Here is a 144179-nt window from a genome sequence, read left to right as displayed (position 1 = left end):
TTTAACACAAAAGAAAGGAGTTATACATTGATTTAAAGTATGCCTTTAGAGTAGCACATACCTTAAGAAAAATTTAAAAAGGGAGATGAGTTAATTCAAGAGGAAAAGGATTAGTACATGAGAAACTTATTTTCAAGGTTTTAGAGGCATTACAATTACCTAAGAGAGATAGCTATAGTACATATTAAGGGACACCAAAAGGTAAAGACCCCAGAAATAAGAGGAAATAATTTGGCAGATCAGGAAGCTAAAGATGCAGCAGAAAATGTAGCTGAAAGAGTTAATATTAACTCCAAATGAGAAAAAATTGGAAATTCCAAAGTTTAGGGAAGCAGAGAGAAAAGGAATTAAACAAGACAGGTGGTGAACAAGATAAATCAGGGAAATAGAAACATCTTGATGGAAGACAATTAGATAATAAAATGCTTACTAGGGAATAGCAGAGGACATGTATCAAAAAGCCTAATGGGATACTCAGGCTTTGTGTGATCATTTTTTTAAGGAACTATAGGCGCATTGGGATTTTTGGAGTAGAAAAACAAGTAACTGAAAGATGTATGATTTGCCAAAAGATAAATAAAAGGGTGATGAGAAAAACAACATGAGAAGGTCGTGCGTTATCTCCTCGACCATTTCAAAGTATCCAAGCAGAAGTTTAGATTTGTTAAGCTCTAGATTTATTTGTAAAAAAAAAAAAAAAAAAAAAGTTTAATCCAGAAGAAAAAAAAAGAATATACCATATCGCTGGCTCTGGCACAGTCTGTCTGCCCCAGTCCCGGCTGCCTGGCCCGCGGCCGCTCCGCGGTCGTGCTGGTGGGGGTGGGGGTCTGTCCTGCTGTGTGGACCGTGATCACCGCGCCAACCGCACTGAGGGGGGATCCCGTCTGCCCCATTCCCGGATGCCCTGACTCTGGTCAGCTACTGTTATACATGATCAAATTGATAGCCAAATTATTTAAAATTTAACAACGATTTATAAGGTCAATTACAAAAAAAATATAGAATTTCGAGCAACCACCACAATCAAGACAGTGTCAGTCCCAGGTAAGGGCGCTGGGTGTGACCAGAGGTTCGTCCCACAGAGTGACGGTGTCCTCTCTAAGGTTCACCGTGAGTGTTTCCAGTGTCCAGCTTATATACAGTTTATTCTGCCTGAGGCAAAGATGACCACATTTTTCCATTCACTTCTTCGAATGTAAATCCATTTCCATACATATGTTGAAATAGACAAAGACGGGTCCTGTTATGAACAAAAGTTCAATTAATTTTTTTTGTGAGAAAAGGTTACAAAAAGGCAGCCAGATCACTGTCTCTGCCGAAGTTCTGCATGTTTTGTTATTGTAATCACGGGTCATTGTGGCTAATTGCTCCTTTTGTATTAGCAGAGCCTTGCCCAACGCTAAGTTTTACTTTGCCCAGAATGGTGAAGAGACCTGAGAGGTTGGGGGGGGCTATGCAAAGTGACTCCAAGGACCAGCATGCTGTGTGGGACCCCTACTCCAAACGTGCAGGAAGAACCCCAAAAACAATGAGCCACCTAAGAGTTGAGAGACTGGAGTGATGTCTGGAGGTGAGGAGCCGAGTGCTGAGCCTGCAGAGATGCAGAACACCTTCGAGTCCCTCTCGCCCTGACCATGGGAGTCGTCCCGACGCCGGGATCGGGCAGGACGGGGCCGGGAAAAGTAACAACGAAGGGATCATCATGCCCTAAAAGGCTCCCACGAAGACCTGATTCCCCAGCCCTGCCCCTAGTGGACAAAGCTGCGCATATCCTCCTCCTCTGGGTCGCCCTAAGAGAGACGAAGAGAGACTGCAGCCCCACCGAGCCGCCCAATCCTGAGCTGATCACTTGTAATAAAGGCATTATAAAGAAGAAGTCTCCTGGCCCTGTTTATTTCAGGTCCCAGTTTGCAGACAGAAGTCTAGGTACACAGGGGAAGTTTGCTTTCACATGTAATAAGTTGGTATCAGTCCCTGAGTACCCAGATGCAATCAGGACGGGTCTGAATCTTGTGAGATTCCTGGGACACGGAAAGTAATCATGGGCCAGGGAGGCTCCTGATGTTATCTCCCAGATGCCGCAGACAAGGAAATCATCACTGATGGTCCAGGAAGGCTCTATTCAGATGTTAAACAGGTCTGATGCTATCTTGACATTGCCAGGAATTAGTTATAATTTGAATAGAGCTTTATTCCTGGCTCGGAGGTTAAACATTATTTCTACTATATTTTATACCTACATGTATCTGTATATACAGCATGAATTAACTACATTACATATAACAGCTGAAATAAACAGGGCCAGGAGACGACTTCTCCTTTTTAATGCCTTTATTAAAAGTGATCAGCTCAGGATTGGGCAGCTAGGCAGGGCTGCAGTCCCCATCGCGTCTCCCAGGGCGACTCAGAGGAGGAGGATATGCGCAGCTCTGTCCACTAGGGGCAGAGCTGGGGGATCCAGTCCTCGTGGGAGCCTTTAGGGCATGATGTCCCCGTCAGATCTTACTTTCTCAGCGTTCGGTCCTGCTTGGTCCCGGCGTTGGGACAGCTCTCTGCTCAGGGCGAGAGGGACTCCGCATCTCTGCAGGCTCAGCACTTGGCTCCTCATGTCCAGACATCACTTTAGTCTCTCAATTCTTATTTGGCTTGTTGTTTTTGGGGTTTTCTCTGTGCATTTTGGAGTCGAGGTCTCAAAGCATGCTGGTCTTTGGAGTCACTTTGCATAACCCCCCCCACCCTCTCAAGTGTCTTCCCTATGCTGTAAGAGAGCACTGCCTCGGGGAAGGGCCATCACCCCACCCCAGCCGGGGCTTTTACTAATACAAAAGAGGAGATAAGCTAAAACGACCCGTGATTACAATAACAAAGCACGAAGAACCCTGGCAGAAACAGAGATCTGGCTGCCTCCCTATACCTCTTTCTCACAAAAAAAATATTAACCGAATTTTTGTTCATAACAGCCCCCCCTCTTTTTCTTTGATCGAGCTGAAATTCTTAAGCTCTCATCAACTCTCAATTTTTTTTTTGAATCTACTATAAATCTCTTGTGCACTTTGGTAATCATGGTTACTTAACCTTGTTACTTTTCTTGGTTTCTTCAGGTTGGTCTGTACAGCCAATACTATTTTACTAAAACAGATAAATAAGCAAAGTAAAAAGAGCACTCCTCCAAGTACACACACAGTGAGAAAAACTACTTTTTCCCATACATTTCTTCTGAAAATCTCCAAGTTCTCCCACCCACTGGGATCAAGTGTAGGAGTTTGATCTTGATCATTTGCACATGCTAATCTTTTTATTTTGTTTGAAATGTCCCTAATAATTGAATTCTTTATTTTTAATACTGCTTGGAGCTGGATGACTTTGTTCAACACAGATATTGGGATCCGAACTTGGCTTTTACAATTTTGGATTTTCTCAATTTCTATTTCACTTTCCCGGTTTTGTCTAATTTCTCTCAAATCATTATATATAGGAACTCCCAAACTTGATCCAGTTTCTTTGGGTAATAAGAAAATTGGTTTTATCACTCTAGCAATGCAGTTGCCAGATGAGATCAAACTTAGGGGTTTAGAGCTCCCCTGAAATGTGTTCCAAAAGGGGTTTATCTCTTTTCCAGTACACTCATATAAATACTTGTAACAAACAATTTTTCTTACCATTTCCACCATTTCTTTGCTTTTTACTAGATTTGCTGAGCTTGTTTCAGTAGCATCACATTCAAAGCACAACCCGGTTTCTCCTATAGGGCACTCTCCTAGGAGTCTTTTTGACTCTTCCTCCTGAGAGTCAACTTTAAATCACAGTATACTCAGGTGAATTAACTTGTGATGTGGATGAATCCTTATCCAGTGCCCGGAGGTGAGTGGTGTGGACTCTGGCCCAATGCCAGAGGGAAAAACTGAGAGTCTGGCCCAATGCCAGAGGAAGAATGGGGTGCAGTCCGGTCGAATGCCGGAATGCCAGAGGGAAAAAAAACCTGATGTTGAATCCTGGTCCAATGCCAGGGGGTGAGCGTGACTAACATAGTTTACACAAAACAGTCTTGAAATATTTTACTAATGTCTTCCCATACAGTTCAGTCTTTTTGACTCTTCCTTTTAAGAGTCAACTTTAAATCCTTTGGTCCTTTTATCACAGTATACTCAGGTGATTTAATTTGTGTAGCAGATGAATCTTGTCCAGCGCCGGGGAGTGAGATTGGTGTGGACTCATGTCCAATGCCAGAGGGAAAGGCTGATGTTGTTTCTGGTCCCGTACCTGGGGGTGAGACTGGCCCCTTTATTCTTGTAATATGAGTCCAACCTTTTACTTTGGTCCGCACAGCTGAATTAGTGATCAGGAGCACCTGGAAGGGGCCTTCAAATTTAGGCATTAGTGTTCCCGTATTCCATGATTTTATCAAAACCCAATCCCCTGGGCTAATGTTGTGAACTTTTGTGTCAAGAGGGGAAGTTTGAGGAAGGTATCCTTTCTTTCTAAGTCCTTCCAGAGTTCTTCCAATTATTTCTAAATACTTTCTGGTAGCTTCTTCCCCTTCCAGATAGTCTCCTGTGCTATAAGGTGTTAGCAAGAATGGCAGCCCAAACATCATTTCATAAGGTGAAATTCTTATGTCAGACCGAGGTCTTGTTCTGATGCGCAATAGCGCTAGGGGCAAACATTTCAGCCAATTCATTTTGGTCTCTTCAATCAATTTAGTTAACACATTTTTGAGGGTTTTGTTCATTCGCTCCACCCTCCCAGAACTCTGGGGATGCCACAGAGTATGCAGCCTCCATTTAATTCCTAAAGCCCCAACTATATTTTGTAATGTTTGGGACACAAAATGTGGACCTCGGTCTGAGTCTATGGTGTTCACCATTCCATATCTGGGGATAATGTTCTCTAGGATTGCTTTTGCTACAACTTGAGCTGTTTCCCTTCTGGTCGGGAAGGCTTCTACCCAGTGTGTGAGATGATCAACCATAACCAGTAAATATCTGTACCCTTGCACTGGGGCATCTCAGTGAAATCTATCTGTATGCTTTGGAAGGGTCTCAAGGCTAATTCCCTTCCTCCGGGTGCTACTTTTCTCATAACTTTCTGGTTCACTTTTTGACAAATGACACACCCTCTTGTAACAGCTTTAGCCAGGCTATATACACCAATGCATAGGTTATTCCTTAAGAAATGATCACATAGTCCTTGGACTCCCCAGTGAGTTAATTTGTGTAATTCTGTTAGCGCTGTCGGAGCCAGTGCTTTATTCAAAAACACCCGTCCGTCTGAGGTTAACCACTCTCCTTGTTGTCTTTGATGTAACCTTAAATCCTTTATAGCTTCTAATTCTTCTTCCCTGAATACAGGTTCTTCCCTTTTTTCCCCTTCTTCGGGTGTCATTTTTGCCTTTAAAATTTTTACTGGATCTCCTGGTTCTAAAGCTGCTTCTTTGGCTATCTGATCAGCCAGTCGGTTTCCTCTAACTTCAAAACTGTCTCCTCTCTGGTGCCCCTTTATATGGACCACTGCTATTTCTGTAGGTTTCTGTAGAGCTTCTAATACTGATCTAACTAGGTTCTCATGGGCTAAGCTTTTTCCCTTCAAACTTAAATATCCACGTTCTTCCCATATTTTCCCAAATGTGTCAACCGTCCCATATGCATATTGGGAGTCTGTATAAATAGTTCCCCCGTCCTCCTCCAGTTAATCCAGTCCCCTTTTCAGGGCATAGATTTCGGAACTTTGGCCTGACCAGTTTGGGGATAGTTTCCCTTTTTCTGCAATTTGTAAAGTTTCTCCATCTATAATGGCATAACCTGAAGCTCTTTTTCCATTTACTACCCTTGAAGAGCCATCTATGAATAAGCTTTTTCCAGTTGCTAGAGGCTGATCTTCCAAATCTTCTCTTACTTTTGTTTGGAGATAAACCAATTCAAGACAATCATGTTCTAAATTCTCTATAGGCTCTCCCATTAGGAATTGTGCTGGATTGAGGGCATTTGTTGTGATAAATTCTAAGTCTTCTGTGTTCATTAGTATTATCTCATATTTTAATATTCTAGCATCAGTTAACCACTGCTGAGCCCTCTGTCTCAGTACTGCCTTAAGATCATGAGGAGTATGCACTTTAATTTTTCCTTGTAAGGTCAATTTTTGAGTCTCCTCTATCAGGACTGGGTTGCTGCTACTGCTTGTATACAAACTGGCCAGCCTCTAGCCACTGGATCTAACAATTTGGATATGTACGCCACAGGTTTCCTGCAACCTCCCCACTCTTGAGTTAATACTCCATAGGCTATACCTCCTTCGGCACTCACAAACAGGTCAAAGCCCTTCCTGAGGTCTGGTAAGCTTAGGACCGGGGCAGAAGACAGTTTGTTTTTTAAGTTTTCCAATTGTTGATCATCTTCAGCTGTCCAAATTAGGGGTTCTGGATCCACTAGCTTATTGTACAGAAATTTCACACTCTGTGTGTATTGATCTAACCATAACTTACAATACCCGAACAAGCCCAGGAGTTTTCTCACATCTCTTTTCGTTTTCGGGGCCGGGAAAGCTAAAATACCTGAAATTCTGTCAGGGCTTAGTTTCTTATACCCTCCTCCTATTATGTGCCCCAAGTATGTTACTTCTGATTGCACAAATTGTAGTTTCCCTTGGGAAACTTTTAGTCCTTTCTCCCCCAGAAAATTCAAAAGCTTAATACTAGGTTGTCTGACCTGATCTTTTTCTTTTCCTGATACCATCAGGTCATCAACATACTGCAGGATCTGCACTTCTTTTTCAGGGACAAATTGTTCCAACAAACTCTCTAAAGCTTGTCCAAAGAGATTGGGGGATTCGGTGAACCCCTGTGGTAATTGGGTCCACCTTAGCTGTTGTCTCCTCTTTGTACTCGGGTCCTCCCATTCAAAGGCAAACCAATCCCTACATTCTGTTGCCAGAGGACACGCCCAGAAAGCATCCTTCAAATCTATAACAGTGAACCAAGCATGTTCTCTTGGAATTCTGCTTAGGAGACTATACGGGTTGGGCACAACTGGATGTCTGGCAATGGTTCTTTTGTTGACTTCCCTTAAATCTTGTACCAGCCTATATTTCCCTTCAGCTTTCTTAACTGCCAGTATAGGGGTATTATGTGGTGACATGCAGGGTTCTAAAATTCCCTCTTGCAACAGTTGTTCAATGACTATAGCAAGCCCCTTCTTTCCATCTAGGGAAATCGGATACTGTTTAACCCGTATGGGTGAGGTATCATCCTGCATTTTTATTGTTATCGGTGGAATGTCCAATAAGCCTCTCTTTCCCCCTTCAGCCCATACCTCAGGATTTATCTCTGCAACATCTCCTTGAGATAACTTCATCACTTGTACTACCATGCTCCCTTCCCTTGGGACAATCCCAACCCCCAAATGAACTTGCAGATCAAGTCCTAACAAACTTTTTTCTAAGTTAGGTAGATAAAGAAAATTAGCTTTACATTGCCTTGAGTTCCCAATTATTTTCACTTCTTCAATAACTGATGCTCTAAATGGTCTCCCCTCCACACCCAATACTTCACAAAATTTTCGCCCAATTTCCATACCTTTCAGTATTTTGTTGAGACAGGACTTATCTGCCCCTGTATCAACCAAAAATTCAAATTCCTCATTTAGGGGTCCCACTTCAAAGTTTACCAAGGGCTCTTCTACATGTTGCATCGGGTCCCCTATATTAAAAAGCCCCTGGAACCCCTAGTCCTCTCCTTTAGGAATCCTTCCTAAATTATCTTGTTCCCTGGCTATTGCCTCATCGAGACTGAGCTTTCTACAAAACCTCCTGATGTGTCCTGCCTCCCCACAGTAATAACACTGTCGTCTTCTCAAAGGGACTTAAGGTCTCTCAACCCTTCGTGCACCTGCCAGTACTGGCCTGTCTCTGCCTCCTCCTGGTGGTGGACCCGTCCCCCCTGCACTTTCCCTAGCTACAGCAACCATGATCTTAGCCTTGGCCTTTGCTTTTTCTTCCTCCCTCCTTAAATACACCTTCAATGCCTCTCTTAATAACTCATTAATGTCCTTCGCTTGCCACTCTTCCATCTTTTCCAGTTTCCTCCGTATATCAGGCCAAGATTTGGTAACAAATTGGACTTTTAGTAGCATTTGACCTTCTGGGGTGTCTGGGTCTATTCTAGAGTACAACTGGAAGTCCCGCTTTAGGCGGTTAAGCCAGGCAGCAGGAGCTTCATCTTTCTCCTGCGTGCCCTCAAATGCCAATTGGGTATTAGTTCCTTTGGGAACTGACTCTTTGATCCCCCGTATTATCAAAGACCTATATTCCCTCATGGCCTTCCTCCCCTCCTCCTGGTTAGGGTTCCAGCTGGGATCCGTTAGTGGCAATTTCTGTTCGCCTGATGGCACCTGGGGTCCTGGACGGTTATCTTTCTCCCAAATTCTTATGCCAGCCACCCTAATCATCAGGACCTCTTCTGGGGAAAATAATGTACTCAGGATGGAATTCATCTCCCCCCAGGTGTAGATATTTGGACCTAGAAATTGATCCACTTGGTTGGCTATGCCCACTGGGTCCTCAACTAAATGCCCCAACTCTTTCTTGAATCCTCTCGCCTCAGAAGCAGTTAGGGGAGCATTCACAAAGCCAACACCTCCCGCTACTCCTCCCATAGGAACTTCTCTGAGGGGAAAGAGTCTCTCTGCCTTGGAGGTCTTGAATCTGGTGCTACGGTACGGCCCATCTTCAGATGCCAAACTGCTTTGAGGGATATCTGGGTTACCCTGAACTTTCTGCCCATCAGCAGGTGTATTTGCTGATAGCTGTATATCGGGCGAGGAGGCATTTGTGTCCCAACTAGGAGGAGGTAAAGGGACAGCAATAGGAGGGGGAGAAGAGCCTGAGTGGATATTAAGTGCAGCTGGAGAAGGGGTGGAGAATGCAGCAGGTGGAGTAGGCACTTGTGGCGGTGCAGAAGGAACTGGAGGGGATACTGGGTTTATCATAGCGGAAGCTGAAGAGGTAGAAGGAGGAGTCTGAGCAGATGGTAATTAGATGGCAGCCAGGGGAAGAACTAGACCTGCCATTTGAGGTGCTTGAAGAAGAGGATTGTAAGGTGGAGGGGCAGAAGGAGGCAAATAATCCAGGGGATCCCATCTTTTACTAGTCCTATCATCCCCTCCTTCATTCCCCTCTTTCTTCATCAGTACCTTACAAATTCGCACCCCTTCATCCCCAACAGCGCTCTTTAACCAGCAGGCTACATACAATAATTGCTCAGGATCAGTATCACCTCGAGCTGTCAGATAATTATTTAATAGTTGGCACATCCACTTATCCTTTGTCCCACACCAAGGCCATCCTCCTTGTAACTCTAATTCTGGCCACACTTCCATACAATAATGGATCATTTTCACTTTATCTAATCCCTCCGTGGCCTCTATAGAATCCCATTTTACTAACAGTTCTCCTAAGGGACTATTGGGAGGTATATCCCTCAGTCTCTTGCCGGTCTTTTTACTATTACACCCTCCCATTTTACAGGTCTCAACAGTAAAATGTCCCAAAGGTGCCTTTACTGACCGGTAATTTCAAAAAGAACCTTCTTTGAGGAGCTTCAGCCTCCTCCACTGAACTTCAAATTTCTGTCTGATGCTCAGGACTTTATATTGAAACAACTGCCCAATCTCTTGATTGCCCAACTTTTCCCCACGTCAGGTCTTACATCTATCGGGACTTGAACACACGAAGCCGTGGCCTAAGAATCCGGGTCGTGCCTGACTCCCTCAGTCAGGAAAAACAACTGCCTGATTTTTAGTTTGCCTAACCCGCCAATTTTTAGGCTTCACCGTATCAGGACTTAAAAGCAAACCACAGCCTCCTTCGCTGGGGTCTGTGCCTGACTCCTGTGTCAGGACTTACTTTTGCCTGCAGGGCTTGTGAGCTACCCCAATCCTTCTCGGGAGTGACAAAATCTTACGCGAATCCTTCTCGAGACTTACAAATGCTACCCGAATCCTTCTCGGGACTGACAAATCTGCCTGACTTTCCTCTGTCAGGACCTATTTTGGGTGCGTGCCACTCATACAAATATTCCCTCCGCACGCCCGGAGAGGGGGGGCCCTATATTCCCCCTTCAGAGACGGCTCAGTCACGCTAATAACACTCGCTTCCCCCTGTTTCCGGCCGGCTTTCTCGCGAAAGCTCGGAAACGCGGTACTGAGGGTCCCACTCTCACTTCGAAGGTCCGGCTACCAGCCTTCGTCTCATTCACACACACATGCGCATGTCTCCCACTTCCGCCACCGGCTTCTCACCAATCTGGTGCTCCGGTGCTCCTCTGCGTCGCTGCTCCTGAGCCGATCCCTCTGGTCCTGATAGCCAGCTGTCCTGGAGGTCCAAGATGGCGAGTCCTGAGTCCTCTCTCAGCGTGGCTATTCCGGATGAGCGCCCCCAGCTGAAATAAACAGGGCCAGGAGACTTCTTCTCCTTTTTAATGCCTTTATTAAAAGTGATCAGCTCAGGATTGGGCAGCTCGGCAGGGCTGCAGTCCCCATCGCGTCTCCCAGGGCGACTCAGAGGAGGAGGATATGTGCAGCTCTGTCCACTAGGGGCAGAGCTGGGGGATCCACTCCTTTGGGAGCCTTTAGGGCGTGATGTCCCCGTCAGATCTTACTTTCTCAGCATTCGGTCCTGCTTGGTCCCGGCGTTGGGACGACTCTCTGCTCAGGGCGAGAGGGACTCCGCATCTCTGCAGGCTCAGCACTTGGCTCCTCATGTCCAGACATCACTTTAGTCTCTCAATTCTTATTTGGCTAGTTGTTTTTGGGGTTTTCTCTGTGCATTTTGGAGTCGAGGTCTCAAAGCATGCTGGTCTTTGGAGTCACTTTGCATAACCCCCCCCACCCTCTCAGGTGTCTTCCCTATGCTGTAAGAGAGCACTGCCTCGGGGAAGGGCCATCACCCCACCCCAGCTGGGGCTTTTACTAATATAACAGAGGAGATAAGCTTTGATGACCCGTGATTGCAATAACAAAGCACGAAGAACCCTGGCATAAACAGAGATCCAGCTGCCTCCCTATGACTGTTTCTCCCCAAAAAAATATTAACCGAATTTTTGTTCATAACAACAGCTACCACCACTGCAGCCAGGGTCTGTGGCCTGTTTTTTCTTTGCCGGATCAGCTACCATTAGGCATGTGGGGGCTATCCATGCTCCAGTTCAGTCTGCACCGGAAGATCCCCCTCAGGCGATTCCGCCTGCAGATCCCACCTTCGGGAGGACTGAGACTCAGAGTCATGCTGAGTCCCACCCTCCTGCCCCGAGCTCTGTTCCCTTGGTAACCACAGCTCCGACTGGTCAGGGGAACTCTGTAAAGGAATCACCTTATCGAAATACTGAAAGTTCAGGTAAAACAGACCCCTCTCCTGATTCTTCCTAAAAATACAGGACAAAGGCTATAGAAGATAAAAAACCAGAAAGAATGGGATAAAGGGATTGGTCTATTTCCATTAAGAGAAGTTCCCATAGGAGGGAGCGGACCGGGGGTTGTAAATGCTCCTTTGACTTCGTCTGACGTCAGAAATTTAAAGAAATAAATAAATGGTATATTTGGAGAATCCCATAGGCATAGCTGAACAATTAGACCAATTTTTAGGTCCAAACATTTATACTTGAGAAGAGATATGGTCTATAATGAAAATAATATTTTTCTAAGGAAGAAAGGCAATTAATCAGAGCAGCTGGAATAAAAGCTTGGGAAAAAAAGATAATTCGCAGGGACCCCCAGAGAAGAAAAAATACTAACTCTATCTCCAGAATCGGGTCAAAATAATGAGGGGAGGAAACACATGAATAATTATCGTAATTACATAATCAAGGAAATAAATGGGACAGCATATCAAAGGTGAAATGCAAAAAAAAATAAGGTTTTTAAGGGACAGCTTTTTAGAGGGAAAAGAAGAAACTCCAACTAAATAGATAAACAAACTTTAGAGAAATAGGAAAATGGTCCTAAGCAACTGGAAGATCTGAAAATCTTTGAAGAGATGGGCACAGAGGAGGAATAGGGAGGTCATAGGCATTATTTTTTAATGGACAACTACCATCTGGAGCCTGTGATAACTTTTAAAGTGGGTCCTCAAGAAGAAGAATTGGAATTTGTAGTAGATACAGGGGCAGAGAGAACCTGCCTGTTAAATATTCCAAAAGGCTATAGTGTGAGTAAACATACAGTGAAAGTAACAGGGGCAAAAGGAGAAAGTTTTACAGTTCTGGTCATTAAACGTGGTAACTGAGGAGGAAACTAAAATTTGGATGGAGGATGTCTAATTGGTCCCAGGGGCAAGTAGCAACTTATCAGGGAGCTACTCACAAGTGCAATTAGGAATAGGAGTTCTACCAGAAGATGAGAAAATGACAGCTTGAGTTTTAATATTAGACCAAGAAGATGAAGAAAAAATCAACAAGGAACTTTGGGCTGAGGAAGGAAATAGGGGAGGAATAAATATCGACCCCATAAGGGTTACAACTCAGAGAGAAGATTGTCCTATACGTGTATGCCAGTGTTCTGTATCTTTAGAAGGAAGGGAAGGTTTGAAGCCAGTAATAGAAGGTCTAATAAAGGATGGGACTATTTGAACCTTGTATGCCTCCTCATAATACCCCTGTTCTCCCAGTAAAGTCTGATGGGTGTTATAGACTAGTACAACATTTAAGGGGGGTTAATAACAGAACTCGGACTTGATACCCTGTGGTACCAAATCCTTATACTCTTCTAAGTCTCACCCCAGCATGAGTGGTTTAATGCGGTGGATCTTAAAGATGCTTTTTGGGCTTGCCCACTAGCCAAGGCAAGCCGAGATATTTTTGCCTTCGAATGGGAGGATCCAAAAACTGGTTGAGAGCAGCAATTAAGATGGACAAAGTTACCACAGGGGTTTATGGAATCCCCAAACTTATTTAGGCAAGCTTTAGAAATAATACTACAAGATTTCCCTACTCCTCCTGGAATACAAATTATCCAATATGTGGATGATCTTTTACTATCTGGGGAAGCGGAAGTTGAAGTGAGAGAGGCTACTATATAACTTTTATATTTTCTAGGGGGAAAAGGATTGAGGGTACCAAAAGGGAAACTGTAATTTGTAGAACCAGAGGTAAAATATCTTAGGCACTTAAATAAAGGTAACTGGAAACCCAACCATGCGAGGATTGCAGGAATTTTATCCCTTCTCCCTCCCTCTTCAAAGAGGGAGATCAGAAAATTACCTAGATTATTGAAATATTATAGATTATGGATTGAGGGGTACACACAGGCAGTAAAATTTGTGTATGAAAAATTGACAGAGGGAGATTATACAAAACGGACCAAGGAAGATATTGTTAAATTAAAAGAGTTGAAGTGAAAACTAGCTTAAGTACCAGATTTAAGCTTACCCTTGTTAGAAAAGTCCTTTATAATTTATACATAAATACAGAAAATGGAGTAGCTCATAAAATTTTAATTCAGGAGTGAGGAAGAGTAAAAAGATATCTAGTGACTTATATATCAAAGATATTAGACCCAGTAAGCCACAGCTAGCCAGTATGTATTTAAGTTATAACAGCTACTACAATCCTAGTAAAAGGAAGTTGTAAGTTTACTTTTGGAAGTAATTTAGTTGGGTATACCTTGTCCCTTCTGAGGTGTGTTGAATCAAAGAAAAAAAAAGAGTAAGAAGAGAAGAAAGAGAGAAGTTGAAGTAGGAGGGTGGTTAGCAGACTCTGGGATGTTGGAATGTGGAGTGATGACATCTTGGTGCTAGAAGAGAGCAGAAGTGTGAATGCAGTTTGTTGTTTTTTTTTTTTTTTTTTGCATGAAAGACAGGGAAGTGTCTTAACATATGGTTGTTAAGAGCCGAACTGGGGTCCGGAAAAGGTTTAGCAGAACGGGCCCTGCTTGAAGGGAAAAGAGGATAAGTTGACTAGAGAAAGAAAAAGAATGTCAGGAGCACCTGAGAATGCCAATTTTGAGGTTGCCAAAGTTGGGAGGTGTCTGACTGCTCCCGTACGAGCAGCTAGTTCTCAGGGGCTGCGGCAGGGACCAATTCATGGAGGTGACCCGGTGGCAGTGCTGGGAGCAGATTACACAGGTTTGCTGGCCAGGAGCGGGCTGGCTCCGTGGCAGAACTGCCCAGATCAAATACACCTGCTGTGGGTTGCAACCTCACAGGCATGGAAGGTGGGAGTATAAGCCATACTGGACCTCTGTTGTTCCTGTTTCTGGCACTTACTTGTTGTCTTTTCCCTTTCGGGATAACAGCAAGATCATGTCACAAATGCTATGGAAAGCATCACATAGAAAGAAACCAAAGTTCGTTTTTATTACACACACCTATGTCAACAGCCACTGTTATAATCCATCCAAATTAAGAACCTGTAGGCAAAAGGCTAAAAATAATTGGATTGCAAGAAACTTAGGAAAAAGTGGTAATAGATTTGGAATTGAATGTCCAAAAGGAGAGAGATGAATTTGTTTTGCATTTAATCTTAAAGATACAGTTCAGGATTTGGTAAAAAAACAAATAGTAAATGAAAAGTCAAAACTAGCACAGCAATTTAACTCTGTATTGACCCCAAATTATCTGTTTAGTTATATTACAATACTCCAAGCAGTTATAGAAATGATAACAAATAAAGCCACCCAGGCATTAGAGTTAATATCAAGTCGGCTAAGCCAAACAAAAACTGTAGTGTATCGGAATAGGTTGGCTTTAGACTATTTATTGGCCAAAAAAGTGGGTGTTTGTGTAAAGTTTAATATATCAGATTGTTGAAAATTGATGACCACAGAAAAGTCATTCTAGAAAAAGCAAAAGAAATCAAAGAAAGAAAATATATACATATAATAACCTAGATACCAGTCCAAAAATTAGAAAACAATGCTAAAACCTAGCTGGTGGGGTAATGTATTAGGAGAAATTAAGATTTTTCCTTTTATGTGTTACAGCTGTTGTGATAGTTCTTCCTTGTGTAATCCCGTTTTATTTTGCCAGCATAGTCCAGAAGATGCAAGTAGATAAGAAATATTGCTCAAACCAAATAATTTACAAAGAATAAGAGTGGGAATTGTGAAAAATGCGTATTTTATGATTGTCTTTTCACAAATATTAAAATGAATATTATATGTATTAGAAAGTAATGCTGTATTAATTCTTTTACGTAGTGTGTTAAATATAGTTTTAGGTCATAAGAAATGTTAAAATAGAAATGATGCTATGTAGGATACATTTTTTAAAGAAAGGACTCACACCGAGATAGAAGCCACAGGGCACCTAAATCTTTCCGAGAAAAAGAATTGATTGCCCTCTTATCAGAAGAAACTAACTTCTTCCTGCCTCGCTCAGCCCTGAAGATGCCATTAGGATTAAGAGAAAGAAGTTGACACTGACCAGACAGACTCCTTTGTTTGAATGGAAGTTATGCATCATGTATGAGAATATGTATGAATATGCAACAGGCTATTGCTTTTAAAGCTTAATCCTCTATTAATGTTTTCGGGCTAGTAATATATGTTATGAAATAATTCATGCTATAGAGAGAATGTATTTTATAAAAATTGTGAAATCCAAATGAGTCTCTGACCACAAGCAGCCCAAAGACAGACACCTACTTGAATTCCAAGATTCCTGGAGCCGGCAGGAGAACAATCCGCAGTTCACCTATGAATAGATGTGCCCAGCACGATGATCGCTGCTATCCCGAGTCATCGGAAGATGCCTAAGAATGATCATCGCCCTCTTGATAACATCAAACAATATAGCAAGAGTCGCCAGAAAGATACATGTGAATATACGACTTCCCTGGATGCAATTAACACCAGCTATAGACTAGGAAACAGCCATTGTCCAGCTCTGCACAGTGAAAAGAATAGTCTTGAATATGCAGAGTCACAAAAGAAATTGGGACTCCTCTGCCTCAGGCATAATAAACTGTATAAAACAACCCTGCAAGAAGCGGCTCTCGTGAACGGGGAAGGGTCCGATGCGATAGAGGTCAGATCCAGGTTCACCCTGCGCTGATCCCGGGCTCGATGCTGTCTCTTTGGCTGTGGTGGTTTTGAGGACCGTATTTTGGTCACGGAAAAAGATAAATAAAATCTTTTTGCATTTTTGATAATTTGGCTTCTGGATTGATCATTTATAACAATTCTGGTGACCACGACGTGATTTGAATTTGGGATTTTGGGACCCCTCTCTGGACAGGAGGCACCCTGCTGATTTCAGCAGCCTTACAGGATTGGGAGTCAGCAAAAGCAATCAAACACCGAACCGAAGCCAGAACCACAGCCAAAGAGGGATAAAACAGGCCCAGAGCTCTTGGAAAACTAGGAGCGATCTGAAAGGGGATCTCCGAGGACGTGGTGCTTTTTTTTCACTCGGAAAATTGACATACACGAAGAATTCACGCAGGAAAAGGAAGCGTAACATGTGGTTGAGTGGGGTGTGATCGAGCGTGTGTGTGAGACGTGATTCTATCACGAAGTGAGAGTGGGCCCCAAGATCGCAGTTCTACTCTTCCACAAGGGAAGTGGTTGGTCAAGGGGGAAGCGAGCGCCTTTTCTAATCACCTGTGGGACCTGGGACTTGTAGGGAGTTCAGGGGGTCGATCACAGTTGGGGTCAGGAGGGGAAAGAATGTTCCCAAAAGGTTTTGGGAACTGGTCAACCTCCTGATCCGGAGAAGCAGGTAAGAGAGCTCGGTACCAGTTGAAAAACCCATGAAACGGTTCTCTGTGCGGCCGAGTAGACTGGTGGTGTTTCACAGACTCAGGAAATCAGTACCAGACAAGACTTGGGACTCATGTTGAGAATCCCAGCCTAAGGACTTGAGGTGAGAAAAATAGTGAGCGGGGTTTTTTGGAAAATTGGACTGAAAAAGAGAAAGTGCCAGAAAAAGCCCCAGGGAAACCCTCCCCAGGATCCTGAAAATGGTTTGCCTGAAATCCCGAGGGGAAGCACGTTTAGATGGATGTTGGAACATTGGGATGGCAGCCCCAGGAGGGTGGGAAAATCCAAGGAAAAGATCAAATATTTTTGTATGGAAAAATGGATGGGAAAAGACATTGCAAAATACGTTGTCTGCCGGTTTTTTGGCCCCTTTGAAGTGTGGATGTGTGAGACCCTATACGACCATGTAGTCAATCACCGCCTGCAGGATTTTGAGGAAATTGAGTGTACTGACATGTGGAAATACGCTTGTTTGAGGTTATACCCGATCAGAACTCTCAGACGCTCAGCAAAGTGGAGCAAGGAATGGGAACCACTGGAAAACCTTTCACCTCCCTACCTTGTCCCTCCGCCCCAGCCCATGCAAGCCCAGGTACCTCAGGGGCTTGCGCTGCCTCCAGCAGCATTGCTCCCGCAGGGACAGGCTTTGGCGCCACCGCTAGATGTGAGCAGCCCCAATCCCGACACTTCCCAAAACTGAGGAGAAACAGATATTTCCCTCAAAGAAAGCTGGCTCTCCTCCGGCCCATCGAACAAGGCGGAGAGGGAGAAAGGCAACCACTGGTGATAGTGAGGACGAGGAGAAGTCCAGTCTTTTCCCTTTACGGGAGGTACCGACGGCTCCGGGAGTTATCGGCTTTGTAGATGCGCCGATCAACACCAGAGACGTGAGAGCTTTCAAGAAGGAGATGGGGATATTGATGGATGATCCATTGGGGGTGGCAGAAAGATTAGATGAATTCCTAAGAACCAGCACCTACACCTATGAGGATCTCAATGCGATCCTGAGGTCGCTGTTCAACGAGGAGAGGGAAATGATCAGTCAGACAAGCCGCGATCAGGGATTGGGAACACAGGAATCCACAGGGGGAGTGGGTAGATCAGAGGTGGCCGGACCAGAAGTTGTCTTGGAATGCCCAGATGGAGGAAGGGAGACAGAAAATGATAAATCTGAGAAATATGATAATACAAGGTAGCCGGAAGGGACAAAATATGAGCAAGGCACTCAGGGAATGTCAGGGAAAAGACGAGACACCCATGGAATTTCTGGAAAGGCTCCGAAAAAGCCTAAGAATATATTTCGGGACGGACTCCGAATCCCCGATTGGGGTGGTCTTGTTGAAGACCCAATTTGTGGCAAAATCATGGGAAGATATAAGGAAGAAATTCGAAAAGATAGATGGATGGCAGGACAGGGAACTGCAGGAAGTGCTCTGAGAAGCCCAGAAGATCTACATGAGAAGAGACAAAGAAAAGCAGAAAATTCAGGTGAAAGTGCTAGTGGTTGCAGTAAGGGAGGCACAGAAACAGGAGCAGGTCAGACACTCAGCAAAAACTGCGCCGGCGAAGAAACAGAACCCATCCCAAGGGAGGGGCTCAAACAACTGTATAATAAAGCCTCTTATCTTGACCTTATTATCATGCAGAGCAAGACAGCTCGGGAACTCAGTCCCCAGGGGGACCCGGTGCCCGATGCTAGCTCAGGCCGATGCCGCAGGGCTACTCTCTAGCAAGCATGGTGATATTCAGCTCTTATAGTGATTGCAAGCTCTTAGGATTTCAGCTGTGCTTGCTAGGTAGGGATGCCCAGGGCTGTGGCTGCAGCAGACGGAGAGAGAGGAGAAGAAGAGGCACTGGCTGTTTCTGATAGTGGAACCCTGGAAAAAGTTAAAGATACAATCTAAAATGTTAGGCTTTGTGCTTTCCCAGATCAACTGCACCTGCGTAAGCAGTATGATAAATTATATAATTGTTAGATGTGAGGATTGTTTAGTAATTAAATGTAATTATTATATAACCATAAGAAGAATAATGAGAAACTATGTTGGAAATTCAGAGAGGGGCTAAATTTATGTATACAATAGAACAATATAAGTTTAATAATTAACATGAAAGTTATGTAACGATAGAGTATAAAGCATGATCATTTCGGATGTATGGTCGGAATCAGAGTTGGGTTGAATATACCCCTGATTCCCAGAGCTCTTAATAAAAAGCACCGCATATAGTCCCCGTGATTATGTGTTTTTGAACGCTAACATTTCCACAGAGATGGCTTTACTGGGGATGTCTGTGAAGGGTCCCAGCGACAGCTCTTCTTCTCCTTATGGGTTACAGTATGCTTCTTTTATAGGGTTGGCTGGGATGCAAACTTAACCAGTGGTAAGTGTTTAGGGATATCTATGATTGACCAATAGTAAGGGTTAAAGTAACATTGCCTTATAGGGTTACAGAGATAGGTTATGGGGCAGAGGTCAGGAAGACAGGATCTCTTTGCTGCCTCAGCATTCCTATTCTTCAATTCTCCAAGGGGCCTTGCCTAGGTCCATGGGGTTTACTACACAACCAGAAGAAGGATTTCGAGTGCTACTACTGCAAGCAAAAGGGGCATATTCAGAGGAATTGTCTCAACAAGGTCAAAGACTAAACAATGTTTCAGGAAGATTATAAGCATCAGGGGCTTTTCAGTCTGGGGTCTGGAACACCGAAGGAGCCCTTGATAAAATTGAGAGTGGGACCCCACAGGCAGGAGATATGGTTTTTAGTAGATTCTGGGGCATAATGGACCACTGTGCAGCAGTTACCATGAGGATGCTCTCTGAGCGATGACGCAATGATGTTAATAAGAGTGAAGGGGGAACTGTTTAAGGTTCCGATCATAAAGAATGTTGAAATCGAGACAGAAACTAAAAAGTGTGTAGGAAACGTTATTAATAGGAGGCAGATTTCAATGTGCTGGGAAGGGATTTGATGGTGGCATTGGAAATTGGTTTAGCAGTGCAAGATTCCCAGCTCAAGGTGAGATTGTATCAACTCACCACTCAGGAAGAGGAGAAAATTGACCCAAAGGTTTGGTATGTCCAAGGGGAGGCTGGGAGATTGGACACAGAGCCAATTCACATTGAAATTGAAAGGCCAGAGGACCCCATTTGGGTCCAACAATACCCCATCCCCATAGAAGGGAGGTGGGGGTTGAAACCCATGATTGACAAACTAATGAAAAAAGGAACGTTGGAACCGTGCATGTCCCCGCACAACACCCTGATTTTGGCAGTACAGAAAACGGACGGTGGCTACAGGCTAGTGCAAGACTTAAGGGCTGTGAATCAGAGGACTAAGACACTGTTCCCCATGGTCTTGAATCCTTACACCCTGCTGAACAACATCTCTCCCGAGGACACGTGGTACAGTGTGATTGACTTGAAGGATGCTTTCTGGACCTGTCCTTTAGCAAAGGACAGCAGAGATTACTTTGAGTTTCAATGGGAAGACCCAGAAACAAACAGAAAACAACAACTCAGATGGACATCGTTGCTTCAGGGCTTCGTAGATTCTCCAAACCTGTTCAGGCAAGCACTTTAAGAAGTGCTGAGTCACTTCGTACCAACGGAGGGAATGAAATTGCTACATTACATAGACGATTTGTTGATTGCGGGTCCGATGAGAGGAGGATGTAAGGATGAGTACCATTGAGCTTTTAAACTTTCTTGGGGAAAAAGGACTAAAAGTGGCTAAGTCGAAGCTGCAGTTCACAGAGCCCGAGGTCAGATATTTGGGACATTGGTTAACCAAAGGGAAAAAGAAGTTAGATCCTGAAAGGGTGGCAGGGATTATTGCCCTGCCACCCCCACGGACAAAAAGAGAAGTAAGGCAGTTGCTGGAGTTGTTGGGATATTGCCAGCAATGGATCGAAGGGTACAGTGAGAAGGTGAAGTTTTTGTATGGAAAACTGAACATGATCAAATGGACAGAAAAGGATGAGGATGAATATAGGGGAGTTATTGAAGTGGAGGGAGACGACCCATCTTCCTTGATCAGCATCTGACTCCATTTATTCACTCAATCAGTCACTTTTTATAACCGTGTTAATTAAGTTCATGCATATTGAAAAACCCGAGCTCACAATAGGTCAGAGATAACACTTCAACCCCTCCTTTTGTTTCCAATACCAAGATTTGTGTTCTCAAAACTTACTTTTACTTTCCCAAAACAGCCAAAGATAAAATATCTACTTGTTATGAGAAAGCTGCCTGAGAACTCTGGTATGCAAGGTTCTCAAGGCCTTCATGTCTGTCACTTTTACTTGTAATTAAAAACAACCTGAGAACTTCTACTCTTTACAGAAACAGGCTGTGAGAATTTGCTCCTCACAGCTGCCTTCTAAGCCATTTCTGAATAAATCTCCAACAGGGAGTCAAGGAAGCACTCATGGCACACCAGTGCTAAGCCTCCCCAATGTGAAAAAAACATTTCAACTGTTTGTGGATGTGAGCAGTCACACAGCCCATGGCGTGCTGACACAGGACTGGGTTGGGGTCAGGTAACCGGTCGGTTACATATCTAGGCTTTTGGACCCTGTAAGCAGGGGTTGGCCCACATGCTTGCAAGCTATCAGAGCTGCGGCACTGTTGGTGGAAGAAGCAAAGAAAGTAACTTTTGTAGCACCATTGGTAGTATTCGCACCGCATAACAGGCAGGGTATACTACAACAAAAGGCAGATAAATGGCTCATGGATGCTAGGTTGTTAAAATATGAAGCCATTTTGATTCACTCGCTGGATTTGGAATTGCGGACAACAACTGCGCAAAACCCAGCTCAGTTTTTGTTCTGGGAAGCCTCGGAAAAGCTCGTCCATGACTCTGTGGAAGCGGTCGAATTGCAGACCAAGATAAGACCAGATTTGGAAGAAGAGGAATTGGATGAAGAGGAAAACTGGTTTGTAGACGGCTCAAGCAGGGTAATAGAAGGGAAAAGGAAATCAGGATACGCAGTTGTGGACAGGAGAACAAGAAAAGTGATAGAAGAAGCTCCTTTGAATGCATGATGGTCAGCACAGGCTTGCTAATTGTATGCAGTTCTGAGAGCCTTGAAAGGACTGAAGGGAGGAAAGGAAACAGTTTTCACAGATTCCAGGTATGCCTTCAAGGTAGTTCACACATTTGGGAAAATTTGGGAAAATAGGGGGTCGATCAACACACGAGGACAGGGACTGATGCACGGGGAATTGATCTGGAAGCGATAAAGGAGCCAGAAGAAATTTTGATTGTCCATGTGAAAGGGCATCAGGCAGTTATTGGAATATGAATCCCAGTATAACCAGTTAGATGGTGCCTGGGCCAGTTCTGACCCTCGCTGCTGGGCCAAAGGCAGCACTGTGGTGTTTTACCCCACAGATACCTTGGCTGCTGGACAGTGCAGTGGGGCACAGACGCAAGTCCAGGCTTGTCAGGACTCTGTTTTCCTAAGGAGAGAGAGCTTCTGGCGATGGTGAAGAGAAGGAAGGAGTGGGTTCTGCTGGCGGGTTATATCCAGATGTTTATTCCACGGGTACAGAGGTCTGCGCCGGGGCAATTCCTCCAACAGAATGGAGGCCGCATGGTCTGATTAACCTTTTAAGCTCAGGGCAGGGGAAGGGGAGGGGACAGGTGAGCCACCAACCAGGTGAAGGGGCAGGGTCTCAAGGGACTAGGGACACCTATACGGGCCAATGTCCCCCAGGCCTGAGGGACAAATCACACGACGCCTTGCTGGTATGTTAGCCTGATTGACAGGGCACACTCAGCGAGGGGCGAGGGGGAAGGGAGAAGAGATAGGCACACCTGGGAAGGGACCGGAAGTTTAAAACAGGACATTGCAACACACCGCAACAAGTCTCCCCCTAGTTTTGTTTAAAAAGAAGAGGACTGTGTTTATGGTGCAGAATGATTGCCAACCATGGTTGGTAAATCGGTTCTTCTTCTACAGGAGGGTCAGTGTTTTCTACTGAAACTTCCAGGTCATCCACTGGAGCACTGAGGGCTTCCAAATGGTAGACCTCAGGAGGGGGAGATGAGCTTGCGATTAACTTGAGAACCATGCGTTTGATTAGTCCAAAAATTATTGCTAACAACTACAATAACTATAACTAAAATAAACAGCACGAAAAACACAGTTTTCAGAATAGATCCCAACCAGCCCGCGAGTCCCCAGCCTTTGAACAGTCCATTCAGCCCGTTGTCAGTTTCTCTGTTGATGTCTGAGAGCCTTTGTCAAGGTAGTCCATATGTGGTTTGGGCTGCGGTAGGAGATCACAGGTGGGATGATCACGAGTAGGACGAGAAGCAGGCTCGGTCTCATGGCGTCTTGAGGCTACACACGAACAGTGGGATCTAAACTGGTACAAGGAACTTGAGACAGACATATATTACAAGCTATTCCAGATAGGAGGCTTAAATGGAATTTCCTCCAGAGAACGTGTGCGGCGTTTCCTTCTCCAGGCAGCGTGAGCAACCTGGGGTGCTTCTGCAGATTTCTCTGAGACTTTGGGAACATAGGGCTTTACCCATTTGGAAGGAACCCACCTTAAACCAGAGGGGGTGGACACACAGGCATATCCACGTCCCCAAGCAACCAATTTGTAAGGTCCCACCATTTTCCAAGTCTCAGGGTCTTTTACTAAAACCGGAGGTTTTTCTTTTATCAACCTGTGACTGCTCCCCCCAAAGTGGCGTAGGATGGGTGGGTTCAGGCTGTCAAAAGAACAATTCAGAAAATTGATTGTGAATAGTGCCCTGGATAACCGGATGTGGGGAGGTTCTACCTTCAGAACCTGTTGTTGCTGGTCCAGGACCCTTTTAATATCACGGTGAGTTCTTTCTACAATGGCTAGACCTCTAGGGGAGTAGGGGATGCCAGTTTTATGCTCTACTCCCCATTGCTGCAGGAAGCTCCCGAATTCCTTGGATTTATAAGCGGGCCCATTATCAGTTTTCAGCTCCTTGGGGATGCCCATGAAAGAAAAAGCCTGTAAGAGGTGCTTAATAGCATCAATAGATGACTCTCCTGTGTGGGCAGAAGCATAGACCGCTCCAGAAAAGGTATCTACACTAACATGAACATATTTCTGCCGTCCAAAAGCCTGTATGTGTGTCACATCTGTTTGCCACAGTTCACAACTGTTCAGTCCCCTTGGGTTTGCTCCCGTACTCACTGTAGGGAGTGCATGTTGTTGGCAATTCGGGCACGTGGCCACAATCGCTTTGGCCTGTTCTCGAGTGATGTTAAACTGACGAACCAGGCCAGGTGCATTTTGGTGGAAAAGCTGGTGGCTGATTTTTGCCTGTTCAAAAACATTTGGGAGAGTGGCCATCACTGCAGGTGCAGCAAGAGCATCTGCCCTTCTGTTGCCTTCAGCGATAAACCCTGGCAAGTCAGTGTGTGACCTGACATGCATCACATAAAAGGGTTGCTCTCGGTGAGTGACTAACTTTACCAGTTTGGAAAGCAATTCAAAAAGTGCGATGGTAGATACATCTTGCAGTATTGCTTGATCTGCTCTGGATACTACTCCTGCCACGTATGCAGAGTCTGTAATCAGATTAAATGGTTCTGAGAACCTTTCAAAAGCCCTAACAACCGCAGCCAATTCAGCAACCTGAGGTGAACCTTCCACCTCAGCAACGTCCGTCTCCCACTGCTGGGTTTGAGGATCCTTCCAAGTCATAACGGACTTGTGGGACCTCCCGGACGCATCTGTAAAAACAGTTAGAGCCCTTTTTAAAGGTCTCCTACTTAGAGCAGTTCTTAATTTTAAAGTAAATTGAACATCTTGTTCAAACAATTTGCAAGCGGGCCGTGCTACCCAAAAGTGTCCTGAGTAGGAATCCAGAGCAAACTGCAACACTTCATTTTCTTGAAACAATTGTTCCAGTATTTTCATAGTATTTTGACCTGATTTTAACTCAACTGGAATGTGAATGCACTTAAAATCACATCCTGCTAACTCCCTGATCCGGGTCCTTGCTTTCCGGATCAGTTCTGCTACCAGCTCCTGAGGCTTTGTCAGTCTCTTGGACCTTTTGTGACTGAGGAAAACCCATTCTATGATCAAGAGAGAGTCCCTCTGGTCCCGGTCCTTTTTTGGTGTGTCCTTTGCCTTAGGTGTTTGTTTTTCCTCCCACTGGAAAATAATTCCATGGAGGTGTGGCAACTTACCTAGGATGATAAATTTGAATGGCAGGTCAGGCCGGCATCGGTGGGCCTGTCTTGTGGACATTGCAATCTGAACCTTTTCTAGAGCTTTCCGTGCCTCTGGGGTAATAGACCTAGGAGCACCTGGGTCCTCTCCCCCTTTCAAAAAATTGAAAAGAGGGGCAAGGTCTTCATTAGTCAGACCAAGCCATGGTCTTACCCAATTCAAAGACCCACACAACTTGTGGACATCCGCAAGGGTCTTGATCCTTGGATTGATTTCTAGTTTTTGAGGAACAATGGTTCTATTTCCAATTTCTAAGCCCAAATACTTCCAAGGTGGCATCTTTTGAATTTTCTTTTCCTGGAGCTCGAACCCTGCAACAATCAATGCATCGATCGTTAGGTCAAGCGCATGTGTGAGTAAATCATCATTGGGGGCACACACAAGGATATCATGCATATAATGATAGATGATGGCCTTCTCTGCGGCTGCACGCACTGGGGAAAGCAGGGAAGAGACATACCACTGGCAGATAGCTGGAGATACCTTTTTAATCCCTGTGGAAGAACGGTCCAATGGTACCTTTTCATAGGAGCTTCTGAATTGATAGAAGGGACAGAGAATGCCAAACGCGGTGCATCATCAGGGTGCAATGGGATTTGGAAACAACAATCTTTAATATCAATAACAGCTAATTTCCAATCTTGGGGAAGCATTGTTGGGGATGGCATACCAGGTTGGGAAGAACCCATATCTTCAATTACATTATTAATTTGTCGGAGGTCACAGAGGAGTCGCCACCTCTTTTTGTCAGCTTTTTGGATGACAAACACTGGAGAGTTCCATGGGGACATGGTCTCCACAATGTGGCCCTTTTTTAGTTGCTCTTCTACTAGTTCTTCAAGCACCTTTATTTTTTGTTTACTGAGTGGCCACTGTTTCACATCAACTGGTTCGTCTGTTTTCCACGTAAGTTTTTGGGTGGGGCGCTGTTGTTCAATGACTGCTGCACAAAAATGCTGTGGAGAGTCTGGAATATCAGTTGTGACACCCCACTGGGCCATTAAATCTCTTCCTAACAAAGGTTCTGAGTAATCTAACACAAATGGACGGATATTTGCCAATTGTCCGTTTGGACCCTCGAATTGAATAATGCTTTTGGATTGTTTTGCCAATTGCAGACCTCCTACACCTCGAAGGTGACCAGCAACATTTTGTAAAGGCCAGTGTGCTGCCCAGTCTTGTACTGGAATCACTGTGCAGTCTGCACCTGTGTCTACAAGCATCTCAATGCGTTTAGACTCCCCACCCCCACTGACACTGCACCACAATTTGGGTTTATCTGTCCCAATAACTTGGACCCGGGCGACTGTGGGCCCCTGTTTTTCGACATTTTCAGGTAAAGATGGCACAGGGATAGCTTGAGCAACAATTTGTCCCTTGGGAAGAAACAGGGGTGGGTGGAAACAGTGCAGGCTGAGAACAAATTGCTTGGGATCTGATGTTGTCATTCCCGGAGCAATTTCGATCTCTTGTGGTGTGTGGGTGTCCCCAATGACGATGTACTTACAACGAATTTGGTTCCAAGTACCCTTCTGTTCAGGATTTACAGAGACAAAATGCCAGTCAGTGTCCTTCAGGTGGAGTGACTCTGTCAGCTGCAACCTGTAAGGCTCATTGACAGAAGATGAGGTTAATACAGAATCACTTAAATCATAACAAAGGTTATTTTGTTTCACTTTCAACAGTGGACTAGCAGACTTGGTCTTTGAAGCACCTGCTTCACTTACACAAATGTTAATATTATCGCGCGCTTGATTTGTTTTGCTACCCTTATTCCCTTGGCCTGCTCTTTTTATGTCTGCACGCCGGGCAGGCTGGCGCTTTATTTTTGGTTTTTTTGTTGTTGACCCCCAGGGAGGGCTTGTAGTTCTCCTCCCCTGCCATTTCTAAATTCATCAAATTCCCTTTTCAGGGGGCACTGGTTACTCCAGTGTCCTAGGTTATTACAAAACAGGCATGGTTTAGTGGGCTCAACCATTGCTGGTCTCCGCTGCTGCCTAGGGTACTGCTGTGCTGAGGGAAAGGATGCAGGGCTGGAAACAGCGACACGCTGAGGTGGTCTTGGCAGCAGCCTTGGTCTGGTGACTTCAGCCACAGTCATCAGAGGCACTTTCTTGTTACAGACTAGAAGCATATCTTTTAATGTAGGGGAAGGTTCCATAGGAAGGCTCAGGATTGCCGCTCGACACTGTTCATTTGCATTTGTAAACGTCATTTCTTCTAAAATTGCTTCCCTAGCATTTTCCTTTTTAACCTGTATTTCAATGGCTCTAGTTAGCCTTTCTACAAATTTCAAAAAAGGCTCTGATGGTAGTTGTTTGATTTTACTATAGGGCTCAAAAGGCCCCTCAGGTTGGGGGGAAAAGAATGCTTTTTCAGCTGCTTCTATTACTTTCTCGAGTGTTTCTGCAGGAATTGCAGCAGCTTGGACTGAGGGAGAAGACCACTGGCCTTCACCACAGAGGTGCTCAATGGTAATAGGGTTACCACTGTTATCTTTTGCTGTGTTTGGATCAGCATGTAAGCCTGGGAGAGCATCTTTTAGCAGTTGTTTCAATGCTGATTGCCATAATTTGAATTCCGTGGATGTCATGAGACATGAAAAAAGCTGTTTTAAATCATGTGGAATTACAATAGTCCTACTTAATTCAGAATTTAAAAGGCCACGGAAATATGGACTGTGGGGACCATATTCTTTATGAGATTTACAGATCTCTTTAATCAATTGTCGTCCAAAAGAACTCCAATTAGCAGTTGGGGCTGCTCCTCCCTGAGCTGCAGGCTGAAATGTAACAGGAGCTAGCGACAACATGGGACTGTGCATTGGGTCTGCTGTTCCCTGCTCTGTATCCTTTGAATCAGAAGCATTGGGATCACAGCTACAGGTTTAGGGACAGGCAGTGGGTGTGTCCCCACCGTGGGAACCCGGGGAGGGGGCGGGGAAAGGGAGCCGGCAAGGGGCGGGGAAATTGTGGGAACAAGGGGCGGGGTCAAGGAGCTGGCAGGGGGCGGGGCAACCGTAGGAACAAGGGGCAGGTCAAGGAGCTGGCAGGGCGTGGGGACGCCTGGTTACATCACGTCAGCAGATGGCCCCTGGGAGGAGTAGAGGGGCGGCGCTGAGGGTACTGCAGGAAAGGCGGGGGGAGGGGGGAAGCTGTCACGGGGAACAGGAGGAGAGGGGGATGGGGATGGGATTTTGGAATGCTTAAGAGGATTTTGGGAAGAAGAAGACCAGGTTTGGGAAGATGCCATGTGGCATCCACCATCTTGTGCACCCCCTAGGGACTGGGGGCCATTTTGGACATCACTGCTCTCCGGAAAGCTAACATGTGCTCTGGGTTTTAGAGGAGGGGATGCAGGGGGTTGGGAAAGCCACGCAGCCTGGCCAGGGCTTTGTGGACAAAACGACTCAGGTATTCTTGCACACTCTGGGAGCCGACTTCCCAATGAGTGTGCTCTCTTTAAAATACCAAGTTTTGGGGAAAGAGGTCTAGGGGTTTTAGAGCTAGGAGAAACAGGGAGAGCAGAGGTACATGGCTTTACATTTGGCTTTTTCTCCATTTCCTTTTGTTTGAGCAATGCTGTTCGAATTTGTAAACTCCAGAACACAAATTTAGCTGAGGGTGATTTGCCAGATTGTCCTAAGGTTATCAATTCATTCCCAACTTTATCCCAGAATTGAATATTGTGGATTTCTTCAGGGGAAATGTTTGGGAACTGCAGAAAAAGCCATCTTATAAACTGTTTCAATTTTCCTTTAGAGAACTTCACATTACCATTGACTAAAATGCTAACAATATTATAATACACTCCCATTTGTACAATGCTAAGTTTGGAACCCATGTTAGATGTAAAAAGCAAAGTACTTAATCCCGCCTGACCAAAAACAAAGCTAAAATCAGCTACCACTTTCTAAAAAAACCACAGATAGAAAGCGATAATGAGCAGACAAAAGCTTCACAATGCAGCTGTATATACTGCTTTTAAAATTCCCGGGCAGCAGCAGCAGGGCACGCCCTGCCGAGCCGAGGCAGAAACAAAGCCTCTCCCGCCGTGGAATGCAGCCCCCCCGCAGAGCAGAGACAGCAGCCACTCCACCTGGCAGCTGAAACCGGGGGCCCCCCCCGCCGCCGCGTGTGCAAAGAGCAGTCCCGACCCCGCAGATCTCCCGGCCACGTGGAAAGAGAGCCCCCTCCCTCCCCCGCGGAGCAGAGAAAGAAAGAGAGTCTCCTAACACGTGTCTGAGCACGCTGCTGAGCCGGGGGGGAAGGGCAGAGAGCGATCCCGCTCCGGCGCGAATTCTAAAAGGCAGTAAAACACGCGGCAGGAAAGCTAAAACTAGAATGCTATGAATTCCCGTCTGTGGGGCTGCGCAGCCAAAAATGCAAAGGCAAAAAGGAACAGAACTCGCGGCAGAGTCTGTTTTTGAGCTTCTGCTCTACCGAAAGCAGAGATACTCACGTGAAATGGAAGCTGTAGGCTGGGTCTAGGCAGGCAGGTCTCCACCGTAAAAGGACCTCTCTCTGGGTGCAAGAGAGGCTACCCTTTTCTTCCTCTGGAAAATCTGCTCACCACAATGAAGCTGGACTTTCCATAGGCGCCGAACAGTCCTCGAAACTTCTTCTGGGAGTATTCCCAAAGTCTCTAGCTGGGAGTCTTGAAGCCAGGCTCCTTTCAGCTGGATGCACGGCTGGCAGAAACTTCTCTGAGGTACTGCGAGTCCGTTGTCGGGCTGCAAAGTCACTTTGCCCGCCTCAGGGACGCCAATATATTCGAATATGAATCCCAATATAGCCAGTTAGATGGTGCCTGGGCCAGTTCTGACCCTCGCTGCTGGGCCAAAGGCAGCACTGTGGTGTTTTACCCCAGAGATACCTTGGCTGCTGGAGAGTGCAGCAGGCACAGACGCAAGTCCAGGCTTGTCAGGACTCCGTTTACCTCAGGAGAGAGAGTTTCTGGCGATGGTGAAGAGAAGGAAGGAGTGGATTCTGCTAGAGGGTTATATCCAGATGTTTATTCCATGGGTACAGAGGTCTGCGCCGGGGCAATTCCTCCAACAGAATAGAGGCCGCATGGTCTCATTAACCTTTTAAGCTCAGGGCAGGGGAAGGGGAGGGGACAGGTGAGCCACCAACCAGGTGAAGGGGCAGGGTCTCAAGGGACTAGGGACACCTATACGGGCCAATGTCCCCCAGGCCTGAGGGACCAATCACACGACGCCTTGCTGGTATGTTAGCCTGATTGACAGGGCACACTCAGCGAGGCGCGAGGGGGAAGGGAGAAGGGATAGGCACACCTGGGAAGGGACCGGAAGTTTAAAACAGGACATTGCAACACACCGCAACAGGAGGGGATACAGGGGGTTGGGAATTTTTCCACGCAGCCTGGCCAGGGCTTTGTGATCAAAACAACTTAGGTATTCTTGCACACTCTGGGAGCAGACTTCCCAATGAGTGCGCTCTCTTTAAAATACCAAGTTTTGGGGAAAGAGGTTTAGGGGTTTTAGAGGGAGAGGGAGAAACAGGGAGAGCAGGGGTACATGGCTTTACATTTGGCTTTTTCTCAATTTCCTTTTGTTTGAGCAATGCTGTTCGAATTTGTAAACTCCAGAACACAAATTTAGCTGAGGGTGATTTGCCAGATTGTCCTAAGGTTATCAATTCATTCCCAACTTTATCCCAGAATTGAATATTGTGGATTTCTTCAGGGGAAATGTTTGGGAACTGCAGAAAAAGCCATCTTATAAACTGTTTCAATTTTCCTTTAGAAAATTTCACATTACTCTTGATTAAAATGCTAACAATATTATAATACACTCCCCTTTGTACAATGCTAAGTTTGGAACCCATGTTAGATGTAAAAAGCAAAGTACTTAATCCCGCCTGACCAAAAACAAAGCTAAAATCAGCTACCAATTTCTAAAAAACCACAGATAGAAAGCGATAATGAGCAGACAAAAGCTTCACAATGCAGCTGTATATACTGCTTTTAAAATTCTCGGGCAGCAGCAGCAGGGCACGCCCTGCCGAGCCGAGGCAGACACAAAGCCTCCCCCACCGTGGAATGCAGCCTCCCCGCGGAGCAGAGACAGCAGCCACTCCACGTGGCAAGCCGAAACCGGGACGCCCTCCCCGCCGCGTGCAGAGAAAGAGAGAGAGTCCTCCGCGGAGCAGAGAGCCGAGAGCCTCCCCCTCCCCCACACAGAGGAAGAAAGAGAGTCTCCTAACACATGGCCGAGCATGCTGCTGAGCCGGGGGGGAAGGGCAGAGAGCGATCCCGCTCCGGCGCGAATTCTAAAAGACAGTGAAACACGCGGCAGGAAAGCTAAAGCTAGAACGCTATGAATTCCCGTCTGTGGGGCTGCGCAGCCAAAAATGCAAAGGCAAAAAGGAACAGAACTCGCGGCAGAGTCTGTTTTTGAGCTTCTGCTCTACCGAAAGCAGAGATACTCACGTGAAATGGAAGCTGTAGGCTGGGTCTAGGCAGGCAGGTCTCCACCGTAAAAGGACCTCTCTCTGGGTGCAAGAGAGGCTACCCTTTTCTTCCTCTGGAAAATCTGCTCACCACAATGAAGCTGGGCTTTCCAGAAGGCGCCGAACAGTCCACGAAACTTCTTCTGGGAGTATTCCTAAAGTCTCTAGCTGAGGGCAATGCAACCAAAGCCCTTCCAGCTGGATGCACGGCTGGCAGAAACTTCTCTGAGGTACTGGGAGTCCGTTTTCGGGCTGCGGGGTCGCTTAGCCCACCCAGGGACGCCAATATATTGGATTATGAATCCCAATATAACCAGTTAGATGGTGCCTGGGCCAGTTCTGACCCTCGCTGCTGGGCCAAAGGCAGCACTGTGGTGTTTTACCCCAGAGATACCTTGGCTGCTGGAGAGTGCAGCGGGGCACAGACCCAAGTCCAGGCTTGTCAGGACTCCGTTTACCTCAGGAGAGAGAGCTTCTGGCCGTGGTGAAGAGAAGGAAGGAGTGGATTCTGCTGGAGGGTTATATCCAGATGTTTATTCCCCCAGGCCTGAGGGACCAATCACACGACGCCTTGCTGGTATGTTAGCCTGATTGACAGGGCACACTCAGCGAGGGGCGAGGGGGAATGGAGAATGTATAGGCACACCTGGGAAGGGACCGGAAGTTTAAAACAGGACATTGCAACACACCGCAACAGGCAGGGATGCAGTTTTGAACACAGGGAAACAATTTGGCAGACCAGGAGGCCAAAAGCACAGCATTGATGACGGTAAGTACCCCGGAGATCAAAGGAATCGAGATCCAAGACCACCTTCCTCAACCCTCCCTAAAGGAGATTGAAAGTTACGAGAAAATAGGGGGAAAATTGGAGGAGGGAAAGTGGAAATTACCGGATGGGAGAACTAGTCTCCAAAAGCTTTACCAAGAGAATTTTGAGGAGACTGAACCAGCGAACACATTGGGGGGCTTAGGCCCTACAAGAAAAATTTCTGAAATTTTTCAGGTGCAGCGGAATCTATGAATTGGCCAAACAGGAGGTACAGGGATGCCTGATCTGCCAGAAAATTAATAAGACTAAAGCAAGATAGACAATTGTCCCGTCTTGGCTGTTGAAATGGCCTGGTAAGGCTCTGGATGGCCTTGAGGCAGCCCGCACTCGAAAGGACGAAAGGAGTCTTCAGGTTTTTCAGTTCTTCGGTGTTGTTTATTAATTCTTATCTACAATCTTTTCTCCCGGCCCGACAGAGGTCCGCACAGCAAGCCAGTCATGAGCACACTGACCTCCCTCGGGGCGGCCGCTTATTTTTATACCAAAAACTACGTGTAAGATATTTACCTTTTCCTCCCAATACCTTTCACTCTTATTGACAAGTGCACATTCAGTAAGAACCAATCTCAAAGTGCCACCATCACCATCAAAGATGGATGACAAGAAGAAGAAGAAGAAGGACAAGACAGGCCCTAATTCCTCCATCTTGTCCCCTAGAACCCCCCTGTACCGAGATACTAAAACCTGTGTTTTCACACTATAATTAATCTGTCCCTTCACCACTTATCCCTGTGTGATCCTCCCATCCTCATACAGGTGTGGCATCCCGTGCAGGATCAAAGTCTAGCCACCAAGTACTTCTGGCAACGTTCCAGGACTTCTGAGCCCCCCCCCCCCCAAGGGTTGTCTCGGCGACCCTGGACATCAGGAACTATGTGCGGAATTCCCACATCTCCCCGTTCTGTTTGCACCAAAAACACTTCTTTTGCTACCTGACTCATGACACGCCTTATACATAAAAAGATACACAGGATAACAAGCACGAGGACTAAGACAATTATTAGGACATATAATGCTATCTTTAAAATTCCTCTCCATATGGGAGAGAGATCAAAAAATCCTGCCAGATCATCGATCCAAGATCCTGTGATCTCGCCAAGTTTATTTATGCTATCTTTTATTTTCTGAATACTTTCATGAATTGATCTTGAATGGTCTGAGAGATTCATGCAGCACATCCCCTCAAATTCTTCACACCCATGTCCATGTGCGATCAATAGATAATCGATGACCGCTCTGTTTTGAAGAGTCGTCTGTCTTACACTACTGATGTCTTTTAACATGTCACTCAACGCGACAGACACAGATTGAGCATGTTTGCTCAACCAACAACCCATATGGTCCAGTTGAGTCAAGGCCACGCCTGACGCTGTTTGAGGTGAGAAGATGGCTGTAGCAATTCTCCTTGCCTTGTCCCAAGCGAACACTTCGTTGTCGCAATCTGTCCCATAATGTTGTAATGATCTTTTTTCTTTGTGTTTTTTCTCTCTTAACAATTTCAAATCTGGCGACAGCATTGAAATTTTCCCAATGCTGCATGGACCTCCCCTGGCATTAGCAGGAATGCCGTGCCAGATTCTGTCCCCGCAAATTAGAAACAAACCCCGTGGCAAATGCACTGGGACCTGGATTGATCCTTCGGCAGTTTTCTCTGTGTATTTACACCAAGTTGATACATTTTTATAGAATTCATGATTGGGAGTTACATCGATAGTTTTGTTTGTCTTTGTGACATTTGGAGTTTCAAACTGCATGCAGAGTTCCATTGTTATGGACCCAAAAATCTCCAATTCCTGAGGTTCTGTAGAAGCCACAGGAAGTAGATGTGTCCAAGCACACCACTCCTTCACAGGATCTTTAATGACCTGTGAGATGTTAACTGCGGAGTGCCCTGGAATTGGCCATTCGTCCACTGGCAATCCAACCATGCATGCTGAAAATGGTCTCCCTGGCCTCGAATGTGTCAGACAAATACTATCCAAATTCGCTGCTTGAGCTAAAGCCTCCCACACATTTTGTTTTGGTTGATCAATGGGTAAATTTGCCCCATTGCTTATTGCAATGAATGAAAGAATGATGCACATGAGCATTGTGAAGCTCATGACTTGACTCTCGTGTGATATCATTGTCATGTTTTCATTCAAGACCCCAAATAAAAAATCCCCAAAGTCTTTAGTTCTTTTTATTTCTCTTCTGAGTCATCTTCTGCAGTCTGAGCCTCGACTTCTGTCTGAGTACTCGTCTCTTTGTTTCTCGGATCAGCGTTCTCCTGCTCTCGCGTTCGAAATGGCTTCACATGTCATGCTGAAACCCACTTCAGACCACGATCTGTTGAAACACAAGCGAAACCCTTGCCCCAAGTCATTAGTTTGAAAGGGCCCTCTATTTGTCCTGTCTCTGGGTTTCTGATCAAAACTAAAGGATTTTCCCTTAGCATTGCCTGTGTGCTGTTTAAGAAATGCCTCACGATTGGCAGATTAGGTTCTGAGGATGAACTATTTAGGAAATTCAACACATACAGAGCCTTATTTAATTTCATGTGAGGTTTTGCCTCTGACTCACCCCTTCTTTGTCTGTACAGAAGGGATTTCAGGGTGTGATGTGTTCTTTCAATGATTGCCTGACCTATGGGTGAATGTGGAATACCAAATGTATGTTTGACACCCCATCTTTTCAGGAATCTGTCAAGCACCCTGCCTGTATATGTTGGACCATTGTCTGTTTTTATCTCCTGAGGCACACCTAATGATGCGAATGCTTGCAGAAAATGTCGACAAGCATGGTCCGCTGTTTCCCCTGCATGTGCTGAAGCAAAGACTGCACCTGAGAATGTATCTACTGAAACATGAACATTTTTGAGCCTCCCAAAAGATGGATACTTCGTGACATCAGCTTGCCACAACTGAAGACTTTGCAGTCCCCGCGGATTGACTGCTCCTGTAGAAGAAGGTGGCTGCACAAGCTGACAGTCTGGACAAGCACTAAAGATCTCCCTCACCTGACTCTTTTTGAGACGAAAGGACTCCATCAGCGCCTGTGCATTCTGATGAAAGAATGCGTGACTCAATCTTGCCTGCTCAAAAATGTCTGGCAGTGTTTGCAAAACCTGTCTGCCCGAGCATTCCCTTCCACTAAAAACCCCGGAAGTGTCGTGTGCGCTCTAATGTGCGTGATGAAATATTCTCTTTCCCTGCTCTCTAGCAACGTTTTCAAGCTCGCCAGATATGAGTATAAAACCTCATTACTGACTTCTTTCAAGAGCGAACCCTCCAATCTTTTGACCCCACCCGCAACATATGCGGAATCTGTGATCAGATTGAGGGGTTGTTTGAACAACTGAAACGCTCGGACAACGGCTGCCAACTCCACAATTTGTGGAGAGCCCTGAACCATCTTCACATCTGATTCCCAATCCCCTGTCGTTGAGTTTCTCCACGTGATCACTGACATGTGTGTCTTTCCTGAGCCATCAGTGAACACTATGATCCCTTCCAAAGGTTCTTCACTTATTCTTGGTTTCGCTCTGTAGCATATCTGTGATTGTAATATTCTATGCTGTGGAAAATGGATTGTGCAAATTCCCGGAAAAGCCAACAACGCGATTAATAGGTCCTTCGATTGCTGCATTGCCCAATCAAAATAGTCTTGCTTCAGAGGTAATCTGATGACTGAGAATTCCCATCCTGCCATTGTCAGCAACCTTGCTCTCGCCTTTATGATGACTTGTGCTGCCATCTCTAAATCTGTAAAGATTGTCTTTGAAGGCCTTTGAAAGACACTTTGAAGAGTGTGGTAGAAAAACCCACTCTATGATTATCAAAGAGTCTTTTTGTGATTCATCCCATTGGAAGATCAAACCATGGAACTGTGTTTTCTTCCCCAGCGCTGCCAACTGAAAAGGCAACATTGGAACAAATCAATGTGCCTGCCTTTTCTGTATCGCGTCTGTGACATTCTCCAGCTCTTCGCTTCTGGCGTGAGTGTTCTGGGAGATCGAATGTCTGTGTCTCCTCTCAAAAGATTGAGCAATGCTGGAATATCGCTGTTTGTGATTCCCAAAACCAGCCTCATCCAGTTGATCTCTCCCAAAAGCTGTCGTAAATCATGCAAATTGCTGACCTTTGTTCTGATCTCCATTTTCTGAGGTTTTATTGTTCTCTCTGAAATCTTCCATCCTAGATATTTCCAAGGTGCAATCTCTTGAATCTTTGAAATGCTGATTTCCAGACCTGCCTTTTGCACTTCTACGATCACACAGTCACGAGCTTCTTGCAGCTCCTGTTGTGTTGATGCTGCAATGAGCAAATCATCCATGTAATGAATGATCTTCACCTTTGGAAATTTCTTCCATGCTGGTGCCAAAGCTCGTGCCACGTACCATTGACAGATCGTCGGAGAATTTTTTTAGTCCCTGTGGGAGGACAACCCAATGGTACCACTGCAGAGGCATTTCCTTGTTGATATTCGGAACTGAAAAGGCAAATCTCGGAGCATCATCTGGATGGAGCAGAATACTGAAAAAACAATCCTTGAGGTCAATGACCACAAGCGGCCAATCTCTGGGAATCATTGAGACAGATGGAAGTCCCAGCTGAAGTGGTCCCATGTCTTCTATGACTTCACTGATCTTCCTGAGATCATATAACAACCTCCATTTGCCTGATGGCTTTTTCTTGATGACAAACACTGGAGAGTTCCAAGGGCTGTCTGTTGGTTTGATGTGTCCCTTCTGCAATTGTTCTTGGACCAGGTTTTTCAAAGCCCTCAACTTTTTCTGTTCAAGGGGCCACTGATCCATCCAAAATGGACTGTCTGTTCTCCATGTCAACTTCAATGTGGCGAGTGCCGCAGTGACCCCTATTAAAAATCCACTTCGATCTTCGCACCCCATTGTGCCAAAAGGTCTCGACCCCAGACTGTGATTGGCTTCTGGACGACAAAAGGACGAATGATCGCTGTCTTGTCTCCTGGTCCCGTGACAACGATGGAATTCTCGCTTTGCAGACACAGAGATGCTCCCCCTATGCCTGAGAGAGAGCCCAAGGGCGCGACCAAGCTCCAATTGCGTGGCCAAAAGATGTACGATATTACTGTGACATCTGCCCCTGTGTCGAGCATGCCTCTGATTGCTATTGTCCTGTCTCCGCATGTCAATCGGCACATGAGTGTGGGTCGATCCCGACCTATGTGTTTCACCCATGTTGTATGTACCTCAACATGTTCCTTCATAGGGAACCCTTCTTCATCGAAGATTGGCATGACTTCCCCAATGGCGTGTGGTGGCAAGGCAAAAGCTCTCTCAACTACAGTATTTTCTGGTACAGTCAATGGTGGACGAAGCGCTCTTGCCAGAACTGTCAATTCGGTATTTTTGTCTGTAGAGACAACTGTAGGGTAGACAATGATTCCAAGGATGCTGCATTTGTCTAGTCCAACTATCAAGAAATCTTGTTTTTTTGTGTGAATCTCCGCGGACACCTGTTGGTATCTCTGCATGATTTTCATCTAGAAAGCATACTAGTTTTGAAGCTGCCAATGCACACTCTGCCCCTGCTGGGAGGAGATCTGGGTCGCTGTGGAATCGACTGAGGGTTTTGCTGAGGGCGTCTGCTTGTCGCTCACTGATGATTGCCCTGTCTGCTCTTGTGTCACTGCCAGTACTTGTGTCTGAGCGCGCTGGCGATTTACGGCCGCGCTCCTTTTCCCGTTTCTCAGATGCAGTAACGGATTTCCTTCCACGTCTGTCTGAGAATAACATTCTTTCACAGAGTGCCTTCCTTTTCCACACCGTGCACAAATTGGCCTTTCTGCTTTTTGTGCTGGCACTGGTGTATGTGTTCATGGAAAATTCTTTCTTATGTGTCCAAACTCCCCACATTTGTAACACTGTCCTCCTGGGGGATTGCTCTTCTTCTGCGTTGTTGCAAGAACTTTGTTGGTGTTCTCATTCTGTTGGTGAAGTATTTTTTCTAGCATCTTTTCCAACGCCTTGTCTTCTGATGGCGCCTCTGAGTGTCCGTTTATCTGTTCCTCCCATTCCTCTCTTAATTCGTTCTTCAAAATCGATGCAACATGCTGAGGTGTCCCCACCTTGCTGCATGCCTCCACCATCTCTGCCAAGGATGGCTGTCCTGGCATGGCACTAATGACCCGTTGACAATCTGGGTTGGCATTGCCAAAAGCTAAGCTCTCCAAGAGAGGCCTCTTCGCTTCTTCAATCATCACCTGTTGATTCACGGCTTGCGTGAGTCGATTGATGAACGACATGAATGGTTCTGCGGGACCTTGCCTGATGCAAGAGAACGGAACATCCAGAGCTCCTGTTGGCGTAATCTGCATGATTGCCATTCGCGCTGCTTCTTTGATGTCATTTAACACTCTTCGTGGAAGCCGCACTGCTTGTTCCCCTGGGTTGTCATCCGGAGGATCCCCTGCCAACTGCGCTTCTGTGAGGTTCGCGTTTAGCCCACCTTGATATCTATTTCGCAACTCGGAAAGATACTTTCTCCATCTTTTTTCCCAGATGAGACTCTGTGTGTCAGTGAGAATCCTTGCCACAATGCGTCGGATATCATATGGCATAAGGTCATATGTGGTGAATGTCCCTCTTAATAGCTGTTTGAAATATTGTGAATCCAGCCCAAAAGTTTGAGCTGCCTTCCCTAAGTCTTTGAGTATCTCATGACCCATCCTTTCCCATCTTGGATTCTGTCCCTGGGCATCATATGTCACCAGCATTGTCAAATCTCCTGAACCCGGAAATAAATGCTTGTCTTTTGCCAATGCTTTTTTGATGCGCTTCCAATCCATTGTCTTCACCGGCTGTTGAAATTCCTCCTCTGGGGATTCCATTGGAATTTACATGAGTAATGGAGTTGTAGAGGTCTTTAGTGATTCGTTGTACTTCATTTTTTGCTTTGAGGTTTTCAGCCTCGCTCCTAAATTCGAAAAGGAAACTTGAGGATTCTGTTGATATATCTTTTTGGCTGTATCAAATGAATGCAAGAAGCTTTTTGCTGCTTCTGCTACTGACAGCATCCATGCCGGGACACCTTCCGATGCTGTGATCTGTATGAAGTCTTCTGCTTGTTGCTGTGCTATTACAGCGACCTTAGATGGTCACTGTGGTGAGAGAAGGACGAGAATCTTGTTTCTTGATCAGAAGGCTTAATTTATTTATATAAGATATATAATACATTATAACTATACTAAAAAGAAAAAGAAGAGAAGTTGCAGAGAGCTGCTCAGCTAAGAATAGAATAGAAGGAATGAATAACAAAGTTCTGTGTCCAGGGAATCTGTCCCTGAGCTGCTCCTGTGATTGGTCTTTAATGGTACACATGGAAGATGAGCCAATCACAGGGGCACTTGCTGCATTTCACAGCAGCTGATAACAATTGTTTACATTCTTCTTCTGGGGCTCTGCTTCCCAGAAGATGGACAAATGTGAAAGAAAGGATTTCTATGAAAAAATGTCTGGGACACTGTGCTTCATCTGAGCTTTCATCATCTTCGCGAAATCCCGAAGTCGAAGGATAATCCATTTGTTGTGTTTTCATTGTCTTCTTAGAAGTACTCTTCTTTTTATATATTGTTGGAAAAAAATCTCTGCATTGTTGCAGACCCGCCACGAGATGGCGCTGTGGCTACACCGAACAGATCCGGCATGTCGGGCAGTTCTGTTATTTCCCCACGAGGTGGCGCTGTCACCGGGCTCGGCATGAACTCAACTGCCCCCCGTCCAACCAGCTTCCGTGTTTGCAAACTTGTTTGAGACCAGGGCTGCCTGGCTTTTGATTCAACTGACAATGGAGTTAGAATACGCACATACCTGCCTTGGAGGGAAGAGGCTTGAACTCCAAGGGTTTGGATTGAAGGCACCGGGTCTGGAGAGAGGGAGGAGCCCGGGATGTGGAATCCCGAGCACGGCCCCTCCTCGCCCGAGACGTCACAGGGGAACGGGCCTGCCTCGGCCCGCGCTCTGCTCTCCGCGCATGCGTGCTTTCGGAGCTGCTCCCCGTGTCTCCCGAGCTGACGTCACTCTCTCCCTCCCGTTCTGCCTCTGAAATCCCCTCCCTTTGTTCTGTTCCCGATTCTCTCTCATCCTCCTGTGACGCTGTATCCATCCCTCCCACCGGTGCACGCAGCCCGCCCCCCGCCAGCGCACGGGCCCGCTCTGCAATTCGAGCCGACCTCCGTGTCCCTACTTCCGGGTCTGACGTCACAACCACGTGTCTCCTACGTCTTTCTGCGACGCCCTTTCGGGGCCACGCAGTCTCCCCCTTCTCACTGCCAGTGTCTGAAGTCCCCGCGCTGGTTTGGGACCCCCTTCCAGCTCTTCACGCGCGCCGTTACGGAGCAGCTGCCGTTACGGCGTCATTTTCACGTAAGCTGCACCAGACCCCGCATCTGTCATTACCTCCTTTTCCGCGCTCCCCTCTTCAGCCTCTACCGCCGCCCCCAGGCCCTCGCTCACCGCTGCCTCCGCGCCCTCGCGCACTGCCGCCTCCGTGCCCCGGGAAAGCGCCTGCCTTCCCCCCTTCTCTCCCCCTCTGCCCCCCCCTTCTCTCCCCCTCTGGCCCCCCCTTCCGACCCCGCCGCTTCTGAGTCGGAGCCTGACGTCTCTGTGGTTTCTGGGGTTTCAGGGCGTTTTAGGGTTTTCTTAGGTTTCCTAGGTGGTGGGACCTGAGGCAATGATATTATTTCCTGCTCTCTTTCCTCCAGAGCTTTCCCTCCCTGTTTAGCTGGGGCCAGAGCTAATTTCTGTTTAGAACCTTGCTCTTTTCCCCTCGCTCCTGAGGGAGCCGCAACAATCTGTTGCATCCCCAGTTGTTTTGACTGCGCAGAAATGCCTTCTAACATAATTCTTGCTGGAGACAGCAATTTTAAAGCTGTCTCATCCTTTTTTGTGGCAAGGAGATAGAGAAGCCTATTAATTTCTTGCCAAAATCCTACTTCAAATAGCAGACACGTTTCTGAAAATGGATAATTAAGCCTGACCCACAACAGGAGCTCTTTCAGCTCTTTCTTTCGGATCCCGACCGTATATGTCTGTGCTACGCCTTGTAAGGCTGATAAAAATCCCAGCTGTTCCTGGGACAGTGTGCTGCCCATGTTCTTAATAATTTTTTTTGGACCTTCTTACCAAATGTCTGTCGTCAGAGCAGTCCGAGGGCTCCTGATCTCCGTCCAGCAGATCCCAGAAGAGTGGTCCCAGAGGCGCCTTTCTGGTTCCAATTCGGACTGTTCTGCTACGGACTTTCTTCGGCAGAAGCTGAGAGATGTAGTTCTCAGTGACTGCTGTCTTTTTCAGACTCTCTCAGCCATTTTTTTTTCTTCTGGCTTGTCTCCCCAGGAGTTATCAGTGTTCTCCTGGGACTTCGTCCAAATCTGGAACTGTTCCTGTTGGCTCTTCAGTCTCGGCTCTTCAGGGCTGGTAACCCCCCCCCCTTTGGTGGGAGTAGCCTACCCAGCAGACGTGTGTTGTCCTGTTCTCAGCTGTTTTGATGGCGTAGAAAGGCTCGGGATAGCCTTGTGGGCAGCCCGCTCTCCAAAGGACAAAAGGAGTCTTCAGGTTTTTTCGGTCTTCAGTGTTTATTAATTTTTTATCTACAATATCTTCTCTTGGCCCGACAGAGGTCCGCACAGCAAGTCAGCCATGAGCACACTGCGTGCCCTCGGGGTGGTCAGTTATCTTTATACCCAAAACTACGTATAGGATATTTACCTTTTCCCCCCAATACCTTTCACCCTTATTGACAAGTGTACTTTTAGCAAGAACCAATCTCGAAGTGCCACCACAGAAGATGGAAGACAAGAAGAAGAAGAAGAAGGACAGGACACACCCCAATTCCTCCATTTTGTCTCCCTAACACCCCCCTGTACCGAAATTCTAAACCTTGTGTTTCACACCATAACTAATCAATCTCTTCACCATTTATCCCCTGTGATTCTCCCATCCTCATACAGATGATGTTTCCTGTGCTGGGTCAAAGTCCAACCACCAGACACTTCTGGCCACGTTCCAGGACCTCCGAGCCCCCCGAGGGTTTTCTCGGTGTCTCAGCACATCAGGACTGCTGTGCTGAGATCCCACAATCTCTTTGGGTCTGCCCCACCAAGTCTTGAAGGGTTCAGATCCACTCTAAATACTAATGATATCATACAGAGGCTGGTGTTGCTGATATGCCAATTCTATTTGGCATTTAGAGATAAGGGAAGATTAACCTTGGTAACCACCCTGACACCTACCCCAGAGACTAGGAATACTACCACAGAACCTGACATGGCACCAGAGACTAGGGATGCTGCTGCCCCAGAGCCTGATCCTGCCCCACAGCCTACCTCAGATATGAACTATCCAGACTGGATGGGGGTTCTGGTGAAGGAGATAGGCCAGATGCTGAAAGAGTATATTTCCCCACCTGGTGAGAAGCCCTCCCCCTGCCTCAAAGCGGGAAAGTCCAATAGTGTAGCAGTGGAACCCATAGATGTTACAACCGTCCGGGTTACAGCTGAACTGCAAAGGCAGTCACAGCCAGCAGCAGTCACCCCTGTAGAAACAAGGACATCTAAAATGAAATCAGAGCACCCAGACAAGGATAAGAATGGAGGGCCCTCACAACCCACAGGGGAGCCAGAGGTTGCAGTCATCACTGAGTCCCTGACATATGAAAGTCTCCGTAATCTGCACAAAGACATTGTATGATGGGGATGTGAGGATTATAAAACCTGGCTATTTCGAGTCTGGGACGTTATGGGTACAGGCATGCAACTGGATGGTGGCAAGGGAAGGAATTTGGGACCCTTTATCCAGGACTCAGGTGTAAATCAGATTTTTGTAAGGGAGCCAGGGTCCCTTTCCCTCTGAGAGCAGCTTTTAATGTGTCAGAGAAAGGTTTGTGTCCAGGGAGCAAATGCAGGAGCACCACCATAGAATGCACTGGAAGACCCTTGAGGAAGGGATACAACAGCTGAGAGAAGTTGTGGTATTGGAGGTACTCTTTGGGAGGAATGGACAGCATGATAATGACTCCGGCAAGGTCAGGTGCACAGGGCAAATGTTGTGGGGTCTGGCAAATCTAGGGCCATCTCAATACACCACCTTCATTGCAACAATTAATGCCGACACCAACTGAGAGACAGTGGGTTCTGTTGCCAACAGGCTTAGGAATTATGAGAGTATGATCAATGGCCCGATGCAGGCTCATGTCTCTGCTGTGGTCCAAGAACTCAGAGAGGAGATGAGGGAGATGAGGGAGGAGGTGAGGATGAACAGTTCCCATATTGCACCAGTGCAAGTCACAGGCCCCAAAGCCAGAGCCCAACGTCTCCCAGCTAGAGAGGGTAGATCCCATGGGCTGACCTATGGTTCTTTCTGCATGACCATGGGGAAGATGTGGGAAGGTGGGGATGGAAAATCTACTTCTGTCCTGGGCAGCATGAGTGCATCAACTCAAGGAGGGAAACACTAACCGAGGGAATTCCAGGAAGGGAAGGTAGCCTCAACCTCCCATGATCAAGTTGTCTGGTATGACCTGTCAGATCCACTTGAAGGAACTTCTAGTATGTATGACCAGGAAAGAAACAATAACCAGGGTTAGAGGAGCCCTGCCTCTAGCCAGGTGTTTTGCAGAGAAAGAGAACAAGAACTCCACAACTTGGTGAAAGTTGTAAAGTCGGTATGTTTATTACAGGGCTGGACGCAGGCGGAGATTGCTCCCCTTAAAAGGCATGCATACCTCTGGGGACATCAGGTCTCTTTTTATCCCCCTCTCAGATATGCATACAGTTTAACAATAGGTTCATATATATTCATTTTTACGAATTTCTAGTGACATTTGCTGCTAGTTCTTCTTTATCAGAAAGAATTCCCAGGTCAAGCTGACCTGCTCCCACAGCAGTTTCTGTCTTTCTTTATCTCCCCCTGTCTCCCCTGTCTTCCCTTCCCCTTATCTCTGTCTTTCATTGACGCAGTTTTCCCTTTAGCCTTGAGGCCAGGCTACACAGGCTTAGAGATGTACCCTTCTAAATCAAAATGAATTTCTACTCTGAGGGATTTTTACTCTGTCTCATTCCCCCCTTTTCTAGAAAATAAGTAAATTCTTTTACTTCATGCAAACCCCTATGACAATAAGTGTCTCTTAATGCTTTACCATGGACGTTTGATAAAGAAGTTAACACAGCTACTCGTTGTAGTATTCTCCAATTCCAAATTAGCAATATAATGGATAATCCTAAACTTCTTCCAACTAATATTAACAAAACTGCAATGGGATGGCACAACTTATTAAAGATTCCATTTTCAGTTGGTGACCACCCAAAGATCACATCCCACCAGTGATGATCTTCATTTTGTTTTATTCTCTGTAGAATTCTGGTTATTTCTTTTGTATCATGTTGGAGAGTAGTTCAGGTTTTCTTTCCACTTTCTTGGGTGTCCTTCAAGATCCTCAGTAGGTCTTGGTGCTTAATTAATTGTTTTATTGATGTAAGGTCCATCCCAATAGGGGTAGGTGATAGTCCGCGATACATTGTATAATTGGTTTTAACCAGCTGGTGGGATGTCACAGGGACCAAGTACGAAAAATCACACCCGATAATCTTAACAAAATGACAAATGCAGAAATTAGAATGGTTTCTACTAGTTGGAATAACATCATCGCTATCAATTTTTACAGCAGCACAGGCAGTTCTCAGGCACAAACATCCTTTTCCAGTATATACAAGCACAGTTTTCTGGTCAGTGACTGGATGAGCTTCGAAGTGGCAAATACTCTGTTCAGTGTCTAAACACACATCCTGGGCATTAGTAGTATTGCTTTCACAAATGAATCTCATCTGTTCTCTAGTAATGCAGGATTCTAAGTTTACTGTTTGCCATTTTTCATTCACCTTTCATGCCCACACTCTATGTTCTGAAGGATATTGTTTCTTCATGGTTTAATCTTAGTGCAATGATGGGATGGATAACATAAACAGTGGCATTACGTATGGTAAGCACAAAGGCAGTGGCCACATTAGAAGCAGGATCATAGTCCACCAGGATTGAAACTTCCTTTCAAAATGAATTGCATTATCCCACACACGTTTCCGAATTTCAGCTGGAAAATTACCTTCACCCCCTTCCCGTATGATCAGAGCTGCTGTTGTTTGCATCCATAACTGTGCTTGTATACAACTGAAAGCTAAAGACACATTGTCTTGAACTGTACTAAGTGCTTCTACTATTAACTTCTGGTCTGGGTCCCTGGCTTTTTCCCACTTTGGCAGTACTTTTGAAATCTGCCACTGGCTAATTCCCAGGTCAAGCTGGCCTGCTCCCACAGCAGTTTCTGTCTCTCTTTATCTCCCCCTGTCTCCCCTGTCTCCCCTGTCTAGCCCCCGCCTTATCTCTGTCTTTCATTGACGCAGTTTTCCTGTTAGCCTCAGCCTTGCGGCCAGGCTACACAGTCTTAGAGATGTACCTTTCTCCTAAATCAAAATGGATTTCTACTCTGGGGGATTTTTACTCTGTCTCACAGGGAGAGGCACGGGAAAACCGAATCTTCTGGATGGTGAGGATCCGATGGCCTGGCACATCAGAACCAAAAAAATACGATGCCTTAGTTGATACTGGGGTGCAGTGTACCCTGATACCATGGGGACATGTGAGGACGGAACCTGTTTCCATTGCCAGGGTGACGGGGGGATCACAGCAATTGACCCTGTGGGAAGCCAAGGTGAGCCTGACTGGGAAAGAGTGGCAGAAACATCCTATTGTGACTGGCCCAGAAGCCCTGTGTATTCTAAGCATAGACTTCCTCCAGAATGGCTATTACAAAGACCCAAAGCACTCAGATGGACTTTTGGAATAGCTGCTGTAGAGACAGAGAACCTTAAGCACTTGAACACTTTTCCTGGACTATCAGAAAACCCATCTGCAGTAGGTCTCCTGAAGGAGCAACGAGTGCCAATTGCCACCTCAACAGTGCACCACCGACAGTACCGAACGAATCGAGATGCCGTGATCCCCATCCACAAAATGATCCGTGAACTGGAGAGCCAAGGGATGGTCAGTAAAACCCACTCACCCTTCGACCGCCCCATCTGGCCTGTGCGCAAGTCTGACAGAGAATGGAGATTGACTGTGGACTATCGTGGCTTTAATGAAGTGACCCAACCACTTAGCACTGCTGTGCGGGACATGCTGGAACTCCAGTACGAGCTAGAGTCCAAGGCAGCAAAGTGGTACTCCACTATTGACATTGCCAACATGTTTTTCTCCATTCCTCTGACAACAGAATGCAGATCTCAGTTTGCTTTCACCTGGAGGGGCATGCAGTACACCTAGGACCGACTGCCCCAGGGGTGCAAGAACAACCCCACCATCTGCCATGGACTGATCCAGGCTGCACTAGAAAGGGGTGAGGCTCCAGAGCACTTGTAGTACATCGATGACATCATTGTGTGGGAGAACACAGCAATGGAAGTGTTTGAGAATGGAGAGAGGATCATCCAGATTCTGCTGGAAGCCAGCTTCACCATCAAGAAGAGCAAAATCAAGGGACCTGCCCAAAAGATCCAGTTCCTGGAGTAAAGTGGCAAGATGGATGGCGTCAGATTCCCACTGATGTCATCAACAAGATCACAGCAATGTCTCCACCAACCAGCAAGGAGACACAAGCTTTCCTAGGTGCCATAGGCTTTTGGAGAATGCACATTCCCGAGTAAAGCCAGACTGTGAGCCCTCTCTACCTGGTCACCTGCAAAAAGGACGATTTCCACTGGGGCCCTGAACAGCAGCAAGCTTTCACCCAGATCAAGCAGGAGATCTCTCATGCGGTAGCCCTTGGCCCAGTCAGGATGGGACCAGAGGTGAAGAATGTGCTCTACTCTGCAGCTGGGAGCAATGGCTTGTCCTGGAGCCTTTGGCAGAAGGTGTCTGGAGAGACTCAAGGCTGACCACTGGGATTCTGGTGTCACTATAGGACACAAAAGAACACAAGCTCACACTGCTGTTCTCAAGGTGAAGAAAAAGGGGAAGTTTTTTTCTGACTCCAACATTTATAGTTTTCCAAAAGTGACAGTGGATTGGAGGGTGACAGTGCCACCTCTCCAATAACACTGGTCAAACCAACAGTCCATCAACTTTCTCCTCCTCCATAAAGGAATGCAAAACAATGAGTTATTTACAGAAAGTGTTTGAGAAAGTTCACTACAAGAATGTCAACATCAGAAGGCCTAAAAAATCCTAAAAAACCAGGGTGACGTTCTGGAGCCAAAGTTACAGAGGGTCTGAAGCCAACTGTACTCCCACAGAGAAGGAAATCTTGGCCGCTTATGAAGGAGTTCAAGTCACCTCAGAGATGATTGACACAGAAGCACAGCTCCTCCTGGCACCCTGACTACCAGTGCTGGGGTGGCTGCTTAAAGAAAAGATGCCCACTACCCACCATGCCACTGATGCTGCATGGAGCAAATGGATTGGTCTCATCACGTGGCGCGCCCTTATTGGAAACCTGAATTGCCCTGGGATTTTGGAGATAATTACAAACTGGATGGAAGGTGAAAACTTTGGTCTCACTGATGAAGAGGAACAAGAGTAAGTGACACGTGCTGAAGAAGCTCCACCATACAACCAACTACCATCAGAGGAAACACACTACGCTCTTTTCACTGACGGTTGCTGTCGCATCATTGGGATGAACTGGAAGTAGAGAGCAGCCGTATGGATCTCCACACGACAGGTTGCAGAGGCCACTGAAGGAGAAGGTGGATCAAGTCAACTTGCTGAACTCAAGGCCGTTCAGCTGGCCCTGGACATTGCTGAAAGAGAGAAGTGACCAAAGCTCTACCTTTATACTGACTCATGGATGGTAGTTAGTGCTTGTAGGAATGTGCCCCTGAATCGTTCAAACCAAAAATCACTGACAAAGAGTCTCTAACTAGTCAAAGTTAGAAAGTCGTATGTTTATTACGCCAGCAGGAGGCACAGAGGGGTCCTTCCTGAAATGAGTGACTGCACCGTACAAGGATTTTTGCCTTTTATTTATTTCCCAAAATAATACATATGCACAACCCCAGAACCTCCCATCCCCGCTTTGTATTAAAGTGAGTTTTTTAGTCTTTTATGCGTGAGCAATTCTTCTCTTGAATTGGGTCAGTGGTCCCAAACTGGATCAGTGGTCCCAGGGGTGAAGTCAGGAACATCTTCGTCAGGTATGTGTGACCCTCTGGCGGGATCCAAGGCCCCCTGCTTCATGATGGATTGACATAGACTCCAGGTGCTGGGCATTGTTCTACTGGTTTCAGTATGTTCCTATAATGGTTCGCTTGCTCCACTTCCTTCTACAAGTGAGCTCATAATATAACAATTAGCTTTAGCTTAAGCATCTAATAATCATTAACCTATCGTTGGTGTATCTAACTTCAATATGCATTGGTTCTAACCCTCAGCTAAAATCTTAACCCTTTAAAATCAGGATTCACCCCTTGTTGATGGAATGACCAAATTATCCTTTGTCTCCTTAAAAAGGAAAAAAGCCCAGAAGTTTGTCTCCTCGATTTGGTAAAAAGACTCCTAATAGGACCTTTGAAACTTTACCTTAAACCTACGGCTGCCAACTAGACAGAAGCCAAAAGGTCCCACCTAATTAATTCACTAGAAAAAGAAGAGAACAAAAGAAATAATCACTTTTGTGGGGTGTTTTTAGCAGGAGCAAGAACCTCTTGCCCCTGGCTCAGGTTTTCTCTGCAAGAGCTTTGTTATTTTGCCTTTTATTAAAACTTTTCTGTTTCCAACACTACCTCAGAAGTCATCCTGCTAATTTTATGCCATTTGAGGTAGGTGGACTATCTCGGGTGTGAAAGATTCTCTGAGATCTCAGAAGACCATGCTCAAGGAGAAAACAAATGCTCTATGGGGCTGGCTGGAAAGGTGGAAAAAGGCCAACTGGCAGCATAGAGGAAAGCCAATCTGGGCTGCTGGTGAGTGGAAAGACATTGCCACTCAGGTAGAGAAGGTACCTGTCAAAGTCCATCATGTAGATGCCCATGTCCCCGAGAGTCAGGCTAATGAGGAACACTGAAAAAACAAGCAGGTAGATCAGGCAGCAAAAATAGAGGGTTCAAAGATAGACTTAGATTGGCAATATGAGTGAGAGTTGTCCCTAGTTCAATGGGCCCATGATGCCTCAGGTCATCAGGGCAGAGATGCCACCTGTAAGTGGGCACGAGACGGAGGGGTGGATTTAACCATGGACAGTATTTCACAGATCATCCATGACAGTGAGATGTGTGCTGCCATCAAGCAGGCCAAGCGAATAAAGCCCCTATGGTATGGTGGGCGGTGGTCCAAATATAAGTATGGGGAGGCCTGGCAGATTGACTACATCACACTGCCCCAGACACGCCAAGGCAAGTGCTCTGTGCTGACCATGTTGGAAGCCACTACTGGATAGTTGGAGACCTACCCTGCGCCTCACGCTACTGCCCAGAACACCATCCTGGGCCTGGAAAAGCAAGTCCTGTGGAGACAGGGCACCCCTGAGAGAACTGAGTCAGACAACAAGACCCATTTCAAGAATGGCCTTATCAACACCTGGGCCAGGGAACATGGTATTGAATGGATATATCATATCCCCTACCATGCACCAGCTTCCGGGAAAGTTGAATGGTGCAACAGACTGCTTAAGACTACCCTGAAGGCACTTGGCGGGGGAACTTTTAGAAATTGGGAAATGAACTTAGCAGAAGCCACCTAGATGGTCAACACCCAAGGGTCCATCAGTCGAGCTGATCTTGCCTAGCCTGAATCCTTGCACACAGTGGACGGAGATAAAGTCCCTGAGGTATGTATGAAAGGTATTTTCGGAAAGACTGGATTAATCCCACCTCAGGCAAAGATGAACCCCTCCGTGAGATTGTGTTTGCTCAAGGACCTGGTTACACTTGGTTGGTAATGCAGAAAGATGGAGAAAGCTGTCGTGTACCAGAGGGAAACCTAGTCTTAAGTGAGAACAGTGTGTAAGGTTTCATTGTGACGCAGATGGAAATAGAATAAGGGGTGGATAATGTCCTAGATTGCAAGGTCATGTGTATATTCTATTTGCCATCTGTTAGAGGTGTGACAGTTATCTTTGGTTAATTGGGCAGTTTTCTTTTTCTCTTCCACAAACCAATCCTCCCTCTGGGGAGATATCTTCTGTTAATGGGCCATTGAGTGTCACTGCATGACTGATAAAATTTACAGCATCCCATTGTGAGATGCTCTGCCCAGAGGGAGTAGCCAAGCATTCCTAACTAGATATAATGTGAGATTTTGGGACACCAGGGCCGTCTTTCCACTGGATTCCCAGAGGAAGACCAGGCCCATCTACACCACCACTGGATCTTCAGAGGAAGACTACATCCTTCTACAGGATCACTACTTCAACAGAACCACACCTGACACTCCAGGAGGACTGCAGCCACCATTTCAATTGGACTGCTACCAACACCCTGACCAACAGGGTGTCAGGTCGTATTCTGACTGTCAGTGTTTTTTTGTATTACTGCATTGTTTATTTACTTTTTTTTTCTTCCCTAATAAAGAACTGTTATTCCTTCTCCCATATCTTTGCCTGAGAGTCCCCCTTAATTTCAAAATTATAACAATTTGGAGGGAGGGGATTTAAGTTTTTCCATTTCAGGGGAGGCTCCTGCTTTCCTTAGCAGACACCTGTCTTTTCAAACCAAGACACCAATGAAGAATGCAAACATATAATCAATGCCTTACCTGATCCACAACCAACCTTGCCTCAAATGATAGAACCCTGCAACAAGGTAGGCATTCCTCAACATGTAGCAGTGATTCAAGCAAACATCTTGGGGGAACAATTCAGGAAACTTCTAGCAGCAGCAGATCAAAGACTCAAAAAAACCCTCCCACCTCTCCATGCAACTCCTCAACAAGATAATTCCATATAAGTAATGGCAGCAGAACTTGCCAAAAGGCCATGTTTTAAATGTGGTGTGGAGAGTTAGGGATATGTGTGCGGAAGAAATCGGGCTGTACGGTCAGTCAGGACATCCTCCCCCCCCCCCCTGCAGTCAGACCTTTGCTCCGTACCTGGCTGCACCCAGCCGGACGTGAGCAGAAGGAAATGACACTGACTGCCCAAGCCATAAAAACCCTTGTGACCCCTCAATAAATGCCATTTGCTGTCCACCACGTTGGTGTCAGGAGCATATGGACCGAGTGACCCTGGGGTTAGGGCCACCGTGCCGGACTAAGAACCAGGTCGCCACGCCTTGAGAAGGCAACAATGTGGAAAATGTGGACATATAAAGAAGTATTGTCCAGAGTCTACCGCAAAAGCAGAGGCACCAAATCGTTGCCCAAGATGCAGAAAAGTGAGACACTTTGCAAATCAGTGTCATTCCAAAACAGATGTGTGTGGAAGACCTCTACCCATGCTGGGTAACTCCAAAAAGAACACAGCACGCCAGCATGCTATGACACAAATAATGACAGTGACTCATCAGCCTGGGGCCCCTCAAAACATACAATATGTGGAGAACCCCAGTCAGACTCCCTACACAGGACCATATGCCACTTTCCCAGCCACCCAGATTATTATCCCCTGGTGCGCAATGCAAATTGGCAGCTTCCAAATTAACATGCTTCATGAATGAGAGTCATGCAGTGATATCCACAGGAGTCACTGGAACATCATGGAAAAGACAAGACTTTTTAATTATAGGCAAAGACAGAAGAAGCATTTTATTGCTCATCATCTTTCTGTCAGTCGTTTCAGTGAACCATAATGAAGAATTAAAAGTTGGGCCCAAGCCTTACAATCTCCATTGATTGTTCCGGAAAATACTGCAATAGCCAAGGCCATCACTCTACCATCCAATGCAATAGAGCAATGAGTCATGCCAACAGTGAATCAGCAAGCATCCTCTGAAAGTGAAGGCATTGAAACTTATGTCTTCTGGATAAAACAAATAGGCCATGATCAACCACAAATAGCCTGCAACTAGACACATAATAGCAAAACAGTCACAATCACAGGCATGTTGGATACTGGTACAGATGTCACAGTCATTACCCCCATCTTTTGGCCCAGAGAATGGAACTTGATTACACCTTTGAAATCTCTGACAGGAATTGGGGGAACCACATTATGCATGCAGAGTGAAAAGTCAATCATCGTTACAGGGCCAGAAGGAAAGGTAACAATCATTTGTCCTTTCATCGTGCAGAGACCCATCACAGTATGGGGAAGAGATGTCCTGTCGCAATGGGGAACAAGAATTGAAGTGGATTTTTATAGGGGTCACTGAGGCACTCACCACCCTGAAACTGACTTGGAAGACAGAGAACCCTGTCTGGGTGGACCAGTGGCCCCTGGAACAAAAGAAACTGAGTGCTCTCAAAAAATTGGTAGAGGACCAACTGCAGAAAGGCCACATCAAGCCAACAGATAGTCCCTGGAATTCTCCAGTGTTTGTTATCCACAAGAAAACTTCCAATTAATGAAGATTGCTCCATGACCCCAGAAAAATCAAAGAGGTCGTTGAAGAGATGGGACCACCTCAACTTGGACTTCCTTCTCTCTCAATGATCCCGAGAGAGTGGCCACTTGTAATTAGAGATCTGAAAGATTGTTTCTTCAACATTCCACTTCATCCAGAAGACCCCCCTCGATTTGCATTTTCGGTTCTAAGCATCAACAAACAAGGACCTCTGCAAAGATATCATTGGCTGGTTCTTTCTCAAGGACTTTAAAACTCGCCAATGATTTGCTAATGGTTTGTGGCACAGGCCATGTCTCAAGCTTGAGACAAACATCCACAAGCAATGATCAGCTCATGGATGATCTGCTCATTGCAGCACCAACACACAAAGAATTTCAAGAGGCTTGTGACAGCATGATTGCAGAAATTCAAAATGCAGGACTGGAAGTCTCTACATCAAAAGTTCAAGAAGTCTCACCATGGAAATACTTGTGTTGGAGAATCACAGAGCAAACAATTAGGCCACGGAGAATACAGCTCAGAACAAATGTCAACAATTTACAAGATTTACAGCAGCTTTTGGGAGAGATCAATTGGATCAGGCCAATTTTGGGAATCACCAATTATGAACTTGCACCGCTTTTCAACTTATTAAGAGGAGACTGCAACATTTAATCTCCCAGAACCTTCACAGCTGAGGCCCAGGAAGCCCTTGAGAAAGTTGCTGAGGGCCTTTTAACAAAGACAGGCACATCATTGCACTGTCACAACTGTTTCTTCTTGCAGTGTTAGGAGAAAAAATGCAATTGTATGGTCTCATATTTCAATGGGACACTTCAAAGAGAGATTCTCTCCTGATAACTGAATGAGTTTTCTTACCCTACAGATCTCAAAAAACAATTTTTACAAAATTAGAGATGACAGCTCAGATCATAATCAGAGCCAAAGCGAGATTGCTGACAGATGGCAGGCAAAGATTTTGCAACAATTTATCTGCCATTGAAAAGAGAATATTTTGATTGGGCATTGCAAAAATCAGAAGAATTGCAAATTGCATTGCTAAATTATTCAGGTGTCTGTTCAATTCACTTCCCAAGCCACAAGCTGTTGCAAACAAAATTAAGTTTTAGAGAAAAAACAATGCTCAGTGAAGTGCTGTTGGATGCAATAAAGCAGTTCAGGGAAGACAGGGAAATTAGTAACAGCATGGCAGAAACCCAACAACAAAAACATGGGAATCAGACATTCAAATAGTGGAAGGTTGTCCTCAAATTGTAGAATTGGCAGCAGTAGACAGAGCATCACAATTATTTCAGGAACCCCTCAATCTAATTGCAGATTCAGCTTATATAGCTAATGTAGTCAAAAGGATAGAAAGATTGCTCTTAAAGAATATTGATAATGCTGATCTGTATCATTGTCTCACATGCATGCAAGAAGTTTTGCAATGCAGAAAAAACAAATACTTTATCTCTCACATCAGAGCACATTCCTCACTTCCAGGATTCTTGGTGGAAGGAAATGCAGAAGCAGACAAATTAACGATGCCCATTGTTGACACCTTGCCAAACATTTTTGAGCAGGCAAAACTGTCATGCATTTTTTCATCAAAACACGCAAGCGCTTATGCAAGCATTTCCTATTTCTAAAGATCAGGTGAGAGCAATCATAAGTGATTGTCTTGATTCTCAACTCATGCAAACTCCTGTATCCACTGGAGTGGTGAATCTGAGAGGATTGCAGAGTCTGTGTCATGGCTTGACGCTGGCGCAATGCCAGTGCCCCCATGAAAATACACTCTCCCTGGTGTCTGCTGTGAGATGTGACCAGGAATAGAGCAAAACAGGCTCCCACTTAGAAATAGAGAAGAGAAAACTTTATTAACCTGCAACTATATGTAAAAAGAAACACACAGAAAGAATGAAAACCTTCCAAAAACATTTCCTTCTCCCCCCACCAAATTTCCAACACATCCATCCCTCAGATCACCAACTCTCAGTCCATCATCACCCTTCAGATAATCAATTCTCAGTTCATCAAGAGGAGAGGAGTCCTTCTTGTGCCATAGGCTTCCCCAGGAAACACAGTTGAAACTTCCTTTGTTTCCAGGTCACACGTGGCACCGCCCAGAGAACATTTGCCATTGTGACATCTTCCTTCCATGTCCAGTGCTCTCACCACTGCACATGGATCAGAGCTGCTTCTAGAGTTTTCCTTTTAAGGGTGCTTTGTCCAGTTCCAAAAAAAGAGCATAGTCTCTCACTTTCGGGACACCTGTCCCCCCCAAATTTCACCCCCTGGGGCCGAGGGGTCTCAAGAACAGAGATCTTCTCCTCCACTGAAGATTGAGGGCACCAACCACTCTCTTCACCCGTTGTCTCTGTTCATGCACTCTTTCACATAACATCACTGCACTTCCTTGGCTCCAAACCATTGCCTCCCCCTAAATGCAGTCTCTGTGTCACAGGCAAAAACGGTTCTGTCCATGGCTATACAAGAATAGTCCAGCCAAAGGCCACTCCATCACCTCCTCCCACCTAAGATTCTTTTCCACTACTCTCGTGGCCCATTTCCTCTTATCTCATCTCTAGCTCTCTTAAATTTCAGCTCCAGGAGGATTAGCATTTGTAAGGTTTCCATCATCCAAGAAAAGGGTTAAAAATCTCAGTCTCTGCCTGTCCAGAACTCCCATGCTGTCCTGCCAGGCACCTTCTTGCCGCATCCCCCCCCCTTCTCCTTCTCAGCTGGCCTGCTATCAAATTTCAAGTTGGCACAAGCACAGGCACTGGCGCTCTCTCGCTCTCTCTCTCCTGGGGGGGGGGGGCTGCCCTGGGGGAGAGGGTGGCTGCCCGATGTCTCTTAGTGCTCCTCCAGCCTTCCATCCTCAGGGCCCAGGCCTACCTCACCCAGCTGCATGGCTTCCCCTACCCCGCCCAGCTGCAGCAGCTGGGCAGGGGAGAGGTCCGAACTCTTTCCCTACCAGAACCCAAGAGAAAGTTTTCATGGGAGTTCTCTGCTTTTAACCCCCTGTGTTCTCAGAGGCATATCCATGTCCTCAGTGGCCACACCAGGTGCCAATATTCAAATCTGAGCACCTATTGGTTTGACCACAGCATCCCAAAAAAACTCACTTCCTCTCAAACCTCGACAGTCTGCAATTATGGCAAACAGATACCACAAAATATCTGTCTTTCGGGAAACTCAAAAATGTCCATGATTTGTGGAAAAAAAACCCCTCCACAACTTGTAAAAGTTGTAAAGTCGGTATGATTTATTTCAGTGCTGGACGAATGCTCCCGAAGGACATGCGCACCCCTGAAATTTCCCAAGTCTCTTTTATCCCTTAACCTGTTGCATATGTATTAAACTGTCTTATCAATTTTATGAGTCTGCACAGTTCTTCAGTCATGTAGTTGTAACCCAGATTCAGTTTTTCTTTTTACTTCAGCCCCAAGGTTGGCAGGGGGGCCCTCTCCTTATCTCTCTTCAGCTTGGATGCTTGTATTCTGTTCTAAGTAGCCTCGAATTTCCTTTGTTCTCTCTGCAGGCTTTTTTGTGAGCACACAAGTTAACGTACTAAACAAGCAGATTCTAGTTAAATTCAAAATTGGTTTCTACCCTGAGTTAAATTTACTAATTTTTGTCTCAGTCCATGTATCAGTAGACACCTTTTTAGGTACAGTCTTTGCCTCATTGCACGCCGGAGAAACAGCAAGACATTAATGTCAGCATTTTCTCCAAGCATTTGCTTCAGGAGGTGTGCCTCAACAAATAATGGCTCAGCCTGCATAGCACAAAAACTTGAAACATTCTTAATGAATTGGGATGTGTGTTGCTCCTTCAGCATACCTCATTCTCCCACCAGTCAGGCAATCATTGACAGAACACATCACACTTTAAAATCCCTTTTGGATAAACAAAAAAGGGGGAAGGCAGAGGCTATGCGTCAAATGTGCTTAAACAAAGTGCTGTATGTTTTAAATTTTTTAAACAGCTCTTTTGCAGAACTGAATCCACCAATTATCAGACATTTTTAGAACACCACACAGGCAAAATTAAAGTAAAATCCATTAGTTATGATCAGAAATCCAGAGATGGGAAAAAATGGAGGTCCCTTATCAGTCCCTCTGGTACTGGAGATGTTGCGGGCCAGGCCTGGCCTGGTGGGCCACTGGTGCGAACTGCCAGTGCTCTTCTGGGTGTTCAGTCCCGAGCAGGTTTAAACAGGTCCAAAGAAAAGGGAAAAAAACCCCACAGTCCAGGGAACTTCTTTGCCTCAGCTAGTTAAAACTAACTAAAGCAAAGGAGAGCTCTGTCCCGCTGTCTGTCCATCCACAGACAACAACAATCTAGGATCAGGAATGTGGAGGAGTGAGTGCAGTGTCTGAAAACAAACTGCATGCTTCTTGTGTCTCCCCTTCACTCTCTGGAACAAGTCTTAAAGGTGCAAAACTTAATAATCAGCATAAACAGAACAAGATGATTGGGGATAAAAGCATCATACAGTCAGGACAGTATCATAGAGCCTTGTTGGCAAGAGTGTGGTGTGGTGTGGATCGTGTTTCGATTCAGAATTTCATATGAGGTATAAGGCCACTGAAATTTTAATTACATTTGGACTGTCCCAAAACAGAATTGGGAAAAGACAAAAAAGTGCCTTGAATCAGAAAGGAAACCAAAGAAAATTCTTAAATTAAATTCTTAAACTAAATCAGATACCATACTTGTGCTTTATTACTTTGTTGTTTGCCTCAAGTAATGTGAGTAAACCAAAAAACCAATATTTGGGTGACCTTGGCCAATGCATCAGGGTTGAATACCATTTTTTTTACTTATTCAAATCCAGAAAAGCCATTCTCAACCTGCTTGGTCGGCTTGCTGGTAGATGATTGGCCAATGTCGCAAAATGTCTCTCCAGATCTTTCATGATTCATCATCAATCTCACTGAGGGATGGAGTGTCTGGACCAAATTTTTCCCTGAAGCACCCTATGAACCTCAGGAATTGGAAATCCTTGGCTCAGTGAAAATGGATTTCTGTGTAATATTTGATTTTCCTGGGTCAAAACAAAATAAAGACAAAATTACAGATGTCACTCCAAATCACGCCTTGTACAAAAATGCAACATCTTGGTGCAATTTTACCTCAGTATTGCACACAGAAACCAACAATATACCTTTGCAGATGCCACAAGGGATCTTTCTAATTTGTGGAGATAGAGTTTGGCCTGCCATTCACTCAGAAGTCAGAGGTGGTCCATGTAGCATTGGGAGACTTACTTTGCTGACACCTAACGTGAAAATGATGAAGGAACATAAACGTAGAGAAAAGAGATCCCTCGAACAATATAGACCTGACTGTGATGATAACTTTAGGACTTGGAATTTTTGCAGGAGGTTCACAGCAGCCTTCCTTATGCCTCAAGCTACTTCAAGGGCAGCCTTGAAACAATTGAATCAACTAGGTTCTTGGCTAAGTAAGCAATCTCATGCCATTTCTCTTACACTGAGCAATTTGTTAACTGAGACATGCAACTCTGCAAAACAGAGCAGTTGTTGGTAAGGATGGAAGTTTGACAAGAAAGTCTCACAGATATGTATGCTTATGTCCTGGTTTAGGGCAAATTTGTTAAAGAATCTGCAAAGGAGGGCCCCTCCAGAAAGCAAAACCCACACGGCCCCTCCCCCCAACTGGTTCGGGAAAAAATTCCTCGGAAAGAGGTGGAAAGAACCTGTTTATTTGACTGGCCCAGCACCCCCCAGCACACAAAATGAACAATACCCGATGACATCGCTTTCAGAAAGATGACAAAATCAGAAAGTCTCTTTCGGGGGTGGTTGCTCTGTTCTCAGTCCCTCCGGCTCTGGGGCAGCTGCTGCAGCCAAACCTTCGGTGTTCCCGGGTCCCAGTCCGGAGCAGGTTCGAGATGGTCACAGAAACAGGAGTGGAGAAACAGTCCAGGAAGGAATGTGGACTGTTTAGCTAAACTAGCTAATAAGCAGAGGCGAAAGCAGAGCAGAAGCAAGAGCAGAAAAAGGGAGCAAGCAAAGCAGCAAGCTGAAGCCAGAAGTGAAAAAACAGCCCTATATACTGCTGATCTCTGTGTCCCTGATAAGAGAAATCCAAACAAAACTTCCACTCTTCAGAGCCGGTCTTAAAGGCACAGAAAAGATGAATGGGGATACAAGCATCATAACGTCACCCCAGGACATTCCATCCCTTATCCCCATGTCATCCTTACCCCACAATCAGATCTCCCTGAGGTACACATCGTGTTGTTCCATCTCTTTGTATTATCCACCACGTGCAACCTGGTCCTTGAGCAACGACAACCCCACGAATGGGTTTGTCTGTACTCGAGGCAGAATTGATCCACACAGTCTTCCCTAACAAACCTCTGATATGTACCACTGGGACTTTGTCTCCTTCTATTACATTCCAGGACTCAGACTGGGCAGGACCTGCTCGGTTGGTGGAACCTCAGGTGTTAACTAACTAGGTGGCTTTTGCCAGATGCTGCTCCCAATTCTTGAAAGATCCCCCACCCAAAGCTTTCAACTGGGTTTTTAGTAGTCCATTGTACCTCTCCACTTTTCCTGCAGCTGGTGCATGGTAGGGGATATGGTACACCCACTCAATGCCATGTTCCCTAGCCCAGGTGTTGATAAGGCTGTTCTTGAAATGAGTCCAATTGCCTGACTCAGTCCTCTCAGGGGTGCCATGTCTCCACAGAACTTGCTTCTCCAGGCCCAGGATGGTGTTCCGGGCTGTAGCATGAGACACAGGGTAGGTTTCCAACCATCCAGTGGTGGCCTCCACCATGGTCAGCATGTAGCGCTTGCCCTGGCGTGTCTGGGGCAGTGTGATGTAGTCAATCTGCCAGGCCTCCCCATACTTGTACTTGGACCACTGCCCACCGTACCACAGGGGCTTCACTCGCTTGGCCTGCTTGATGGCAGCACACGTCTCACAGTCATGGATAACCTGAGAAATACTGCCCATGGTTAGATCCACCCCTCGGTCTCGTGCCCATTTATAGGTGGCATCTCTGCCCGTGTGGCCTGAGGCATCATGGACCCATCGAGCTAGGAATAAGTCTCCCTTATGGTCCCAATCTAGGTCAATTTTGGACACCCCTATCTTTGCAGCTTGGTCTACCTGCTCATTGTTTTGATGCTCCACATTAGCTCTACTCTTGGGTACATGGGCATCTACATGGCGGACTTTCACAGGTAGCCTCCCTACCCTGGTAGCAATGTCTTTCCACTCACCAGCAGCCCAAATTGGTTTCCCTCTATGTTGCCAGTTAGCCTTTTTCCACCTCTCCAGCCATCCCCATAGAGCATTGGCTACCATCCATGAATCAGTGTAGAGGTAGAGCCTTGGCCACTTCTCTCTCTCAGCAATGTCTAGGGCCAGCTGAACAGCTTTGAGTTCAGCAAGTTGGCTTGATCCACCTTCCCCTTCGGTAGCTTGTGCAACCTGTCATGTGGGGCTCCATACGGCTGCTTTCCACTTCCGGTTCATCCCTACCATGCAACAGGAACCGTCAGTGAAAAGAGCGTAGCGTGTTTCCTCTGGGGGCAGTTGGTTATAGGGAGGAGCCTCTTCAGCACGTGTCACTGGTTCTTGTTCCTCTTCATCTGTGACACCAAAATTCTCACCTTCGAGCCAATTTGTAATGACCTCCAAAATCCCAGGGCGATTCAGTTTACCTATAGGGGCGCGCTGAGTGATGAGAGCAATCCACTTGCTCCATGTAGCACTGGTGGCATGGTGAGTAGAAGGAACCTTGCCTTTGAACATCCACCCCAGCACCGGTAGTCGGGGTGCCAGGAGGAGTTGTGCTTCAGTGCCTATTACCTCCGAAGCAGCCTGAACTCCTTCATAGGCAGCCAGGATTTCTTTCTCTGTGGGAGTGTAGTTGGCTTCAGACCCTCTGTAGCTTCGACTCCAAAATCCCAGTGGTCGACCCCGAGTCTCCTCAGGCACCTTCTGCCAAAGGCTCCAGGAGAAGCCATGGTTCCCGACTGCAGAGTAGAGCACATTCTTCACCTCTGGTCCTGTCCTGACTGGGCAAAGGGCTACTGCATGAGCAATCTCCTGCTTGATCTGGACAAAGGCCTGTTGCTGCTCAGAGCCCCACTGGAAATTGTTCTTCTTGCGGGTGACCACGTAGAGAGGGCTCACGATCTGACTGTACTCAGGAATATGCATCCTCCAAAAACCTATTGCACCCAAGAAAGCTTGTGTCTCTTTCTTATTGGTGGGTGGAGACATTGCTGTGATCTTGTTGATGACATCTGTAGGAATCTGATGCCGTCCATCTTGCCACTTCACTCCCAGGAACTGAATCTCACGAGCTGGTCCCTTTACTTTGCTCTTTTTAATGGCGAAACCAGCTCCCAGGAGGATCTGGATGATTTCCTTCCCTTTCTCGAACACTTCCGCAGCTGTGTTCCCCCACACAATGATGTCATCAATATACTGCAGATGTTCTGGACCCTCACCCCTTTCTAGTGCAGTCTGGATCAGTCCATGGCAGATGGTGGGGCTGTGCTTCCACCCCTGGGGCAGTCGGTTCCAGATGTACTGCACTCCCCTCCATGTGAAGGCAAACTGAGGCCTGCATTCTACTGCCAGAGGAATGGAGAAAAATGCATTGGCAATGTCTATAGTGGCGTACCACCTTGCTGCCTTGGACTCAAGCTCATACTGGAGCTCTAATATGTCTGGCACGGCAGCACTCAGTGGTGGAGTCACTTCATTCAATGCACGATAGTCCACAGTCAATCTCCATTCTCTTTCAGATTTTCGCACAGGCCAAGTGGGGCTGTTGAAGGGTGAGCGGGTCTTGCTGACCACCCCTTGGCTCTCCAGCTCTCGGATCATCTGATGGATGGGGATCACGACATCTCGAGTGGTCTTATACTGTCGTCGATGCACTATGGAAGTGGCAATTGGCACTCGTTGCTCTTCTCCCGTCAGGCATCCTACTGCAGATGGATTCTCAGACAACCCAGGCAAGGTGTTCAATTGCTGGATGCCCTCTGTCTCTACAGCAGCTATTCCAAATGCCCATCTGAGTCCTTTTGGGTCTTTGAAGTACCCACTTCGAAGGTAGTCTATGCCCAAAATACATGGGGCCTCTGGGCCAGTCACAATAGGATGCTTCTTCCACTCATTTCCCGTTAGGCTCACATCAGCCTCCACCAAAGTGAAATCCTGGGATCTCCCTGTCACACCAGCAATAGAAACAGACTCTGTCCCCACATGTCTTGATGGGATTAATGTGCATTGCGCACCAGTATCGACCAAAGCTTTGTACTCTTGTGGTTCCAATGTGCCAGGCCAACGAATCCACACAGACCAGAAAACACGATTTTCCCTGGCCTCTACCTGGCTAGAGGCAGGGCCCCTCTAAGCCTGGTTATCCTTCTTTCCCTGGGTGTATGTTTTGGATGTTCCTTCGAGGGGATCAGACATGTAATCATCATCGTACCTGGCCGTTCGGCTACGGGCAACTGGAGCTGCTTTCCTCCTGGTGGCTTCCTTCAGTTCACGCACCCATCGTGCCAGAACAAGGGTAGGCTTCCTATCCCACCTTCTCATGTTTTCCCCACAATCACACAGGTAAAACCACAGCTCAGCTCGTGGGGTGCATCTTCCCTCACCATGTGGGAAACATCTGCTTAGGATACCAGAACCTCGGATCTGTACTGCTGAAATTTGGAGAAGGTCTTCTTTAATCTCCTCTCTAAGCTTCTTATGGTTCTCCTCTATCTTATCCTCTAAGTTCTGCAGACGTGTTTCTACTGCTGCGTTTCTGGCATGTGTCGGGCCATGTACAGCATCTGCATATGCTCGGAGCTTCCTTGCCATGTCAAGCACAGTCTCACCCCTCTCATCCCTCTTCATGATGGCTAAGGCAGAAGCATATTCATGTCGCCCAAGTCGTACGAGTTTTCACCACATCAGAGACGTGCATGGTTCTAAGTCTGCGTTCCTAGTTGTTACATCATCTGAGAACATAATCTCTGCCATGGCCATTTCTCTCAGGCGTTGGATCCCTTGCTCTGTTGTCTTCCACTGAGTTTGCTGAATATAGAGATCATCTGCACACAGGTATCTTTCTGCTACACTTCTTAGGACCCGTTCCCAGAGGCTGTGAGAGTTAGCCCCCCTCATCATTCCTTGGTCTATGACAGGATCCTGTGACAGGGATCCCAAATGCCTGGCTTCAGTGCCATTCAAAATTGTAGCCTCGCCTGCAGCATCCCAGAGACCGACCAGCCAACTTATTATGGATTCATCAGGTCGCCGTGTGTAATCCTTCCGTAGGCCACGAAGGTCCTTCAGGGAGAAGGACTCAATATTGGCATCTGATCTTGCACCTGCTGCTTTGACTCCTGATTTTACGTCAGGAGGCACTGAGGTTCCTTCTCCTTCATCATCATCATCATCATCATCCACTGGTCGATTGGTCTTGTCTGTGCATTTCCCACTTCTAGTGCTGGTAGCAGCAGCCATGGGTTTAGCTGCTGGCTTCGAGCCTGGAGTGTTAGCTGCAGCCTGAGTCACCGGGACAGTTGCTGATTTATCTCCCTGCCCCCCTGCCTCTGTCTGCTGCCCTAGAGTATCTAGCAGTGTGCGATAAGCATATGCCAGGGCCCAGCTCACTGCAATGACCTTCCTCTCCTTAGGCTCATCCTGGTACTTCTCTTTCAGATATTTCCCCACCTCAGCTGGGTTCTGAATTTGTTCATGGGGAAAATCCCAGACTATAGGGTCAGAGAATTCCTTCAGGATTTGGCCCATATCCTCCCATTTCCCACACCACTTAGGATTTTCCACACCTGGGTCTACTCCTGAGTCAGGGGTCTCATCAGCCCGTCTAGAAATCTCAGCCCTCATTCTAGAGAAGCAGCAGGCTGTATAGAGGAAGGTTACCAGATTGAAGACCAGGAAGATGGTTTCTTTAACCTTGAGGGGAAACTGAATATCCTTCACTAGTGATGCAACTGATTCATAGGAGAAGGAGGAAAGCAGAGGCTGAAAAACCTCCTTCCCTCCTGCTCCTCCTGCAACAAACTGGATGCATAACCATAGCCATGAACCATTCATACCTGGAGGAGACCCTAGCATGTTTGTAAACTTCTTGCACATTATTGCCACCAAGCCCAGCAGGATGGCTACTCTGGTCACTGCCCCTCTGATGTAAAAACTACGTATTAGGGGCAATACTAAAGCTATTTCTGAATAAGAAAATAAACCTAGGGACCAGAGAGCTATTAAAATCTCAAAAAACCCTAGGGACCAGAAATGCATGCAAACCTCCACCCCAATAGACATTATGAATCCAAAAAGCTTGGCTATTAGCTGATTTAAACGAACACAGAGTTATAGCAGCCAAAATGCAGTCAAAACAGGGTTTTTCCACTCTCTCTCTCGCCCCACGTTGGGCGCCAAAGATTTGTCCTGGTTTAGGGCAAATTTGTTGAAGACTCTTAAAGAATCTGCAAAGGAGGGCCCCTCCAGAAAGCGAAACCCACACGGCCCCTCCCCCCAACTGGTTCGGGAAAAAATTCCTCGGAGAGAGGTGGAAAGAACCTGTTTATTTGACTGGCCCAGCACCCCCCAGTACACTAAATGAACAATACCCAATGACACTGCTTTGAGAAAGATGGTAAAATCACAAAGTCTCTTTCGGGGGTGGTTGCTCTGTTCTCAGTCCCTCCGGCTCTGGGGCAGCTGCTGCAGCCAAACCTTCGGTGTTCCCGGGTCCCAGTCCGGAGCAGGTTCGAGATGGTCACAGAAACAGGAGTGGAGAAACAGTCCAGGAAGGAATGTGGACTGTTTAGCTAAACTAGCTAATAAGCAGAGGCGAAAGCAGAGCAGAAGCAAGAGCAGAAAAAGGGAGCAAGCAAAGCAGCAAGCTGAAGCCAGAAGTGAAAAAACAGCCCTATATACTGCTGATCTCTGTGTCCCTGATAAGAGAAACCCAAACAAAACTTCCACTCTTCAGAGCCGGTCTTAAAGGCACAGAACAGATGAATGGGGATATACAAGCATCATAACGTCACCCCAGGACAGAAAGATTTTTAAATGTAGAGTCTGATGAAGGAATAGAGATGGAAGCAAGTTCTGATATAGAAGAAAAGAATGGCTGAGCCAGTCTTACTGGCCAACTATGAAGGCAAAGGGTATGTTAGTTAGAAGGTGGTTTTATGGCTTAGAGCAAAGGATAAACCTACCTCAAACAAGATGTTTTTACCAAGCAGAGAGATAGCACAGCAAACAAGTCAGCAAAGTTGCAAGTAGAAAAAAGGTCTCAGAATTTTCCACTGCAAGGAAACTGAATAACAAGTTCTAGCTTAAACTGGAATGTACTAACTTTTAGTGATTAGAGAACAGTAACATGAAAATGGTAATTATAGTAGTTATGATAGGCTATAGATAATAGTTAAAGTATAGATTGGTTCTACTGTATTAAGATGCTAAACAAAGAAAAGTATATAATGCATTGTAACCAAAACCAAAGGGTCTCCAGGCCTGCCTGCAGCTGAAGCTGACAGCTGTAGGCACAGGCTCTGTTTCCCACGACCCTAGACGGCTGTAACCTCTTGGATGTAATAAACTGCATCTTGAAGAGCTGCCTCGAGTCCTACATCCCTCATTTCGACTCTTACAAGCAGTGATTGATTTTCTTTTGTTAGTGCATGGACATGGATGTAAAGACTTTGATGGAATGCGTTGTATGAATCTTTTACACCATTCAATATCTGTACAGAAAAGCATACAACAATCGCAGGAAGGTATGACCAAACTCAAATTTGAAGGAGGATCATGGTTAAGTGATCTGTTTGATTGGCTGAACCTTGCAACAATTTGGAGAGAACTTTTGAAAATAGGCATATATTTGCTGATTGTCATCATAGTTACCATGGTATTTGTGCCTTGTCTACTTCAGTGTATCTGACAGAGGTTTGACAAAGTGGTCAAAGCAATGTTCATGGTTCAAACAGTTCTGGAGGCTGAGAATTTTAGACTTTCTGTGCTGACAGACTCTGACTACCAGGAGAGCACTGCATTTGACCTGAGGCCGTGGAGAAGGCTTCCAAAATTGATTGATAGCACAGGGATTAAGGGTGTGTAGTTGGTTAGAAGTGTGTAATATCACAGGGTGGAAAACTTGAAGTTTGGGGTTTTAGAATATGGTAATAAATATGAAGCAAGATGGAGGTTTTAGGGCAGAGGAAGGTTGTTGTTCTTTACCTTCTTCTTCACCTTCTTCCTTCGCTTTAGAGGGTTTGGGTGATATTTTGTAATTGCACAGAAAAGTCCACATTGTGGACTTCGAGTGCTTAGTTATTGTGTTAAAAGTGAAAATAATTTAGGTGCCATTTTTTAATTGGATAGTTTATCCTTAAAAGGCATTGTAATGAAAGATAGATAGCCATTTTGTGCCTTGTTAGTAAAATACTGCAAAACTCACTGCTGTGAGACTGTAACATAGATAAGAAAAAAGAAACATCTAAGCTTGAATGCGAACTATAGTCTCAAGTGCCTTCAATCCCAGTCTCGGCAGAGGTAGAAAAAAGAAGCTGAAAACTGGCATTGTGTCACTCAGTGGAATTCCTTATGGAATTTATAGTTCTTCCCATTGTTTCTTTCATCTCTCAGTATTCAATTTTATTTATCAGCAGACCTACAGTTTGTAAAGACAAATCGTTCCATTTATCAATCAGCGGAATCCTTCCCATGGTTCCTTTTATCTCTCAGTATCTAGCTTTATTTACCAGCAGACCCACAGTTTGTTTGTAAAGACAAGTCTCTTATTCCTTTCAAACCCTCCTCTTTTATTTTCTCAATAATTGTCTTTACAAACCTTAGTAATCATTGACCAAATTTTCTGTTCCTGGGTCTTTTTTGGTTTTGCAATTATTTGCAGTGACATAATTTTCTGTCCTTTTGTAACAATTTCTAGATCAGTAGGCACGGCTGCTACCTGCATCCCTTTGATCACATGTTGAATAAGTTGCAGAAAGCAAGAGATCATGCATGGTAAAAATATGAGAGTTGCTACAGCACATAAGAGGAAAAAAGCATTTGTTTAACCCACAATCCACCAGATAACCCTGAAAACATCCCATTCCCATCCTTTCCACGTTTAGATTGGTACATGAGCTATCTTTCTTATTCCCTTTGTTATTTGTTTCACCGCTTTTCCATTGTTATCTCTTTGCAAACAGCAGTTTGAGTAATTTAATTTTCCACACACTCTCCCTTCCTCTGCTTATTGATAATCTAATACCATCCAATGTTGAAATATTGCATATCTCATCTGAGTGGATTGGTCAGCAAGGTGGTCAAGAGCTGTAGCTGTCTGGTTTGTTATTATTTCAAAGACAGCTTGTAACCTAATTATCCAGTATAAATTATAAATGGGTTTTCTGGCACCTGATATTAATTCATTGGGATGTCAAGTGGCTGGTCCATAGTGTTATATGATTCACTCAGGTGGCCATTCATCTTTTCCCCACCTTTGGGTGCTCCCTCCAGCCACAGATTTATCAATTGGCTGGGGTTTTTTTTCTAATTAGATCATCATATACCTTGAGTCCTAACTGATTTCCCCGAAGTTCTGGTAGCAGAAAGAACAACAGTCTAATATACCCTACATAACATATCCTTGACCAGTTTGGAGGTGTTGTGGTTAGTGTTTGTGTTATCCCAGTTTTCAGTTTCATAATCTGGGTTCTCTGATAATGGTTGCTCCCAAAGTCCTCCGTGTGCTGTTCCAAGTTGGTTTCTCCCTAAGTTGTATCCATCCCTGATTTAAACCACTCCCCTTTCTCCTCTCCTTTGCTCTCATTGGAACTGGCTCTGTAAACCACTCCCCTCACTCCTCCCCTAAGGCTGGCTGTTTGCACGTGCCCACTGGTTTTGGACTGTTTATAAACCACTGTAGGGCTGTGCTGGCCCTGTTTTTGCTTCTGAATCTCTGGATTAAAGACCTGCTGGAATATCAGGTGGAGAGCATTCCTTGACTCTTTTACTTTTCTCCCTCATAATGGTAACGCTAGTCCCACTGTAGAGCCACAGCTCTTAAGTTCAGCTCCTGGTGGATTTATCCTGGAGTTGTTCGATAGACCTTGGTGTGGCTGCTGGTGTTCTAAAAGAGCTAGCTAAGGACTTCAGTGGTTGCGTCATGGAGGTAACTTGCAATAGGCATGGCATGTTGACCACCCATGGCCAGTTGTCAGATCTTCCTGTCACTCTGCAGACTCAACAATTGCTAAGGTTAAAGGGTTTTGCTACTTCTTCTCCTAAGACTAAAAAATTATTCTCTCACTTTTGGCCCAAACTTCACTGACAATATAAAGGTAAGATAATTAAGAAAAACATTCTAATGGTGTAATCTAATTTCTTAACCTAATTCTCACATTGTCTTCTGCACCACCTGTGGCGAGTGAAGGCACAGAAACAACTCAACATAAAGTAAAAAATGACAGCAAGTATTAGCCCCCCAGTGACTGGAGACCCAAAAGGAAGGATGCCCATACAGACTACTTCAGCAGATAGACTGTTGTGTAGGCACACAGGGCTTCCCCCGATGTCGACACACTGGCTACTGCTGCGGTCCACTCCTGCAGAATCTCAGTCAAGGCTTCCCATCCTTCTCCTCCAGCTGAGATGTACAAATCTCTGGGGTCCCAGAGACCTTGATCCAAGCGTGATGGCTCTCCCCATGTTCAGCTGTCTTGATGGCTGTTTCTGTGGTCAGTAACACTTGGAAAGGTCCACATCACTTCGCCACCGGTGGTGCTTCTTTCCACTCAACTAGGACCCAATGTTCTGGTCAGATGTTATGAACAGAAAAGTCCAAAGGCAGGGTCTGTGCCAGCTGAACTTCCTGTAAAAGAGATTTCACAAGACACAGGATCCTGGCCACATGCTGGTTTAAATATACATCTTCACCTCCCCACCACATTGAAAATTAACAGGGTAAGAATCTCAAACAATTCAAAAGGCAATAATTGAATATCCCCTAGGTTTGGGTCTTATTCTTGCCAAAGCTAATGGCAAAACCCATACCCATGACATTTTAGTTTCTGTCACTAGTGTTAAAAATGACCAGATAATATTGGCTGTCGCATTTATGTAGTGGCTTTTGCATGTTGTTATTGATAAGTATTTAGATATAATACAAATTATAAATCTTTTTAGCTGCTTGTTAATATAATCAGCTTAAGAATGCCTTGTATTGCTCATAGAAATAGTTTTGTAATGAATATAAGATCTATGTATTGCTTATAGAAATAATAGTGTGATGAACATATTGTACTATAGACCTTAGCAAAGCATAAGATGTGAAAAGGCTTTTTTGTAACTAAGAAGAATAATGTAAGGCCATATACTGACTGACCCATCCAAGTGATAAGATAAGCATGTGTGAGTGTCTGTCCGAAGTTTCTCTCATCTGCCTCACGATCATTGTGAAAGGATAGAAATCGGGACCACTGAAAAAGACCCTGGTTGGAATCCTGGTCTTGCTTGAGATGGTTGCTCCCCAAGATCCTGAAAACCCTGCTGGTTTGCCAAGCTATTGTTTGCAGGTGTGTTTACTACTATGCAACACTGAACCTAGTGAAAGGAGAAGGGGCAGCTTGCCCTTCTTCACCTGCACCTGCTTTTCTCAATAGCCCTGGAATTTCCCCACCTCTTGGCTTGGCTGGACTTTTCTGGGGTAACTTTTGGTGGTCCCCATGGAAGACCCTTCATCTGTTTTACAACCACCATGACGGACGGACTGAGATGGGAGAAGCCTCTCCCTCAAGGACTGACACATGAAACCCCTGTATGGAAAAGCTCCCTCGCCTCCCAAGGACTGGGACTGAAACCTCTAACCCGGGGGATGTGTGTGGGGGAGGCAAACTGACCAAAGTGAGATGTTTGCCTGCAGGTGTGACCATTGGACTAAGAAGACAATGGTTCTTGTTTACTGCTGAGAATATGATGTTTGTAGCCTTCTTCAATGCCTTCTTTTCCATCAGCAATTACAATAGACTATTCTTTATTACACTTGATTGGATTTCATTACTTGTCCCCTTCCCCCATCAAAAAAGGACTATAATAGAAGCTTGAGTTGACCAGTATCTCTGAGATCTCCCCTGACGTGACCAGGCGAACTCCGTCGACTGGACTTCAAAGGACTTTGTTGTTCTACGTTTGGTAGCTATATACCTTCCTTTCTCTTTCTCCCTCTCTTTTTCCTATTCTTTCCTTTTTCCCTAACCCCCCCTGATGCATTTTGATGTGGTTATTCAATAAAGGTGCATTTGTTTTTGATTATTACTGCAAAATCCCCTTTCCATGTCAGTTTTTTGCACTCTGAGATCAATGAACGAACCATCACGAATCCCATTCATAAGGATGGATTTTGACACGATGACATAAACCAGAGCACCAGAGGACAATTAGAGAATACCATGTTAAATTTAAGGAGGGCATACTAAATCCTTATCATAGGATGTGAAACAGCAGGATGGAGACACAAGAAGAAATAAATATATTGACCTGACACACAGGATGTCATGCAGATAAGCTGGAGCGTGAAGAAACCAAAAAAAGGAGTTCCTAAAACATCAGAAAGTTTGCAAGAATGTTTGAATAATGTATTAAACACATGAATATGCATGTACCTCAGTAATGTAACCTTATAAAGATAACACTGTCTGTATGTACTGGGGTGTTCTTTGGCTGTTGGACAGGAGCACCCCAGTGCTGGATTTTTGTGTCTTTTTTTATCCCTTATTAATTTTGCTATAGATACATATAATATTGGCTTTTTGCAAATATTAAAATGGATTTTATATGTGTGATGGTAAAGTAACTTTGTTTTAAAGATATAGTTTTTATTTCTGCTGTTAATTAAGCTTAGACATAGTAGTGAAATACCTATGCTTGTGTTAAAATGCCTGCTTCGATGGGATAACATCCAATGCAGACAGGATGAGCACAACTGCTACAGATATGCCAACTATCAACACTCACTGTCTGAAGAAAGTATGGACCAAGGCCCAAACTGGAAGTGATAAGGAGAGGGAGCCAAAACCACAGCCAAGAAATATGCATGCTCTATAAAGGCGGACCCAAGGAGGAGCCATGTAAAATAGTTCCTGGAAAATGTAAACTAGTCTATGGATATGCATAAGGGTCTGTGGATATGCAACAGGCGGATGTAAGGGGAAAGTTATTTAAGGAGTATTCTCAAAGGTGAAGGGGTGGTCTTGGCTAAGTGCCAAGATGCACCTGGCCATAATAACCTTTGCTTTATGGTCCTTGTCTCCTATTGTCCTTTATTAAACTTTTAAAATATTCACAGGAGAGTGAACGTGTTTTTCACAAACTTTAAAAAAATTCTTTATCTTGAATTCCGGTTTTCACACTAGCTTCAAAGGATGTTTCTTGATTCTTCCATTCATCTTTTCTACTTATATTTTCTGAGTGCTGGGGGTATGGAGGTCCCACTGAATTCTCAAAGGAGCCATAATTCGCTGAAGGATCCCTTTTAAAAATAAATTCCTCCATCCAAGTCCACTGCCTTCACAATCCCCTATTCAGAAATCATTTGTTAACTGGTCAAATAGTTGCTGAAGTGGCTAGAAATGTCTGTGGCCACCCTGCCAGCCAGCATACCACTACCAGAGGATATATAAGCCCTCTTGTCTAGGGCATCTCAGCGAAATACAGCCAACATTCCTGGAAAAGGACACATAGTGAAGCGATATACAGAATAAATAGACTCCACAACCTGATGTAGTTAGGAAGTGGGTATGCATGTCAGTGCCTGGCACAAGCGAGATAGCTCTTGTGTAAACTTGTGCACTGAGCCTAGGTCTGATCCACATCTTTATTCACAAAGGTGTTCCATATGCAATACATTATACAACCTTTTCATACATATTTACCCCTGGCCCTGCCTGTCCTCGCCTTGAATGGTAATTAGATCCACGCCCTTCTGGGCATGCATTGATTGCTGTGGTGGTTTCATGGGGGGTCCCTCAGTGGTCTCTGATGCTGAAGATTGTGGTCTTCCTCATGATTGAACTTTTGAACTTTTCTCCTTTGTGTGTGTGCTTTTGGTCCCTTGGTGCTTATCTGACTATGTTTGTCAACCTCGATGAGCTGGGAGACAGAGGAGCCCCTTTATCTGGGTTCCTTGCATCCCTTGGTCTTCTCCCAGTATTGTTCTTTATGTTCTTCAGAAATTTGCATTTTCCTATGCCCTTTGTACCATGACAGAGGTTTCACAAGTTAAAAAGTCAAAATTCAACACATAATTCTACAAGCTAAAATTTAAATGCTTAATTCATATTGCTAACTCAAGTGAACTCCAAAAATCTCTATTTCAATAGCCCAAGGAAATTTCCCTCCATTGAAATCTCTTTTGCAGTCTGGCGACTAACTTTAGCCAGGCACCCCTCAGTAGCTTGAAATAAACGGGGCCAGTATTGGAATATGAATCCAAATATTACCAGTTAGATGGTGCCTGGGCCAGTCTGACCCTCGCTGCTGGGCCAAAGGCGGCACTGTGGTGTAAATCAACCCAGAGATACCTTGGCTGCTGGAGATTGCAGCAGGGCACTGAACAAGTCCAGGCTTGTCAGGAACTCCGTTTACCTCAGGAGAGAGAGCTTCTGGCGATGGTGAAGAGAGAAAGGAGAGGATTCCCCTGGAGGGTTTAATGTCCAGATGTTTATTCCACGGTTAGAGAGGTCTGAACCGGGGCAACTGCTCCACCAGAATCTTGGCCGCATGGTCTGATTAACCTTTTAAGCTCAGAGGCAGGGGAAGGGGAGGGGGCAGGTGAGCTACCAACCAGGTGAAAGGGGCAGGGTGTCAAGGGACTAGGGACACCTATACGGGCTAATGTCCCCCAGGCTTGAGGAGCATCTTTTGAACTTGACCAACCACACGACGCCTTTCTGGAATGTTAAGCCTGATTGACAGGGCACACTAAGCAAGGGGCGAGGGAGAAGGGAGAAGGGAATATTGGCACACCTGAGGAAGGGACCCGGAAGCTAAAAACACACCACAACATCTCCCCCTAGTTTTGTTTAAAAAGAAGAGGACTGTGTTTATGGTGCAGAATGATTGCCACACCATGGTTGGTAAATCGGTTCTTCTTCTACAGGAGGGTCAGTGTTTTCCACTGAGGCTTCCAGGTCATCCATTGGAGCACTGAGGGCTTCTAAATGGTAGACCTCAGGAGGGGGAGATGAGCTTGAAATTAACTTGAGAACCATGCGTTTGATTAGTCCAAAAACAATGCTAAAAACTACAATAACTATAACTAAAATAAACAGCACTAAAAACACAGTTTTCAGAATAGATCCCAACCAGCCCGAGAGTCCCCAGCCATTGAAAAGTCCACTCAGCCAGTCGTCAGTTTCTCTCTTGATGTCGCTCACCATAGTTTTCATCTTGTCAATTGTGGCATGGACGTTCTCTGCCTTTGATGACAAGTCGAGACAGCAGAGTCCTTCAAATTCTTCACAGCGATGGTTGTGCAGAAGGAGCAGATAGTCTATGGCTGCCCTATTTTGAATGGTGGCTTGCCTGGTAATTTCTTCATCTGATAAGAGGTCACTCAGGGCAGTAGAAGTGAGGTTTGCCTGTTTTGCAACCCAACATTCCAATCGGCCTAATTCTCCCATAGTTTTTGCTGCCGAGATCCACGGCAGAAGGACTGTAATTGCAGTGGCCTTTAGTCTGGACCAGTGAACAATTTCTGAATTACAGTCAGAGTCTAATTGCCTTAGGTCTCCTTTTTTGATAGCCAATGTATGTGTGTTGTTTTTAGTTTGCCAATGTATTAGGTTTGTTCGATTTGGTGTTAACAGGCTCAGCTTGCCAAATGTACACAGACCTCCGAGTAGACGAGGAGGGAGACCTGCCCATGCTCTGTCTCCACATATTAAAAACACACCTTTTGGGAGTTCACGAGGCTTGTAATCACCACCTGATGAGTGTATAACTAAGACTGAATTTTCACACCAGTTCTTGTCTGTGTAGTGTGGGTTGCTAGGGTCAGGATAGGTGTTTGGTTTAGCTTCATGATATGGTAAGCAGGAATTGAATTTAAAGTGAATGCAAAAGGTTGCATTCATGGAGCCTAAGAGATGGAACTCTTGTGGCTCCCTTTTTGACACTGGTAACTTTCTTGCCCACTCCTGCCAAAACAGCAAAGGATTGTCAGCAGGGTAACGGCCAGGGGAAGGTGCGAGCAAGTTAACTTCATTTAAAGCACTCCACATTTAATTTGGGAACTCTGAGGATTTAAAATGAACTCCCACCAGGCAAGTTGACAGGGGGTCAGAGGCTGTCGTGGTGGAGAGGCAAATGTGATCTTGTACAAGGGCTCTGGCCAGAGTGGTCCATACATTTGCTTTGGGCTGAGGGACTAACCAGGAGATCGCTGGAGAAATGATCGCAAGTAGGACGAGAAACAGGCTCGGTCTCATGGCGTCTCGAGACTGCACACGAACAGCAGGATCTAAATCGGTAAAAAGAAACTTGAGACAAACATATATTACAAACTATTCCAGATAGGAGGCTTAAATGGAATTTCCTCCAGAGAACGCGTGCCGCGTTTTCTTCTCCAGGCAGCGTGAGCAACCTGGGGTGCTTCTGTAGATTTCTCTGAGACTTTGGGAACATAGGGCTTTACCCATTTGGAAGGAACCCACCTTAAACCAGAGGGGGTGGACACACAGGCGTATCCACGTCCCCAAGTAACCAATTTGTAAGGTCCCAGCATTTTCCAAGTCTCAGGGTCCTTTACTAAAACTGGAGGTTTTTCTTTCATCAACCTGTGACTGCTCCCCCCAAAGTGGCGTAGGATGGGTGGGTTCAGGCTGTCAAAAGAACAATTCAGAAAATTGATTGAGAATAGTGCCCTGGATAACCGGATGTGGGGAGGTTCCACCTTCAGAACCTGTTGTTGCTGGTCCAGGACCCTTTTAATATCACGGTGAGTTCTTTCTACAATGGCTTGACCTGTAGGGGAGTAGGGGATGCCAGTTTTGTGCTCTACTCCCCATTGCTGCAGGAAGCTCCCGAATTCCTTAGATTTATAAGCAGGCCCATTATCAGTTTTCAGCTCCTTGGGGATGCCCATGAAAGAAAAAGCCTGTAAGAGGTGCCTAATAGCATCAATAGATGATTCTCCTGTGTGGGCAGAAGCATAGACCGCTCCAGAAAAGGTATCTACACTAACATGAACATATTTCTGCCGTCCAAAAGCCTGTATGTGTGTTACATCTGTTTGCCACAGTTCACAACTGTTCAGTCCCCTTGGGTTTGCTCCCGTAGTCACTGTAGGGAGTGCATGTTGCTGGCAATTTGGGCAAGTGGCCACAATAGCTTTGGCCTGCTCTCGAGTGATGTTAAACTGGCGAACCAGGCCAGGTGCATTTTGGTGGAAAAGCTGGTGGCTGATTTTTGCCTGTTCAAAAACATTTGGGAGAGTGGCCATCACTGCAGGTGCAGCAAGAGCATCTGCCCTTCTGTTGCCTTCAGCGATAAACCCTGGCAAGTCAGTGTGTGACCTGACATGCATCACATAAAATGGTTGCTCTCGGTGAGTGACTAACTTTACCAGTTTTGAGAGCAATTCAAAAAGTGCGATGTTAGATACATCTGGCAGTATTGTTTGATCTGCTCTGGATACTACTCCTGCCACGTATGCAGAGTCTGTAATCGGATTAAATGGTTCTGAGAACCTTTCAAAAGCCCTAACAACAGCAGCCAATTCAGCAACCTGAGGTGAACCTTCCACCTAAACAATGTCCGTCTCCCACTGCTGGGTTTGAGGATCCTTCCAAGTCATAACGGACTTGTCGGACCTCCCGGACGCATCTGTAAAGACAGTTAGAGCCCTTTTTAAAGGTCTCCTACTTAGAGCAGTTCTTAATTTTAAAGTAAATTGAACATCTTGTTCAAACGATTTGCAAGCGGGCCGTGCTACCGAAAATTGTCCTGAGTAGGAATCCAGAGCAAACTGCAACACTTCATTTTCTTGAAACAACTGTTCCAGTATTTTCATAGTATTTTGACCTAATTTTTACTCAACTGGAATGTGAATGCACTTAAAATCACATCCTGCTAACTCCCTGATCCGGGTCCTTGCTTTCCGGATCAGTTCTGCTACCAGCTCCTGAGGCTTTGTCAGTCTCTTGGACCTTTTGTGACTGAGGAAAACCCATTCTATGATCAAGAGAGGGTCCCTCTGGTCCCGGTCCTTTTTTGGTGTGTCCGTTGCCTTAGGTGTTTGTTTTTCCTCCCACTGGAAAATAATTCCATGGAGGTGTGGCAACTTACCTAGGATGATAAATTTGAATGGCAGGTCAGGCCGGCATCGGTGGGCCTGTCTTGTGGACATTGCAATCTGAACCTTTTCTAGAGCTTTCCGTGCCTCTGGGGTAATAGACCTAGGAGCACCTGGGTCCTCTCCCCCTTTCAATAAATTGAAAAGAGGGGCAAGGTCTTCATTAGTCAGACCAAGCCATGGTCTTACCCAATTCAAAGACCCACACAACTTGTGGACATCCGCAAGGGTCTTGATCTTTGGATTGATTTCTAGTTTTTGAGGAACAATGGTCCTATTTCTAATTTCTAAGCCCAAATACTTCCAAGGTGGCATCTTTTGAATTTTCTTTTCCTGGAGCTCGAACCCTGCAACAATCAATGCATCGATCGTTAGGTCGAACGCATGTGTGAGTAAATCATCATTGGGGGCACACACAAGGATATCATGCATATAATGATAGATGATGGCCTTCTCTGCGGCTGCACGCACTGGGGAAAGCAGGGAAGAGACATACCACTGGCAGATAGCTGGAGATACCTTTAATCCCTGAGGAAGAACGGTCCAATGGTACCTTTTCATAGGAGCTTCTGAATTGATAGAAGGGACTGAGAATGCAAAACACGGTGCATCATCAGGGTGCAATGGGATTTGGAAAAAACAATCTTTAATATCAATAACAGCTAATTTCCAATCTTGGGGAAGCATTGTTGGGGATGGCATACCAGGTTGGGGAGAACCCATATCTTCAATTACGTTATTAATTTGTCGGAGGTCACAGAGGAGTCGCCACCTCTTTATGTCAGCTTTTTGGATGACAAACACTGGAGAGTTCCATGGGGACATGGTCTCCACAATGTGGCACTTTTTTAGTTGCTCTTCTACTAGTTCTTCAAGCACCTTTATTTTTTGTTTACTGAGTGGCCACTGTTTCACATCAACTTGTTCGTCTGTTTTCCACGTAAGTTTTTGGGTGGGGCGCTGTTGTTCAATGACTGCTGCACAAAAATGCTGTGGAGAGTCTGGAATATCAGTTGTGACACCCCACTGGGCCATTAAATCTCTCCCTAACAAAGGTTTTGTATAATCTAACACAAATCGATGGATATTTGCCAATTGTCCGTTTGGACCCTCGAATTGAATAATGCTTTTGGATTGTCTTGCCAATTGCAGACCTCCTACACCTCGAAGTTGACCAGCAACATTTTGCAAAGGCCAGTGTGCTGGCCAGTCTTGTACTGGAATCACTGTGCAGTCTGCACCTGTGTCTACAAGCATCTCAATGCGTTTAGACTCCCCACTCCCACTGACATTGCACCACAATTTGGGTTTATCTTTCCCAATAACTTGGACCTGGGTGACTGTGGGCCCTTGTTTTTTGACATTTTCAGGTAAAGATGGCACAGGGATAGCTTGAGCAACAATTTGTCCCTTGGGAAGAAACAGGGGTGGGTGGAAACAGTGCAGGCTGAGAACAAATTGCTTGGGATCTGATGTTGTCATTCCCAGAGCAATTTTGATCTCTTGTGGTGTGTGTTTGGTGTCCCCAATGACGATGTACTTACAACGAATTTGGTTCCAAGTACCCTTCTGTTCAGGATTTACAGAGACAAAATGCCAGTCAGTGTCCTTCAGGTGGAGTGACTCTTTCAGCTGAACTTGTAAGGCTCATTGACAGAAGATGTGGTTAATACAGGATCACTTAAATCATAACAAAGGTGTTTTTGTTTCACCTTCAACAGTGGACTAGCAGACTTGGTCTTTGAAGCACCTGCTTCACATACACAAATGTTAATATTATCGTGCGCTTGATTTGTTTTGCTACCCTTATTCCCTTGGCCTGCTCTTTTTATGTCTGCACGCCGGGCAGGCTGGCGCTTTATTTTTGGTTTTTTTGTTGTTGACCCCCAGGGAGGGCTTGTAGTTCTCCTCCCCTGCCATTTCTAAATTCATCAAATTCCCTTTTCAGGGGGCACTGGTTACTCCAGTGTCCTAGGTTATTACAAAACAGGCATGGTTTAGTGGGCTCAACCATTGCTGGTCTCCGCTGCTGCCCAGGGTACTGCTGTGCTGAGGGAATAGGTGCATGGCTGGCAACAGCGACACGCTGAGGTGGTCGTGGCAGCAGCCTTGGTCTGGTGTCTTCAGCTACAGTCATCATAGGCACTTTCCTGTTACAGACTAAAAGCATATCTTTTAGTGTAGGGGGAGGTTCTATAGGAAGGCTCAGGATTGCCGCTCGACACTCTTCATTTGCATTTGTAAACGCTATTTCTTCTAAAATTGCTTCCCTAGCATTTTCCTTTTTAACCTGTATTTCAATGGCTCTAGTTAGCCTTTCTACAAATTTCAAAAAAGGCTCTGATGGTAGCTGTTTAATTTTACTATAGGGCTCCAAAGGCCCCTCAGGCTGGACGGAAAAGAATGCTTTTTCAGCTGCTTCTTTAACTTTCTCGAGTGTTTCTGCAGGAATTGCAGTAGCTTGGATTGAGGGTGAAGACCATTGACCCTCACCACAGAGGTGCTCAGTGGTGATAGGGTTACCACTGTTGTCTTTCGCTGTGTTTGGATCAGCCTGTAAGCCTGGGAGAGCATCTTTTAGCAGTTGTTTCAATGCTGATTCCCATAATTTGAATTCCGTGGAGGTCATGAGGCAGGAAAAAAGCTGTTTTAACTCATGTGGGATAACCACAGTCCTACTCAATTCAGATTTTAAAGGCCACAGAAATATGGACTATGTGGACCATATTCCTTATGAGATTTACAGATATCTTTAATCAATTGTCGTCCAAAAGAACTCCAATTAGCAGTTGGAGCTGCCCCGGCTTGAGCTGCAGGCTGAAACTTAACAGGAGCTAGTGACAACATGGGACTATGCATTGGGTCTGCTGTCCCCTGCTCTGTATCCCTGGAATCAGAAGCATTGGGATCACAGCTACAGGTTTGGGGACAGGCAGTGGGTGTGTCCCCACTGTGGGAACAGGGGGAGGGGGCCGGGACAGGGAGCCGGCAAGGGGCAGGGAAACTGTGGGAACAAGGGGCGGGGATGTGGGGCTGGCAGGGGGCGGGGACGCCTGGTGACATCACATCAGCAGACGCCCCCTGGGAGAAGTAGAGGGGCGGAGCCGAGGGTACTGCAGGAAAGGTGGGGGGAGGGGGAAAGGTGTCATGAGGAACAGGAGGAGAGGGGGATGGGGATGGAATTTTGGAATGCTTAAGAGGATTTTGGGAAGAAGAAGACCAGGTTTGGGAAGATGCCATGTGGCATCCACCATCTTGTGGACCCCCTAGGGACTGGGGGCCATTTTGGGCATCACTGCTCTCTGGAAAGCTGACACTTGCTCTGGGTTTTAGAGGAGGGGATACAGGGAGTTGGGAAATTTTCCACGCAGCCTGGCCAGGGCTTTGTGAACAAGACAACTCAGGTATTCTTGTACACACTGGGAGCCGACTTCCCAATGAGTGTGCTCTCTTTAAAATACCAAGTTTTGGGGAAAGAGGTTTAGGGGTTTTAGAGTTAGGAGAGGGAGAAACAGGGAGAGCAGATGTACATGGCTTTACATTTGGCTTTTTCTCCATTTCCTTTTGTTTGAGCAATGCTGTTCGAATTTGTAAACTCCAGAACACAAATTTAGCTGAGGGTGATTTGCCAGATTGTCCTAAGGTTATCAATTCATTCCCAACTTTATCCCAGAATTGAATATTGTGGATTTCTTCAGGGGAAATGTTTGGGAACTGCAGAAAAAGCCATCTTATAAACTGTTTCAATTTTCCTTTAGAGAACTTCACATTACCATTGACTAAAATGCTAACAATATTATAATACACTCCTTTTTGTACAATGCTGAGTTTGGAACCCATGTTAGATGTAAAAAGCAAAGTACTTAATCCTGCCTGACCAAAAACAAAGCTAAAATCAGTTACCAATTTCTTAAAAAACCACAGATAGAAAGCGATAACGAGCAGACAAAAGCTTCACAATGCAGCTGTATATACTGCTTTTAAAATTCTCGGGTAGCAGCAGCAGGGCACGCCCTGCCGAGCCGAGGCAGAAACAAAGCCTCTCCCGCGGTGGAATGCAACCCCCCCGCAGAGCAGAGAGAGCAGCCACTCCACGTGGCAAGCCGAAATCGGGGCCCCCCCACCGCGCCGCGTGTGCAGAGAATACTCCCCACCCCGCACCGAGAGAGATCCCCCGGCCACGAGGAAAGAGAGCCCCCCCCCTCCCCCGCACAGAGAAAGAGAGAGCGTCTCCCGACCACGTGTAGAGAGCCGAGCATGCTGCCGAGCCGGGGGGGGAAGGGCAGAGAGCGATCCCGCTCCGGCGCGAATTCCAAAAGACAGTTAAACACGTGGCAGAAAGCTAAAGCTAGAACGCTCCCGTCTGTCGGGCTGCGCAGCCAAAAATGCAAAGGTAAAAGGGAAGAGAACTCACGGCAGGGTCTGTTTTTGTGCTTCTTCTCTACCGAAAGCAGAGATACTCACGTGAAATGGAAGCTGTAGGTGCCTGGGTACAGGCAGGTCACCTCACCGAACAGGACCTCTGGGGGAGAGAGGCTCCCCTGTTCTTCCTCTAGAAAATCTGCTCACCAAACAGGAGCTGGACTTACCAGAGGCGCCGAACAACTCCACGAAACTTCTTCTGGGAATATTCCCAAAGTCTCTAGCTGAGAGCGATGCAACCAAAGCCCTTCTAGCTGGATGCACGGCTGCCAAAAGCTTCTCCGAAATACTGCGAGTCCGTTTTCGGGCTGCGGAGTCGCTTAGCCCACCCAGGGACGCCAATATATTGGAATATGAATCCCAATATTACCAGTTAGATGGTGCCTGGGCAAGTCTGACCCTCGCTGCTGGGCCAAAGGCGGCACTGTGATGTAAATCAACCCAGAGATACCTTGGCTGCTGGAGATTGCAGCAGGGCACTGAACAAGTCCAGGCTTGTCAGGAAGTCTGTTTACCTCAGGAGAGAGAGCTTCTGGCGATGGTGAAGAGAGAAAGGAGTGGATTCCGCTGGAGGGTTTAATGTCCAGATGTTTATTCCATGGTTACAGAGGTCTGAACCGGGGCAACTGCTCTAACAGAATCCCGGCCGCATGGTCTGATTAACCTTTTAAGCTCAGAGACAGGGGAAGGGGAGGGGACAGGTGAGTTACCAACCAGGTGAAAGGGGCAGGGTGTCAAGGGACTAGGGACACCTATACGGGCTAATGTCCCCCAGGCTTGAGGAGCATCTTTTGAACCTGACCAACCACACGACGCCTTTCTGGAATGTTTAGCCTGATTGACAGGGCACACTCAGCATGGGGCGAGGGGGAAGGGAGAAGGGAATATTGGCACACCTGAGGAAGGGACCCGGAAGCTAAAAACACAGCACAACAGGCCAGGAGACTTCTTCTCCTTTTTAATGCCTTTATTAAAAGTGATCAGCTCAGGACTGGGTGGCTCGGCAGGGCTGCAGTCCCCGTCGCGTCTCCCAGGGCGACTCAGAGGAGGAGGATATGCGCAGCTCTGTCCACTAGGGGCAGAGTCGGGGGATCCAGTCCTCGTGGGAGCCTTTAGGGCGTGATGTCCCCGTCAGATCTTGCTTTCTCAGTGCGGTCCCCCTCAGTCTCGGCGCTGGGGACAACTCCCATGGTCAGGGCGAGAGGGACTCTGCATCTCTGCAGGCTCAGCACTTGGCTCCTCACGTCTGGACATCACTTTAGTCTCTCAATTCTTAGGTGGCTCGTTGTTTTTAGGGTTTTCTCGTTGCATTTTGGAGCCGAGGTCTCAAAGCATGCTGGTCTTTGGAGTCACTTTGCATAACCCCCCCCACCCTCTCAGGTGTCTTCCCTATTTTGGAAGAGAGCACTGCCTGGGGGAAGGGCTATCACCCCACCCAAGCCAGGGCTTTTACTAATACAAAAGAAGAGATAAGCTACAACGACCCGTGATTACAATAACAAAGCACGAAAACCCTGGCAGAAACAGAGATCTGGCTGCATGCCTGTAACTCTTTCTCACAAAAAAAAATATTAACCGAATTTTTGTTCATAACAAGCTCATTTTGCTAAGAAAAACAAACCAAAAAACAAACCAAAAAACCCCAAACAAACAAAAAAAAACTTCCCAAAAAACTCACAGCAGTACATCTTGAAGAACAGTCTCCCAGTCTGTGAGAGTCAAAACAAATCTCCCCATGGAGTCATTTCAATCTTTGCAAGGTCAAAGCTCCTGGCATCCAGTGTTTGCTGTGCTTTGTAAATTAATTCTCCCTTCTTTCTTTTGTCCCACCATCTTTAATTATCTCCAGCTCCTCTGGTGGAAAAGACGACACTACCACCACCACCACTTCCTCCCTCCCCTGGCAATGTCAGAGCCACAGGGAGCAAAGGGTGCATCTTGGAGACCTCTGGCAGAAGTGCTGCTTTCTGAACATCTCCATTGGCCATTTGATTTCGTATTGTCTCTTCTGAGTACCCTGAATGATGTCCCTTAACAGCTCTTACTCCTACCTCTTTTGGTAAATTCACCACCTCCAACAAGCAATTGAGCTCTCATGAGTAGATGTTTTTAAGTAATCAAACCTCTCTCCTCCCAGCTGTCCAAACATATGTACCACCCACATGCATACTTGGAATCTGTAAATATTCACTACCTTTCCTTGAGACACTTTGCATAAATAGGAGAAATGAGGCAAAGTTAAAATACTCTCTTAAGACATATGGCATGAAATTTACCAGTACATTAGATCGAGAGCTGGTAGAAGGTTTTTATTTGGTATTTTATTTATGTCCTATTTGCAGTCCATGGCTGCTCCTCCTGATTTAGAGAGGGGGATTCAATCATTTCTCATGCAATAATTGCTTGGGTTTTGTTAAGTTTCTTTAATTTCCTAGTTAGTGAATAAAAAAAAAATTAATCAAATTATAACAATTTTACAGCCTTTCAAGGCAGAACTGGGAAGGGTAGTACATACTTGTATAATTTCAAAAATGTATAAATTCTTAGACCATCTCTCAGGATAAAGTTGGTTGAGAAAAATTATACGTCCATAAGAGCTTTAGCCACACCATTTTTCAGTAAAAAGACAAGTTAGACAAAAATCAAACTGAAGAATATGTAGGATGCTGTAACTAATATTTGATCTCCCACCAAGTCACTTGCAATGAAAACACAAATTGCAAACATGAAAAAAACTGAAAATGCAAGCACTTACAGTGGCACCTTAAATTTCATTGGTTTTCATACAGTTCCATCTCATGTGTGGATATGTTATAGCTAAGTAATGTAAAAGTTGGCTCTTACAATTAAGAATAGCTATTATGTGTATGTTAAGATGTGTAGTGAAGTTATTGCAATAACTTCCTCTACACATTTACATTTATTATTACAAAGGGAGGGAAAAGTCCTCTTTTCCCTCCCTTTGTAATAGTCTTGGTAGTCGGGGCATTTGGGGGGAGGGCAGGCTTGTTACTAAGAGCCACAGCATGGCAACACCCGAGCTCCAATCAAGTTGCAAGAAAACAGTCTCTACCAATGGACGGTGATGAAGAGTTAGCTGACAGACTTTGGGAGGGACTAGGGTTACCTGATGCAACACCAAAATGTATAAAAAAGGGAGCAACCATTTTGTGAAAGAGCCACATGGCTAGTAGCCACTGGGGGAGCTCCCAGCACAGTGATTTTTCCTTATTCAGCCCTTTGTTGTAATTTTGTTAAGGTTTAATAAACCTTTAAAATTTTAAAAGTGACCAGTCGTTTCTCACACGTAGGTTTCTATAAAAGAAAAGTGAAAATTTGGCCTACTAGATTGATTATCAAAAAGAAGTAAAAACCTCTTGTGACTAACACAAAGTGACAGACTCCATGCGAAGAAATTGTTAAAAATAGGTTAGAAACTGTTGTAAAATAGTTGATAGATCGTTAAGCATGTACTATTAGTTTGGTTATTTTAAAAGTGGTTAAAAGGGTAGTTATAGGAAATACGGTACTCAGTGTACCATAATACACCTAAGTAAAGTCCACCACTCCCCAAGTGAAACGAGCCAGCCTGGACAGAACTGTAATGGGCCACTCAAGTGCCTTAAATCTTCATGCAAATGAAGAATCCAAAAAGAAACCAATCGAAAGGGACAAAAAACAGGATAAAAAGGGGCTTCTGACCCACTGCATCTGTCCCGCTCTATCTGGTATATCGCTACATCCCTGCTGAGAAGACCCAGTGCCAGCGTTGCAGCATTCTCGACAGGAATGCTCCTGCTCGGCCCATGAGCCCCCATGCTTTAGACCTTCCTTTTTCTTATAATAAATGCTGAAATCACTTTAGTACCGGGAGTGTGCTCTAGTTGTTAACAAAATGGTTATCACATTTAGGTGTGATTTTACTGCTTGCAGTTTTTCGGCTCTCAAACTGTTTTCCTTGTCTTTGAGGCAGGGATGTTTGATGAAATAAACAGGGCCAGGAGACTTCTTCTCCTTTTTAAGGCCATTATTAAAAGTGATCAGCTCAGGATTTGGCAGCTCGGCAGGGCTGCAGTCCCCGTCGTCTCTCCCAGGGCGACCCAGAGGAGGAGGAGGATATGCGCAGCTTTGTCCACTAGGGGCAGAGCTGGGGATCAGGTCCTCGTGGGAGCCTTTAGGGCGTGGTGATCCCATCCGATATTGAATTGGTCTCAGTCTCGCTTCCTCCCAGACCTGGCCCAGGGGCTCTCGAACACAGGATGAGGAACAACGAAGGTTTTCAGCATCTCTGCAGGCCCAGCACTCTGCTCCTCTCATCCAGACATCACTCCAATCTCTCAGCTCTTAGGTGGCTCATTGTTTTTGGGGTTTTCTCCGTGCATTTGGAATAGGGGTCCCACACAGCATGCTGGTCCTTGGAGTATTTTGCATATCCCTCCCCTCCAAAGTCTCTTCTCACTGTTCCGGGAGGTCCCCACCCTTTACTGTCTGAAGAAGAGCCATTAACTCGCCCCAGCCAGGGCTTTTACTGATACAAAAACAACTATTAACAACAAGGACCCGTAATTACCATAAAACAGGCAGCAGCCCAGCAGTAGTGGTAACCTTTTTCTCACAGAAAAAAATCAACTGAATTTTTGTTCATAACATTTGACATTCCTAGAAAGGAGAAAAGAAGCAAACTTCCCTGGGAAAATATGCCTGAGTGAAAGAAGTTGTTAATTGCATTAACTTATTCAGGTGGAGTTTTAGCTTTTATTCTGTGAAGTGCTTGTTTGTCGCAGACAACTTTTATAAAAAATTCTTTCCTTAGGATTTTTCCTCCTGAGAAGCTGAGAGGCCTCAGGAACAAAATGTAAACAATAATTATCTGCTGCTGTGGAATGCAACAGGTGCATCTTTGATTGGTCTCATGTGGTTGTTTCTAATTAATGGCCAATCACAGCCCAGCTGGCTTGGACACAGAGCCCGAGCCACAACTCTTTGTTATCATTCCTTTCTATTCTTAGCTTAGCTAGCCTTCTGATGGAACCTTTTGTTCTATTCTTTTAGTATATATCTTTTAGTATATATCTTCTATTCTTTTAGTATAATTTTAATGTAATATATATCATAAAATAATAAATCAAGTCTTCTGAAACATGGAGTCAGATCCTAGTCTCTTCCCTCAACATAAGATCCCTGTGAACACCGTCACACTTGTTGGATCACCTTTGTTGTTTCCCACAGGTTTTCAGTGGGATTTCCTCCAATCGACTGTTCAGCAGAGGGAGTGAGGCTGCTCTTAAAAAGTTTTGCAAGAGTTGAAGTTTGTGAAACTGATGACTTCTAGTCATCTGTAGTAGTTTGCCTTATCAGTTTGATCCTTTTGTTTCAGTGATTGTCCTTTTGGACATGATTGAGTTCAGGGGCAAGCAAGGCTACTGCCTAAAACCAATCGCTTTTTAGTAACCAATTGCTGCCTGTCCCAATTTTTTTGCATCAAGTCCACCCTAGGGGCAGGGAGGTGACTAACAAATTAACCAAGGAAGGATAAAAAATAATTTGCCCCAAAGTTTTCCTTTATCCCTCACAGAGGAAGCTGCATCATAAATACCTAGGCCTGCATAGGGACAACACCATCCCCACAAGGCAGAAGCTGCAGAATTGGCCTCAGGATTAGAACCTGCCAATTCTAGTTCTCCACAACAGACCACAGACTGGTGGGGGTGTTCCCCACAAGATAGGAGTTGCAGAATTTGCTTCAGGACTGAAACCTGCCAACCCTGGCTTTTTACCACAAAACACACAAAAAGCAGAGCGGTGGGGGTCCCCTCCAAACAGGAGCCTTTCGTCTCTGCACAAAACCCCATGTAGACAAAGGAATTAAATCCCCAAATTAATTTACCACAGTTTCCACAATTCCCTCAGAGAAAGATGTATTCAAACTTCTAAGCCTACAGAAGAAACCACAATTTTCACAACTCCTTGAACAATCAAGGATATTTTTGACAATTTTTTCCCCCTTAGGGATAAAATTGAAGGTGGCTCGAGAGGCCCCTGTGTCTATCAGGAAACACCTCCTCTCCATCTGGACCCACCCAAAAAGTTAGCAAGGGCTCCAGTGTGGTGGATCCCTGGTATAATGGGAGCTCCTCACACCCCTAACAATCCATCTCCATGATCTTCTGGACTTCCTTCTCCTGAGGATCCAGCTGTCTCTGTGGACAGTCCCGCTTCTAGTGTCCCTACAGATTCCTTCCCAGCTGCTGTTTGGGTCGGCTCTCCCCTGCCGAGGAGGGAATGACTCCGCCACATCCTTGTGACTGACTCTGTCCCCTCTGTCTTGAGGGACCCCTTGGACCCTGTGGTTTATTCCTCCAGGGCTGTAAAAATTCTGCCATCACCTTTGCTTTCTCCTTTTCCTTATCCCTTTTTACATATACTTGCTGTATCTTTCTAACCAGTTCATCCAGGGACTTATTCTGTTCTTTTTTTAATCCTTCCCCCCGGCTACTGCCCATGGGCACTTGTCATGACAGGGCGTCCCCGGCCGGGTAATAATTAGCATTGGCTCCATGATCCACAGAAGGCTGATCAGTCTCTTTATTATATGTATCGTTGTTAAGAAACCCATTGCTTTTATAGATAGTTACGATACACCTGGACCTAATTGGTCCTCCAATCCAAATGCCATCACCATTGGCTAATTAAGAAACCACCCTTTGGTAAACAATCTTCATAACACATTCCACATGTTCACAACAACAGGTGCAGCAAGTGAAGATAAGAATTGTTTCTCATTCTTTTCTCTGATCTCACAACATTCCCCAGAAAGGCCTGAGAAAGTTATGTGTTGCTCTCTGTGGCCAGAGAGCTGCTGCCACAAGTGCTCATTCTCCCATAGCTCAAAACCATTCATTTTTCCAGTGAACCAAACAAAATCCTTAAAAGAAAATTCGAATCTTTCTACGCACAATCTGCATTTCCCGGATATTCTTTCCTCCTTGTGCTCACTCTCTTTATCACACACTGTATACCAGAGCTGGTCTGTCCTGGCACAGTGTCCAAACGCAGCCTCCCCCAGCTCTCTCAGCGGGCATGGCCAGCAGCATCACAGGCAGCTGGGGCATCCCGCAGCCTCATGGGGGCCAGGGGCCACTGCTGCTACTGCCTGGGGGTAGATTGGTGAGGCACCACCTGGCACTAAGTCCCAGCAGCCCCACAGCCTCTACAAGCCCCCAGCTCATGCTCCTGGTCCCACACTTCTGCACCCAGTCCTGCCACTCCTTGCCTCAACCATATCTCTCTACACTTCCCTTTAGCAAATTCTGTTCCAACACACCAACAGTATCCTCCCATTCCCTGTTTTCAAGACCCCTTCTCGACTCCCCTTATTGCCTTCTGTGAAGGTCCGCCCTAAATAAACGGGTGACGAATGATTTTTGGGTGCAAAAATAACCAACATAGGCACAGGGGTTTTGCAGTAACAAATCAACAAGATGCAATTTATTGATGGTAACCACAGCTAAATATACATTAGGTTAGAGGATCCGGGGAAGAGAAGGGTAGGACAACGGAAAAAGGGAGGAAAGAAAGTTAGGGAATGGGGTATAGCTACCAAGACGTGATGCCTTCGGGGTCCCACCGCCGATGCTTGCTGGTACACGTCTTGGGGAGATTCTCGGAGAGGCAGCCGAACCGAACCCCAGATATACTGTTCTTGGTTGGGGGAAGGGTGGCCGAAATTAGGTTTCCATGGAGGGGAAAAGGATAGATTATTCCATTGTTTTCATGGCCAAATGCTCACAGGCACGTTTACTCTGGGCAGGTTCTCTCCCTTCCCTGAGTTGGGAGGGGGTACAGTCTCAGTCTCTGGAAGGAGGTGGCCAGGGGGGTGCCAGGGGGGTGCCAATAGGGTTCCAGTAGGGTGCCAGAGGGGTTCTCAGTTCTTTGATGAGGGGATTTGCATCTCTGTTAGTCCGTCACGGTGGTTGAAGACAGGCAAGAGGGGTCTTCTCTTGGAGCGGGGGGGAACCACCCCGGAGCTCAGTCCAGCCAGGCCTGAAGTTTGGAAGAAAGTCCAGTTCCATTGTTCAGAACAGGGCAGCATGCCCCTTCGATACAGCATGGCATGTTCTGCAGACACCATCTGTAAACACACTAAATACGCATGAGACTTTCTTTCCCAACTGGCTCAACAGTTTTTAACCCTTCGGTGGTCCTTTTCTCATGACAATTGTGAGGCAAAAACTGAAGGATTTCCGGATGGACTTCCACACGACCCCGTGACTCACGATTGTCTTGAGGAATCTTCATCATGCAGAGCTCTAGAGTATCTTCGAAACTCGTTGCACGTCGGTAGCATAACACCAGAAAAGTAGGGATGACAGGAGAGAGGGGATAAAAGGGGAAGAGAAGGAAAAGAAAGAGAGAGGGAAAAGGAGAACCAATAAACATAAACATGATTAATATATTGATCATTGTAACAATTTCACACGTGGTTAATTTTTTATAACAATTTCAAAAAATGATTAATTTTAACAATTTCAAAAATATTAATCAATTAAAGCAATATCATTTGTTTAACAATTTCAAAATTATTAAAACAAATCACAAATAATGAAAGCAACAAGCAAATCATAGTATAATCATTGTCTTTTAAAATTATTTTCTAAAAATTAAAGTAACTTTTTTTAAATCATGCTTGATAATTAAGAAATTGTTTTAAAGCACATATGCTTGATTCATAACTGTTTCGTATCAAGTGTTTTGGGGACATCTATTGTATAGAGTACATCAGCTAAGCGGTGTGCATTGACTACAGTTGACAGTCTCTTAAGCTTTTTCATCATGTTCCAATTCAGAATGAATAGGGCTGCTGACAAGATAAAGCCAATCGTAACTAGGATCAAAAGAACAACAATTGGATGGCACACGCTGTTCAGGACACCTGTGGCAGTGGGTGACCACCCAAAGAGAGTATCCCACCACCTAGGCTCAGCATCCTGCTTTACCCTCTCCATAACCCGGTGTATCTGTCTCACATTGTGATGAACAGTCACCAGAGTCTTCTGTCCGTTCTCCTTGATTTTCTCGAGGATGTCAACCAGGTCCTGATGGAGCAACAGCTGCCTCACGAGGGTGAGGTCCATTCCGATAGGAGTGGGCATCAGGTTCTGGATCAGTGTGTAGTTGGATTGCAATAGGTAGTGAGAAGTAACTGGAGCTTCGTAAGAGAAATCACATCCTACTATCTTAGTAAAGTTACAAGCACAAAAGTTTGAATGATTCTTTGTATCTACCACAACATCATCTACAAAAACAGAATCACATGTCGTTCTAAAGCATGCACAGCCATTGCCTATGTATATAAGAACTGTCTGGGTATCCTCATGTGGACGAATCTCAAAATGACAGATGTTTTGCTCTGTGTCCAAACAGATATCCTGAGCTACAATTGCATTGCTTTCACAGATGAACCCTTGCTGTTCTCGGACAATACAAGTTTCCAGATTAACAGTTTGCCATTTGTCATCGACCTGACGGGCCCATCCCCTATATTCAGTAGGATAGAGGACAGCTCCGTCATGGTTTAATCCTTATGCAATAACAAGGAAGACCAAATGTACAGAGGCATTGCGTATGGTTAAGACAAAAGCAGTGGCTGTGTTTGAAATGGGGTCATAGGTAAAGTTCACCAGGTTCCACCAGGATTGGAATTCTCTTTCAAATTCAGTGGCACTGTCCCAGATTATTTTCCGAATTTCTGTGGGGAAGGTGCCTTCTTCGCCCTCTCTTGTAATTGCAGCAGAGACTGACTGCATCCACAGTTGTGCCTGGATACAGCTGAGGGCTAAGGAAACATTGTCTTGTGTGGCACTTAGTGCATCAATTATCAATTTGTGATCATTCACGTTCACTCTTTCCCAATTTGGCAAAATGTTTGACAGCAGCCATTGATGCGTCCCTAAGGCTGATAGAGATGACCTCAGTGGTTGCTGCAATCTAGTCAGGTCTCTAGTTGTAGCAGCCAATTTGTTCATTAGTACTTCAGAATCAATGCTATTCAGAATTCCCAATCCTGTACCCACAACACCGGTCACATCTCTTGGTGTTCTAGTTTTAAAAGAGCTTCGTTTCCGAAGCCAAGTGGTCCAGCCTTCAAAAGAAGTTTGCAGGAACGGAGAACAGGCTGGCTCAATATCTGAGACATTGCTCTGCATTAGCAATTTTACCTGTTTGAGAGACCATGCCGGATTGAACAATATTTGTTGTTGGCCAGTTTTCCTGATCACATAGGGTCCGATCTCGAAAATTATTGGGATGAGCATGACCGGTGGTACGGGTGAAGTGGTAACAGTGGTTTCAACATTTATTACAAATTTAAAAGAAAGGCCTTGAGTGTCCTTGGCCCAAGAACAAATTACCTCTGTAGTGTCAGTTAATGTAAAGCTGTACCAGCAATCCCGTATGCTTGGGTGTGTACAGATTCGCTTCTGTTCTTTTTCCCGATCTGTGGAAGCACTGATTGAGATTGCTTTGCTGTAATTAGACCCATTAACCATTCGACATCCAACACTAATTAGTTCACCTACTATTCCTTGAAGCTGCCAGGTTTTGCGTCTTTCCCATTCTTGTCTGGTGTACAACTTATCCTCATGCATAACTACCGTTAGCAAGTTCAGACCCGTGACATCCCCCATAAATCCGGTGGATTGCAGGAAGGCTTGAGACCAGGGCCACTCGAAGGAGTTCCCTGCTGCCTCTGCCAATTGGGGTGTGACGTTAGGAAAAAGGCTCACACTTCGGGTCTGAGAGGGTGTACTCGGTGTGGGTTTTGGTACAGTGTTTATCTTAAATGTGTAAACCAAGCCTCTTAGTTCTAACGGACTAGCTGTGTCATTCTCCCAACAACATGTCACATAAGTGGGTTTGAACAAAACAAAACTGTACCAGCAATCAAGTGATTCATCATTACAATCTTTTGTAATTGCAACATTGGTGGTTTTGGTACTAGAAACATAACTACCAGCATGTTCCTGGCGGCAACACAGAGTAAGGGCACTTTCCATTTTGGAACACCCCCATTTCTTTGTGGGACACAATGTTGCTGAGGGGATGTCCAGATGATTCCTTCCACCTGCTTCCATAAAATTTCCAGTAATTCTGATGGAGGTGGCCTTTTCATGGAGGGTTCCTTCCACCTTTCTGCATGTTACCACAATTGACTCACCAACCGTTCCTGTCAGGGTTCTCATCAAGTCATTCTGATCCCACCTCCACTCATTCGGGCGGTACACCTTGGAGTCATGCTGCACTAGGATTGCCAGGCTAGGGTAATGGCCCGTGGGATAGGTTCCAAGGGCACTGGTGTGCTGTACGATGGCTTCAGGCCACAGCTGCTCATCAGGGGGTTGTCCATGAAATTGTGGTAAAATGCAGAAAAGTATTAGCAAGGTTATCATGTTTTCAGACGATTCCCATGTCCCTCGGGGTTCACCTGTAAAAGCAAGAACAACAAAAAATCCTGCCACTGAAAGGCAGAAAGGAGTTTAAAATGAAGGGATTATCCAGCGTGTGTGTATGCGGTGCTCTTTTCCAAGAGCATCAGAGGCTACCCATGCATATTTATTCAGAGGGGTTTTCAGCACAAGTGGTACCTCGCCCACCGTGGGGAGGTCCACTAAGACAGGTTGTCCAGGGTAATGTGATGGATTGTTTGCATCGTCGGGACCTTCCAGTGAAGGGATGATGCTTGGAGGTGTGGGGTAAAAAGCAGTAACTTTGGGGCAGCCATTCACTCCCCACCTGCTATTTACCCCTTTAACAGCTTCCCACAGCCGACAGTCCCAGCTTGCTTTCTGGGGCTTAAGGAACCGTTTTAAAAGGCCATTTGTCCTTTCCATGATCCCGTTAGCCTGAGGGTAGTAAGGAGTATGAAAGGTCCATTTTATGCCTTCGGCTCTGGCCCAATCCTGAACCACCTTGGCAGTAAAGTAAGACCCATTGTCAGACTGAATTTCTTGCGGTTTCGGAAAAGTTCCAAACCACCTCTGCAAAGCTTTAACTGTATTGTCACCTGTGGCCCGTTTAAAAGCATCAGCTTGTACCAATCCAGATACAATTTCTACTACCAACACAAAATGTTTACCTCCTGATTTCTTAAAAGGACCAATATAATCTACCTGCCATGCTTCCCACAAGCCTTTACCTTTCCTCAAATGCAGAGGGTCATCCTCTAAAGGATGCCTTTCCAGTCGCTTACGGCACTGTTCGCAGGCCGATATGCATGTTTTACACATTTCCCTGGTGACTGGCCAGCCGCGGGCGTGTGCTTCCTGGTACAGATCTTTGGTACCTGTGTGCTGCCTTTTTACATGTAACCATTCTAACAGTTGATTCCAATCCTCTGAAATAGTTTCTTTTTTCAGGGCGCTAAGCCTTGCTAGTTCATCAACTCTGTTGTTCCATTCACCTGCTTGATTCCCATCAGTTTGATGAGAAGCTACCCAACCGACCAGAAAGTTTCCTTTACTGGCGAATTCTAAGATTTCTTTCCATTTATCTTTCTGCCACACTGGGATTCTGTTAACTTCCCAGTCATTCTGTTGCCAGAAAGGGAGCCACTCAGTGCAGCCTTTGTATACCGCATATGAATCAGTATAGATGTAAACAGGAGAAGTGTTTTGTGCCTCACGCTGGAAAACACTCCAGAGGGCTATGAGTTCTCCTACCTGAGCGCTGCCCTCCCCTTCTGTGATAATCTTTTCACCAGATGAAATATGTAAGGCAGCCGCCTTATATTTCCAAATTTTTCCTTCCCGCTTTGAGGAAGCATCAGTAAACCAACAGTTTGCTGCTATTTCAGGTGAGAATGGTGGTGCTACTTTTATTACAGAAGCAGGTTTGTCTTGGCTACTATCTAGGCTCTCAGTGTCTTGTATTGCCAAGAATTTTGCAGCACCTTCTGTGACAGAAAAGCTATTGCAGTAATACTCTATCTGAGCATACCATTTCCTGACTGATGACTTTTGGGCTATGCCGTCGGGTGGAGGGGTCCAGTTCGTGACAGCTTTAATTACTTTGAAGGGACCTCTCAAGATGATAGCTTGCTGCCGTGTGATCTTCTCTACTTCAATGAGAGCTAAGCTAACAACAAACAATCCTTTTTCCCAGGTAGTGTATCTTTTTTCAGCATCTTTAAAACCACGGGAAAAGAAGCTGATAGGCCTTGTTGGACCCTCAGGATCTCGCTGCCAGATGTGTATTGATAGCCCTGAGGAGGCAAATCCCCATTCCACTTGGAAAGGGTCTTTAGGGTGAATGGGCCCCAATGCCTGATGTGCAGTGGCTTCAAAAATCAGTAATTGGAGTGCTTCCTCCTGAGAAGGAGTCCAATCCCATTTGATTCCTTTTCTCAGTAAATTGTAAAGGGGCCTAGCAATGACTGAGAAATCTGGGATGTGTTTCCTCCAGAATACTAACAGTCCTAAGGCTTGCTGGAGGTCTTTTTTGTTTTCAGGCATTTTCATCTGCTCTAGAGAAGTTAAAGTGTCAGGTGGGATGCATGTGCTGCCAGATCTCCACCAAATTCCCAGGAATTTTACTTCCTGAGAAGGCTTTTGAATTTTCTCTGAGGGAATCTTTAAATCAAGGCTCTCCAGATGAGAGATGATATTCTGCTGGAGATCCCCTACCTCCTTAATTTCCTCTCCTCCTACCAAAATGTCATCAATGTATTGGTACACAGCTACAATGTCAGGTTTAGGTATTTTTTCTAATTCCTTTGCTAGAGCATGGTGTGCTAGTGTTGGAGAGTGTTTGTATCCCTGAGGGAGTCTGGTGAATGTGTACTGTTGTCCCTCCCATGTGAATGCAAAGCGATCCATGTCCTCTGGCTGTATAGGTATCATGAAGAACATGTCTTTGACATCTATGGTTGCCGTGATTGTGTGAGCTTTTTCTTGTATTGATGTTATTAGTTCAGCTAAATTTGGCACTGCTGCAGTCAGAGGGTCAGTGTTGGCATTCAGCCTACGGTAATCAACCGTAAGCCTCCACTTCCCGTTAGGCTTTCGGACTGGCCACAAGGGTGAATTGTATGGGGAGTGTGTGTTAATAATTATTCCTTGATCACGCAATTCCTGAATAACTGGTTTGATGCCTTCTCTAGCTCCAGAAGGCAAGGGATACTGTTTCACATTGATTGTTTTACTGTAAGGCAGTGCGGGTGCGGTCTGAAGCAGTCTAATGTTAAGTGGCGGAGTGCCAAAAGACCACAAGAAACCCTCGGTGTCTTCCCACTGCCTTCCTGAGAGAACATCTATCCCTAGCAGATTATTCAGTATGTCCCCAATTACCATTTTGACAACCAATTGATTTTCTTCTCCAGGGAGTGTAATTTTGACTAAAGCAATATTCATGGGTTCTATGGTTCCTAAAGCATTAAGAACGCAGCATTGCCTTTTTGTTGGAACTACTGCACACTTCTGGGCATCTCTTTGTGTTAGTGCAGAAATCTGGGCTCCCGTATCAACAATGTAGGTTACTAGAACTTTTTTGGGGCCCGTGATTGCTGTAATTAACATGTCTCCTGATTTATTTTTTGTGAGCATTCGTAAGTAAACCCAACCTCCACCCCTTCGCTCACCTGTAAGCGGTGGAGATACTAGTTTCCCGAAAGATCTGTTGGTGAAGATTCACTGTTTGTGTTTTGGAGTATGGGCGGGTGGGCAGTTATGTTGCTTCGGCTCTGTGAAAGAAGTTGCGAGTTACTTCCGGCTTACTGCTGGTGCTTTTCAGGAGACACGCAGCCAGGGTTTCACTGTCCAAGTTCTGTGAAAGAAACTAAGAAAGAGTTAGTTTTGGCTCACTGGCTGTGTTCTGCGGGAGGGGCTGAGACGCAGCCTCACTGCCCAGGTTACGAGGGAGAAACTGGGGAAGGGTTAACTTTGGCTCATTGCCTGTGTTCTGTGTGAAAGACTGTGATGTATTGTGTGTACTGAACTGTGTATTGGTAGGAGTATTTGTTAGTTTCTGGTGAGGGAGGGGGATCGGGGCACTGGGCTGGGTATTTGTTTTCCTAAAATTCCAGTTAGTTATGATTTTCTGCAGTTTTTCAAGTGGTAGACCATCCATTATGTCCGAGGAACCCCTTTCTTTATTCCCAGCATGCACCAGCGTTTTCTGTTGGAAATCTGTTTTCCTGGTTCTGTGTTTTTGGTGTTAGGGGTTCCCATAAACCGGACACCTTTTGTTTTTTCTGATTTTTCTTCCAGGGTTTTTACAGACCCATACTGTCTACAATAGTTTATTAAATCAACTGCTACCTCACTCCATGTCTAAGTCTTGCGGCTGCTGCTAGATGTGTCAGATGGTGTTGTGGGGGTCTGTGTTGGTGTATAGGGTGAAGGTGCAGTGTCAGTGGACTCAGACTGATCAGTGGAGTTGTTAAGAAATCTTTCTAGTCTATCTATTGGGCTTAGAGCCATAACTGTTTTTTGAATAGTGATTGCTGTTGATTTCAATGTTTCTGGAAGCCCACGAATTAAAGGGGTCATAATTTCAGGCTTCACAGGCAATTGCATTGGGGATTCAAAGCCAGGAGTTAATTTTTTCTCATGAATCATTTGCAAACATGCAGCTTTTTGTACACTTTCTAGGATTTGGTCAGGGGTAGTGGCAATTGCTAAGGGATCACCCCTTTCCAGGGGATTTATTCTCCCAGCCCAATAGGCTGCCCGTTGTGTTAGAGACCAGGCATCACGCTTATCTCCTGTTGTTAGGAAAACACCATGTCCCCAGAAACCACTGGCCTCTTTTTCAGTTAATCTGGTCTCCACCAGTGAGGGACACACGGAACACATATTCCATTTCTGATTCGTGGGGGAGGCGACCGAATTCCTTTTTCAATTTAGCTAATTCAGTAGCGCTGAATGGTGTTTGTTTGGTTGTTATGTGGGGATCCAGGTCTTCATCATTAATGTAATTATATTCAGTTTTAATAAAAGGTCTCAAATGAGGACAACAATTTTCCCCACAATTTTTAACTGTTTCAGATTCTTTGTAAGAATAGTTTTGTTTTGCTGCCTCAATTTCTTTGTAAGGGTAAATCTTTTTAATGGAAGGTGTTACCTTTTCTTCCTCCTCTGTAGAGGAGTTGATTTTGTGTATGGTTTTGGTGTGTTCTTCCCTAAGGGCAGCTTGCAGCTTGTAAATTTCATTTCTGTCCTCATTTAACTGTTTTTGCAAAATTTCAACCAAATTTTGAAGGGAATCTATAATTACCATTTCTTCAGTTCTCCGTTTACAGCGGTTTTCTATGGCTGCAGTAAGACATGCTCCAAGAACTGAGCAAAGAATGGTTTTATTTTTACCCATTTTGAATTTTGATTCATGTTGCAGAGAACATATTCTATCAATGATATTTTCCAGATTAAACCAATTGTTCTCTGCCCAATTTTCTCTGCCAGATCACGGTTTGGCATTGTGTTTAGCAAGCAACGTGTAAAAATCAGCTTTTGCTTTAGGATCGAGATTTTCACTCATTTTGTGTGAAAGGACTAGGACTATACCAGGGAGCTAATTTGCTAACTCAAGTTATACAGACTTTTTGTTCCACTCCGTCTCCCTAGATAGCTGAAGAAACCAAATCTGTCTGGAAGGCACTGTTTTAATTGCTTCAGTTTGTCCCTTCCTTTCCAGACAGTCCAGATACACACACTCATGCACACACACAAGTGTTTTCTTTGTGAGGGGACCAGAAACCTAGAACAGGGAAAAAGCCACTCAGTCTTCACTGGGCCGCCCCTCGCTCCCTGTGTAGGTGAAGGGACAATATCTGTCTAAAAGGCACTGCTTAATTATTTCAAGTCTGCCCCTTCTATTTTTAGACAGTTCAGGTACACAAAAAAATACAGCAGTAAAGAACCGTAACAGGTTCAAATTCAGCTCAAATACAACAGTAACAGGTTCAGATTCAACTCAAATACAACAACAACAAGTTCAGATTCAACTCAAATACAACAACAACAACAGTATCAATACCAATATCAATATCAGTAACAGCATCAATATCAGGATCAGGAGAAGTATCAGTGTCGGTGTCCGCACCAGTAAGATCAGTAACAGAAGTGACAGTAACAATTTCCCCCGCTTTTGCCCCAAAAAATCTTTTGTGTCAATTCCGGAGCCTGTATGCTCAATCGAGCATGAGATTTGGCTTTGGTGTATGCAGTCTGCAAGAGGTTACAGACTACACAAAACCTGCAAAATCTCACTGGCTACTGGAATCCTGTCTGTGACGCCAATTATGTGAAGGTCCGCCCAAAATAAATGGGTGACGAATGATTTTTGGGTGCAAAAATAACCAACAAAGGCACAGGGGTTTTGCAGTAACAAATCAACAAGATGCAATTTATTGATGGTAACCACAGCTAAATATACATTAGGTTAGAGGATCCGGGGAAGAGGAGGATAGGATAAGGAAAAAGGGAGGAAAGAAGGTTTGGGAATGGGGTATAGCTACCAAGACGTGATGCCTTCGGGGTCCCGCCGCCGATGCTTGCTGGTACACGTCTTGGGGAGACTCAGGGAGGCAGTCGAACCGAACCTCAGATATACTGTTCTTGGTTGGGGGGAAGGGTGGCCGAAATTAGGTTTCCATGGAGGGGAAAAGGATAGATTATTCCATTGTTTTCATGGCCGAATGCTGACAGGCACGTTTACTCTGGGCAGGTTCTCTCCCTTCCCTGAGTTGGGAGGGGGTACAGTCTCAGTCTCTGGAAGGAGGTGGCCAGGGGGGTGCCAGGGGGGTGCCAATAGGGTTCCAGTAGGGTGCCAGAGGGGTTCTCAGTTCTTTGATGAGGGGATTTGCATCTCTGTTAGTCCGTCACGGTGGTTGAAGACAGGCAAGAGGGGTCTTCTCTTGGAGCGGGGGGGAACCACCCCGGAGCTCAGTCCAGCCAGGCCTGAAGTTTGGAAGAAAGTCCAGTTCCATTGTTCAGAACAGGGCAGCATGCCCCTTCGATACAGCATGGCATGTTCTGCAGACACCATCTGTAAACACACTAAATACGCATGAGACTTTCTTTCCCAACTGGCTCAACAGTTTTTAACCCTTCAGTGGTCCTTTTCTCATGACAATTGTGAGGCAAAAACTGAAGGATTTCCGGATGGACTTCCACACCTTCCCATGGCATGGATTGTCGAGACACATTCTCACCTTTCCCTTAGAGCCCCCTTTGGGCATCAATGTCCCTAATTACCTCTGGGAGAATGTGTAAACTAACTCAACATGCTTTCAGGGGATTCTTCAGAGATATGTTGGGATTGTCATCCCTTTTGCCAGGACTCCTTCCCAGCTTTACTTTTGCAATCCTCCATGGGTGCCTTGTTTTACCTGTGCTACCTTCCATGGGTGCCCAGGTTTATTCCCTGAAGATCCCATTTTACTCATGGGTGAGATTTTCAGTGGTCCTTCTGATAGTAAAAGATTTTAAAATGACATAAAATTCAGAGAGCTAGAAAGAAAGTTAGGCTTAGTAGGCCCCGGGAAATGTTAGGCATTGTATTTGCTAGATCATGTGAAACTGCACCTGTGTAGTCAGTATGAATGATATAATTGTTACATGTGATTAGATATACTTTTTGTTTAAAGAATCATGAGAAACTATGTTAGGGGTTTGAGGGGGATCATGAGAAATCCATGCTTGCATGAAATCAATGTATACGATAGAATAACGTAAGTTTAATAATTAATGTGTAAGTTATATAAAAATAGAATATAAAACATGTTCGGCCTGAAACCATGTTGGCGTCAGATTTGGGTCTGTGTTTCCTGACACCCAGAGCTCTTTAATAAAAGCACCTGCATATAATCATTCCGTGATTATGTGTTTCTGAACGCTAACATTTTGGCAACCCAGATGGGACCCTGTGAGTGCTGCTGAGTGAGTTCACTACCCGATCATGCTCCAGCCGGCACAGAGGGATTCTCGGGGAGCCCATCAGCTGCGACCATCTCTGCTGCTCACAATGTCCCTGGGAGAGAGGTAAGGTGCTTTTACTTTGGTCTGGTTGCCTGCCAATAAGACACAGCTAAAGCTACGCTTGGTTGGGCTAAGGAATTCCTCGTGGTATTGCCTAGGCACACTGTCTGTTAGACAATAGTGAAAGCATTGCAGGTTTGGCATTTGTGGTTTATTGTAGTTGTAATATGGAGAAGCTTAAAGGGATTTTGGGTGGCAATACCCCCATACTGCGAGCTTCTCCTTTGGGGTGCTTATTTGCACATTGGAAGCAGAGTAATTCTGGGGAAGAGTTACGTAAGGCTAAATTGATTGATTATTGTAGCACATGGTGGCCAGAATATGTCTTGGAGGATGGCGAAAAGTGGCCAAAGAATGGGTCTTTGCAATATAACACCATTTTGTAGTTGATGTCATTTTGTAAGCAAGAAGGAAAATGGGACGAGGTTCCATATGTTGATTTGTTTTTCTATTTGCAAGGTAAGCCAGAATGGCAGGTTGAATGTGGATTAATGGTGGTTAGAGCATCTGCAAGTGATAAGTGTGAAGTTTGTGTAAAAGAGAAACATTCTCTAGAACACTTGGCGTTGAAAGAAAGTCTGAGTGGGAAAAATGATACAAATATTGATTTACAGATAGCTCCAATAAGACCAAGAGAACCTAACCCTATCTCGCTTGCTTCACCTGCCCCTATTTCACCGTCTGCTCCTACTTCACCTAATTCTATCTTGCCTAGTCCTTCTTCACCCTTCTCTCTTTATCCTCCTCTCCCGCCATCACCTGATCTCTCTTCCTTGGGAGATGATCAAAATGTGTGATACAAAGGGGAGGGGGGGATGTAAGTGAAGGAGATAGCAATAGTGGAGGTGAATCAGTGACACCAGTATCTCACAGGACTCGAAGTCGGTCAAAGCTTGCCCCGGTCTTAGCTAGAAAAGACCTGGGCAGACAAAAGCGGACCGTGATTGCTCCCTTGTGACAAGGAGTAGGAGTGGAGGGGCCAGTGTTTGTAAAAGTGCCTTTTTCTCCTGCAGATTTAGTCATTTGGAAACAATCAGCTGTGACTTACAGGGAAAATCCTGATAAGGTGGCATGGGTGGTAAAAATGGTTATGAAAACTCAGAATCCAGATTGGGATGATACACAAATAATATTAGATACTTTAATGGATTCTATTGAGAAAGAGATGGTACTTAAGCAGCCAAGGAGAGGGCAAGGGAGGATATCAGAAATGGACTCGTAACAGGAACTCTAGATGACAATTTTCCGACTGAGGACCCAGGGTGGGATCCTAATGCATCTGGACATATGCGGAGGCTGAAGAAATATCAGGAATGGGTCCAGATAGGAGTTCAGAATGCTGTGCCTAAGACTATGAATTGGTCTAAACTGTATGAGGTCTGACAGGAAAAGAAAGAATCCCCTACTGTGTTTTTAGAAAGGCTTAAGGAGGCAGCAAGGAAATATACAGATGTCCAAATAGACACAAAACAAGGTTCAACTCTCTCATATTCCTGGGGCAGTCACAGGACAATATATGGAGGAAATTGCAAAAATTAGAAAGGGGAGGAATTAAGGAATCTGGATAAACTACTTGAGGTAGCCTGGAAAGTATACAATAATAGGGAAAAGGAGCCTGGTGAAAGGCAGCAGCAAAATCTTTTGGCAGTAATACAAGGAAAAGGGAGCCCAGATTTCAGGGGAAGTGGCAGAGGTGGTTGTGGACTGGGTAGAGGCAGGTTGGGCAGGGGCCGCGGAGGACCAGTCATGCAAGGGTTGAGCTTAAACCAGTGTGCATATTCCAGTCAGGAGGGGAAATGGTAGAGAGAATGCCCAAGCAACCCAAACAACCGGTTTAACCAGGGCAACCAGTTCCAGCAAGAAGACATTGCCAAGATGATGGTACTGGGTGAGTATCACAGTTGACTAGAAACGAAACAATCCACACAGGAACCTGTAGTAACTTTACTGTTAAGGTGACAGAGAGGTGAAATTCCTGGTACATACAAGTGCCATGTATTCTGTACTAAATGATTTGCAAGGGCAAATTTGGGACAAGCAAACAATACTTGGGGCCTCAGGGAAGGAGGAAAATCAGCCATTCTTGTAACCCTTAGATTTATATTTTGGGAACAAGGTTTTAACGCATGAATTCTTATATGTACCTGAGTGTCCAATTCTGCTTTTAGGGAGGGATTTGCTGGCAAAACTTGATGAGATAATAACCTTTGAGAATGGAGAACTTCTAATGAAAATAGCTGAATCAAAGATGGGACAAATTTTAATGATCAAAGAAAAGGCGGTTCCCTCTATCCCTAGGGAAGTACACCATGCAGTGATTCCCTCTGTATGGGAAACAGATATACCAGAAAAATCTAAATTGGCACAGCCAGTGCATGTAGAGTTAAAGAAAGGGGTGAGGGCTGTACAAGTCAAACAGTATCCCATAAAACCATAAGGACGGCAAGGAATAGTAAAGATTATTGATAAATTCTTGAAATACCAAATTCTAGAGGAATGTGAATCAGAATTTATTACACCAATATTTCCAGTGAAGAAACCAAATGGTGAGTATAAATTAGTGCAGGATTTGAGAGCAATAAATGACATAACAAAAGACATTTATCCAGAGTGTCCTGGGTTGACTATATGATGCTTTTATCCCCAATCGTCTCATTCTGTTTATGTTGAATAATAATAAGTTTTGTACCTTTAAGAGTGTTCCAGAGAGTGAAGGGGGAGAGAGAAGAAGCGCGCAGTTTGTTTTCAGACACTGCACTCCTCCTCCACATTCCTGCTCCTGGACTGTGTTGTCTGCGGACAGACAAGCGGGACAGAGAGCTCTTCTTTTGCTTTTTAGTTAGTGTTAGCTAGCTGAGGCAAAGAAGTTCCCTGGACTGTTTTATTTTTCCCTTTTCTTTGGACCTCTTGAAACTGCTCTGGACTGAACACCCAGGAGAGCACTGGCAGCTGCAGCTGTGGCCCACCAGGCCAGGCCTGGCCTGCGACATTTCCAGCACCAGAGGGACTGATCAGAAACTGAGTGAGCTGAGCTTCAACCCGGGGTTTTCTCAGTTTGTCATCTCTTTTAGAGTGGCAAGAGGTCTCATTGTTTGATATTGTTTTGGTTTTATTGTTTAATAAACAGTTTTTTTCCACCTTTCTCCAAGGAGGTATTTTTTCCTCCCGGACCAGTTGGGAGGAGGGGCCGATTGAATCTGCTTTTCCCAACGGAGCTCCTTTGGGGGATTCTTCCCCAAATTTGCTCTAAACCTGGACACAGAGGTAGCAAATCCCTACACACTGCTGACATCCATAAAAGAGATACATAAATGGTTTACCGTAATTGACCTAAAAGATGGCTTTTTTCTGTATACCCCTTGACAAAGAAAGTAGGAAACTGTTTGCCTTTGAGTGAGAAAATCCAGACAATGGAAGAAAAAACCCAGCTCACTTGGACACGGCTTCCACAACGATACAAGAACAGTCCGACCCTATTTGGAAACCAACTGGTGAGGGAGCTGGAGATTTGGACTGAGAATGGGCAAGTACCGAGAAACCAATACCTGTTGTTGCAGTATGTTGATGATATACTGATTGCTACAGAAGAAAAGGCAACCTGCATAAAGGTAACAATTGAGATTTTAAATTCACTGGGAATGGGAGGATATAAAGTATCCAGAGGAAAGGCACAAATTTCCCGACAGACTATGATCTACCTGGGATGTGAAATTTCACAAGGGCAATGAAAACTAGGTATTAACTGTTTTCAAGCTATTTGTGCTATTCCAGAGCCCCAGAATCTACACGAGCTGCGAGTCTTCCTCGGGATGGCAGGGTGGCGTTGTCTGTGGATCATGGATTTTGGACTGATTGCAAAACCCCTGTATAAAGCCCAGAAGACGCAGCCATTCACCTGAGGCAAACCACAGAAAGAAACCTTCCTAAAATTAAAAGAAGCACTGACAACTGCTCCAGCATTAGGATTACCTGATCTGTCTAAAGATTTTCAGCTGTTTGTACATGAAAGGCTGCACTGGGAGTCCTGACCCAATGTCTTGAAAGCTGGAAAAGCCAGTGGGCTATTTTTCCAAACAACTTGACATCATAAGTGCCGGATGGCCTTCATGTCTACAAACAGTCGCAGCCACTGTGATGCTTATACAAGAAGCCAGGAAGCTCACTATGGGAAGGCACATACATGTCTATGTACCACACATGGTAACCACTGTCTTAGAGCAGAAAGGGGGCCATTGGCTATCTCCAAGCAGGATGATGAAATTCCAGGTAGTCCTGACTGAGCAGGATGATGTCACATTAAAAAACAACTAACCTTTTGAATCCAGCTTTGTTTCTAGGTACCACAACTGAAGAAGGCCCATTAGGGCATGACTGTGTAGAAGTAATAGAGTACACCTATTCAGCGAGAGAAAACCTGAAAGATCTCCTGCTAGAGCAGCCAGAGTGGGAATTAGTCACAGATGGAAGCGTCTTCATGGAGAATGGAACCAGATACGCTGGATATGCAGTAACAACACTCAGTACGGTAGTCGACGCAAAAGCACTACCACCAAATACATCTGCCCAGAGGGCAGAACTAGTTGCCGTAACCAGGGCACTAGAATTAAGTGAAGGGAAAAGGGTAAACACATGGACTGACTCAAAATATGCTTTTGGAGTAGTGCATGTACACGGAGCACTGTGGAAAGAAAGAGGACTACTGTCTTCTCAAGGTACGCACATTAAACATCAAGATGCAGTCCTGCAATTGATAAAAGCAGTACAAAAACCTGAACAAGTGGCAATTATACACTGTAAAGCACACCAATCAGGAAACTCCAAAATTTGTGAGGGAAATCGAAAGGCAGACTGCGCAGCCCAACAGGTTACTCGAGAAGTGCAAACAACAATGGCATTGTTACCTTTAAAACTTAATGTATCTCAATTCAATTTGCCTCCAAAACCAAAATATTCAGTAGAAGATGAGAGATTGGGACATTTGCTAAATGCACAAAAGAATTAAAAAGGGTGGTATGTGACTGCACAAGGACAGATAGTGGTACCCCCCTTGACAATGAGACAAGTTCTACAAATTAAACATAAGGAAGGTCATTGGGGTGCAGAGGCATTGACAAAATTGCTAAAGTGAAGTTTAATCTCAGTATGGATGTTAACAATGGCAAAATCAATAATGTCAAAATGTGATATCTGCTTGAAAAACAACCCAGTGGACAGGCGACAGGAACAGTTAGGAAGAATTCGGATAGGAATAGAGCCAGGAGATGATTGGCAGGTAGATTTTGTAGAATTGCCAAGAACTCAAGGATACAAATATCTGTTAGTGAGGGTTGACACATTTTCTGGATGGCCAGAAGCCCTTCCCTGTCGCACAAACCAAGCAAAGGAAACAGTTAAGTGGTTACTACAGGTGGTCATTCCCAGGTTCGGGGTACCCCTAGGTGTATCATCAGACAGGCGGCCCCATTTTTTAGCCACTATAGTAAAAGAAGTAAGTAGATTGCTAGGAATAACTTGGGACCTCCATACACTATGGAGATCCCAGTGGAGTGGACAGGTAGAAAGGGTGAATCAAACACTACAGAGGCAAATCAGTAAAACATGCCAAGAAGCCAAATTGCAGTGGCCCCAGGCTTTGCCAATGGCACTGTTGAGGATTCTGATAAAGCCTAGGAGTGGGATGTCAGTCAGTCCTTATGAGATATTGTATGAGAAACCATATGAATCTCCTGAACCTAACCCAAATGTACATGTCATGGGAAAGCAGGAAATGTATAATTTTGCTCTGTCTCTCGGGAAAACTTTAGCTCAGCTTCGGAGAGCCCTCGTGTGGAATAGGCTGCTGACTCTTGAGAATCCAGTTCATGACATACATCCGGGAGACAAGGTGTCCATTAAAAATTAGAATGAAGAACCGCTGAAAGAAAAGTGGAGTGGACCCCATCAGGTACTACTGACCACCTTTACAGCAGTCAAAGTAGCCAGCGTGGACCTCTGGATTCACTATACCCGAGTGAAGAATTCCATCCCAGATTATGGACCGTGTAGACTGTGGAACCAACAAGGCTGCAGATAGGATGTGTTTAATTGCTTTGAGAATGTTATCAGTAATTATGCCAATGCTCATTTTATAGTTATTAATGTCTTTAGGATGTTGAATGCAAAAAGATCAACTAACCACCCTTCATTCTAGAATGAAGAGTGAGGTACAAGCAGAAACACAGGTGATAAAAATTTCTAATGCAATTTGGGCTGAGAATGTAATTATTGGATTAGTCAAAGACTTTGCCAAAATGCAAAACACTAGCAGAATAATTGCATGTCTGCCAATACCGAAGGCAGCAGGAGACCCAATAAATTGGGGAATCATAAAATCACAGGTACCCGAGTCGAGGCAAGTAGTCAAGGAAACCTAGAAGGAAATAGGAACATAGATGAAACCTATGAGCCAACAAGACTGTATTCTAAATAATGGCACAATAGGATCTTCTATAGGATGGTCAGGAGGCATCGCAAAATGGTGATGCTATTTGCCACACCATAAAAAGATTACAGAGAATGTTACACTTCCCTGTGGACTCTTCATGTTAGCGTTCAAAAACACATAATCACAGGGGATTATATGCGCTGCTTTTTATTAAAGAGCTCTGGGAATCGGGGTATACCCAAATCTGATTCTGACCATACATCTGAAATGATCATGTTTTTATACTGTATCGTGATATAACTTTCATCTTAATTATTAAACTTATATTGTTCTATTTTAAAAATAAATTTAGCCCCTCTCTGAATTTCCAACATAGTTTCTCATTATTCTTCTTATGGTTATATAATAATTATATTTAATTACTAAACAATCATCACATCTAACAATTATATAATTTATCATACTGCTTACTCAGGTGCAGTTGATCTGGGAAAGCACAAAGCCTAACATTTAGGATTCTATCTTTAACTTTTTCCAGGGCTCCACTATCATTCACAGACCCCCATGGTCCGCCACTCATCTGTCTCCTGGACGGTCTTGGGAACCCAATCAATCACCCAGTGCTGCCCGCCACCAAGGGGAGCTGATCACTGAAACTGGGTGAGATGCGCCTTCAGCTCCGCTCACTGCCCACCACCCCCGGAGGGTGGAAATATCCCAGACAAGGTTCCTCAAATTGTCAGGAAAATTAATCCACAAAACCCAGAGGTTTATGTCCAAAAAGGAGACAGAAGAGTCCTGTTACTTTATTCAAATAAAGGGAGAGGCCATGGGGCTTTTCCCCTGGGGTCTCTCAAATTTTTGGGGAACGCAGCCTCCTTTTTATCCTAATTTCCCAGCCATATTTCCTTCTCTCTTTCCCCATTATCTGAGGTACTTGAGAGGTACAGACTTCCCAAACTGCCTAATACAGATCCCCTTTTTCTTTTTATCTCTGTTCTTTTTATTTAAGTCCAGGAATTTAGCACGGGCTTGGGTGAGCAACAGTCTGTGTCAATTAGTGGAATTCCTCTGGCATTTATGGTTCCTCCCATTGCTTCTTTCACCTATTAGTATCTGTCTTTATCTACCAGCAGGCTCACAGTTTGTTTGTAAAGACACCTGCTTCTCATTCCTTTCAGGGATACAGAAGATCTGAGGCCTGCTATACTCCAACTGAAAAGGAGATGCTGGCAGCTTATGAAGGTAATGCTTTAAGAACCTAAAAATGAAACAACACACACTTTGGAGATATTAGTCTAGGAGGTAATATAAAAGGTTTATCTTTATTGGAGGCCTCCAGGGACAGATATGTAAAATGTCCACAAAAGCCCATCCCCCATGAGGGTGAATATAGTTTTATAGGTTTAGGAAATAAGCATATTTGACAAAAATCACCAGTTAGGAGCACAACTGGTGATGCAATTTTCCCCTCCAGTTCAAGTCCCTTCAAAGTCCTTCTCCCTCAGATGGAAACTGAACTTATTGATGAAAATGTGTCTTGAAGAACTGTTTTTTGGGCTTGGTTTCTAAGGAGAACCAAGATAGGTTAGGGGTTTTGGAATATGTTTTGTCTTTCCGCCTATCAGGGCAGGGAAAAGTATGGAGAAAACTAGCTACAAATGCAATAATAGGCTACAGAGCTCCAAATACATGTGAAAAGAATACAGAGAATATATAAAAGAAAAAAAAGGCAAAAAGTCATCCAGCATCATTTCCTCTCTTTTTTAGAGATGAACAAAACTATTCTTTGTCTAGTCTCTACTCCATATTTAACCACACCATAGTGTCATACAGCCAGCTATTATACAAAGACTAACTACAGATATAAGTAGTATGAACAGTTCCTTTTATCCTGGCCCAGTTCGGTAAACATGAAGTGAGTGTACTGAAGGTATATTCAAGGTTCAGTGAGCTCTTTTGAGAGTTACCTGATGTAGAATTTGTGTTTGCTTCCAAGTTTCAACTGAATCCTTATTAATTCATTCACTTTGATCTACATAAGAACAATAACCAGTGCTGATGATTTTGCAGCTGGTAGGAAATTGAGAGTCATTCTTTTTTGTAAAACTATACCAGACAAATCATGGACGTCTTCTTATAAAGCAGAAATTGCATCTGAAATTTGCTTTTCACTATGTTCAATACCCCTTAATGTGATCAAATATTATGTTTAGAATTACAGCTCTATGGGCACAGGCCTGATCTTTATCTAGGGGAAAAACTTCCCAGGCCAGATTCTCATGCATTCAATACCACCCTGACAAGTTTTTCTTATTAAGAGCTTTTGTATACATTTTGGACTAAAGTCACATGCAAACTTTGGGGCCAAATCTGAGTCATGGTTACCAACTGTGCAGATAACAGGCACAAAAAGAACAATTAAAATCACATAATCTTGATTTGTATCAGTCTCTGTTTTCCAGTTGTTCCAGGAACAGAGGTCTTCTTAACTCTAGAGCAGCGAATTTGGGGTTCTCTGCCATCACCTTTGCTTTTGGTGAGGGTCATCAGGACTTGGAATTGCCCTTTCCACTTAGCTTGTAAGGAGGACTGTCCCATTGCGAGCAACTGAGACACGAGCTGAGGCCATCAGAGAATCTGAATCATTTATTCTAAGAAACTAGCTGGTTTTATACACTTTTTCAAGGCACAGTATTTCCTTATATGGTAATTCTCACCAAGCAACCTATCACACATTGCCATGTCAGCAGCACACTTTCTAAATGTCCTTCTATGGGGTGATCACACACTGTTCACCTGTCTGCCAGCTTCTGGCAGGCTCCTTTCTGTAGGGCTCTGCCACGTGGCACCTCCTGCCCCCAAGGTCTGGCAGAGAAGCCTTTCTGTGCCGCCATGTGCTGCCATGTGCTTCTGCAGGTGTGTCCCACAGCTCAAATCCATCCCATCTCTTCCCACAACTCCGTCTCTTTTGTTTTATAAAAACCAGAATCATGAAACAAAACACTTCTAACATTAGAACATGTTTGGCCCACCGCCTGAACCAAACAAGCTCCATTCCTCACAAAAGCAGTATCTTTCCTATGAACAGCAAAGATGAAAACACCCAATAACTGGTAACCACACACATGTCCTTCCCATGAATGGAGACAGTGATTAAACAGACAGAACCTTGAGAAACAAAATTATCTAAACCTTTTACCAACACCCAGAGTCTGCAGTTACTGGGGAATCCCTTTTCACAGTGAAGACTTGGAGAGCCTTTCCCAGGAAAGACTTTAAGTTTACTGCCAAAGGGGATCCAGCTTTTATAAGATCAAATCAACAAGTCAAAGTGGATTGATTACTCTTTTAGTGCAGAAACACCAGTCTGATGATATAATCCCCAGTCAGCCAGGGCTTGGGCTTGGCCACAGCACCAAGCCTTGACTGAGAAGGTTTCCCTAAAATACCTACAAATATGCCCAAAATTAATTAAATTAATATCAGTTAGGAAAATTACTTCAGAAGAGTTTTATCTTTCTGAATATGAAGCTGGAGTAACAAAGGCTGGTTGGACCACTTTTGCAGGGACCCATCTTGGACTGAAATCTGTGGAAACACAAGCATATCCACACCCCCAGGTTATCAACGGAAAAGGTCCTTCCTATTTTCCACTTTCAAGACTCCTAACAAGTACCTTAGGTTTTTCTAAGTGAGCCTGTGGTTCACCAAAACGTTGCTAGATGGGCATTTGGTCATTGTGAATGTGATTCAAAAAATTAAGAACATATAGGGCTTTTTGCCGTCTTTCATGGGGGGTATATCTCATCCCCGCACTCCCTCTTTTTTCTTTTAACAACATGGACTTGAGAGTGCTATGGACTTGTTCAACAATCACTTGACCTGTAGGGAAATGTGGAATACCCATGACATGGCACACCCCCCACAAATGAAAAAAAATCAGCTATCTGTTTGGATGTGTAGGCCAGCCCATTATCAGTCTTTATGGATACGGGTACTCCGAGGGCTGCAAAGGCACACAAAAAATTACACTGGACATCTTTTGCACGTTCACCTGTGTGGGTGGAGGCAAAAATACATGTTGAAAAGGTATCAATCATAACAGGAACATATTTCAACTTAGCAAATTCAGGGATATATGTAACATCAGTCTGCCAGATTTCTGGAGCTTGAAGTTCCCGGGGATTAACTTTGAGGGCAGGCAAGGGTACAGTCTGTTGACAGTAAGCACAGGCATGCACAATTTGCTGTGCTTGCTTGTGCGTAAGCTGAAATTGTTTTTAAAGAGCTGCTGCACTCTGGTGAAAAAACCCATGTGACGGACATATCTGAAAAAAACCCCCATCCGACACAACAATGGTCCCAGCAAACTTGTCTGCATGGGTGCTACCATCAGAGATGGGGCCAGGAAGACCAGTATGGGAATGTACATGGAGGGTATATCAATTTTTGATACAAAATTGCACTGCAAAATGCAAATGTAGTAATAAAGAGCAATGGGTTAGTTACTTCTTTGATATAAGCTCCTTCTATTCTTGTCACTATACCTGCAACATAAGCAGAGTCAGTAACAATGTTAAGCTCATCTTGAAATTTTTCAAAAGCCCTAACCACAGCTGCTAATTCTACCAGTTCAGAATAACCATGAAATACTTCTGTATCTTGTAGCCACTGCCCGTTACTTTGCCACACTATTACAGACTGCCCAGTCTTTCCAGAGCCATCTGTAAACACTGTGTGGACATTGGCAATTGAAATTGGGGAACAGTAAGATTTTTCAATAAAATTCAACTGTGATAAGCTGTTCAACAAAGTATGGGAAGGCATATGAATATTTAATTGACCAGCAAACCCTTGTAAGGCAACCTGAAAAGCCAGTGAGTATTGCTACAGCCAATCTAAATAATCTTGGGTCACAGGTAAGTAGATAACAGAGGGATCAGGACCATCAAGTTGCAACAGATGCTGTTGACCTCTCTGTTTTGACAGTGAAATCAGTTCAATGCGGGAAACAATGGTTTTTCCAAATTGATGCGGCAAGAAAATCTACTCTAAAAGAATGTGAGGGTCCTTTTGAGCATCATCCCATTGGGCCAACAAAGTGTATGTCTGAAAAGAGGCATTAATAAGATAAAAATTGACAGGGATACCATCAACTTTTCTACAAGCCTGTTGGGCACTTAACATCTGTATGATCTGTTCTAAGGCTTCTGTTGCTCTGGGTGTCAGAGTGCAAGGGAAAGTAAGTTCAGGGTCCCCTTTCAATTACTGGAAAAGGGGGTAGAGTTGTTCAGTTGTAATATCCAGTAAAGGGCGTACCCAATTAATTGTTCCCAAGAGCTTTTGCAAATCATTGAGGGTGGACACTTGAGATATCAATTGCAGCTGCAAAGGCCAAACAGTTTCATTTAAAATTTTTCACCCTAAATATTTCCAAGTCACTTAATCTTGTACCTTTTCATTTGCTACTTTCAAACCCTTTTGTTCTACTGCTTCAATAACCAATTGTTTTACCCTTGCTGCTTCAGCAGGAGTGCTAGCAGCAATCAAAATTTCATCCATGTAATGATAAAGTAAAACTTTAGGGGCTTTCAAGTGTACTGCAGCAAGTGCTTGAGCAACAAAAAGTTGGAAAATGATCAGACTATTTTTCATGCCCTGAGGTAAAACTTTCCAATGATACCTTCGGTAGGGCTCAGCAGCATTAATGGAAGGCACAGAAAATGCAAATCATTCACAAAGTGGTATGGTAAAAAACACGTCTTTTAAATCAGTTACTATAAGGGTCCAGGATTGTGGCAACATTGCAGGAGATGGTAGCCTAATGGTATCCTAGATGGTAGCTCTGGCTTTAGGGTTCCTATAGGCACAATAGCATTATTGATTTTTCTAAGATCGTGCAGCAATCACCATGTTCCACTCTTTTTCTGAATAACAAAAACAGGAGAGTTCCATGGGCTAGTTGTGGTAATGATGTGGCTACTTTGCAGCTGCCTTTGTAAAATTTTTCCCAATATGAGACCCCATTGGCTAAGGCAGTCTTGTCCTTACAAAGTAACAAGGAGTGATAATAGATATCGGCCCTCCCTCATAAGAGCTTTGGCACCAATAGGTCTCAAAATGTGCCCCAGGAGTTACTGTAAATTGCCTATAGCTTGAACAGTGCAGAGCTCTCTCCACTGACATCCAGACAGTGAACTGTATACTCATCAGCATAATTTGCTTAAAGTCTTGCAGTGCCAAATCATACAAGTTCACCAGTTTCCAAGAGGCTGGTAGTGAAAGGGGCACTGATGCCATTGTCTATGGGCAAGCGACACAGCTCTTTTATGACACCATAAGGCAATTTTTCCCATCTAGGTAGTTGATGGGACTGGTAGATAACTGGGAAAGCATGCAATAAGTCTGCATATCCTTCCGCAGCAGCCTGCTTATCCTCCCACAGCCCCGAGAGACTTATGGTCAAAGTCTTGTGTTTCGAGCAGCAGTGGAGCAGAAGGAGCAGGTGTGGCTGTCATGGTGCCATGAAAGTACTTATTTTTCCAATTATTGGGTGCCTCATGCACCATGAGCCAGGTGCACACAGTCTGCCATGAACACAAAAGCTCTGTCAGCACTCTGCCATCTTGCCTAACACAGTCCCACAAAGTGTCCCCTAAAGGGTCAAATGTCCTAGGGTCAAAAACATCGGCACTATTTAAAGTTGGATCACAGTCTTTCAACCCTGTAGATTCAACTTCCGTCTGTGTTCTTTCAAAATCTCTTTCAACGTCTCTGTGACATTATTTTGTTCCTGGGATACATCACTTCCCATAGTTTACGGCTGCTACCCTCTGTCCTGCAGAAAGGTCTATCGGCATCATGAGCTTCATTTCAGCTTGTAAAGTTCAGCCAAATCATTGTCACTGGTGCAACCTCAAATTGCCTTTCAATTCCTGATGCAGGGCACCATTTGTGGGCAATTGAGACAGACTGAGACCAGTAGGGAATCTGAATTGTTTATTCAAAGAAACGAACTGGTTTTATACACTTTTTCAAGTCACAGTATTTCCTTATATGGCAATTCTGGCTACATGACCTATCTCATGTTGCCATATCAGCAACATGCTTTCTAAATGTGCTTCTGTGGTGTGATCACATGCTGTTCACCCATCTGCCAGCTTCCAGCAGGCTCCTCTCTGTAGGGCTCTGCTGTGTGGTACCTCCTGCCCCCAAGGTCAGGCAGAAACAAGCCTCTCTGTGCTGCCATGTGCTTCTGCAGGCATGTCCCACAGCCCGCAGCTCAACTCCATCTCATCTCTTCCCACATCCCACCATTTAACATAGACTAAGTCTCCAGGCTGGAACAGATGAGTAGGTGTGTCCAGTCATATCTGTCTAGATAATATGATGAATCTCTGGAGCTTTTGTTGAGACCGTTTCCTTTCCTCCGGCCCGAGATAATAGAAGATAATGACAAAGCAAACTCCCCAAAAGCTAGGTTATCTGAACTGGGTCACACGTCTCTCCGCTGATTTCAGTTCCACACCAGGTGCCTGCGCCACTGCTACTATCGGTCTGCCATGTGGGGGGAGGTCGGTTCTGCTGGGTCCTTGCCACTTCACCTACCATTCGTTGTGCTTTTTGGCTCAGCTGGACTCCCTCTTGGCTCGCCTACTATCGGCTTTTCTGCGCTGCTGCGCTGGGGGGGGGGAGGAGGGGGTGGAGGAGAATCTGTCCCTCCGAGGTGCCGTCTCTGCACAGCCCCAGACCCACTCGGCTCAGTCTCATGTTTGAGCTGTCCCTTCAGCATCATGACTGGGAGTGGCGCCACAACATCTCCTCAGCACCACATCGTGCAAAAACGTCCTGGAGGATGTTTTGCGGAGAAAAGCAGAAACCTCACAACTTTATAAAAGTTGTAAAGCTCGGTATGTTTATTTACGACTCCAGACGCACACAGAGAAAATCCTCCTAAAAAGGCATGCGTACCCCTGAAGATTTCAGACCTCCTTTTATCCCCCTTCCAAATGCATATGCATACAGTTTCACAATAAGTTCATACATATTCATCCCGCATGATACTTAGCATCAGTTCTTCTTTATCAAAGGAATTTCTAGGTCGGGGCAAATTGACCTCGTGGTCTTTTCTGTTTTTCTTTCTCTGTCTCCTTGCTGTCTCGGCATGTGAGTTTTTCCTTCAGCTTTGGCCGTTTGACTTTTCACCGTTGTTAGACACTTCACCTAATTCAGGATGGATCCCTACTCTGTCTCATTCCCCCCTTTCCTAGGAAATAAGTAAATTCTTTTACTTAATGAAAACTTTCATGACAATAAGTGTCTTCTAATGCTTCACTATGTACGTTTGATAAAGAGGTTAGTACAGCCATTCGTTGTAGTATTCTCCAGTTCCAAATTAACAATGTAATAGATAATCTTAAGCTTATCCCAACTAATATTAGTAAAACTACAATAGGGTGGCACAACTTATTAAAGATTCCATTTGCAGTTGGTGACCACCCAAAGATCACATCTCACCAGTGATGATCCATATTTTATTTTAATCTTTGTAGAACTCTGGTTATCTCCTTTGTATCATGTTGGACAGTAATTAAGGTTTTCTTTCTACTTTCTTGGATTTCTTTCGACTTCTAATAGGTCTTGGTGCTTAATTAATTGTTTTACCAATGTAAGGTTCGCCCCAATAGGGGTAGGTAGTAGTCTGTGATACACTGTGTAATTGGCTGTAATCAGCTGGTGGGATGTTATTGGTACCAAATACGAAAAATCACACCCAATAATCTTAACAAAATTACAAATACAGAGATTAGAATGGTTTCTACTAAACAGAATAACATCATTGCTATCAATTTGTACAGCAGCACAAGCAGTTCTCAAGCATACGCGCTTTTCCAGTATATACGAGCACAGTTTTCTGGTCAGTGACTGGATGAATTTCAAAGTGGCAAATACCCTGTTCAGTGTCCAAACACATCCTGGGCATTAGCAGTATTGCTTTCACAAATTAATCTCATTTGTTCTCTAGTAATGCAGGATTCTAAGTTTACTGTCTGCCACTTTTCATTCATCTTTTCATGCCCACACTCTATGTTCTGAAGGATAGAGTATTGTTTCTTCATGGTTTAATCTTAGGGCAATGATGGGATGGATAACATAAACAGTGGCATTACGTATGGTAAGCACAAAGGCAGTGGCCACATTAGAAACAGGATCATAGGTGAAATTCACCATAGTCCACCAGGATTGAAACTTCCTTTCAAAATCAATTGCATTATCCCCCTCAATTTTCCGAATTTCAGCTGGAAAATTACCTTCACCCCTTTCCTATATGATCAGAGCTGCTGTTGCTTGTATCCATAACTGTGCTTGTATACAACTGAAAGCTAAAGACACATTATCTTGAACTATACTAAGTGCTTCTACTATCAACTTGTGGTCTTGGTCCCCGGCCTCTTCATACTTCTTTACTTTGGCAGTACTTTTGAAATCTGTCACTGGCTAGTTCCTAATGCCAATAGAGATTACTATAAAGGCTGCTTCAATTTTGTTAGGCTACCTGCTGCAGCAGCCAGTTTATTCATCAGTATTTCTGAATCAATTTCATTTAAAACTCCTAATCTTGTCCCTAATATGCCAGTTAGATGTTTGTTATGGGGAACAGGAACTGCTTTCTGTCCATGATCATCCCTCCCTGCCAGAGGGATGTGCTGGGCTCATACTGCAAATTCAGACACACTTCACAAGTGTATCTGACAGAGGTTTAGGTCATACTTGAGGCAGATGTTTGCTCTGAAATGTAGAGACCTCAGGGAATCTAACCTCTCCCTCTCCCTCCAAAGCACCTGATTTCTCAGATGTGTGGCAAGCAGGAATGTCTCTCTTGGTCTACAAAACCTCACCCACCTTGCCCCTAGCTAAGATCAAGCTGTGGACTGTGTTCAGGGCAGAAGATAATGGAGGGGAAATCTTGAGAGAAGAGCCTAAATTCATTGCAGAGCCTCAGAAGAAACTGGGATCAGGTTTCTGCTACTTGAAACACTCAGCACAAAAGTGATGCTCAAAATCTTACAGCCTGCTGCTGTGCTCTGAGGGGGTCTCTCTCTCTACCTCTTTTAAGCAGAATCCAACCGCCTCAGACTGGGACAATCACTGATCCAAATCTCAGTAGGAAAAGGGATAGCTATAAATAAGGAAAATCACCTTCCTTGCTTGGGTTAATTTGCCACCTGCAGTTCAGCACCCTTTACCAGCCATTGCCTGGGGGTTCAGCCAACCAGCTTGGAAAATGACCTAAGGAAACTGATTTCTTGGTGTTCCTGGTTTTAGGCACCAGGAGAGCTGGCTCCTTCCTTTCTTGTTCTGCTCCTGAGATATGCCTGTTTTTGTGACCATGTTGTCCAGCCCTCAAAGGAAGTTTTTAGGAAGGAGGAGCAGGCTTGTTGGATTTTGAGATGTTATTTTGCATTATCAACTCCACACGTTTGAGAGACCATTCTGGATTGAATAATAGCTGTTGTTCAGTCACATTCTTTACTACGTTAGGTCCAAATTTGGAGTTTGGGTAGAGTCTGAACTAGTATGGGGTGTATAAGGCCCCGCTGTGGTAAAAAGTGCAGTGTCCACTTTGAATTCAAATGAAAGTCTGACAGTAACTTGAGCTCAAAGGCAGGTCACTTCTACAGGCTGTATCAGGGTGAAATTACACCAACAGTCTGATTCACGTAGGTTATCACAGACTTCCTGGTGTTCATATACACCAGGGGAGCTTCAGACACTAATTGCATCGGTCTCTCATAAGCCATCCTATTGAGACCGAGCACTTTACTTTGATTTCTTCTCCTCAGATTCCTTGAAGTGTTCACAGTTCCTGTTCTTGCTATTCTTGCTCTTCACAAACCTGATTCTCGTGGATTACTACAGTAGATATGTTTAATATAAACCTTCTTTATCTCAGAAGGTTTTCCCATGGATCCAGTATACTGATTAAATGCCAGGGACCAAGGCCATTCAGCATTGCTTTGGGTAGAGGTACTCTCTAGTTCTAAAACTTCAGTTATAATTCCATACAAAACAATTCTGTACACTAAAGTATGAGCTACTCCCGACCGCAATATACTCATTTTGCCCAAAAGAGTTTTAGTCTCAGTTCATTGTCTCCTGGTGTCACTCCTGAAGGGGCTTCTGGGCCTTCTTCACCCGAGAGTGATGGATGCAGGCATTCTGCTCCTTGATTTTGATTGCAGTGAAGGTGGTGAGAGGTACTTGCAGTGGTCTCTCCCACTGTGGTTCCGAAGTCTTCTCTGTAAGAGACTTAACATATACATCATCCCCAGGCTATCTAACTCCCTGCTCCGAGTTCCAGCCACATGTTTCTCAATTACTCTGAGCTGTTTGCTTAATGCCACCATGTAAGTGGACATTTTGGACATTCCCCTTGTATTCTATATGGTCTTCTATAAGGCATTCCAAAAGGATTCAGCATTCCTTTAGCTCAAAAGGTTTAGTTTGAATTTGCAATAGTGCTAGTGGAAGAGCTTCTTGCCCCAGTCTTATGATTTGCTGCTTAATCAAATGATTCATTCTCTCCCCCTGGCCGCTTGATTGGGGGCGGTATGGGGTGTGAAATTCTTAATCTATGCCCAGATGGCTACTAATCTGTTGCACTATTTTGGAAATGAAAGGTGATTCTTTATCGGAGGATATTGTGGCTGGAACTCTGAAGCGTGGTATTATCTCTTGTAAAAATTATCTGGTGGGGAATGTTTCTGGCCACCCTGAAAATGTATCTCTTAATACCAGTAAATACTGATACCCTCCTTTCCTTGGGAGTTCTGAAAAGTTGATTTGCTGCTGCTGTACAGGCCCATGGCCTCTCCCAGTCTGACCGAGTTTTGGCCCGGGGTGGGTATTTTGAGGTTAGTCTGTATTGGAATATGAATCCCAATATAACCAGTTAGATGGTGCCTGGGCCAGTTCTGACCCTCGCTGTAGGTCCAAAGGCAGCACTGTGGTTCTTTACCCCAGAGATACCTTGGCTGCTGGAGATTGCAGCGGGGCACAGACGCAAGTCCAGGCTTGTCAGGACTCCGTTTACCTCAGGAGAGAGAGCTTCTGGCGATGGTGAAGAGAAGGAAGGAGTGGATTCTGCTGGAGGGTTATATCCAGATGTTTATTCCACGGTTACAGAGGTCTGAGCCGGGGCAATTCCTCCAACAGAATAGAGGCCGCATGGTCTGATTAACCTTTTAAGCTCAGGGCAGGGGAAGGGGAGGGGACAGGTGAGCCACCAACCAGGTGAAGGGGCAGGGTCTCAAGGGACTAGGGACACCTATACGGGCCAATGTCCCCCAGGCCTGAGGGACCAATCACACGACGCCTTGCTGGTATGTTAGCCTGATTGACAGGGCACACTCAGCGAGGGGCGAGGGGGAAGGGAGAAGGTATAGGCACACCTGGGAAGGGACCGGAAGTTTAAAACAGGACATTGCAACACACCGCAACAAGTCTGGAGGCAAGGATCACATTATCAGCTCACCTGAGTGATAGTGGCATATAAATTCCTGACAACGATACAACAATTCTTTCAATCAGATGTGTGTTCTAGAAAGCCTGTGGGAATTACGACTTCAAAGTCAACACTTCATTCCAATGCACTCTGTATCACTCGCAGCCTTGGTCATTTCGAGAAAGGAGACACACTCTATAAAAGGCTTTAAGTAGTTAGGCCCTAGTGTGTTTTCTAGTGCCCTTCCTTCACTAGTAACCACGAAAATGGGAAGGGATTACTAGCTCTCTTTCAATGGTAGCCCACCCCTTGCACTTGTACGTCGCTTTTGATTAGTATTATTGTATTCTGGCTTACCTTCGAGGAAAATCTGCACCTCCCCCTTTGTTGCTTTCTTTGCCTCTCCATCTGCCAGCTCATTTCTTTCCTCCAATTTTAAGCTCACTCTCTGGTGTGCCTTAATATGCCTTTTCAGGTAGCTGAACTGCTTCCAGCAGCTGGATTGTCTCTTCTTTCCCTGTGAGGTCAGCAGTCCCCCCTCCTTCCAGATGGCTCCATGTGCATGCACAACTCTGAATGCCTTTTGCTGTTTCTAAGGCATGGGTCCATGCATTTATCTCAGCATCCTGTGCAGAGGTACCTGTTGGTAAGGGTCCAGACTCTATTACCTCTCTGCAGGTAGTCACTGTGAATTTTGCAATGTCGCTTTCTTGTCAGTGAACCAGGTCTCTGCATCATCTAAAGGAGTGTCCTTTAAGTCTGGGCGGCTGGAGTAGGTAGCTTCAATGGTCTCTAGGCAATCGTGGTGTACTGCTTCTCCTTGATTCCACTGAGAAAAGAAGCTGGGTTGACAATATTAGTCACCACTATCTCTACATCATCTTGCTCTACCATGATGGCCTGGTATTTCAGAAACCTCTCTGGTGAAAAGCCAGTGGCCACCCTTTACTTCCAGTACTGCGGACACTGTGGGACACTAGCACAGTCATTTTTGTCTCAGGGTAAACTTGTCTGCCTCTTGAATGTTCAGCACAACTGCTGCTACACCTCTGAGGCAACCTGGCCACCCTTTGGCTGTTGCATCTAGTTGCTTAGAGAAGTAAGCAACTGCCCTCCGGTATGGACCCAAGTCTTGAGCCAATATTCCCAGGGCAATTCCTTGCATGGAAAAATAGAAAGAATGCTTTACTTACATCTGGAAGTTTCAAAGCTGGAGCCGACATGAGGGCACTCTCTAGCTGGTGAAAGGCTCGTGTGGCATCTCTTGTCCACTGGAGATCTCAGTTCCCAGTGGCAATAAGAGCGTAGAGCGGTCTGGCGAACAGTCCATAATTATAAACCCACAGCTGGCACTACTCTGCCATGCCTAAGAAGGTTTGGAGTTCTTTCGTTGTCTGGGGTTCAGGGTTTGGCATAGGGCTTCCCTGCCTTAAAGTCTGCTGCTCAGCACTCACTTCTTACCCCAGGTAGATTACCTTCTGTTTCACTACCTGTGCCTTTTTCTTTGAGACTCTGCATCCATGGACTCCTAGGAAATTGAAAAGGCTTACCGTCCAGGCTCAGGCTTCTCTCGCTTCCCTCGTCCGAGTGGCTACTAGAAGATCATCTATGTACTGCAACAGCCTCCTTTCCTCTTGTGGAGCTTCCTGGGACTCTGGGTCTTTGCAAGCTGTTCTCCAGTCGGAGTGGAGAATTTTGAAGCCTTCAGGCACATGGACTATGTGAGCTTGTGTTTGAATGCAAAAAATTTTCTGGCTGGCTTCGTGGATAGGGAGGCAAAAGAAGGCATCTCTTAGGCCTAAAACAGTGAACCAGGTTAGCTCAGGTGTTAAACAAGTTAGTAAGGTCTATGGATTTGCTACCACAGGGTATAAATTCTGTGTTATCTTATTGACAGCCCTTAATCCAGTACTATCAGTTATTGGACTGATTCCTTCCTTACCTACCTTTTGAGGGTACTACTCAGTTCTCACTGGTTGTGTTCTTTCATTAAGCTTGATGGGGGAGCATCCCATGGGGGAGCATCTTTCACTGTCCCTGGTATAGCAGAGGCCCATACCCTTGAAAACACTTATTTACTTATTCTAATATCTCCTTACTAATGTCTTTTTTAATTTCAGTGTCTGTTAATATTAAGCCTAACATCTTTATATTATTTGCCTCCAGAGTAACCTTTCTCATTTGAGAATGTTTAGCAAATTGAGCGAATTGTACAAAAGCTTTTAGGTACACATAGTACACATGTTACTTAAAAGGTTTGCAAAAGTAAGCCTTCTCAGACTGGCCAGTTGTTCATTCCCCACACTACAACATAAACATTCTCCACAGGTACTAAAGCTTTATTTAAAACTGAACATGTGACCCTTGTGCCGACAAAAAATCTTCCCTTTTGGGGAGGTCATCTTTACCCCTCCTCCCTTACCTTGGGAGGAAGCCTTTAGCAGGTCATATGTACTCGTTTTGTGAAATGTGATTGCTTTGCATTTCAGCATGATAATCCTTGCCTGATTTCATACGTTGCTATCTTATGCTGCATGCTGAACAACATGTTTGATTTACTTTCTCTTTGCCTTGTTTTCCTTTTCAAGGGCCAAGACCAGAGAGCGGTCTGATCTCACAGTCTCTTTGTCATTCCGGGTGATTTCTTAAAACAAAAGACATTTCAGCATGCAAAAACTATCCCATTTATCTTCCTATTATAAAACAGTACTAACAGCAATGAAGCATTATAAATATTTTTATTTTCTGAGCTGCTCTTACTGGCAACCTCCTCCCAGTGAGCCCCTCCCAAAAGGGGCTAATTTAGGAACCTGTTTGCTCTGGTCAGTTCTCATTATTTATTTCTCCTTGCCCTATCTCGCTTCCATTTAAACCTTTTTACAGACCTTCACAGTAGTTTCTCAGTTTTCCTCCTATACACACAGCTCCAGGTGGCAGGTATCAGATGTGATTCCCACACACAAGCTCTAAGACCTTAGGTTCTGAATCCGCTTGACCAGAAACCTCTAATTTACACTCGGGGCGTGTACCCTGACACTTATTGGAACAGCAAAACAGCAATACCAGTGTTTCTCATAAACACCGCACTGCAATAATACCTACACATCCAGCTTTTGCCCACAGGCCATTCCCGTGTTCCCTGGGGAGACGGGGCAGCCAGAGCTGTCCCTGTGCCCAGGGCACAGCCACTGTCACCTCACACAGCCTGCTAGCCTCTTAAAGTACCAAAGGCTCCCCGAAATTGCTCACAAAGGCAGGCTATTCAGTTTGTTACAGAGAACTTTAAATCCCTACAGCAGATTGTTTCCAGTAAAGACTTACTGCAGTACCAACTGAAGTCTCATAAATCTCATAAGTCTCATTAACTAATTCATCTCATTCACCTCTTCTATCTCTTCTATATAAACTCTGTTTTACAAAATATCAGTCTTTTCTAGTTCTCTTCTTGCACAATCTAATTAAGCACTGTGTCTACTTACACTTGTTTTGCTGCTTTGCAAAAAGGCTGTGCTAGTCACAGCTGAAACTCTGATATGCCCACAGACACACGCACTCCCCCCCCCCCCCCTTATCTCAAATTCACTAGAGCCAAGGCTTGAATTACTATGAGGGGGAGAATTCTTGGAATTCCTTTAACTCGCTTTATCAAAGTTAAACCTAAATCACCGTACTATAGTTCTCCTATGTAAAATGCTACTCTTGTTGCAACAAAATCTTAAAATCTCCACAAACACCACTATACAATCTGAGAATCAAATTACCGCAATGCAGCGGAAGAAAATCACCACACAAAATCACTGGGAAAGGGCATATTTCTCAAAGTGCTCACTTTCTCAACACAACACAGCATACCATAATTCAGCATTTACTCATATCAATTTTCCTGGACACAATCAAAATAACAGCACAGAGTCTAGAGATCAAGTCCAAACATCCAAGGCAAAGGAACTCTCTGAGCTCATACTCACGGTTAAAATGTACCAAATCTACACAAATCACTACATTCAAACACGATAAATACCATCACTGACATTCCTCCACTCGCTTCTTTGCGGGGCACTTCTCTCCCTGCCCCCGCAGCCTGCTGCAGCCGGCGCCTCTGGCCTCACTCGGCTGCTTCAAACACGGGGAGTACTGACCCATCCCCGCACTGTAGGGCACTGTAGATTTACTCACTTTTATACACCATACACTTATCACCTGCACGATCACAAACACAGTGCACTGGCCACACACATTAACCATACAGCAACACAGTGTCCGGACATCACACACACACACAAACAAAACACACAGGGGCTCACCAGTTCTGCTCTATCAGAACTACAAATCCCCAGTACACACATACACGGGTTCACCCGGCTTACCCCCAAAGCCGCTAGCGGTCTGCTCTATCAGAACGATGAACTCCGTCTCTAATACAGCTGCTCTATCAGCTGAACCCATGAACCCAGACGTCTCTGGGTGGTTTACTCCCTTTCTCTCCTTCGTCCCCCCTGGGGCCCCTTAGTACATACCATATCTTCCTCCGCAGGCCAGCGGGTTGTTGTCTGTCCTTGCAGGTGGCAAGTTGAGACAAGCGGAGCCCCACCAGGAAAAAAATCCTGGGGCGCGCCTTGGAGGTCCATCTATCCCCCCTGCCCCCGTGGGGACAGAGAAGTCCTGGCTGGCTTGCCATAATGTTTTGCGGAGAAAAGAAGAAACCTCACAACTTTATAAAAGTTGTAAAGCTCGGTATGTTTATTTACGATGCCGGACGCACACCGAGAAAATCCTCCTAAAAAGGCATGCGTACCCCTGAAGATTTCAGACCTCCTTTTATCCCCCTTCCAAATGCATATGCATACAGTTTCACAATAAGTTCATACATATTCATCCCGCATGATACTTAGCATCAGTTCTTCTTTATCAAAGGAATTTCTAGGTCGGGGCAAATTGACCTCGTGGTCTTTTCTGTTTTTCTTTTTCTGTCACCTTGCTGTCTCGGCATGCGAGTTTTTCCTTCAGCTTTGGCCGTTTGACTTTTCACCGTTGTTAGACACTTCACCTAATTCAGGATGGATCCCTACTCCTTCTCTAGGAATGGGCGGGGGGACAGGCAGGGCGTAGGGTTAGAGGTCCGTAGGTCCCTCCCCTGGAGCGAGCAAGGCAAAAGACTGGCACATTTCCGGTCCAGCTTTTCTTGACGAAAAACCATGCCCCCAGGTGTGACATAAGTTATATTGATTAGCCAGCATTAAAAAAACCCTCCACTCCCCCTCTTTGTAACAATGACACAAGGCCAACAGCAGCTAGGGGCATGCACACAGCCCAAATGAGGATTCTCCTTGCTCCCATTTGTTGCCCTGATTTCCACTGTGGCAAGCTCTGGGCAAGTCCCAGTACATGACATTGAGCTCATCAGGTCCTGGGGCTTGTGGGAGGAGGCACCATCTTCAGCAGATGTGGGCTGACAGGGTGTCCTGGTTTTGGCTGGGATAAGAGTTCATTTTCTTTTCAGTAGCTGATACAATGCTGTGTTTTGGATTCAGTATGAGAATAATACTGATAACACACTGATGGTTTTGGTTGTTGCTGAGCAGTGCTTACCCTGAGACAAGGGCTTGTCAGTGTCTCATGTTTTGCCAGTAAGGAGCTGCACAAAAGAAACCAGGAGGGACCATAGCTGGGACAGTTGATCTGAACTGGCCAAAGGGATATTCCACACCATAGAATGTCATGCCCAGTATGTTAACTGGGGGAAGTTGGCCGGGAGCTACATGTCGCTGCTCAGGGACTGGCTGGGCATTAGTCAGCAGGTGGTGATCAATTGTATTGCACTTCACTGGTGTTTCTTGGGTTTTATTACTCTCTCTTTTTTCTACTACTATTACTATTATTATTACTATTATTATTACTATTATTATTATTATTATTAACTTTGGTTTAAATATTAAACTGTTCTTTTCTCCATCCAAAGGTTTTACCTTTTTTTGATTATCCTCACCATCCCACCAAGTCATCTCATGGCTTCTTGCAATGCTCTGGGAAGCACAGTGCTTCCCCAGCAAATTCTGAGCAATGTATCTTCACTGACCTCTGCATCTACTCCCAGCCTGAGGCTTGGGGCAGCTATCTCACAGCCTCTTGTCATTTAGCTGCCCTCATCACCATGGAAAAGGCAAGTGGGACATGGGACTCCCAGGGAACCCATATGCACTGGAAGGAGCTGTCGGGTGGGCAGGCTCCCCCAAAGGATGCATTCCTGCAGCCTTGCATGATGAAGGTTAGCAGGCAGCCTCTCTGGTGGTTCTGGCTGATGCTCATTGACCTTCTAGCAAGGGCTAATTTTCAGAGTGCTGGGGGACAGGGAGGAGTTGCATGGCCAGGAGGGAGCATGGTGCACAGGCTCTTCTCTGGAGAGCAAGAAACATCTGAGGATCAGACTTGCCCATGTTGATACCTGGCTGAGCTGCATTGCCAACATGCAAGGGATTGAATGATTTGCTCAGTGCAGAGGAGGAGGAGAGATTTGAAGGGAAACAGCCCTTGAAGTTTCATCAATGAGCAGGCAGAAAGGATTGGCTGCTTCTGCTCCAAATCCCAGGTGATGGCCCTGTGCCACCAGGCTCATATACTGCTTGGGTGGATGTCAGAGACTAGCCAGGGGATGATGGAATGGGGAGGAACTGAACAGAGGCACCCAGATGCCACACAAGGGCCATCCTGTGAGACAGGATGCAAAAAAGACCATGTGTTACCCTCAGAAACTGGGTTTCCTTCTATGTCAAGTCTTCTCCAACCTGCCCTCCCCTCTCCCTGTCTCCCCTGGGTCCCTGCAGCAGCTGATGCTTCCTGTATTGACATGGCCCTCCTTCGACTAAAATCTGCAAAACCATGCTGTGCTCTGAGCTCTAGCATGGATCAGCATATAAAATTTTGATCTGTTAAAGGGGTTTGCAGGGGAAGCTAGATGAGCAGGAGAGAGCTCACACACCTGTCTCCATAACCCCCACTCTGGGGCAATTCCCTTGTCTGCATCCTGCATCATTGCCAGAGATGATGGAGTGGGGCCTGGAGACAAGGAAGGGCTCATGCCATGCTGGCGCTGGCATGGAAAAGCAGACCAGAATCCATCTGACTGGACAGGAGGTACTGGAGAGGTCTGATACAGCTCACAGAAAGTCAAAGGCAAAGAAGTATATTTTGAAGGAGGAGAGAGGAGGGACTGGAGCACAGCTGGGGAGCAGGGGAAACATGCAACTCAGCTGCAGAAAGCAGGGCAGGCACATGACAGTGTGGGCCAGCACTGCTGGGGGCAGCAGGCTTCTGCCCCATACCATACCACCAGATTTAGGATAAACATGGATCAGACCCTCTGAGCTATAAGATCTGACCTACATCACCCCCCCCCCCCCCCCCCCCCCCGCCCCAGTCACCTTTTCTCCCTTCTCCATCAAGATGTCACACCACCAGCTGGTTGGACCACCACCCCAACCAGTGCTGGGTCCCCAGGGCCAGCATCCACTGCTGTTGTGGTTTGAAACTGGCCAAACACCAAGCACCCACCAAAGCAACTCACTCACCCTCCCCCTCTACATCTGGTCAGAGGAGAGATAATTTAATGAAGGGTTCATGAGTTGAGATAAGGACCAGGAGAAAACACTCCAAGGGCAAAACAGACTCAGCTAAGAGGTACTAGGTGAGTTTATTACTAACAAAATCAGAGGAAGATAACGAGAAGTAAAATAAGCCCTTAAAACCATCTTTTATCCCCCAACCCCTCCCTCCTTTCCACCGAAAGCGCAGGGGGACAGTGAGGTAGGGGTTTCGGTCAGTTCATCACCCAAAGTTTTCTTCCATTGTTCAGGGAGAGGAGTCCTTCCCCTGTGAGAGCATGAGGTCCCTCTCACAGGAGACAGTTCTCCAGTGTGGTTCCAATCTCATGAGCAGCAGTCTTCCCAAAACTGCTGTGATGTGGGTCACTCTTCCAGAGGATGCAGTCCTCCAAGGACAGGCTCCTCCAGCTTGGAAGCAGAGGCCTTCTCTCTTCACTGGGTCTTCCACTGGACCACAGCCTCCTCCAGACATCCACCTGCTCTGGCATGGGCACCTCCCCCACAAGCTGCAGGTGGATCTCTACATCCCCTATGGATCCCCATGGACTGCAGGGGGACAGCCTGCTTCACCATGGTCATCACCACGGCCTGCAGAGGAATCTAAGCTCTGGCACCTGGAGCACCTCCTCCCCCTTCTTCTTTGCCAACCTTGATTTCTGCATAGTTGTTCTTCTCACATATTCTCACCTCCTCCTCTTCTCTAGCTGGAATAAAACTGCCCCACAACCTCTGTTTTGGTTTCTTAAATATGTTATCACAAAGGCATTATCACTATGCGTAATTGGCCCAGGCTTGGCTAGCAGCATGTCCATCTTCAGAGCCATTAGGGATTGGCTCTGCTGGAAATGGCAGAAGCCTCTAGCAGCTTCTCACAGAAGCCACCTCTGTGGCCCCCTCACTACCAAAAACTAGGCCATGCAAAACCAGCACAACTGTCTGTCTCTGAGCTCTTTGCCCACAGACACAACCTTGGCTCCCTTGTCTCACAGCCTTCCCCTCACCCACTGGAGCAAAAGAAACCTACCACCAACAGTTGCCTCACACTCTAGCAGGCAGGGGCATTTTTTTTTTCCTTAAAAAGCCTCTGCACCCCAGCAAAATCCATTTTAATCAGAGCTTTTTGCCAAGTGGGACTCCATACAGTGTAATGAAAGAGTTGCAGACAGCCCTTTTACTCTCCCCTTCCATCAGTCCTCTGTTTGGCCCCATCTTTTCTCCTCCCCTCCTCTGAATTTCAAGCCTGCTTGGTAAATGGTGAAAGTGATGCTGATGCAGTTGGTACAGCAATGTCAGGCTGGGGCCCTCACCTGAAACCCCAAACATGCAACTGAACAAGAGACGAGTGGGGGATGGATGGAGTTGTCCCTGCTCACACCACTGGAGGTGTTTTGGGGTGTCCAAGAAGGATGAGGCATCAAGTTCTGTAGCAATATATCTGAACAACTTAGGCCTCAGTGTGCACCAGCCATACTGTCTTTAACTGTTCTTATCAGTATTTTCTCAGGGCACTGTGGAATTCATCAAGGTTACTAAGACATAAACTATGCTAAAATAAGAATGAAGAAGCTGAGAAACTGCATACCAGGATCGCAAGAACTAGATAACAGAGGACTGTAGAACACCTGCGCGGTAACCAATCACAGATGCTGAGAAATGGAGTCAGGGAACGAGGGAATGAGACAAAGGCACCAATCAAGAAGTGTGATCTTAGTAGTTTGTAAAATCTATAAAAGTGTGTGTAATGTAAACAATAAACAACTTCTGCTTGATCATATTGGTCAGTTGTTCAGGAGTCCTGGTTTTCCCACAGTAAGGTTCTACAAGGGGCTGAGATGCAGCCCAGGAAGTATGCACAGCCCTCCCTGTGGGTAAAGGACCATATATTGACTTGGGAGAGGCTGGAGACTCCGTTCTTGGGCCTGTTGTCTCTGCCTGGTTAGGCGTAGGATGGCCTTGGGACAGCCCGCGCTCCAAAGGACGAGTGCATTCTTCAGATTTTTCGGTCTTCAATATTGTTTATTAATTCTTATCTACAAAGTTGTCTTCCAGCCTGACAGAGGTCTGCCCAGCAAGACAGCCATGGGCACACTGACCTCCCACTGGGCGGTCGTCTATTTTTATACTAAAAACTACATATAAGATATTTACCTTTACCTTCCAATACCTTTTACCCTTGTTAACAAGTGCAGATTTAATGTGAACCAATCCCAAAGTGCCAGCATCACCATCAAAGATGGATGACAAGAAGAAGAGGAGAAGGACAAGGCACGCCCTAATTCCTCCATCTTGTCTCCTAAAAACCCCCCTGTACCAAAATCCCAAAACCTGTGTTTTCACCCTGTAAATAGTCAATTCCTTCACCACTTATCCCCAAGTGATCCTCTTGCCCTCATACAGGTGGCACATCCCATGCAGGGTCAAAATCCAACCACCAAGCACTTCTGGCAACATTCCAGGATTTCCGAGCCCCCCAGGGGTTACCTCGGCAACTCTGGTCATCAGGAGTGATGTGCTGAGTTCCCACAGGAGACAAGCCTTTGCATGACGCCCCTCTTGGTTTGGCACGGCCTGATTTTTGGTAGCAGGGGAGTCACAAAGATGGCTCCTGTGGGAAGCTGCTAGAAGCCTCTACTATGTCCAGCAGAGCCAATCCCTGATGGCTTTGAAGAAGGACATGCTGCTGGCCAAAACTGGGCCAATGAGAGAGGTTGGTAACGCCTCTGTGATTACATATTTAAGAAGAAAATCAAAACAAAGTCACAGGTTTGGCTTCTAGTCAGAGAAGAGGAGGAGGTGAGAACATGTGAGGGAAAACAACATGGCGACACCAAGGTCAGTGGAGAAGCAGGGGGAGGAGATGCTCCAGGCACTGGAGATGAGATTCCTCTGCAGGCTGTGGTGATAACCATGGTGAAGCAGGCTGTCCCCCTGCAGTCCATGGGGATCCATGGAAGATGGAGAGATACACCTGCAGCTTGTGGGGGAGGTGCCCATGCCAGAGCAGGTGGATGTCTGGAGGAGGCTGTGGTCCAGTGGAAGACCTGGTGGAGAGAGAAGGGCCCTTGTTTCTAAGCTGGAGGAGCCTGTCCTTGGAGGACTGCATCCTCTGGAAGAGTGACCCACATCACAGCAGTTTTGGGAGGACTGTCTGCCTGTGGGGGGAGTTCACATTGCAGCAGGTGGGGTATGGCTGCTGCTCGTGGGAGTGGACCCATGCCGGGGCAGTTCACAGAGAACTGTCTCCTGTGGGAGGGACCCCACTGCCTCACAGGGGAAGGACTCCTCTCCCAGAGCAGCGGAAGAAAAGCTCTTTGATTAACTGACCAAAACCCCCACACCCTCTTTCCCTGTGCTGTTGGTGGGAAGGAGGAAGGGGCTGGGGGGGAAACGGGTGTTTTAAGGGCTTGTTTTCCTTCTCATTATCCTTCTCTGATTCTGTTAGTAATAGATTTCACTTTGCAACCTTAAGTTGAGCCTGTTTGCCCTTGAAGTGTTTTCTCCTGGTCCTTAAATCAAGAACCCATCATTAACTTTTTTTTCCTTTTCCCTTCTCTGCCCTTTTCCCTTCTCTGCCCAGCTGTGGCAGGGGAGGGTGGGAAAGTGACTCTTATGGGTGTCTGGCATTGGGCCAGTGTTAAACCACTACAAAGCCTCACAATAGGATGCTGTAGCATGGGGACAGAGCTGGTGCAAAATGCCACGTGGCTTGGGATGTTGAAGACACCAAAAGCAATGTGGTGGCTGCCTGGCTCACTTGCAAGCATCCGTCTAAATATCTGCACCCAAGAGCCTTACATAGTTCCTGATTTGGGTGTGAGCCATGATGTGTCCTACCTCCATGGCAGTACAGGACCCAGTTGTGTTCCAGGGGGTGCGATAGTCATACCCAGATCTCTGATGGGCCATGTTTCCCTGGAGCCATCTGGGCTCTGCATCTGCCTCCAACCTTGAGGGCTCCCTGCTTGCCCCCAGCCTCCAAAGTGGGTCCTGGTGGTGCTCTCACCAGCAGGGCAGAGGTATTTGAGCAAGTTCCTCTCCTCTCCCCTCTCCTCTCCTCTCCTCTCCTCTCCTCTCCTCTCCTCTCCTCTCCTCTCCTCTCCTCTCCTCTCCTCTCCTCTCCTCTCCTCTCCTCTCCTCTCCTCTCCTCTCCTCTCCTCTCCTCTCCTCTCCTCTCCTCTCCTCTCCTCTCCTCTCCTCTCCTCTCCTCTCCTCTCCTCTCCCACAGCTTCATTGCTCATAGAGTGGCTCTGGAAGGCAGCAATCATCCCCATAGTATCCATGGTTAATGAAGTCAGCCTTCATTAGGTGTTTCTGTTCCACTTGAAAAGCTCCTCTATGAGGATGCTTAATAGGCCTGTGGCAGAGGTTGCCATGAGAAGGGAGGGTTCAGGGATGAGTGATGCTGCAGGGCGGCAGACATGTTGGTAGAATGGGCAGCAGGGAGGGAACACAGAGAGCTGCCTGTGCGTCTCTATGGGAACAAATGAGCCTCTTGCAATGGACACTGTGGGACTGATGCTGGGATGCTGCAGTTGCAAACCCATACCCTGCACCCATACCCATCCAGCCCTGGTGCTCCCTATATCACCTCAGCCTCAACCCATTCCCAGGGCTGATCCTGCTTTATAGAGCCCTGCGGCATCCCAGAGGATAAGTCCCTGCACCAGGCTCCATTATTTGGGCATGTCCATATTCCTGCTTAAGGCAAGGGGGTATCATTCCCTGGAAGTCTATGGGGTCTGTTCTCAACCCTTTTTGGGGCTGGCAAGTGGAGAGGAGAGGGCAGGCTGGAGGGGACAGCTGCTTTCTGGGACTTGCCCCGTGAAGAGGGTCATTTAGCTAATGCCTGCAAGAGTGAGACTAGATTAGAGACAGATTTGTTAGGCAAATTGTTCTTGGCTTTTGTACTGGGGGATTATTGAGTGCCAGGAAAGCTGCTGGGAAAGGAGGAGAGTTACCCTTGCACCTCAGCACTGTATGCAAGGCTGCTTGGTAATTATGTCCTACAAGAGCTCTGTGCTCCAGACCCAGGATGGGAAGGAAAAACTCACAGCAAACAAACACAGTGCCAGCAGCCAGTAATCCGTGGTGTCTTAACCTACTTCAGGTTTGTTGTGATTCTTATATACTGGGAGAAGACACAAAAAGCCAAAGCTCAATTAGAGTTGAAACTGGCTAGTATTGTTTCAGATAACAAGAAGGGATTTTTAAAGTACATTAACAGCAAGAAGAGATCCAAGGAAAATACTGGATCAATACTTGTTAAGGATGGTCACCTAATGGGGATGAAGAAAAAGCAAGAGCATTCAATGCTGTTTTTGCTTCAGTGTTTAATAATACTGATCGGTGACTGGGAAGCCCGAGATCTGAGTCAGAGTACCACAACTGTGAGAACAGTGCCTTTCCATTTGTGAACACTGAAACTGTGAGGGACCAGCTGTATCAGCTGAATGTTCACAAGTCCACAGGGCCTGATAGGATTAATCTCAGAGCACTGAAGGAGCTAGCAGATGTTACAGCAGGACCCACCTGCACACGCCTCCTCTCTTCTGTGGGGCTGGTGGGTCTGCACAGAGCTAGCCAGGCCCTATCCCATGGAGGGCACAGGGGTTGGCATGGCCGGGGCATCAGGGTGGGTTGCGGGGTTCCCCCCAGCAGCATATTGGGGTCGGGAACAGCCCAGTGGGGCTGAACAGAGCATCCCTCTCCCCTAGGCAGGAGAGGATCCACTGTATCCAGCCTGGCCAAGGGTCAGGGCAACCCTGCAGCCAGCCCCACTGCCCAGGCCCCTCTGCTCTAACCTTCAGCATTAATCTCAGGCCTGGTTGGAAGCTGTTCCTAGAAAGGCTCAGAGGCCCTAAATCATCCCCAGGTACAGTTGACAGTTCTTAAGTGGGAAAACACAGCCCTCTCAGACAGTGGTACTCCATTCCAGAAGGGTGTTGGGGATCTGCGCAACCATCTCCGCTGGGCTGTTGTGGGGTATCTAGGAATACAGGTGGAGTAGATATCCCACCGGGCAGAGGGTACACGAAGTAGGGGGTTGGGGGTTGTGTGTTGGGGGGGGTTGTGCTGTATATTACACATTATAATAAGCAGCCCAGCTCACTACATGAAGGATCCTCGTGGGCGACGGTTCTCAAGATTATAATAATTGGGACACACCTACTACTGCACTCATTGAGAGTGTGAGAGCGAGTGAGCTGGTGTGTGCAAAGAGATATACTCATATTGAGTGATGGGTGAAGTGGAGATTGGAGTGCGGAGGCGACAGGGTGGGGGGGCCGATGTATGGAGTGGGGGGGGGGGGGAGAGGGGAGAGATGGTTGGGTGGGTGAATGAGGGATATAGGTGTGTGTGGGGGGGGTTTGTAAGAATGTATTTGGGATTTTAAAGTGAGAGTGATGGGGTGTCAATGAGGGTGTCTCTAAAGAGCGCGCGAGAATGGGTTTGTTATGAGCGATAGTTGTGAGGGGGTGATGTGTATGTAGGGGGGGGGGAGATAAATGAGGGGGGTAGGGGGTGGGGTGGATAAAGGACACGGATCTGGACGCGAGTAGAGTGAGCAATAATGGTGGGGGAGATGCGAGCGAGATGCGGAAGGGGGGGGTTGAGGGGGTGGGGGGGAGGTTTTTGGGGTTTTTAAGATAATAGGGTATCTTTTGGTGTTGAAATGTTGCGTGTGTGGTTGTAGAGGAGAGAGGGTAATCATAATAAAATTTTGGATGGAGTTAAAAGGGTTTAAAGATGGGTAGGGGTTAAAAAGGAATTTGATGTGATGTGGGGGGATATTGGGGGGGATATGGTGTATTGGATGTAATTGTATGGGTTGAGAATGGGGAGGAGGGTGATTTGTTGGAAGTGGGGAGGGGGGGATTTGGTAAGGCGAGTGTGTGCAGTGTGTGTGGATGGGAGAGGCGTGAAGGAGTGAAGATGGATAGGGAAGGATAAGGATGATAGTGGGGTGATGTAAGTTATAGGATTGTTGGATTGGTGATTAGAGGAATGGTGGGGGTTGTTTTTGAAGTTTAGGAGGAGGTATGAGAAGGGGTAGGGGGTTAATAGGTTGTTGCGTATATCTACATGTATGTTAATGGCGTGGAGGAGAGTTGGGCTGGCGGAATGCGAGCGAGCGCGAACGGGGGGGAGGGGAATATTTAATGTGCGAGGAAGGTGTGAGGGAGGAGTGGAGGGGGAGGTGGGGGATGGAGAGTGGGAGGAATATGGGAGGTCTATATCTATTGAGTCTTTCAATTATTTTTTTTGATTTTATTGTTTTATATAAGTTGTGAAAGTGTATGTGGGATATTGGAAGATAATAAAATTGAAAATTTAGTGTTGGAAGGATGGAGGGGAATTGAGAGGAGGAGTGTGGGGTTGAAAGAGGATTTGAGGTGTTGAGTATGGGTGTGTGTAGGGATATAGTTTGGACAGACTGATATGAAGGGAGGGGAGGGGGTGGAGGGAGTGGAGTTGGAGTATAAAGAAGAGTGTGCGTGTTTTTATTTTGAGTTAGAGAGTGGGGATATAGGGGTGTTATAGGGTATAGATGTTTATGTGATTTTGGGGGTATGAGAGTATTGGATAAAGTAAATGATAAAGTGGGGGATGGGGTGTGGGGGGGGGGGGGGGGGGGGGGGGGGGGGGGGGGGGGGGTATGTGAGGGGGGATGATAAGAAGATTGGGTGTGGGTTTAATATAGGGGGGATGAGATAGAATTTAAGGGGAAAAGTGGAGAGATGAGTTGATGTTAGGAAAGAGGAGAGGGGGGATGGGGAGGTAGGGATGGTTGGGGTTGGTGTGTATGGGGTGTTATATTGGGGGAAATTTTTATTAATAAAGGGGAAGAGGGATGTAAAGGAATACTCTGTAGCGCGCGCGATTGGTTTTGTAAAGGGTTTGTGTGTGAAATGTTTTGAATGTATGGGGAGGTTTTGAGAGTTAAAGGTGAATGAGAAGGTGAGTGTAGATTTGGTAGAATTGTGAATATATGAGGAGGGAATCTCATACTATAGATTGTGGGTATGATATTTTAGGTTAATTAAAATGGGTGGGGGTTGTAATTTATGAGTTTTAAATTAGTATAAGTTACATGAAGATGTGGAGAGTGTCGAGATGGTGTTGAAGTGAATAGGTATCTTGTTAAGTGTGCGGTTCTCATACACATTTGACTGGTAGAGATAACACACATGTAATGCGAGGGTAACCTAATGTTTGTGCATAATTAGCGCATGCATAAGTTGGTTTATTGAACAACTGAAAACTTCCAAGTGAGCGCGACACTGGGAGGGTGCGCGGCGAGGCGAAAGCTACGAAATGGGAGAGCGTGAGAACCTCCATCTGTGCTAACACAACACACATTGAGAGGGTGAATTGATTAGCAACCTTATCCATATATTATCTCGTGGTTTGATTGTGGTTTACCCTACTACTCCAGCCACCAGTGCACTAAGCAGTACAACAATAAATAGCCTCATTCACTGTTCTCTCTCTGTCCTTCTTTTCTTATCAGTCTTGTACACTACAATCAGCGTCACTGAGCACGTGCAGAGCGAGCCACCCCGGTTAGGAGCGAGCTTACACTAAGTGAGTGTGATGGGCAGAGAGGAGTGCGCAGGTTATAGGTGGGTGATGCGGGTCAATGGGGTGAGAGGGGGGACTGATCTCACTGTGAGAGGCCTGTGACAAAGGCTCCATTTTATAAGGGGGGGTTTGGGTTTGGGGGGGGGGGGGGGGGGGGGGGGGGGGTTTGGGTTTTTTAAATGATGATGGGTGGTAAAGTAGGGGTGGGTGGAATTGGGTTTGTTAGGTAAGCGCGATAAGAGTGGAGTATTTTGGTGAGGGGGGTGTTGATTTGTTGATTGAAGTGGAGGGTGTTGTGAGCGCGTGTGCTGTATAATGTGGGAAATGGAAAGGTTGTATTTGGTGGGGGTGGTAAATGGGGTGGTGGTATAATATTAAATTTATTGTAGGGATAGTTATAAAATATATTGAAGACTATAAAAATATTGTGTGGGTAAATGGAGAGAATGTGAAAAGGAATATGGAGAAGAGAGAAAAGGTGGGGGAAGGTTTGTTTTGGTTTAGTGGGAATTAACATGGGGAGAGGGGTGAGAGGGAACAAAGGTGGGAGGGAGGGGTGAGGAGGGATGGGGGGAAAGGATTAATAGGAGTTGGGATAGTATAGGGTTATGTGGTAGGCGGAGAGGGTTTTATTTTTAGAGCGAGCGCGAGAGAGGGAACAAAATGAAGGGGTGGGGAATAATTGAACATTTATCTATCTCTCTCTCTGGGTTTTGGGGTGGTGCAGGGATAGTGGGCAGGTAAATATATATCATCTAAGATGGAGGGGGATTAGTATTTGTGAAGAAGATAATTATCTCTATCTCTCTCTATAAGGAATATTAAAGAGAAAGGTGAGTTAAATGTGGAGGGGAGAGATATTAAGATTGTGGTAGTTGATTGGAATGTAAGAAGGGGTGAAAGGGGGCAGTGGCGGCCGGAGAGATGAGCGAGAATTGGAGGTGAGAGCGAGCGAGAGTATAAATGGGGGGTGGAGGGAAGAACGGTGAGGGGAGCGGTGGGGGGATGGGGTTGAAATAGAGAGTGGAGGTGAGGGAGGTAGGCGCGGTGGTATTGGTGAAGAGGTTGGGGAAAGGAGTGTGATGGGTGTGGTGAAATGAGGTGGGTGTTAAAGTGTTATTGTATGGAAAATTTGACAGTCTCTCTATATAAAGATAAGAGGGCGGTTTGAATGATAAAATTAAATTGTTTAGATTGGTGGGTTAACGTAAATGAAATTATAATTAATTCTGAAGGTTTTATTCTCTAGTGTATGATGTAGAATGTATGAGAATTGAATTTTTATTTGATATAGGTAAATCTAAAACATGTACTATTTTAGGACTGAAAAAACAAGAAGATGTGTGTGAGCGATAAAGAGTCTCGAAGAGTAGAATATTGGTACAAGGAAGGGCGGGGGGTGGCGGGGGGGGAGTAGTAAGTTTAATAGAGTGCGCGAAATTGAGTGTGTGAAGTATGGGTAAAGATAGAGTGTGCGTGTGTGTGAGGAGAGTGGGGGGGTGTGGAGGGGCACAGAGAGATGATATTATTTAGAAGTTGGCGGGTGTGTGTGGGGAGAGAGGGCTGGGTTGAGTGGAGGGGCTTGGCGGTCGGGGAATTGGGTATTTGAAAGGGTGTTTGGGGTGTGGTAACTCTAGAGAGTGTGAGAAAGGATGAAAGTTAGTTTAATTATGGAAGGGATAGATTTATTTGTTAGATGTTGCGGTGGGGGTAGAAAGGGAGGTAAGAGGATAGAGGTTTTGGAGTAAAGAGTCTAGGGGTATCTCTTGGGTGTATGATTGAGGGGAGTATTAGAAGGATTATGTATTGTGGAGGTTATTATGGATTGGGGAAGGTTAGGAAGGGAAATGTAATAAGTTATGGAATGGGGGGGGTGTTAATAGAAGATAGGGATTTGTTGGGAGTTATAAAGGGGAAGGAATGGGGATATGAGGTAGGAAGAATGAGAGGGGATCTCTATCTCTATATTTAAATTGTTGGGGAGAGAGGGGATCTATGAATGTGCGGAATGGACAAGAATAGGTTATCATGCGTGAGTGATGGTGAATGTTATTTGGATATGGAGAATTTTTCTTAAATGTTATTTGAATTGGATTAAATTGAACTCTGTGCCTGTGGTGATAGGCATCGCGTGATGAGAGGAAACACAAATAAGGTTATTAATTTAGATGAAGTTAGTTTGTTGTGATAGTTATGTTAATAGTGTGTTTTGTTTTTTAGGGGAGAATGGGGGAGGGGGGTTGCGGGGGGCGCGATGACACTGGATGCACAACACACAAAAAGGGGAGGGGGTTATAGATTTTGAGAGAATTGTTTGTGGTGGAGGGCGCAAGTTCGATTCTATATGGTGCATTTAGTATATCTATGAGGATAAAGGGAGTGAGTTCTAATAAAATGTGTAATATAATAAAGAATTCTGATTCACGCTGTGTGTTTTTGTGCGAGTGAGTTAAAATGCATTGTGTCGAGTGTTGAAGTTTTAAGTAATATAAGTTTTATTAGTGTTTACATATTTTGGTTTATAAACTGCGAGAAGATAAAATCCTATATTGTAGATGAAGTATTGTGTATAAGGTGTTTTATATGGAATTGATGATGAGTTGGTTGAGGGGGGGTGGGGGGGGGGGGGGAGAAGGTACACATACGTGAAACAAGTATATATCACTCTATATAGAGGGGGGTGTGAGTGTTGTGAGATGAGCGGTTTAATTGATTTCTTATTGAGGGTAATGGGGGATGTTTTGTTGTTGTATTTGAAAAAGATGAGATTAGAAATATTAAATTTTGGTTTTTAAATAGATGGCAATTGTTTTCTTAATGGTTGCAATGCTGCATTAACATAAAGCTGACACAAGGTGGGGCTGTTGCGCATTCCCTGCAGAAGTACGGTCCACTCGAACCTTTGATCAGGCCCTTCCCTGTTAATCGCAGGCAATGTACAAGCAAACCATCGCATATCCTGTGGATGAAGGGCAATAGTGAAAAAACAACCCTTCAGGTCAATGATTAGCAGAGGCCAATCCATTGGAATCATGGCAGGGTTAGGTAATCCAGGTTGTAATGTGCCCATTGGCTCCATTTGATCATTAACAGCACGCAAATCGTGGAACAACCTGTACTTTCCAGACTTTTTCTTTACTACAAAAATTGAAGTATTCCAGGGGCTGGTAGATAACCGCAGGTGTCCCTGTTCAAATTGTTCCGATATCAGCTGATGTGAGTGTTGAAGACTTTCCTCTTTTAAGGGCCATTGCTTAACCCATACCAAGTGTCAACAGTCCAGGTGATGGGAATCGGGAAAGTCCAAGCAATGGCTTTTACCCCAAAGGGTGTTCATTAGTTAAGACCACCCCCAACTGAGCCATAATGTCCTGCCCTATAAGGCATTGCACGGTAGGTGGTAATTGGACTAAGAAAAAATAACTGTCAGCTGTTTTCCATCTATGTGAACCCGGAGAGGAGGTGAACAGCTAGCCAGGGTATATCCTCCAACCCCGGTCACTGTGGTGGCTGCTGGCTGCAAAGGCCAGTGTTGAGGCCAACAGCGAGGGCTAATGATGCTGGAATCTGCTCCAGTGTCCAGCAGACTTGAAAATGACCTTTTTTGTCGTTTGAATTCTACTTCCACCCTTTTCTTGGGTCTCTCAGAAAGATTTAAAGTCAACAAAGTAAGTCCTCCAGTAGAACCAAAACCACTTTCCCCCCTCTCTTGTCCTTTTATAGGCTGCAATCCCTTAGTCATTTGCTCAAGTGGTACTAGCTGAGCAATCCTCTGTCCCTTATTGATCTGGAGTGGGGGAAAAGGGGTATACGCCATCACCATAATCTCTCCTGTGTAATCCGCATCAATGACGCCAGGCAAAACAAATAATCCCAACATAGATGCAGATGATCTTCCGAAAAGCAACGCACCCACCGCTTTATCCTGTATAACAATAGGTCCATGAATCCCTGTCGGAATGTTTTGCGGGTGCGGGGTCATCAACGTAGCATCTACTGCGGCTGCCAGGTCCAGGCCGAGGCTCCCTGTTGTGGCGGGCTGGAGGCAGGAGGGGGTGCTGTTGCTGCTGCAGCGACGACTTGTGTCGGGGCGCGGTCGCTGCGGTGCGCGCTCCTGGGGAAGTTTCCCGATTTCCGTCTGCAAGCGCCCGTATTGTGAGTATCCGAGCGCCATTTTTGGCACCATTGTCCTGTGGCTTGGCATTCCCAGCGCATATGACCCATGCCTCCGCATTGATAACATTTCATGCGGTTCCCTCTACTTGTTGGTGCCAGTGCAGCTGACGCTTGAAGCAGTGCAAGAGCAGCTAACACCTGACTTTGAGAGGACTTTGCCTGTTCTTGTAAGCCTATTCCTAATTGTTTGATCGCATCTACTACAAAGGCTTGCGGTCCTGTTGGCATCAAAGCCATCCTCTCTAATGCCTCCTCTATAGTCCAATTGGCACCCAGAGTACTAAGCACGCTCCTAGTAGCAGAATTACAATTTTGGAGAGCACACTCCTTGAGTAATGCCCCCCTAAGATATTCTGGCACCCCGGCCCTTTCGATTGCAGCAGCAGCTTTATCAATAAATGAGCCGAATGATTCTTCTTGCCCTTGCTTAATTCCCATATACACGGGTACTCCTCCCGGCTCTTTTACCCTCTCTATAGCAAGCCTGACCAACCTCATAGCCTCCCGGCACTTATCTTGCCCTAGCAAAGCTTGTGCTTCAGTACGAAGAAAAGGTCCCAAGCCCATAAGTTCATTCACAGTTATACCATGGAGAGGGTCTCCCTGCTGCCTCTGTACCGCCACACATTCGTTCACAAGCCCTTGCCAATGAGCATTAAATAACAACTGCTGATGTTGAGTAAAGATCAATTTAGCTATCCCACGACAATCATTCACCAAAAGAAGACTGGTATCAAAAATATAGTCTACCATCTGTTTGACTGGCTCACTTTTCACTCCAAATTGACTAACAGTAGACCTCAGCTGAGACAGCAATTTCCAATCAAGGGCTGTAATGGTAGCCTGCATGCCCCCTCCCTGCTGCGGATTGAATACAACAGGACAAGCCAGCTTGGTAGCAGCGCTGATAACTTCCTCATCCCCCTTTTCCATGGCTTCTCTTGCAAGCGCAGCCCAAGCCCCCCTGCACTCCCTCGCAATAGCCTCCGCTAGGTCGTTTTCCGCCCCAGGGATCGGCTCATTGATTTGCGGGAGCCTATCGGGTGGTCTTGGCCACGGCTCCTGTTGTTCAGGGGGTGCAGAAGCCTCAGAAGCGCACTGTATAGCCTGGCTTGCTGAAGCAGAGGAGGGCGGCAAAGCAGGTAACAAAACCATCCTCATTGCAGGAGCTAGTGGTGTTCCTGTCTCCTGATCGTAATCTTTATTACGCCCATGAGCAGCTGTTGCCTGCTCGGCAGCCTTTCTCTCGGCCTGGTGCTGCAGTAATTCATTGTGAACCACCCTCCATAATTTACCTAACTTCTTGGCAGTTTTATCGTCCTCTAAAGTGGCCTCCCACAACAAATCACCGAATTTACGCCACTCCGTTAACTCGTGAACCGTATGGGGGTTAATAAAAACTCCCCTAGCATACCCATAAGTCAAAAGCCCTGGTAAATCCTTTTGCAAATCTATTCCCTTAACCTGCCTTTTTTGTAAAAAGGCAGTAAATAAATCATATGCTGCTTGCCTCTCCATACCTAAATCGTAAGCGCTTTTGCAGCTCCTCAAGGTCGCGGCAGCTGGTCTCGGCTGGGCTCGCCTTTACGATCACCTGAGGCACGGTGTGTCTCAGCTTCTTTTTTTTTTTCCTCCTCTTTTTTTTCTCCGCGCTTTTCTGCTGTCCCGGCTGCTTCTCAGGACCCAACCCAGTTCTTCACTCCTCCGTGGTGCGTCGCAGTATCACGATCGGGGTTCACCATTTGACAAAAGTGAAGGGAGAACAAGCACACATCCGATTGATGAGCATCGATCTCAGATTTATTGATCCAGCTTACACACTTTTATAGTAGTGTTAATTAAGCTCATACATATTGCAAAACCCGAGCTCATCATTGGTTACAGATTACAGGCCAACTCCTCCTTTGTTGTTAATACCTGTGGTTTCTTGTTGAGGCTAATACTTGTTTTTCTCACCCTGCTGTTGACTTGTTATTGAGCACCCTTCAAGGACTCCATGTTTTCCACCATGTTTTTCTCATCACTTAGCCAAGGACACGGTGTTTATTGTTTTTAAGGAAAAAGCCTGAGAACTTGCTGCTTACAGCTGCCTTTTACTTTTTAACCAGCTGTATATGATCATGGCCTTTTTCTATAAGCCATGTCTGAACAAAGCTCTCCACAACCAATGAGCTGTCTTGATCTGGGAGTTTTGAATGGGCTATAAAAAGGTGCTGGACAGAATAAATGAAGCTGTTTGCTGATGACCAAAGGGAATTTTGTCGTGTGCTACATCTCAGACATACGAACATCATGGATTCTACTTTAATAGGGCTGCACCTTCCTCTTCAACCTAGCACCCTCCCTCCTGACCTGTCACCTCTCTTGTGCCCTCCATGATCCCTAAATCTCACAGCAGCCCTATGGCATGCACCTGGGTGATGTCCAGTCCTAGGGACCAAGATAACTGAAACCCCCAGTGCCACATTGCACCAGGCACACAGAGTTGCACACAGCCAGCAGTCACTGTGCCCCTGCTGCACTGCAGTGTTGGAAGGACAGCTTGCCTGCAACACTGACCAGCAGGCACCGGGTAAAAGCTGCCACAGGTAGCCTGCAGTAGGGCTCCAGGTCCAGGGAAGACCTGGTGGATGGGCAGAGGAAACCTTCACTCCTCCAAGGATGCAGCCCCATCTCTGTAGTCCTTGTGGTTTTTTCTAAGAAAGGTGGTTTAGCCCCAGGAGACAGATGAAGTAGTAAGGGCTGAACAGAAGGCCCTGAGCCAAAGTTGACATCTAGATGAACCTTCCAACCAAATGTTATATGTATCCACTCATTATCAAAGTATTGTTAGCAATATGATTTATGTATTCATTCATTGACAAAATATGTATTTACCTTTCAGTATTTAGAAACAGAATAAGGCCACATCTGGCGTTGTCTGGGGATGTAGGATCAAAGACAACTCCTTTGGTGCCTCCTTGAGCCTTGCCCAGGCTTTGGGAGAGACTCAGTGTGGGAAGAGATGGGATTGAGTTGAGCTGTGTGCCTGCAGAAGCACATGGCAGCACAGAGAGGCTTGTCTCCACCAGACCCTGGGAGGAGGAGGTGTCACACAACAGACCCCTATGGGGGAGGAGCCTGCTGGAAGCTGAGAGAAGGGTGAAAAGCATGTGATCACCCCATAGAAGGACATTTATAAAGCATGTTGCTGACATGGCAACATGAGATAGGTCATGTAGTGAGAATTACCATGTAAGGAAATACTGTGCCTTGAAAGAGTGTATAAAACCATCTTGTGTCTTTTGAATAAAAAATTCAGATTCCCTGTTGGTCTGAGTCCATGTCACAGTCACTCACAACTCAACAGGAGAATGAAACCAGATGTTCCCATACTAGAAGTAATGGCAGTTTGCTTTTTAAAAAGCTAGGCTACTCTCACAGCAGTTGGGAATCCTAGCGGCCTGCAAAGGTGGAAGCACCACATGATTTCCCAGTTAGCAGGCATGGTTCTCCAGCCCATTGCTGGGACAGTTTCCCCCAGTTGATGTGTGGATCTGTATGAAAGGTAAGGTATTAGGGTAACTGGTGATGTATCTTTCTAAATCACTGTGGGCATTCTTTTTTAGTAATGATTGGATGCATTGCTTAGGTTATACTTCTGTGATTCTTTGCAGTTTTGCATTATAGTAAATTACACTATTCTTTAAGTTGGTGTCTGTCTCTGACCCTACCCACTGGCAAAACACCAGAGGAGATGCAGAGAAAGCTTTTTTGGCATCTTCCAGCACATGTCAGTCTGGTTTAAAAAAACCAACTGTGTCTCAGAGCTGTTTAACACAGTTCAGGCAGCAATTGGTACCGGGACAGCAAACCAGCTAGCATCCATTCAGCCCCGGTGTCCTGGTTTAGGACAAATTAGGGGAAATCTCCAAGAGGGAGCCCCCCAAAACAAAACAAACCTCCAACCACCCCTCCCCCAACACCGGGTTCGGGAAGGAATTTCTCGGAGGAGCAAAGTGGAAAACAAAACCTATTTATTTACAAGTAACAAAAGAACACTCCCCAACACAAGAAAAGAAAAGAGACCAGACTGTGTTGTGAAGGGCACTGAGCTTCTCTCACAGGCTCCGGGTGTCCTGGAGCTCTCAGGTCAGGTCCGGAGCCGGTCCAGTATCTTCAGGGGAGGGTAAGAAAAAGGGAACAAAAGAAAAGGAAAAGGAAAAAAAACAGCGCAAAAAGCAGAAAGCAAGCAAGCAAGCAAGCGGCTAGCCAAGCCAAGCAGCAAAAAGCCAAAAGCAAAAGTGCCTGGTCACACACACTCCCTCCTCTCTTCCCCGCCCCGCCGCAGCAAGACGGCCGGGGGGGGGGAGAAAAGGCACAGCTGCTAGACACAACACACGATATTGGGATAAAGGCTGTCACCCCACGACACTCCACCCCTTATCCCATATCGTGAACATACAATAAAAAACTTTCATTTCACTTACTCACACCTTTGACACTTACATATTCCTCTCATCTTACTTGCTCAGACCTTTGACACTTACAGTTTCCTTCTGTCTCACATTCAACAAACAATGACATTCATATATGAGTCTCATCCCACAATCAGGTCTCCCTGAGGTACACACCGTGTTGTTCCATCTTTCTGCATTATCCACCATGTATAACCTGGTCCTTGAGCAAAGACAATCCCACGGATGGGTTTGTCTGTACTCGAGGCAGGGTTGATCCATACTGTCTTTCCCAACAAACCTCTGACATGGGCCACTGGGGCTTTATCCCCATCTACTATATTAAGGAGCTCAGACTGAGCAGGACCCGCTCGGTTGGTGGAACCTCGAGTGTTAACTAACCAGGTAGCCTTTGCCAAATGCTGCTCCCAGTTTTTTAAAGACCCCCCACCCAATGCTTTTAAGGTGGTTTTTAACAATCCATTGTACCTTTCCACCTTCCCTGCAGCTGGTGCATGATAGGGGATATGGTATACCCACTCAATGCCATGTTCCCTAGCCCAAGTATTAATAAGATTGTTTTTAAAATGAGTTCCATTATCCGACTCAATTCTCTCGGGAGTACCGTGCCTCCAAAGGACCTGCTTTTCAAGGCCCAAGATAGTGTTACGGGCTGTAGCATGGGATACAGGGTAGGTTTCCAACCATCCTGTGGTGGCTTCTACCATGGTTAGTACATAGCGCTTGCCCTGGCAGGTTTGAGGCAGTGTGATGTAATCAATCTGCCAGGCCTCCCCGTATTTGTACTTAGACCACCGCCCCCCATACCAGAGGGGCTTCA

The sequence above is a fragment of the Zonotrichia leucophrys genome, unplaced genomic scaffold, assembly GCF_028769735.1.
Source record: "Zonotrichia leucophrys gambelii isolate GWCS_2022_RI unplaced genomic scaffold, RI_Zleu_2.0 Scaffold_36_1286893, whole genome shotgun sequence".
In the NCBI taxonomy this organism is placed as follows: Eukaryota; Metazoa; Chordata; class Aves; order Passeriformes; family Passerellidae; genus Zonotrichia; species Zonotrichia leucophrys.
Note: the sequence above shows the minus strand (reverse complement) of the source record.